Below are 144,179 nucleotides of genomic sequence, written 5' to 3' on the forward strand. Positions count from 1 at the left end.
TGCTTTCAAAAGTCATAGACTTGTATTCCTTGAAAGCCAAAAAATAGAACCCTTTTATAATGTCGGGCCTATGTGAAAGCTGTTCTAAGGAGGCTCAAGCAGATCTGGCAAAGGAGAACTCCACTTTTTAGGTACTTCAACTAATGCAGATTGAAGCTGTAGCAGAGCAATAGCCCCGATAGACTTGAGCTGGCTGCACACTTACGTATTCACTGCTACACTTAGAGGTGCTGGTGACCTGGCCTGTGGCAACCTGTTGCACAGCTGAGGCCAGGAGTTGTACAACTCTTGGAGCTCCATGACTGTCCATCCTTGCCCCCATGCCTAGAAAGACTTTCTTGGCTGGGACTGCCTCCTTGCCAGAATCTAGGTGAATTGTCGTCACAGCCATTTTACACCAAAAAGTCATACTGTAAAACTCTTAAAGAAACCGTTCTACACTAATGCCCACACCCTCGTGAGCATGCCCCAGCTATTCTCCTAGTCTATGTCTTTGTGATTCCTTATGGGAACTCCACTTGGTCTTCATGCTTGTGCAGAGGCTGTAGAAATCTCAGCCTGAGGTTGTTAGAGATGTTAAGATCTGAGAGGTTATGCTCTGTGACAGTACATGGCAGACCATCACTCAGCGATTGATTGCACATAAATTCCTGTATATTGGGGTTTCGTAGGAGTAGAAACGAACCCAGATCCCAGAATTGTATTTAGAGGAATACCAAGAATATTTTGGTAAAACATTAGAAATTAGCCCTCTTAGAAATGTTAGCTTTGGCTCAGCTTTCCCCAGTGAAGAACTCTCCTGAGCTTGGGTGAAATGCCTGGTTACTGAGCGTCTGTTCTGCTTGGCTTGTGGAGAAGTAGGTTCTTCCAGGAAGGCTGCAGAGATGAAAGAGAAAATAAATACCAACAGTGACATTCATCTAACTAAAAGTGTGTGTCTGTAGGGTAGGCATCACCTCTGAGCTGATCACAATCCGTTTAACATTCAACCTCTAATTCAAAACTCCTACCCCAAATGTAGAAAACAAAACAAAAAGGGTGCATATTATTTATTTATGGCATTTCAGATCGTTACAAAGATTTACAGAATTGTGGACAAAGAGCTGTAAAACAAACATGCTTAATTCACTTCTATCAAGATGAAATCCAAGCTCTTCCTGCACTCGGCTGCCTTGCAGTAAATAGTACCAGTAAACACTAGACAGTAAATAGGTTTCTAACTCAGCTCACTGACAGTAATGTCTTTCTGCCTGCCCTCTGTTGCCATTTGCAGTCTACAGATCGAATGCCCTTCTAACATAAAATAGTAGCTTGTCTTCCTTGGAATCCTGGGTGGTTCGTTAACAAATGGAATCTTTCAAAACATAAAGCTGCTTCCAGTTTGTTACAGATATGTTTGGTAATTTAAGAGCTGTTGTAGGCAGTTTGACTCCTTTGCAGATTTTCTGTGTTCAGTCTATTAGCTACTAATTTGTTCTTCTGGGATGAAATTTCCCTCATTTCTTACTGTAGGTGTAAATATTCAGTATGACATTTCTATTTTATACATATCTTATATGTACTTCGCTGTTGGTTTAACGTGGGTAAGTCATTAGCAGCTCTCACAGAGACTGAACATGTTTTGTTTTTTCTTTTTCATTTGCTTTACATGATAATGAACTTAGCATACCTAATCTTCAAAAGCCTAAGAAGGAGATAGGTACTGTTTGAGTTTTACGCATGCCTCTAGTTGGGCTTGGAAGGTTTGGGATGATTATCTGGGCAATTTCCAGGTAATCATCCAGAAAACGATTATCTGGGAAATGATTATCACCTAGATGGTTATCTGGGTGATTTCAACAGCCCTTGTGACCTCTGTTGAATTTGCTAACTATACAAAATCTGTTAGGATCTAGGCAAACCTTGATGTTTTTGTTTGCTTTAATGGCATAATTCTCTGAATGAGTGGGACTGATACACAGAAGTGAATCTTGGTGGTTAATGGGTTACTGACATGCTTCTTTCCTTCTTTGTAGCTGGAGGTTTACGTTTTGCGTCCTTTCGTTCTTCACTGGGCTTGCTGGACTCTACGATGTGAGTATACAAGCAGTGCCACCTGCTGTCCTATCTAGGGAGTGCCTCAGAATGGCAGATGTGGGTGCCAAACCTGTGTCTTCAAACCTGATGACTTTCCCGTCAGATATATCAGCTGCACAGCACACTTCTGAGAACACAAAAATAGGGAATCATGCTCACCTTAACACAACTTCAGCAAGAGAAGGCTGAGACTTAAATGTTATGAGTTGGAATAACTGAGACAGAAGAGGTAGTGGAAGTCATGCCATACACTCTCATCCTGACTTGATCATGAGGGGCACCTGTCCTCTGTCTGTGGGATGAAGTTTCCCCTGGCTCTTGTGCTGTTTCCTTTGCAAAATGTTCTCCCCTGTGATCTTCTGGAGTGTCGAGGAATGGGAGATCTTCAAATCTCAAGTCAGTGGGCACAGACTGTGCTAGGGCTGCTTGTTATAAAAACTGAAGAGCAACGAAACTTAACTTCCAAGGCAGAATGTAAGATACCTGACATGTATGGGGATTGCAAGATGAACTAGCATAGGAGTGGAGGCGTCTAAATCCTAACTACACTGTTTTGTGGTTCTTTACATCAAAATAGAAGGGTGTTCTGTGAAGCCAGCTCTGAAAGTTTAGAATTAATGACTTGTTCAGCATAGCTCAAGATCCCTGTGGTGACAGAAGGGACAAAATCCTGTTCTGAATGTAACCTTCCCATTCTGGGAATGAGACTACCTGTACTTTTCATGAAAGTTTTTCTTCATTCATGAGATGTTTTCCAGTTTCCACAAAATAAATTGTTTTGTGAAATACTTTGGTTTGTCTAAAAAAAGAAAAACAACAAACGTAGAAGTTTAAATTCAATAGTATATGTTGTTGCTAAAGAGCTGGAATTTGGCATTCCTAAAATTAAGTTTCCTGGTTTTATTCTTTGTCCAATATCAGTCATGAGTGTGAACTCCTCCATTGCATGGTCACTGCAGCCAGGCAGCCTCCAATTCTGATGTCACCAGTCAGTTCACGCACACTGGTGAGCAACTGGTCTGGCATTGCATCACCCTTGCTGGGGCTGTCTATCACTTTACTCAGGAAGCTGTCCTCAGTGCATTCCAGGAACCTCCTGGATTGCCTACAGATCGTTATCCTATTTTTCCAGCAGATGTCCAGGTGGATGTGGTCCCCCAGCAGGATGAGAGCCCGCAATCACAATACTTCCTGTAGCTAGAGGAAGAAGGCTTCATCAACAGGCTCCTCTTGATCAGATGGCCTGTAGTAGATACCAACCACAAGGCTCCCTTTGTTGCCTCAGTCTCTAACTCTCACCCGAAGACTTTTGACTTGCCTTTGTCCCTTCTTCAAGGACAGCTCTTCACACTGTATTCCTTTTTTTTTTTTTTTTTGATGTAAGGGCAATGCCTCCTACTCTCCTTCCTTGCCTGTCCCTTCTGAACAGCTTGTAGCCATCAGGAGCCACTTTGCAATCATGGAATCATCCCGCTGCTTTCAGTGACAGCAATTACATCATGGTTTTCCAGTGGCATGGTGGCTTCCAACTCCTGTTTCTTTCACAAGCTGCATGCATTTGGTGTAGATGCAGTCCAGATGGGCAACTGGTCTTGTCACCTTGAAGGATAAGTCCTTAATTCCTTTGATATTTTTACCTTGAGTATCCTTGTTGCCTTCATCATCATAAGATGCAGAAGGTTGAGAGCCCCCACTAGCACCTTGTCCCTCTGAGCTATTCCATCCCACACCTTGTTGTGCGCAGACTTTACCCCTTCAAACCTCATTTAAAGCCCTGTGAAACTACAAGTTCTACATTACAGTTTTCTTTGAAGTGTAAGCAGCGCTTTGAAGCGGTTGTCTTTTCAGAGATTCATTACTTACAGCCTGCAGCATGAAAAAGACATATTCCTGACAGGGGTGCTTAGCCTTTGTGCAGTACTCAACAACTGTTGTACGATCCATAGCAATACATAATGACATACTTTTCAAAATACTTCAATATATTCAAAATATACCCCCTAGAAATCTTTCCTAGGCTGTTTTATTTGGAAATGAGCTGAACAACATATAACATTTCAGCTGGGCGGCAGTTCGTTGGTAGCATAAGAACAACTGCAAGCTGTGCAGTAGAAGTTTCTTGACAACCAAATTTCAGACAGCACAACCAGCACTGTGATAACATGCAGCAAATCTGTGATAGCCAACAAGTAAAAGATTTAGTTTGTTGATAAGAAAAGACTTTCTTCGGCATCCTCCCATTCATGTTGCTTTTTCTTTCCAGAAGCCTTGGCTTTGGGACCACAGAGAGTGCTGGACAGGATACCCACAACACGTGAGTCATCCAGGAGTGAAAATTGCTGTTATAAATCGTGTATTGTCCTGGTATATCTTTTGAACGTCAGATTTCATTACAGATACAAGAGGTAGTGCTGAACACAATCCAGACTGATGAGCCTTAGGAATTCAAATCCAATCCTTGTCAGTAGATAACATCTCAATATCTGTCTTAATCTAAACACGATAGGAGTCAGTATAGCAGAAGAAAACTTCTATAAGGAAGGGGAAAGTGACACTTTGGACCAGGTAAGCAAAGAACTGAAAAATAAGCATGCTCCTTGTTTAGTTTATAGAGGAGACTGAGGTTAGACACTTAGCCAAAGGAGGAGAAAACTTCAGTGTAGAGCAGAGGACATGCTCTGAGAAATACACTCCTTCCGCTACACCAAAGAATCCTGTCCACAGTGCTCTCCCATGAGCTCGTTTCCCAGAGGAACTGGCAATATGGCCAGTAGCAATAAAGCACAATTTCCATTAATTTTGGAGGTTGTTATTTTACAGTTCTACAATGTATATTCTGTGCTTTTTTCCCACAACAGCGCTGTAAGAAGCTATCCCAGGGGATGGAGAGTATGCATCTCTTACCTGCTAAGGGCAAAGTAACCTCAAAGAAAATTGTCAGTTAAACACAAAATTTGTTCCTTGGTTACCAGGTACACAAGGAGCAAGGATGGCCACAATAAAACAAGTATACTCGTGCTTATCTGCCTCCCCAGATATTCATAAGTTCCTAAGTTGAGAAGCTGAAAGAGTTAGAATGGGGCTTCACCCACTGAGCTTGTGAACCATTGACTATTCCACCCTTCCCCTTAAGTTTTTATGACTGTTCTGTAGCAGCAGCCTTCGTATATACAGGCTTGATTAGCGTTATGAACTAATTAATGAGACACCTGGGTATCATTCCTTCTCTAAGAGTGAACAATTTTTGGTTTGCTGTAGGACAGTGTCCTTGTCAGTGAAAGGCAAGAATCACCACAGAGCTGACAAAGCCTTTGCAAACTACACAAATCCCACAGAGATCTTTAATACTCCCTTGCCTTCATCTCCTGGAAAATATTTTCAGAGTGCGGTGGCAAAACTAGAGGAGTCTGAACTCATGCCAGAGCTAAGAAGAAAAAAGCAAGCACTTTCCAGTCTGTAAGTGACCAAGTGCTGGAACCCTCTGCCCAGAGTGCTGTAAGCCAACTGAACGTGGTACTGCACTGCTCTGGGTGGCCCTGCTTGAGCAGGGGTTGGTCCAGATGGCCTCCAGATGTGCCTGATAACCTCAGCCTTTCTGAGATTCTGTCAAGCGTAGTTCAGTATCTTTAGTTAAGCTACTTCTTCCTAAGCAGAAAAAAACCTGCCTTCTGCGAGGTGTTGTCAGGTGCCAAAAGGAGTGTGTTGCCCTACAAGGGAAACCTACTGCAAGAAAAGGGTGACAGCAGCAGTCAGCTGACAAGAGGAAAAGAACAAGAGCAGATACAGCTGGGATCAGCTGAGGATTCAGGTCACCAGACAAGTCTGCAGTTAGATGACAGGTCCAAAATCAAGTGGGAGGATCCAGGAAGTGAAGTACAGCAGCACACACAACGTATCTATAACATTGTTCAACCGTCCCTGCTGCTGCTCCTGCGACTGCCCGGAGTGCCATCCGGGCCTCGTCTTTGCTCTGGGCGTTCAGTTTGGGCCTGAAAGGGAAACTGCTGCGCTGAGCTCTCCGAGTGCGTGCCCGTGACCTTTCCGTCCTGTGTAGCTGCTGGATTTCCTATGCGTTTGCAGCACTTGTTACGGTCTCCTTCTGGCTCTGGGTCCGTTTGTGGTGTCCCCATCCCCGACTCTCTGCTCGGCGTCTTTTTTTCTTTAGGAACTCTTCTTTTCCTTCTTTTCTTGAGCAGAGCGTCTCTTTGTGGCCCATAGAGGCACTGCTGCTGCCTGTGCTTCTGTTTTGGAGTGAGGATGCTCAGGGCAGGGCAGCACCCCGAGCTTTTGGGTGCCTGAGCCATCCTCGCTGCCCGTAATCGGGCTCTGTGCTCTGGTGATGGCCACTGGTTCTGCTGGGGTCCGGGATGTTGCTGAGACCCCGTCGCTCCTCCATGTCCTGGGGCTGGCGATGGGGACACCAAGAGCTCGAGCGTGGCCGAGTGGTGGCACTGTGGCCTGAAGGTGCTGTGTTGGCTGCATTGCTATGAAGTTGAGGAGCTCAGATGTGAAATGCTCAATAAAGAGAGGTGAAGTTTTCCGGCGCTTTCTGGCTGCGAAGGTGATGTTATTTTTCCTCTGGTACTGTGGCTTTATGTTGGGTGGAAGAGGGGAGTGGGGTAGTGTCCTGCCAGCAGCTCCCTCCCTTACTTTTCTTTGGGATATTTGGAGTTCTTTTGCTGCAGCAGGGAGAACAACCCAGGCTCCGGAGTGGGCCCCCCCTTGGAAGGCTCTGCTCCCCCCTCCTCCCAGAAGTGACCCCATCTGCCTTAGAGGAAGGCTGCAGTGCCCTTCATCCCTGCCCTTGATCTGAGCTTGGCTTCAGGGCTGGGGACACCACTTTCTGTGTCTGTCCCAGCTTCAGCCCCCCAAGGGCTGTTTCCCCCCAGCAAGACGTGGAGCGGGTCAGAACAAACAACATTTATTAGGAAACGAGAAAAACTGTACAACAATAGAACACTATCCTCATCCCATCCCTTCCCTCCCCCAGTTCTGAACAAATAACAGTTATTAGGAAATGAGAAAAACTGTACAACAATATATCACTAACCTCATCCCACCTTTCCCTCCCCCCTGTCCTATAAGAATGGCTCTAACCCTTCTCTTCCACCCCACTGCTGCAGGCCCCATCGACACTAAGGACTGGAAGGTTACATCGTCTCCAGGAGAACTGAAAATACGAATTCAATGATAACGTTCATGCAAGGGACTAAATCGCCCCCTTTAAGGATAAGTGTGGATGTTACCTTGTTGCATGACTTGTATGTGTTATTATTGTAAGGAGAAGTGGTGATACCACTGCAGGGGGGGGTGTCTGCAAAAGGGAAAAATTTGCAATGAGTAATTGAAGGTAGGACGATTATATATATATATAGGGAGGGAGGTAACCGCTCAGGGAACTCAGGCTCCTGACAGAGAGGGTGAGAGCTCTTCATTCACAGGACCAAGGAACAGGGAGCAGAAAATATAGAGGACTACCAACAAAACTGGGTGCCCTGTAGTGTTCGACTTGTGAGAATACAAATTGGGAAATTTTGGGCAGGGGTGCGCAGGATATGACTGCTCGTATGGAGCCCCTGAAGACTATCCTTGCTGCCGAGAAGATGGTTTACCCCGCTGCCGGATGCAACCCGGTAGGCGGAGGAGGCAGAGGGATGAGAGAACGGTGGGGTATAGTGATGCTCTTAACCATACTGAGCTATCCTGGCAGTGGAACTGCAAACCCATGCTCAAAGTGCTACCAATACGTTAAATACGGTCGAACCACGGAATGGGCATTATCATTCCATACCCACATAAACACGGCCTGTTATGATAGGAACGCATTATAATTGCTAGGCATGACCTCTGGGTGGCAGCTAACAAAGGAAAAAGTGGATTTATAAATGGCCGTGCTTGTCCACTGGGAGAGGAAAACATCTGTTTCACTAAATCAGGGATGTGGGGATATTCTGATGGCGGGGGGGGTCCAAGATCAATACAAGGAAGAGCTAGTGAGAAATGTTACCAAGCAACTGCAGGTCAAGCAAAAAATGCAGGAAAACAAAATACAGAAGAACAAAATGCAGGAAAACAAAATACAGAAGAACAAAATGCAGGAAAACAAACAGTCACCCCTCTATGATGAGGTGAGAAAAATCCTAGGGGAATCTGGACCTACCAAGGGGGTTAACCTGTTCATTAACCTTATGCAAGAAATTGCCACTGAATTAAATATATCCTCATGTTGGATATGCGGGGGGTCTCAGATGACAGAACAATGGCCCTGGAGAGGGGAGGGACTAGAACCATGGCAATTACTAAATTGGAATCATACTCACAGGTCAACTGAAATGAGACCAGAGGGATGGATACTTAGTCATGAAGTTATTGGACAAATCTGTATATCAAGGGAAGGAAGGCAATTTAAACGACATTTGGGAGTTACCCCCTGCAAAATGGTATTAACCACAAACTCCACGGAGGGAGCGGGACATTGGTGGCCCGGCCCTCCCCAGGGATACTGGACAAATAATTGTACATCTCTTACTAAGCACTCCCTATGTTGGAAGAATGAGAGCAATGAAAATCCCTTCAGGGAAATAGAAGCCTTAAAGGAATTTTGGGAAGAGCCGGGAAGGAATGTCTCAGATTGGAGATCTCCTGACGGACTATTTTGGATCTGTGGAAGACGGGCATTTAATAAATTGCCAAAAGACTGGAAAGGCACTTGTACTATTGGGATAATACAACCAGCCTTTTTCCTATTACCTAGACAACGGGGGAAAACTCTGGGAGTGCCACTATACGAAACTCTGGCTAGACAAAAACGAGAATTAAAAATAGGAGGGACTCAAACCTGGAAGGATGATGAATGGCCTCCACAGAGAATAATAGAATACTACGACCCAGCTCTGTGGGCCCAAGATGGTAGTTGGGGATATAGAACTCCCATCTATATGCTGAATCGAATTATTAGGTTACAAGCCGTGGTAGAAGTAGTAACAAACCAAACAGCAGAGGCCTTAAAATTAATAGCCCGACAACTCTCACAAACCAGGGCAGCAGTATATCAAAATCGGTTAGCTCTAGATTACTTACTGGCGGAGGAAGGAGGGGTCTGTGGGAGGTTTAACACCTCCGAATGCTGTCTCACAATAGACGATAGCAGACAAGCCATAACAAATATTGCAGAAGAGATAAAAAGAATTGCCCATGTTCCGGTCCAGAGGTGGAATTCAATTCTAAACGAGGATTGGTGGAATCAATTATTTGGGGGCGCGTGGTGGAAACGACTGGGTTTCATAATACTGTGTGGGATGATTGGACTAATATTTATACCTTGTATAATTCCATGCCTCATTCGGATAATACCTTCCGTGATACAAGGAATGCAGATTTCTGCAATGCCAATAGATCCAGAAGAAGCAAAGTCTGGAAGGACCCACAAATTGATGGTAGTAAAAACTGAAGCGGCTCCATTTTTGCAAGCTGCTAGGAAAGCAGGATTGAATTTAGAATACCGGACACGAATCACTGATGGGGATCAAAAGGGAAATGGGGGATTGTGAAACATGTAAAGGTGATTCGTGTCAAAGATAAAAAGTCAAAGCTGCTGACACAATACCTTCGGACTGGCATTAATTCCAATTGGTATACAAAGTTACTTGAAGGAGTAAAATGTCCTTGTGAGACATGGAAGGATAGAACTTTATCTGCATTTCAAACACCAGTCTTGTGTAACAAAAAGCGTATTCCTCACACCAAGGGGTGAAACTAACACAGACCTTGGAAGATGAGCCTGGAATGCACTGAGAGATGGGGCCAGTGGCCCTTTTCGGGGTACTTAGCTTGGGGAAGCTGATCCCTGGAAAAGGACCACATGGCGCCAAAGGTGCTCCTCCCTTACTGATTTATGTGTTGGGCCAGCTGTGTTAAGCTTATCGCTACCCCTCCTAACAAAATACCAGTGAGGGGCTCTTCCCCTTCAAGGTTTGAAGATTTACATCAAAATCAACCCTTAAGTGTAATCCTCTCTATAAATCAGAGTTTGGAATGTGATGAATATGTATGAACTATACTTTTAAATAGGTATTCTTTCTTTCTTTGCGGTGTGTCGTTGGGGGAGCGAGACTCCCCGGCACACCCAGCGCTGCTTGCTTATTGCTTTTCACCTTTTGATTATAATAAAATATTCTAAAAACTCAGATCGGACTCTGAGCGTTTATGACAGTGTTGAATGGCAGGGAAGGTGGAAAAAATTAGGAAAGAAATTAGAAGCGTGGGGACCCCCGGTGTTATGCAATTTTGATCTTGAGCACCTGTGGGACCCTGAGAAATTCAGTGAGTGTTTAGGTAAGGAGTCATGGGACTCGGGACGATCTGAGAAGGAATGTATTGTTTGGGGTCTGGCTTGTGCTTATCGAGCCATAATTGATATTCTGGAGAGAAATGGTTTCCAAACCAAGGTCCAAAGCAAAAATGAAAACCTCGAAGCTAGACCTGACCAATCACAGGAAGCACCGGTATCAGTGTCGGTTGCCCCTGTGGAAGGCCAGAAATGGACACGGCCGTCCTCGCGCCTAGAACGGAAAGAAGAAGAAGCAGAGAAAAAAAAGGAAGATCCAGGCGAGGGGCCCTCCTCAGCACCACCACCACCACCACCACCACCACCACCACCTAAAAAGGCCACTAAGAAAAGTGAGAGACATGGAGAAGACAGCGATGATGATGGAGTCACTGTTACCACTACTCGTCGGCCCCTAAAGATGACTGAAATACAAGGTTCAAGAAAGGAGTTTGTACGGCGCTCGGGTGAATCTATTGTCACCTGGTTGCTGCGGTGTTGGGACAGCGGTGCCAGCAGCGTGTCCCTAGATGGCAGCGAAGCCCGCCAACTGGCAAGCATTGCCCGAGACCCAGCTATCGACAGAGGAATTGGCAGATGTCTGAATGGAGTCGCTACCCTCTGGGAACGAGTACTAGTGGCTGTAAAGGATAGATACCCTTACAAAGATGATCTGGAGCCTAAGGTGGAAAGATGGAACACCGTGGAGAAAGGCATCCAATTTTTGAGAGAAACAGCCGTAGTAGAGATGCTGTATGATCCCAATTTCGTCCCTAACAATCCACACCAGGACCGTGATCCTGATAGAGTAAGGTGCACACCTGATGTATATCGCAAGCTCTCAAAAACAGCACCAGAGAGGTACGCAAGTACACTGGTAGCAATGATCCATAGATTCGAGGGTCAAGACAGAAGACTCCCAGTTTATGAATTGACTATTAAACTCCAAAACTTTGAACAGCAGTTTCCACCATCACGTGCTTCCATTGCAGCTATAGTAGCAGAAGAAGTAGGTGAGATTAAGGAGACACAGAAAACTATACTGGAGGAACTGTCATTACTGATGAATAGGGATGAACCTGTGTCAGTATTGGAAACACCTGATGAAGACTTATTTATATATTTATCCATTATTTATTTATTTACTCTCAATTTTTTTCGTTTCTTTGTTTTTATTTTTTTCTGTCATGGTCTCTACTAGACAGAGGGCTTGCCTTAAGAAGGCTGTGGCGACCCAGACAGAAGGTCTGCCTAGAAGTGTGGCTACACAGGTCTCTGGTTGCAAGGAGTGTCAGAGCCTGCTACTACTAGATGAGGGTGCTAAGCAGTTCTCCTGTGCAAGGTGTGAGCAGGTGGAAGATCTGCTTAACATGGTGGTTGAATTGAAGGAGGAGGTTGAGAGACTGAGGGCCATCAGGGACTGTGAGAGGGAGATTGACTGGTGGAGTAACTCCCTAGAGTGCCAGAGAGAAAGGTACCAGGGAGATCCCCCACAGTTTCTGGTGGACTCCCTGACCTGTCCCCGTAGGGCAGAAGGGGGATATCTGAGGGATGGGGAGGGCTGGCAGAGAGTCCCTGCTCGGTGCCGTGGGCGATCTCCCCCTCTGCCTCCCCAGTGCCCCCAGATACCCCTAAGCAATAGATTTGCAGCATTGGAAGTTGAAGAGGTGATAAGGGGTGAAGTGCAGGAAGATTCCCGCAGGAGGTCACCAATGGCAAGGCAGTCACCTCCGTGCATTGAGACTGCTGCTACTAAGAAAGAAAGGAAGGTGATCGTAGTGGGTGGCTCCCTTCTAAAGGGAACTGAGGGCCCCATTTGCAGACCAGACCCAAACCGCAGGGAAGTGTGCTGTCTCCCTGGGGCTCGAATCAGGGACATTACTAGAAGACTCCCGGACTTGATACGCCCCACCGACTACTACCCATTACTAGTAGTTCAGGCAGACTGCAATGAAATATCTCAGAGAAGTCTGCGAACTATGAAAAGAGATTTTAGGGGATTAGGGCGATTAGTTCAAGGGGTGGGAGCACAAGTGGTGTTTGCTTCCATACCTTCTGGGGCGGTGAAGGACACAGAATGGGCTAGGAAAACACAAGTGATGAATAACTGGCTTAGAGGTTGGTGTAGAGATAGACACTTTGGGTTTTTTGACCATGGGACAGTTTACTCGGCTCCTGGCCTGTTATCTGTTGATGGGACACACCTATCCCAAAGGGGGAAACGAATCCTAGCACAGGAGCTAGCTGGACTCATTGAGAGAGCTTTAAACTAGCTGTGACGGGGGAAGGGGATAAAACAGGGCTCTCCAGTAAAGAGCCTAAGGAGGCTGTGCTGGAAAAAGGGGTGAGGCAGATATCTCAGCTGAAGTGCATCTATACCAATGCACGCAGCATGGGCAATAAACAAGAAGAGCTTGAAGCCATTGTGAGGCAGGCTAACTATGACCCTGTAGCTATTACAGAAACATGGTGGGACCTCTCCCATGACTGGAATACTGGGATTGATGGCTACAAGCTCTTCAGAAGGGATAGACAGGGAAGAAAGGGTGGTGGCATAGCTCTCTATATCAGAGAGTGTTTTGATGTTGAAGAACTAGTGGTTGGAAATGACAAAGTAGAGTGTCTATGGATAAGGATCAGGGGGATAGTCCTTAGGAGTGACATCGTGGTGGGGGTCTGTTACAGACCACCTAGTCAGGATGAAGAAATAGATGAGATGTTCTATAAACAACTCGTAGATGTTGCACGATGGCCAGCACTCGTTCTCATGGGGGACTTCAACTTCCCTGATATATGCTGGAAATACAATACTGCGCAGAGGAAGCAGTCCTTGAGATTTCTAGAATGTGTGGATGATTGCTTCCTGACTCAGCTGGTGCAAGAGCCTACCAGGGGAGATGCCTTGCTTGACCTACTTTTCACTAACAGGGAAGGACTAGTAGGGGATGTGAAGGTTGGAGATTGTCTTGGCCAGAGTGACCATGAAATGGTGGAGTTTGCTATTCTGGGTGCCGTCAAGAGGGTGACTAGCAAAACTATTACCTTGGACTTCCAGAGGGCAGACTTTGACCTGTTCAGGACACTTGTTGCAAGGGTCCCTTGGGACTTGCTCCTGAAGGGTAAAGGGGTCCAGGAAGCCTGGATGCTCTTCAAGATGGAAATCTTAAAGGCACAGGAGCAGGCAGTCCCGGAGTCCTGTAAGTCAAGCCGGAGGAGCAAAAGACCAGTGTGGATGAACCGGGATCTTTTGTTGAGACTCCGAGAGAAAAGGAGAGTCTATGTCCTCTGGAAGATGGGTCAGGCTACTTGGGGTGACTACAGAGAACTGGCCAAGATCTGCAGGCAGAAAATTAGAAATGCTAAAGCCCAGCTTGAAATTAGGCTGGCTACTGCTGTAAAGGAGAACAGGAAACCCTTTTACAAATATATTAACAGCAGGAGAAAAACTAAGGAAAATTTCCCTCCTTTACTCAACGAGGCAGGCAATATAACCACAGATGATAAGGAAAAGGCTGAGGTTCTCAATGCCTTCTTCACATCTGTCTTTAATAGACAGGACAGTTATCCAAATGGTACTTGCCCTGACCTGGAAGTCCGGGACGGGGTGCATAATGCACCCCCTGTGATTCAAGCAGAGACGGTCAGAGATCTTCTCCTCCATCTGAACTGCCACAAGTCCATGGGGCCAGATGGGATCCACCCAAGGGTGCTGAGGGAGCTAGCAGAGGTGATTGCCGAGCCACTTTCTGCCATCTATCAGCATTCCTGGTTATCTGGAGAGGTCCCACAAGATTGGAGGCTTGCCGATGTGACTCCCATCTTCAAGAAAGGCCGTAAGGAAGACCCGGGGAACTACAGGCCTGTCAGCCTGACCTCGGTATCAGGGAAAGTTATGGAACAGATGATCTTGAGGGAGATCACACGACACGTGCATGGCAATAAAGGGATCAGGCCCAGCCAGCACGGGTTCACCAGGGGCAGGTCGTGCTTGTCCAACCTCATCTCCTTCTATGACTGGGTGACCAGACAGGTAGATGAGGGAAAGGCTGTTGATGTAGTCTACCTGGACTTCAGCAAGGCCTTTGACACGGTCTCCCACAGTATTCTCCTAAGGAAACTGGCAGCCCGTGGTGTGGACAGGTTCACTCTTCTCTGGGTGGAGAACTGGCTGGAGGGCCGTGCCCAGAGGGTAGTGGTTAATGGAGTTAAGTCCAGCTGGCGTCCTGTAACGAGTGGTGTCCCCCAAGGGGTCAGTTTTGGGGCCCATCTTGTTTAATATCTTTATTGATGACCTAGATGAGGGAATTGAGTGTACGCTCAGTAAGTTTGCAGATGACACAAAGCTGGGAGGATGTGTCAAACTGCCTGAGGGTAGGGAGGCCCTTCAGAGGGATTTGGATAGGCTGAACAGCTGGGCTGAGCAAAATGGGATGAGGTTCAATAAGACCAAGTGCCGGGTCCTGCACTTTGGCTACAATAACCCCATGCAATGCTATAGGCTTGGGGCAGAATGGCTTGAAGAATGTAGAGAGGAAAAGGACCTGGGGGTGTTGGTGGATGCTCGGCTCAACATGAGCCGGCAGTGTGCCCAGGTGGCTAAGAAGGCCAACAGCATCCTGGCCTGTATTAGAAATAGTGTAGCCAGCAGGAGCAGGGAGGTGATCATCCCCCTGTACTCAGCTCTGGTACGGCCGCACCTCGAGTACTGTGTTCAGTTTTGGGCCCCTCACTACAAGAAGGACATTGAGGCCCTGGAGCGTGTTCAGAGAAGGGCAACAAAACTGGTGAGGGGCCTGGAGCACAAGTCTTATGAGGAGCGGCTGAGGGAGCTGGGATTGTTTAGTCTGGAGAAGAGGAGGCTCAGAGGAGACCTTATTGCACTCTACCACTTCCTGAAGGGGGGTTGTGGTGAGGAGGGGGTAGGCCTCTTCTCCCTGATAAGTAATGACAGGACGAGAGGGAATGGCCACAAGTTGCGCCAGGGAAGATTTAGATTAGACCTGAGGAAGCATTTCTTTTCTGAAAGAGTGGTCAGGCACTGGAATGGCCTGCCTAGGGAGGTGGTTGAGGCACCATCCCTAGCACTGTTCAAGAAGCGTTTAGATGAGGTGCTAAAGGACTTAATTTAGTAGTTGGGTAGAGATAGTGATAGGAGGATGGTTGGACTAGATGATCTTATAGGTCCTTTCCAACCTTATGAACTTATGAAGACGAGCATGACCCAAAGAATCTGATGAAGCAATTTATCAAACTGTTGAAAGTCTCGGCCACCAAAGGCAACTGCATCTCTGCACGAGCAAATGACAGCAGTAACATCATGTCACGTGTGGCCATGTGGAGCTTCTTACGAGAAAACGGAGAGGACATGAGGAAGTGGCATAAAAAACCCACTCCTGCACTGCGAGCACGGGTGAGAGAACTACAGCAGAGATCAGCCACCAACGAAATTGCTCCCGTCACTGCAGGTAACCAATAGAGGGGCCCTGCCCTCAGCCAGGGGAGGGAAAGGGATAATAGAGTGTATTGGACTGTGTGGATTAGATGGCCTGGCACATTAGAGCCACAAAGATATAAGGCACTGGTGGACACTGGTGCACAGTGCACTCTGATGCCCTCGAGTTATAAAGGGACAGAGTTGATTCATATTTCTGGAGTGACTGGGGGTTCTCAGGAACTGTCTGTGTTGGAGGCAGAAATAAGCCTCACCGGTAAAACCTGGCAGAAGCATCCCATAGTGACTGGACAGGGGGCTCCATGCATACTCGGTATTGACTATCTCAGAAGGGGACATTTCAAGGATCCCAAGGGGTACCGATGGGCTTTTGGAATAGCTGCTGTAGATGCAGACAACATTCAGCAGCTGTCTGTTTTACCTGGCCTGTCAGAAGATCCGTCTGTTGTGGGGGTACTGAAAGTGAAAGAGCAGCAGGTACCTATCGCTACAAAAACAGTGCACAGACGGCAGTACCGCACCAACAGGGATTCCTTGCTCCCCATTCATAACTTGATCCGTCAGCTAGAGAGCCAGGGAGTGATCAGCAAGACTCACTCACCTTTTAACAGCCCCATATGGCCGGTGCGTAAAGCCAGTGGAGAATGGAGGCTGACGGTAGATTACCATGGCCTGAATGAAGTCACACCCCCACTGAGTGCTGCTGTGCCAGATATGTTGGAGCTGCAGTATGAACTGGAGTCAAAAGCAGCCAAGTGGTATGCCACTATTGACATTGCCAATGCATTCTTTTCTATTCCTTTGGCCACAGAGTGCAGACCACAGTTTGCTTTCACCTGGAGGGGCGTTCAGTACACCTGGAACCGTTTGCCCCAGGGGTGGAAACACAGCCCAACCATCTGCCATGGGCTGATTCAAACCACACTGGAACAGGGTGGGGCACCTGAGCACCTCCAGTATATTGATGACATTGTTGTGTGGGGTGATACAGCAGAGGAAGTTTTTAAAAAAGGAGAGCGAATAATCCAAATTCTTCTGGGTGCTGGTTTTGCTATTAAACGGAACAAAGTGAAGGGACCTGCCCAAGAAATTCAATTCCTAGGAGTAAAATGGCAAGATGGACGTCGTCACATCCCAGGAGATGTGATTGACAAAATCACCAGTATGTCACCACCCACTAGCAAGAAAGAGACACAGTCTTTTCTGGGTGTAGTAGGTTTTTGGAGGATGCACATCCCAAACTACAGCCTCATAGTAAGCCCCCTCTATCAAGTGACTCGGAAAAAGAATAATTTTGCATGGGGTCCTGAACAGCAGCAGGCCTTTGAGCAAATTAAGCAGGAGATAGCCCGTGCTGTGGCCCTGGGGCCAGTTCGGTTGGGACAGGATGTGAAAAACATCCTCTACACTGCTGCTGGAGAGAAAGGTCCCACTTGGAGTCTGTGGCAAAGAGCCTCTGGGGAGACCCGAGGCCGACCCCTTGGATTTTGGAGCAGAGCGTACAGGGGTTCAGAGGAGTGCTACACTCCAACTGAGAAGGAGATTTTGGCCGCATACGAGGGGGTTCGGGCTGCCTCTGAAGTAATTGGTACTGAGACACAGCTCCTCCTGGCACCTCGACTGCCAGTGCTGAATTGGATGTTCAAAGGAAAGGTTCCCCCCACCCATCATGCTACCGATGCCACCTGGAGTAAGTGGATTGCACTGATTACACAGCGAGCTCGGATGGGGAACCTCAACCGTCCAGGAATCCTGGAGGTGATCATGGACTGGCCTGAAGGCAAGAGATTTGGAACATCCCCATCAGAGGAGATACCACGTGCTAAAGAGGCCCCACCATATAACGAACTACTAGAGAATGAAAAGACGTATGCCCTCTTCACTGATGGATCGTGTCGTATTGTTGGGAAGCATCGCAGATGGAAGGCTGCTGTGTGGAGCCCCACACGACGAGTTGCAGAGGCCACCGAAGGAGAAGGAGAGTCAAGCCAATTTGCAGAGGTAAAGGCTGTCCAGCTGGCCTTAGATGTGGCTGAACGGGAGAGGTGGCCCATGCTATATCTTTATACTGACTCTTGGATGGTGGCAAATGCTTTATGGGGGTGGTTGCAGCAGTGGGAACAGGACAACTGGCAACGGAAGGGTAAACCTATTTGGGCTGCTGAACTGTGGAAAGACACTGCTGCCCGAACAAAAAGGTTGGGTGTAAAGGTGCGCCACGTAGATGCTCATGTGCCCAAGAATCGAGCTACTGAAGAGCAGAGAAATAACCATCAGGTAGATCGAGCTGCCAGAATTGAGGTGTCTCAGATCGATTTGGACTGGCAGAACAAAGGAGAGCTATTTTTAGCTCGGTGGGCCCATGAGACCTCAGGCCATCAAGGAAGGGATGCGACCTATAAGTGGGCTAGAGACCGAGGGGTGGACTTAACTATGGATGCCGTTGCACAGGTTATCCATGTGTGTGACACATGTGCCATAATTAAACAGGCCAAGAGGATGAAACCCCTCTGGCAGGAAGGGCGATGGGAAAAGTATAAATATGGGGAGGCGTGGCAGGTTGATTCTATCACCTTGCCACGAACTCGCGATGGTAAGCGTTACGTGCTCACCATGGTGGAGGCGACCACTGGGTGGCTTGAGACATACGCAGTACCCCATGCTACCGCCCGAAACACCATCTTAGGGCTCGAGAGACAAGTCCTATGGCGACATGGCACTCCAGAGAGAATTGAGTCCGATAATGGGACTCATTTCAAAAATTCTCTTGTGGATATCTGGAGCAAAGAACACGGCATTGAATGGATCTACCATATCCCCTACCATGCACCAGCTGCTGGTAAGATCGAGCGCTACAACGGGTTGTTAAAAACCACGTTGAGAGCAATGGGTGGTGGGACGTTCAAGCACTGGGAGAAGCATCTGGCAGAAGCCACCTGGCTGGTCAACACTAGGGGATCAGTCAACCGAGAGGGTCCTACACAGTCCGGCTCCCTACAGACCATAGAGGGAGACAAGGTCCCTGTGGTACATGTGAGGAGCATGTTGGGAAAAGCGGTGTGGGTCCTTCCAGCCTCTGGAAAGGGCAAACCCCTCCGTGGAACCGTTTTTGCGCAGGGACCTGGGTGCACCTGGTGGGTAATGGATAAAAATGGGGACATCCAGTGTGTCCCACAAGGGAATTTGATGCTGGGGGAATGCAGTCTGTAATTACGTGTGTATGTATGTATATATATATATATGTTTCTATGTAACTCATGTTATTACTGTTTGGTTATGTATAGATGTGTGTTAAGCATGATGTGATGATGTGGAATAAGGGGTGGAATGTTGTGGTTTTGTGGTGTTGATGCCGGTATTCCACATCAGAGCATCACGCAGCAGTGAAGGAGTTAATGCTGGGGGAGCAGCAGAGGGGCGGAGCTCCGCACCAGATGCAGGCGGCGCTCGGTCTGGGCGCGTTGCTCTGGGCTGCCGTGGAGGTTCAGCACGTGTGCTTCCCCTGCAGGTCCTCCTTAACGTAAGCTCACAGCTTTTGGGTTGGAAATTTTTCTCTCTCTCTCAATTGTTCAATTCTATTAGATTTAGTAAAGTTCCCGTTTGTATGGGAACTGCTGAATCACGGCCTGAACCACTGATTGGTCACCTGAGGTGAGCACCAAGTCAGCCATGGGGGCACAGGTGAAGGTGATATACCTGTGTGGGTGGAAGGGGTGGAGCCTGGTTCCTCCTCTCTCAAACCCCATTTAAGGGCTGACCACCACCAGGGAAGGATCTCTTCTTGGAGATCCCTCCCATGTGGAGTCCCCTGCGAGCCTTGTCATCATAAAGGTGAGCCATCTTCTCTTCTGTATTTTCTGTATGCTGTTTATATAGAACTACTTAAAATATACCATTCTATATACTATTCCCTGGTGAAGTATCATCATTAGAAGTTATTTACCTTACATTTGGCGAGCCAGGCAGCTCTAACTAAATCCATAATGTCCTTTATTTGGAGTATGTTTAAATGGGCCAAGGGGGAGAACGTTACCCCCCTAGAACAGACAATCCCTGGTCTAATTCCAGGATTCATGGGGTCACCCTACTATGGGTTGGCGTCTGTTATTGAGAAATGGGGACCCATGCGGGTTCCAGGGACTGCCTCTCTCTCCATCTTATTTGACTGACTACTTCGTAGGTTTAGATAAAGATATACTTGTTACCAAGGAGCGGCGGTTAGCTGCCTCCGCAGTAGCCTGGCCATTAGTAATGGCCATACTCAAGTTAGATATTGCAAATGTTAATATGGAGACTGAAAATCAGTTATTACGAGACCGTATTGAGAAACTGGAACAACAGCTGGGTACATTAACAACCAAAAAGCCTGGCCTAAATGTCCCCACGAGACAAATACGGAATATATTGGTAGAAGACACCCCAAAATCAGAGGAAGAAGACTCTGATATGACAGGGGAAAAGATCTCTAAGGCAGATCTCGAAACTCCATCTATGATGGACCCATTCGAGATTCGGCCTATTATAACTCAAAAAACAAAAAAGGTACAGGATAGACCAGCAGGGGTGCCTCCTGACCAATGGCCCCCTGCAGAAACCTGCCTCCATGTGACCGCTCGTCCGTATACAGCTAATGAGTTGATGGACCTAGTACAACGGTTCCATCAGAAACCAAGGGAAAGCATACCATCATGGCTCCTAAGGTTATGGGATGCAGGAGCTGAAAGTGTTTTAGTAAATGGAACAGAAATGTCAAAATTAGCATCTATAACGATAAACCCGGCCTTAAGACAAAGATTATATGCAGCTGTCCATTATAATGAGGAAAACCATTCTATTATAGATTGGTTGATGGCTGCATGCAGCTTAACATGGCCCAACAAAACCGATATCCCTCTTAATACTGGTTTGTGGTCCTCTATGGAGGACCTCCAGACCTATATCAGAGAACTAGGTATGAGGGAGGCTCTGTATGCAGACACTTTTGAAAGCCCCGATACGGAAAAATTTACAGCGGGCATGAGAGATCTGATACTACAGCAGGCCCCCTCCCACCTATATGGGATGTTGGTTTCCATATTAAATCCGTTGGTGGCATCAGAGGCCATCGTACAGCAGGCAGCCCAGTTAGTGGCAGACTTAGGGGAGACGGAGCGCGTAAGAACCAGGCGTAATGTTCGTATAGTGGAAGATGCTGAGGCCTTCCCTATTAGAACTAAAAAGCCTGCTCCACGGATGCCCCGATCAGGCCCCGTACGGGTATCCCGGAGGACTATGTTTAATGATCTCATACGGGCTGGGGTTGCATTTACCAAAATTGATGGGCAACCCAACCATGTTTTGTTACAGCTGTGGAAACAGCTTAGAAATGATCAGAAATTTCAGAGTGCTCCCAGAAAATCGGGAGTACGAATTATAGAAAAAACACCAACAACAACCTGGAATTTGGCTGACTTTATAATACCGAACAGAAGGAAAAAATATCCGCAGGTGTCACAGGCTACAGTGCCTGAGCCACCTGTGGCAAAAGATTTAGATCTGGCAAAATTCATGGATTAACGGAAAATTCTGGTCCCCATAGGGCCTCCAGCTGTGACCGGAGGCCCTATGTAGAACTAACAATATTCTGGTCCAGGACAAATGTGCAGAAGGTGATGGCTCTAGTGGATACTGGCGCGGAAACATCGATTATATATGGAGACCCAACGAAGTTTAAGGGTAATAGAGTGATGATTGGTGGGTTTGGGGGACAGACTATTCCAGTCACCCAGACGTGGTTGAAATTGGGGGTTGGGCGTCTCCCGCCCCGGGAGTATAAGGTGTCGATTGCCCCAATTCCAGAATATATCTTGGGCATAGACATTCTATGGGGTCTGGCTCTCCAGACAACTGTGGGAGAGTTCAGACTACGGCAGAGGTACATTAGTATCCGGGCAATACGGACAATATTGAGGGGCCATGCGAAACATGAGCCCATTTGTTTGCCAAAACCACGCCGGATTACTAATGTAAGACAGTACAGACTCCCGGGTGGGCAAGAAGAAATATCAAAAACAGTGCAGGAATTAGAGAAAGTAGGTATTATAAGGCCTGCACACAGCCCATATAATTCCCCCATATGGCCAGTACGGAAGTCGGATGGAACATGGAGAATGACGGTGGATTATAGGGAACTGAATAAGGTCACGCCGCCCATCCATGCGGCCGTACCCAATATTGCCTCCTTAATGGACACTCTTAGTAGGGAAATTAAAACCTACCATTGTGTCCTGGATTTAGCGAATGCGTTTTTTAGCATACCTATTGCTAAAGAATCACAAGATCAATTTGCATTTACGTGGGGAGGCAGGCAGTGGACCTTTCAGGTCTTGCCACAGGGGTACGTGCACTCACCAACATACTGTCATAATTTGGTGGCACGTGACCTGGCTGATTGGAGGAAACCAAACAGTGTGAACCTATACCACTATATTGATGACCTCCTGTTAACATCCGACTCACTGGAAGCAGTAGGGGAGGCAGCAGATTCATTAACTGCCTACCTAAGTGAAAGAGGATGGGCTATCAATCCTCAAAAAGTGCAAGGTCCAGGACTGTCCGTAAAATTTCTAGGGGTAGTCTGGTCAGGAAAGACCGAAGTATTACCTGATGCCGTCATAGATAAGGTTCAGGCATTTCCAGTCCCTACAACACCAAAGCAGCTGCAGGAATTCCTGGGTATATTGGGATATTGGCGTTCCTTTATACCTCATTTGGCGCAGCTGCTGAGACCTTTATATAGACTTACCAAAAAGGGCCAATTATGGGACTGGGGGAGAACAGAACAGGATGCTTTTCAACAGGCGAAACAGGCGGTTAAACAAGCCCAGGCACTGGGTATATTTGATCCTACCCTTCCAGCTGAGCTAGATGTTCACGTAACTCAAGATGGCTTTGGCTGGGGCCTGTGGCAATGTCAGAGTTCTGTTCGGACCCCCATTGGATTTTGGTCTCAGGTGTGGCATGGAGCAGAGGAAAGATATAGTATGATTGAAAAACAGTTATTGGCTGCCTATTCTGCATTACAAGCGGTAGAGCCAATAACCCAAACGGCCGAAGTTATAGTCAAGACTACATTGCCAATCCAGGGGTGGGTAAGAGATCTGACCCACCTTCCTAAGACGGGGGTGGCCCAGGCGCAGACGGTGGCACGATGGGTTGCCTATCTCAGTCAGAGGAGTAGTCTATCTTCCTCACCGTTGAAAGAAGAGCTTCAGAAGATTCTTGGCCCAGTAACGTATCATAGTGATGCACCAAAACAAACTTCGGTTGCTCCACCGCAGAAGAGTCCCGTCCAGGAAGGAAAATATCCTATTCCTGAAGATGCCTGGTACACGGATGGGTCCAGCAAGGGCAACCCAAGTAAGTGGAGAGCAGTAGCGTACCATCCTGCCACAGACACAATCTGGTTCGAAGAGGGGGATGGTCAAAGCAGCCAGTGGGCAGAGCTGCGGGCGGTGTGGATGGTTATAACCAAAGAACCTGGTGATGGTATCCTGAATATCTGCACAGATAGTTGGGCTGTGTATCGGGGGCTCACTCTTTGGATCGCACAGTGGGCCACCCAGGATTGGACTATCCACTCCCGACCGATCTGGGGCAAAGATATGTGGTTAGACATATGGAATGCAGTCAAACACAGAACTGTGTGTGTCTACCATGTTTCTGGTCATCAACCCCTACAGTCACCAGGAAATGATGAAGCCGACACACTGGCCCGAGTTAAATGGGTTGAGAACTCGCCATCTGAGAATATCGCTTACTGGCTACATCAAAAGCTGCGGCATGCTGGGCAGAAGACCATGTGGGCAGCCGCTAAAGCGTGGGGACTGCCCGTACAACTATTGGACATCGCTCAAGCATGCCGAGACTGTGATGCCTGCTCTAAGATAAGACCGAGGTCGTTGCCTGAAACTACAGCCCATCTTGCTAGAGGACACAATCCTCTACAGAGGTGGCAGGTTGATTATATTGGGCCCCTCCCTCGGTCTGAGGGGGCGAGATATGCCCTAACCTGTGTCGACACCGCGAGTGGGCTAATGTAGGCCTATCCAGTACCAAAAGCCAACCAGGCATACACTATAAAGGCACTCACAAGGTTGATGGCTGCCTACGGGACACCGCAAGTCATCGAGAGCGACCAAGGAAGTCATTTCACGGGTGCAATGATACAACGCTGGGCAGAAGAAAATAATATTGAGTGGCGATTCCACCTGCCATATAATCCAACGGGGGCAGGCCTTATCGAACGTTACAATGGTATTCTCAAGGCTGCCCTGAAGACAGACTCTCAGTCCCTGCAGGGGTGGACAAAGAGACTCCATGAGACCCTGCGGGACCTGAATGAAAGACCTAGAGATGGCAGACCCAGTGCCTTGAAAATGTTACAAACAATATGGGCCTCCCCACTTAGGATCCAAATTACGGGCACCGATAATGAAGTGAAACCTCAGATTGGTAATGAGAACAACCTTCTGCTCCCTGCCCCTGAGGACCTAGAACCAGGTACCAATAGAATAAAATGGCCCTGGAAGGTGCAGGTAGGACCACGATGGTGCGGCCTACTTGCACCTTGGGGGAGATTATTGGAGGTGGGGGGTTCGGTAGCTCCTCCGGTTATAGGTACATGGCCTACTGAAATAATGGTTAACACTCCAGTCTTCATTGCTAAGGGGACCCCTATCATGTCTCTGTGGCAGATCAGGACACCCCCTTTGGTGCCTGATATAGTCGTACAGCCACAGACATCGGGTCAAAGGGTTTGGTACAGGCGACCAGGGCGTGCCCCTGTACAAGCTGAAGTGTTAACCCAAGACAGGAATACGGCCTGTATCTTGCCCTGGAAAGCAGATCTTCCCCTCTTGGTACCTCTAAAACACTTGTATTACTCCCCATAAGTCTATGAGTCACCAGAAGGAATCAAAACAATACTGCAGTGTTCCAGAGTTGTAATAAGACCATGTGAAGCATCTGATGATGGTCTAACCGGGACTGATGACACGTAAGATGGACCTGCACTGTATGATTACATGCTTCCAGTAGATACCACCGAGCACTGGCCCAAAGAAGAGTTCGACGGATGCGCCAATCATCACTCATCTCAGATTACATCACCATGAGTTGCGACAGGCAATTATGTAAGCGTCGCGATGTATTGGGTCTCTGTATCAAGAGGAACTCACCTTATGGTTACTTGATCAGTGGTTCATGTCGTGAAGGGGTGGAATGTATGGGAACTGCTGAATCACGGCCTGAACCACTGATTGGTCACCTGAGGTGAGCACCAAGTCAGCCATGGGGGCACAGGTGAAGGTGATATACCTGTGTGGGTGGAAGGGGTGGAGCCTGGTTCCTCCTCTCTCAAACCCCATTTAAGGGCTGACCACCACCAGGGAAGGATCTCTTCTTGGAGATCCCTCCCATGTGGAGTCCCCTGCGAGCCTTGTCATCATAAAGGTGAGCCATCTTCTCTTTTGTATTTTCTGTATACTGTTTATATAGAACTACTTAAAATATACCATTCTATATACTATTCCCTGGTGAAGTATCATCATTAGGAGTTATTTACCTTACACCGTTCCTTCTCAGATCATGCCGTTGTTTTCTTGTAGACCCATCTCTTCCCGCCGTTTCCCCCTCCCCCTCCCGGAGCGCGGCTCTGCTCGGGCGGCCGCGCGGCCACTGACGCAGTTTCTTTTTCTCTCCCCTCTCCCTTCTCGGTTTCCCTTGGGTCACTGTCACGGACAACACCGTGACAATTATTAGTGGTCCTCGAGGCAGAACATCACTTACTGGGGAGGGATTTAATAGTGCTATCAGGAATAAACCTTGCCATAAATGAAGGAGAGAGAGTTTCAAGACTGTGTGTTCTCACGCAAAAAGATGAGGAAGAAATCCATCCCCAGCGGTGGCACCCGAAAGGAACCACCGGAAAACTGGGAATTCCACCCATAAGCGTTAAGCTTGGGGAAGTGAGGAACTGTGTAGCTCTCCAAGAAGTTTATTTACTGTAGCTTATGAAAGTGTTGTCTTTAGCTTTGGTCTTTTTGTGTGCTCCCCTCAGCAAGAGGGAGGAGTGATTGGAACAGTATTTACATTTGCTTAAGAGCTGTGTTATGCCTTCCTGGATGGGGGGTGATGAGGTGTTAATTGAGCTTTTGAGTATGTCCTCTCCCTCAGTGTAGACCTTTTCGGCCGCACCTCGAGTACTGTGTTCAGTTTTGGGCCCCTCACTACAAGAAGGACATGGAGGCCCTGGAGCGTGTTCAGAGAAGGGCAACAAAACTGGGGAGGGGTCTGGAGCACAAGTCTTATGAGGAGCGGCTGAGGGAGCTGGGATTGTTCAGTCTGGAGAAGAGGAGGCTCAGAGGAGACCTTATTGCACTCTACCACTTCCTGAAGGGGGGCTGTGGTGAGGAGGGGGTGGGCCTCTTCTCCCTGATAAATAACGACAGGACGAGAGGGAATGGCCACAAGTTGCGCCGGGGAAGATTTAGATTAGACCTGAGGAAGCATTTCTTTTCTGAAAGAGTGGTCAGGCACTGGGATGGCCTGCCTAGGGAGGTGGGTGAGGCACCATCCCTAGCGCTGTTCAAGAAGCGTTTAGATGAGGTGCTAAAGGATTTAATTTAGTAGTTGGGTAGAGATAGTGATAGGAGGATGGTTGGACTAGATGATCTTATAGGTCCTTTCCAACCTTATGAACTTATGAACTTTTCTGAGTACAGAGAAATGAGCGACAGTGTAGTCACAATGAAAAGTGAAGAGGTATTTTTCGACCTCTTAGAAAGGCGTGGTGCCAGACCCTCATTAACAGAGGTAGACTGGGCATGGCAGAACTGGCATAATTTGCAGTGTTTCAGACGGCATCCTGCAGAAAAACGGCCGTACCCGAGCTGGAAAAGGGAAGGTAATTATTTATGCAGTATTAGATTCGGCTCCGGTTGCAGCCATAGAATTCCGTGACCAGCAGTTGAAATCAGAAAGCCAAACTACAGAGTCACTTCAGGAATTGGTTAAAACTCTGCAGAAATAGATAGATGAACTCAAAGGACAATTAGAAAATGAAAAACATAATGCAGCTCTCTTACTAGAGGCTCTGAAGGGTAATTGTATGGATACCAGTGACTGGAAGGAATAAAAGCAAGGCTAGAAAAATTAGAACCCCCCCCCCCAGCTCAATTGCATCCTTTAATAGAAACTGAGTTAATCGGGCAGATGAGGAGGCAAAAGGGGCAGGCTAACTAGAGAGGAAATAAGAACCCAAGATGACGAAAAGGTAACACCAAAAATCTATTCTCAAAAAGAAAGAGAGAGCTTTGAGAAATTAGGAGTAAAATGGACTAATAATAAGTGGATTTTGCCCGATGGCCAGGAATTATTACCCAAGAACTTTGCCCAAAGAATTGTGCAGCAAATGCACCAGAGAACCCACTGGGGAAGAAGGGCAATGGCAGATTGTTTCTTAAAATTATATGGGTGCATAGGGATATTTGAAGTAGCAAAGCAAGAAACAAGAGGTTGCTTAATTTGCCAGAAAGTTAACAAAAGAAATCTACGATGTGAAACATGTAAAGGTGATTCGTGTCAAAGATAAAAAGTCAAAGCTGCTGACACAATACCTTCGGAGCGAACTACCGGAGATACCCCAGGGGACTGTCCGGGGGTTAATGATAAAACATTGGGATGATTGTCCATCCCACGAAGGTAAAACCATGGAAAAAATGGTTTATTATTGTATGGAGGTATGGGCTGGAAAACAGATAAGGCCTGACAGTGTGTATTGGCCGATGTTCGGGTCTTTTGAGGATTGGATATGTCGTGCTCTAAACATTTACGTAACTACTACAGAGCCCTTCAGCCAGGAAGAAAGTGATTATGCCAGCCTTTGGAAGGGATCCTGGGCACATGTCTCCCTATATGCAGTAAGGGAAAAAGAGGACAAGAAGGATAAAGGGGTCTCTTGGGACCCCCTCGATAATTTACCTCCCCCATACGAGGGGAGGAGGAGGAAAGTATACCCCTTCTTACCAGGGGAAGAAACTTCTCCTTCGGCGCCACCTAATTCCCCCCCCCCGCCTCCCACACTAGGAGCCGGACAAGAGAAAAGCAAAATGCAGGCACTGAGAAGGAACAGGGGGAGGGGACAGCGCTTTTACCTCTCCGAGAGGTTCCCCTTGGAGGGAATATCGGGGGGATAGGATTTGTATCAGTTCCCCTGAACACCGGGGACATAAGACAGTTTAAGAAAGAAATGGGAAACTTGCTAGATGACCCCATAGGTGTCTCAGAAAGGCTAGATCAGTTTTTAGGGCCTAACATCTATACATGGGATGAATTGCATTCGATCCTAGGAATGTTATTTACAGCTGAAGAAAGAGGAATGATTAGGACGGCCGGTATGCAAAACTGGGATAGGAGACATCAGCAAGGTCCGGCCGCAGAGCGTAAATGGCCTAATCAGAAGCCGGTCCATGATAATCAGAATCCACAGCATAGACAGGACATGGCAGATTTAAGGGAAATAATAATTCAGGGAATTCGGGAAGCTGTCCCAAGGGGGCAAAACATAAGTAAGGCTTTTAGTGAACATCAAGGGAAGGATGAAACCCCCACAGACTGGTTGGAGAGATTGAGGAAAAGTTTACAAATGTATTCAGGCGTAGACCCTACTACCCTTGTGGGGCAGGCACTATTAAAAACCCAATTTGTGGCCAGGTCCTGGACGGACATTAGAAAGAAATTGGAAAAATTGGAGGATTGGCAAGAGCGGGGATTAGATGAATTGCTGAGAGAAGCACAGAAAGTCTATGTGAGACGGGATGAGGAAAACCAAAAAGCAAAGGCCCGAATATTTGTCGCGGCGGTAAGAGAGGCAAAAAAGGAGGAGGTATCTAGGAAAAGAGAAAACCCTAGGAATACTAATAAGGGCATTAAAAAGCCTCCTCGAAAAGGATCAGAACAAGGAATAGAATGTTATTATTGTGGGAAGAAAGGACACATGAAGCGAAATTGTCTAAAAAAAAACCGACAGGATGAGGAGGCATTTAAAGAAGAATAGGGGTGTCAGGGGCTATACATCCTGGGGACGAGACAAACTAGAGAGCCCTTGATAAAGTTAAAAATAGGTCCCCAGGGAGAGGAAGCTACTTTTTTAATAGATACTGGAGCTGAAAGGTCCACCATACAGAAACTACCCAAAGGGTGTGTAATAAGCAAAGATACAAGCCTTGTAGTTGGGGCAAAGGGTGAACCCTTTCGGGTCCCAATTGTAAAAGGTGTGATGATTGAAGCTGAAACCAAAATTTGTGTAGGGAATGTATTAGTTGTTCCTGAGGCAGAATATAACTTACTGGGAAGGGATTTAATAGTGGCATTAGGGATAAACCTCGCTGTAAATAAAGGAGAGAGAATTTCAAGACTGTGTGTTCTCACCCAAAAAGACGAGGAGGGAATAAATCCCCAGGTGTGGCATGCAAAGGGAACTATAGGAAAATTGGAAATTCCACCCATAAGAGTTAGGGTACAAGATCCTGAGTGCCCCATTAGGGTGCGACAATATCCTATTTCAAAGGAAGGTAGACGGGGATTAAAGCCTATTATTGAGGATCTGATCCAACAACAAATCTTAGAACCTTGTATGTCCCCCCATAACACCCCAATATTGCCTGTAAAGAAACAGGATGGGACATACAGGTTAGTGCAGGATTTAAGAGCGGTGAATGAACGGACCCTCACCCGGTTTCCAGGAGTGGCTAACCCATATACATTATTGAATCAGGTATCCCCGGAATACACATGGTATAGTGTGATAGATTTAAAAGATGCCTTTTGGGCTTGTCCCTTGGCAGAAGATAGCAGGGATTATTTTGCCTTTGAATGGGAGGATCCAGATACCCTTCGGAAACAACAATATAGGTGGAAGGTTCTACCTCAAGGGTTTACGGAATCTCCACATTTATTTGGGCAAGCATTAGAAAAATTGCTGGAGCAATTTGCCCCACCCGAAGGAACAAAATTAATTCAGTATGTGGATGATTTACTAATAGCTGGAAAATCAGAGAAGGAAGTTAGGAACTGTACCATGGGATTGTTAAACTTCCTAGGGGAAAAGGGGCTGAAAGTATCCAAATCAAAACTACAATTTACAGAGACTAAAGTTAAATATTTGGGACATTGGATTAGTCAGGGATCAAAGAAGCTAGACCCAGAGCGTATTTCAGGGATCCTGGCCTTACCCTACCCTAGAACTAAGAGGGAGGTAAGACAATTATTAGGGCTACTGGGGTATTGTAGACAGTGGATAGAAAACTATAGCAGTAAGGTAAAGTTTTTATACGAAAAACTAACTGCCACCAAGGTTTGTTGGGATGAGGAGGATGAGAGTAAGCTGGAGAAATTAAAAGGGGATCTAATATCAGCCCCTGTCCTAAGCCTACCAGATATAACTAAGCCCTTTTACTTATTTGTGGAAACCACAGATCATACAGCATATGGGGTATTAGCTCAAGACTGGGCTGGGAGTAAGAAGCCTGTAGGATATTTTTCTAAATTATTGGACCCTGTCAGTAGAGGGAGGCCCACCTGCTTACAAGCAGTGGTGGCGGTAGCTTTGTTGGTGGGGGAGGCAAAAAAGATTACTTTCGGGGGAAAAATAACTGTATATGCTCCCCATGATGTGCGAGGAATCCTACAGCAAAAAGCAGAGAAATGGCTAACAGACAGTAGGCTTTTAAAATACGAGGCAATATTAATTAATTCGCCAGGATTGGAACTTAAAACCACTCAGGCACAAAATCCAGCTCAGTTTTTGTTCGGGGAAAGTGAGGGAAGCCCCAGTCATAGCTGCATAGAAATGGTAGAATTACAGACAAAGATTAGACCTGACCTGGAGGAGGAGGAGTTACTTGAGGGAGAAAAGTTGTTTATAGATGGATCTTCTAGAATACTGGAAGGGAAGCGAAAATCAGGATATGCTATAATTGATGGGAAAAATTGGAAAACAATTGAGGCAGGCCCTTTAAGCAACAATTGGTCAGCTCAGGCTTGTGAACTCTATGCATTACTAAGGGCCCTTATAATATTAAAAGAGAAATCAGGGACTATATACACTGACTCTAAATATGCCCTTGGGGTAGTACATACCTTTGGGAAAATATGGGAAGGAAGAGGGCTTATAAATACCCAAGGGAAAGGGCTTATACATGAAGAACTAATTAAACAAATCTTGGAGGCCATTAGGCTCCCAGAGACCACTGCCGTGGTTCATATAAAAGGACATCCAAAAGGGCTGCAATTCCAAGTAAGGGGAAACAATCGGGCAGATGAGGAGGCAAAAAGGGCAGCACTTCTAATACTCGCTAGAAAAGAAATAGGAGCCCAACATGACAAAAAGGAGACTCTAAAAATTTATACTCAAAAAGAGAGAGAGAGCTTTGAGAAATTAGGAGTAAAATTGAATGATAATAAGTGGATCTTACCTGATGGCCGAGACTTATTACCAAAGAACTTTGCCCGAAGGATTGTGCAGCAAATGCACCAAAGAACCCACTGGGGAACTAGGGCCCTGGCAGATCATTTCCTAAAATTCTATGGGTGCATAGGGATATTTGAAGTAGCAAAGCAAGAAACAAGAGGTTGCTTAATTTGCCAGAAGGTTAACAAAAGAAATCTACGACAAACACCCTCAGGGGGAAGGCCATTGGCACACAGACCTTTTGAACGAGTACAAATAGATTTTACTGAATTACCAGAGGCAGGAAAGTATAAGTATTTACTAGTAATAGTAGACCAATTAACTCATTGGGTAGAGGCATTTCCCACAACTAGGGCCACTGCTCAAACAGCGGCCAAACATCTCTTGGAAGATATTATCCCCAGGTATGGTTTAATAGGGGTTATTGACTCAGATCAAGGAACTCATTTTACCTCCCGAATTTTGAAAGGCCTAGCAGAAGCCCTGGGGATAAGGTGGGAATATCACACCCCATGGCATCCACAAAGTTTGGGGCGGGTAGAAAGGATGAATGGTACCTTGAAGGCCCAGTTAACTAAGTTAATGTTAGAAACTAAGATGTCTTGGATAAAATGCTTACCTTTAGCCTTACTTAATATTAGGAGTATGCCCAATTCAGAACATGGGATATCCCCCTATGAGATGCTATATGGAATGCCTTATATTCAGGGAATACCCATCGATCATCCCAGATTGGGAGAGAGTACTGTACAGCAATATATAACAACTCTGACTAAGAACTTGGAAGAACTAAGGGAAAAGGGGCTGTTAGCTCAAAGTACCCCCTTAGAATTTACAATACACAAGATAAAGCCAGGAGATAAAGCGTTAATAAAAACCTGGAAAGAAACTTCGTTAACCCCATGTGGGGAGGGACCTTTTCTCGTTCTCTTAACTACAGAAACAGTGTGCGCACGGCAGAGAAGGGCTGGACTCACGCCTCCCGTGTAAAAGGCCCCATCGACACTAAGGACTGGAAGGTTACATCGTCTCCAGGAGAACTGAAAATACGAATTCAACGATAACGTTCATGCAAGGGACTAAATCGCCCCCTTTAAGGATAAGTGTGGATGTTACCTTGTTGCATGACTTGTATGTGTTATTATTGTAAGGAGAAGTGGTGATACCACTGCAGGGGGGGGTGTCTGCAAAAGGGAAAAATTTGCAATGAGTAATTGAAGGTAGGACGATTATATATATATATAGGGAGGGAGGTAACCGCTCAGGGAACTCAGGCTCCTGACAGAGAGGGTGAGAGCTCTTCATTCACAGGACCAAGGAACAGGGAGCAGAAAATATAGAGGACTACCAACAAAACTGGGTGCCCTGTAGTGTTCGACTTGTGAGAATACAAATTGGGAAATTTTGGGCAGGGGTGCGCAGGATATGACTGCTCGTATGGAGCCCCTGAAGACTATCCTTGCTGCCGAGAAGATGGTTTACCCCGCTGCCGGATGCAACCCGGTAGGCGGAGGAGGCAGAGGGATGAGAGAACGGTGGGGTATAGTGATGCTCTTAACCATACTGAGCTATCCTGGCAGTGGAACTGCAAACCCATGCTCAAAGTGCTACCAATACGTTAAATACGGTCGAACCACGGAATGGGCATTATCATTCCATACCCACATAAACACGGCCTGTTATGATAGGAACGCATTATAATTGCTAGGCATGACCTCTGGGTGGCAGCTAACAAAGGAAAAAGTGGATTTATAAATGGCCGTGCTTGTCCACTGGGAGAGGAAAACATCTGTTTCACTAAATCAGGGATGTGGGGATATTCTGATGGCGGGGGGGGTCCAAGATCAATACAAGGAAGAGCTAGTGAGAAATGTTACCAAGCAACTGCAGGTCAAGCAAAAAATGCAGGAAAACAAAATACAGAAGAACAAAATGCAGGAAAACAAAATACAGAAGAACAAAATGCAGGAAAACAAACAGTCACCCCTCTATGATGAGGTGAGAAAAATCCTAGGGGAATCTGGACCTACCAAGGGGGTTAACCTGTTCATTAACCTTATGCAAGAAATTGCCACTGAATTAAATATATCCTCATGTTGGATATGCGGGGGGTCTCAGATGACAGAACAATGGCCCTGGAGAGGGGAGGGACTAGAACCATGGCAATTACTAAATTGGAATCATACTCACAGGTCAACTGAAATGAGACCAGAGGGATGGATACTTAGTCATGAAGTTATTGGACAAATCTGTATATCAAGGGAAGGAAGGCAATTTAAACGACATTTGGGAGTTACCCCCTGCAAAATGGTATTAACCACAAACTCCACGGAGGGAGCGGGACATTGGTGGCCCGGCCCTCCCCAGGGATACTGGACAAATAATTGTACATCTCTTACTAAGCACTCCCTATGTTGGAAGAATGAGAGCAATGAAAATCCCTTCAGGGAAATAGAAGCCTTAAAGGAATTTTGGGAAGAGCCGGGAAGGAATGTCTCAGATTGGAGATCTCCTGACGGACTATTTTGGATCTGTGGAAGACGGGCATTTAATAAATTGCCAAAAGACTGGAAAGGCACTTGTACTATTGGGATAATACAACCAGCCTTTTTCCTATTACCTAGACAACGGGGGAAAACTCTGGGAGTGCCACTATACGAAACTCTGGCTAGACAAAAACGAGAATTAAAAATAGGAGGGACTCAAACCTGGAAGGATGATGAATGGCCTCCACAGAGAATAATAGAATACTACGACCCAGCTCTGTGGGCCCAAGATGGTAGTTGGGGATATAGAACTCCCATCTATATGCTGAATCGAATTATTAGGTTACAAGCCGTGGTAGAAGTAGTAACAAACCAAACAGCAGAGGCCTTAAAATTAATAGCCCGACAACTCTCACAAACCAGGGCAGCAGTATATCAAAATCGGTTAGCTCTAGATTACTTACTGGCGGAGGAAGGAGGGGTCTGTGGAAGGTTTAACACCTCCGAATGCTGTCTCACAATAGACGAGAGCAGACAAGCCATAACAAATATTGCAGAAGAGATAAAAAGAATTGCCCATGTTCCGATCCAGAGGTGGAATTCAATTCTAAACGAGGATTGGTGGAATCAATTATTTGGGGGCGCGTGGTGGAAACGACTGGGTTTCATGATACTGTGTGGGATGATTGGACTAATATTTATACCTTGTATAATTCCATGCCTCATTCGGATAATACCTTCCGTGATACAAGGAATGCAGATTTCTGCAATGCCAATAGATCCAGAAGAAGCAAAGTCTGGAAGGACCCACAAATTGATGGTAGTAAAAACTGAAGCGGCTCCATTTTTGCAAGCTGCTAGGAAAGCAGTATTGAATTTAGAATACCGGACACGAATCACTGATGGGGATCAAAAGGGAAATGGGGGATTGTGAAACATGTAAAGGTGATTCGTGTCAAAGATAAAAAGTCAAAGCTGCTGACACAATACCTTCGGACTGGCATTAATTCCAATTGGTATACAAAGTTACTTGAAGGAGTAAAATGTCCTTGTGAGACATGGAAGGATAGAACTTTATCTGCATTTCAAACACCAGTCTTGTGTAACAAAAAGCGTATTCCTCACACCAAGGGGTGAAACTAACACAGACCTTGGAAGATGAGCCTGGAATGCACCGAGAGATGGGGCCAGTGGCCCTTTTCGGGGTACTTAGCTTGGGGAAGCTGATCCCTGGAAAAGGACCACATGGCGCCAAAGGTGCTCCTCCCTTACTGATTTATGTGTTGGGCCAGCTGTGTTAAGCTTATCGCTACCCCTCCTAACAAAATACCAGTGAGGGGCTCTTCCCCTTCAAGGTTTGAAGATTTACATCAAAATCAACCCTTAAGTGTAATCCTCTTTATAAATCAGAGTTTGGAATGTGATGAATATGTATGAACTATACTTTTAAATAGGTATTCTTTCTTTCTTTGCGGTGTGTCGGTGGAGAGAGGCTCCCCGGCACACCCAGCACTGCTTGCTTATTACTTTTCACCTTTTGATTATAATAAAATATTCTAAAACTCAGATTGGACTCTGAGCGTTTATGACACCCCCTTTCCCTCCACCCTGTCCTATAAGAATGGCTCTGACCCTTCTCTTCCACCCCACTGCTGCAGGGGGAGACTGAGCTGCTCTGTGCTCAGCATCATGCTGGAGGCTTCAGGGGTGCTGTAGTCGCAGGAGAGAATCTCTTGGGGCAGCGAGAGAGAGCTCATGCTGTGAGAGGTGATGATCTCATCGAGGTCACAGATCCCCGAGGTCTTGGAGCACGGGGATGCTGCTGGGGAGGCCGTGGTTGATCCCCTGGGGCTCAGGATCAGATCCGCTCAGCTCAGGGGAGCAGTTGAAGAGCCTCATGGCCTCCTCCAGCAGCACCTCTTCGGGCAGATCTCTGTCTAGGCTCTCCAGGCTGTTCTGTGCCACTTGATGAGTGGGGTCAGCAAAGGTGCCCGCTGGGATGTTGCTGTGGTGGGGGACGGTGTCACCCGTGGGGATACCACTGCTGCCACCTGGGGCTGCCTCTGAGATTTCCAGCTGCTGCATCTGCCCCTCCTGCTGCTGGAAGCTGGGGACTGAGGGCACCACTGGGGCCACAGCTATGCCCTGCTCCTTTTAGGGCATGAATTGCTCCGGGGGGGCTGCGGGGTCGCCCAGCTCTGCGGAGCTGCTCAGCCAGTGCTGGGCATACAAGGTTCTTCTTGTAGCTCTGCTGTGAACCTGCCCTCAGCTCCCTTCTCCTGGGAGGTCACCCTGGTGCATCTTTGCCTTCCGTCACTCTGGGGTGTGCTCTCCTAACTAGAAAAATTAAGAAACCCACCAAGAGCAAAGCAGAGCATCACACTCCATGTAATACCTGCGGCTCTTCTCGTAGTGGTTGGGCTTCATGAAGGGCCTGCTCTTGTTCTGCCCCCGGGCTCGTTTGCGCTCCATGGGCTCCTTCTCCCCATCCTCGGTCACCCGTTGCGTTTCTCTGTCCTGGCCCTGTGCATCCAACCTCCCCATCTTGGCAGGGAGCTCGCTCTGCTCGCTGACAGCCTCCTTCTCCTTCTCCTCCTCCTCCTCCTCACCACCCCCTCGGCTGCCGGGCTCCCCCCCCGTTGGCTCTCAAGGAGGCGTGGAACTCTTCCTTGGAAGCAACGAACCTGCAGAAGAACCATGAGGCTGTGAAGAGCTGCACTGCCAGCACCACAGAGCCCTGGAGTGCCCCCATCCTCATCCCCTCCTTGACCTCATTCCCATTCCCAACTCTATCCCTGACCCCAACCCCAACCCCAGTTCAATCCCTATCCCCATCCTTGATCCTATCCCCCCATGACCTCATCCTCGTCCCCCATCCTCATCCTCATTTCCACCCCCTCCTCGACCTCACGTCCATTCCCAACTCCATCCCTGCCCCCCTCCCTGAGCCCATCCCCACTCCCAACCCCAAGCAAAGCCACTTCCCAATCTCCGATCCCATCCCCACCCCCATCCAGCCGCATCCCGGGACGCGGCCGCGCCGTCCCCGGTGCCCCCCTGTAGGCCGCAGCCCCTGAGCGAGGAGCACCAGCATCTCCCGCTCGCTCCCCCCAACGCAGCCCAGGCCCAGGAACGGCCCCGTGGGGCGGCCGATATCGCAGGGATCGGGGGGAGCACACGTGAGCCGCCGGGCCCCGCACTCACCGCTCCCGGACCGGCGCCACTGCCGCCATTGCTGCCGCACGCGGCGATGACGTCACTCACGCGACGGGACGGGGCCGGGCCGGGCCGGGCCTGGCCGGGCCTGGCCGGGCCGGGGCGGCTGGAAAAGGGCGGGCGGAGAGCGGGCCCCCTCAGAGCGGCGGGAGGAGCGGGCCCCCTCAGAGCGGCGGGAGGAGCGGGCCGAGGCGCTGTGGCTGTGCTGCAGCGCGGCTGTGTTGGGCTGCTCGCTTTGCCAGCCGGGAGCGCTTGTGCTGCTGCTGAGGACTCCGAAAGGCCGTGGGCTCCCTCAGCTCCGCCCTCTGTGCGGAGCGGGGCCGGAGCTGCCCGGGCTTCTCTTGGGAGCTGCCCCGTGGCCTCGTCGTGCCCTATGGGCTTTCTGGCTGTGGCTTCCCCACAGCTGTGGGCTGTTCGGATGGAGGCCCCACCGTGGCACCGTGGATCTGCGCTGCTTCCCCGACTTGCCACTCTGGAGCTCAGGACGGGGACCGTCCCTGCTGCTGCTCCTGCGACTGCCCGGAGTGCCATCCGGGCCTCGTCTTTGCTCTGGGCGTTCAGTTTGGGCCTGAAAGGGAAACTGCTGCGCTGAGCTCTCCGAGTGCGTGCCCGTGACCTTTCCGTCCTGTGTAGCTGCTGGATTTCCTATGCGTTTGCAGCACTTGTTACGGTCTCCTTCTGGCTCTGGGTCCGTTTGTGGCGTCCCCATCCCCGACTCTCTGCTCGGCGTCTTTTTTTCTTTAGGAACTCTTCTTTTCCTTCTTTTCTTGAGCAGAGCGTCTCTTTGTGGCCCATAGAGGCACTGCTGCTGCCTGTGCTTCTGTTTTGGAGTGAGGATGCTCAGGGCAGGGCAGCACCCCGGGCTTTTGGGTGCCTGAGCCATCCTCGCTGCCCGTAATCGGGATCTGTGCTCTGGTGATGGCCACTGGTTCTGCTGGGGTCCGGGATGTTGCTGGGACCCGTCAAAGGGTCTTTGACACCCCCTCCCCCGGAGAGCTCCCACTGCGGGTAGGGGCACGTCTAACCTGGTGGGAGAGCCTCGGCTGCGCCGGTTGCCATCGGTGTCACCGTGAGCGGGGCTGCCAGCGGGGGCTGCTGCATCGCAGGGGGCTGGCAGGGTTTGGCTGAGCCTGGAAGAGATGAGGGAAACGGCGTCGATCCCCTCCCCAACCGCCAGGAGGAGCCCGGAGGGGGACGGAGAAGGGACGGCAGCGCCGGCGTGGGGCGAGCGGGGCTGCTGCTCACCTGCGCTGTTGAGGAGCTCAGGATAGATGAGCATCGGAGGTGCCAGGGAGAAGTAAGAAGCAGAGAAGTAAGCAGCAGAGAGCTGCGTCTGCTGCTCTTGAGCAGCGGCTCCAACTGCCAACGGTTGGGGTCTCCTGCCGGTGGTCGTTACTGGGGGTCCTCGTGCTCTGTCCCCGCCCACCACGTCCTCCTCACCTCCAATGAGCTTACAGGGTTAACCGCGAGGTGCAGCCACCTCACCGTGGCCGTTAGGAGATGGGAAGGGGTCAGAGCTCCCATCACTGCAGCCCAGGGGGGATTTCTGTGGCTGTGGAGAGAGCAATGTGTGCTGGGGCCATCCGTGCGCCCACCATAGGGACGTGTGAGCTTGGGGCTGCACGTGGAGCCCCGTTCGGGGTTCCCGTTGTGTTTGGGGCTGGTGGAGATGCTCTCTGCTGAGGCTCCGGCTCCGGATGCCTGACTCTCATGGCTGACTTTCATGATGCACTGCAGGGAGTTTTCGTTTTCGTGCAGTGTCACGCTGCCCTGGAGAGCTGCCCGGGGGCTGCACCGTGGGCCACCCATCCTCTCCCCCCCGTGTCCCTGCCCTTGAACCCACCGCCCTTAACCACATCTGTTCCCCACGTGCTCCCGTATCCGTCTCAAGCCAGGCCTGGCTGAAAAGCTGTGGCTTTTACGGGTAATTTTTGGACATCCCCTTCTGGATCTTTCTGTGCAGCCACGCTGTACCCACGGTGTATGGGAACTGTTGAATCACGGCCTGAACCACTGATTGATCACCTGAGCTGAGCACCGAGGCAGCCACAGGGGCACAGCTAAAGGCGATATACCTGTGTGATTGGAACGGCTGGAGCCTGGCTCCACATCTCCCAAACCCCATTTCAGGGCAGACCACCACTGGGGAAGGATCTCTTCTTGGAGATCCCTCCTGCGTGGCGTCCACGGCAAGCCTCTTTCATCCTGAAGCCGAGCCACCATCCTTTGCTGGCTGTCTGTGCACCATCTATATAAGCCTACTAAATATACCATCTTCCATACTATTTTCACTGAGTACCATCCTTGGGGGTTATTTACCATACATAAGGTGATGTTATTTTTCCTCTGATATTGTGGCTTTATGTTGGGTGGATGAGGGGAGTGGGGTAGTGTCCTGCCAGCAGCTCCCTCCCTTACTTTTCTTTGGGATATTTGGAGTTCTTTTGCTGCAGCAGGGAGAACAACCCAGGCTCTGGAGTGGGACCCCCTTTGGAAGGCTGTGCACCCCCGTCCCCCAGAAGTGACCCCATCTGCCTTAGGGGGGTGAAGGCACTGCAGCCTTCCTCTGCCCTTGATCTGAGCTTCACTTCTGGGCTGGGGACACCACTTTCTGTGTCTGTCCCAGCTTCCCCCCCCCAAGGGCTGTTTCAACCCCCAGCAAGACGTGGAGCGGATCAGAACAAACAACATTTATTAGGAAACGAGAAAAACTGTACAACAATAGAACACTATCCTCATCCCACCTTTCCCTCCCCCCTTTCCTATATGACTGGCTCTAACCCTGCTCTTCTACACCACTGCTGCAGGGGGAGACCCTCTCTTTGTGGCTTTTTCTCATCAGGAAGCTGCTTCGCTCCTTTTTCCCCCTCTTTTCTGATTTGGCCTTCAGCTGGAGCTCATCACCCCGGGGCAGTGCCAGCAGCATTTCTGACAGTGTCAGATCCTGTCGCGCCTCCTTGGTGCACATCCAAACGTGGTTGAGCTGCTCCGTGCTCAGCTTCATGCTGGAGGCTTCAGGGACGCTGTAGTCGCAAGAGAGAATCTCTTCGGGCAGTGAGAGTGAGCTCATGCTGTGAGAGGTGATGATCTCATCGAGGTCACAGAGATCCCCGAGGTCTTGGAGCATGGGGATGCTGCTGGGGAGGCTGTGGTTGATCCCCTGGGGCTCAGGATCAGATCCGCTCAGCATCTCAGGGGAGCAGTTGAAGAGCCTCATGGCCTCCTCCAGCAGCACCTCTTCGGGCACATCTGTGTCTAAGCTCTCCAGGCTGTTCTCTATCTCTTGGGGACTGGGGGCAGCAAAGGTACCCGCTGGGATGTTGCTGTGGAGGGGGACAGTGTCACCCGTGGGGATACCACTGCTGCCACCTGGGGCTGCCTCTGAGATGTTCAAGTGTTGGATCTGCCCCTCCTGCTGCTGGAAGGTGGGGACTGAGGGCACCACTGGGGCCACAGCTATGCCCTGCTCCGTGTAGGGCACGAATTGCTCCGGGGGGGATGCGGGGGTCGCCCAGCTCTGCGGAGCCGCTCAGCCATTGCTGGGCATCCAAGGTTCTTCTTGTAGCTCTGCTGTGAACCTGCCCTCAGCTCCCTTCTCCTGGGAGGTCACCCTGGTGCATCTTTGCCTTCCATCACTCTGGGGTGTGCTCTCCTAACTAGAAAAATCAAGAAACCCACCAAGAGCAAAGCAGAGCATCACACTCCATGTCATACCTGCGTGACTGATGGGCATAACTGGCTCTTCTCGTAGTGGTTGGGCTTCATGCAGGGCCTGCTCTTGTTCTGCCCCCGGGCTCGTTTGCGCTCCATGGGCTCCTGCTCCCCATCCTCGGGCTCCCCTTGCCTCTCTCCGTCCTGTCCCTGTGCATCCAACCTCCCCCTCTTGGCAGGGGGCTTGCTCTGCTTGCTGACAGCCTCCTTCTCCTTCTCTTCCTCCTCCTCCTCACCACCCCCTCGGCTGCCGGGCTCCCCGTTGGCTCTCAGGTAGGCATGGAACCGCTCCTTGGAAGCAATGAACCTGCAGAAGAATCAAGAAGCTGTGAAGAGCTGCACTGCCAGCACCACAGAGCCACAGAGTGCCCCCACTCTCATCCCCTCCTCGAACTCATCCCCATTCCCAACTGTATCCCATACCCCAACCCCAGTTAAATCCCTATCACCATCCTCGATCCGATCTCCTCCTTGACCTCATCCCTGTCCCCATCCTCAAACCCATCCTCATCTTCATCCCCACCCCCTCCTCAACCTCATCTCCATTCCCAACTTCATCCCTACCCCCCTCCATGACCCCATTCCCAACTAAATCCCCATCCCAAACCCCAACTAAATCCCATTCCCATCCCTGATCCCATTCCCTCCTCGAACTTCATCCTCATCCTTGTCCCCATCTCCTTCTCGACTTCATCCCCATTCCCAAATCTATCCCTGAACCCTACCCCAATTAAATCCCTATCCCCATCCTTGACCTCATCCTCATCGTCGGCCCCATCCTCAAACACATCCTCATCTTCGTCCCCACCCCCTTCTCTACCTCATCTACGCTCTCAAATCTGTCCCTGTCCCCCTCCATGGCCCCATTCCCAACTCCATCCCACTCCCAACCCCAACTAAGTCCCCATCGCCATCCTTGATAATCCTCGAACCCGTCGTCATCCCAAAACCCTCATGTCCATGCCCAATTCCATCCCTGCCCCCCTCCCTGAGCCCATCCCCACTCCCAACCCCAAGCAAAGCCACTTCCCAATCTCCGATCCCATCCCCACCCCCATCCAGCCGCATCCCGGGACGCGGCCGCGCCGTCCCCGGTGCCCCCCTGTAGGCCGCAGCCCCTGAGCGAGGAGCACCAGCATCTCCCGCTCGCTGTCCCCAACGCAGCCCAGGCCCAGGGACGGCCCCGTGGGGCGGCCGATGTCGCAGGGATCGGGGGGAGCACACGTGAGCCGCCGGGCCCCGCACTCACCGCTCCCGAACCGGCGCCACTGCCGCCATTGCTGCCGCACGCGGCGATGACGTCACTCACGCGACGGGACGGGGCCGGGCCGGGCCGGGGCGGCTGGAAAAGGGCGGGCGGAGAGCGGGCCCCTCAGAGCGGCGGGAGGAGCGGGCCGAGGCGCTGTGGCTGTGCTGCAGCGCGGCTGTGTTGGGCTGCTCGCTTTGCCAGCCGGGAGCGCTTGTGCTGCTGCTGAGGACTCCGAAAGGCCGTGGGCTCCCTCAGCTCCGCCCTCTGTGCGGAGCGGGGCCGGAGCTGCCCGGGCTTCTCTTGGGAGCTGCCCCGTGGCCTCGTCGTGCCCTATGGGCTTTCTGGCTGTGGCTTCCCCACAGCTGTGGGCTGTTCGGATGGAGGCCCCACCGTGGCACCGTGGATCTGCGCTGCTTCCCCGACTTGCCACTCTGGAGCTCAGGACGGGGACCGTCCCTGCTGCTGCTCCTGCGACTGCCCGGAGTGCCATCCGGGCCTCGTCTTTGCTCTGGGCGTTCAGTTTGGGCCTGAAAGGGAAACTGCTGCGCTGAGCTCTCCGAGTGCGTGCCCGTGACCTTTCCGTCCTGTGTAGCTGCTGGATTTCCTATGCGTTTGCAGCACTTGTTACGGTCTCCTTCTGGCTCTGGGTCCGTTTGTGGCGGCACTGTGGTGGCACTGTGGCCTGAAGGTGCTGTGTTGGCTGCATTGCTATGAAGTTGAGGAGCTCACATGTGAAATGGTCGATAAAGTGAGGTGAAGTTTTCTGGCGCTTTCTGGCTGCGAAGGTGATGTTATTTTTCCTCTGGTACTGTGGCTTTATGTTGGGTGGAAGAGGGGAGTGGGGTAGTGTCCTGCCAGCAGCTCCCTCCCTTACTTTTCTTTGGGATATTTGGAGTTCTTTTGCTGCAGCAGGGAGAACAACCCAGGCTCTGGAGTGGGCCCCCCTTGGAAGGCTCTGCTCCCCCCTCCTCCCAGAAGTGACCCCATCTGCCTTAGAGGAAGGCTGCAGTGCCCTTCATCCCTGCCCTTGATCTGAGCTTCGCTTCTGGGCTGGGGACACCACTTTCTGTGTCTGTCCCAGCTTCCCCCCCCCAAGGGCTGTTTCAACCCCCAGCAAGTCGTGGAGCGGGTCAGAACAAACAACATTTATTAGGAAACGAGAAAAACTGTACAACAATAGAACACTATCCTCATCCCATCCCTTCCCTCCCCAGTTCTGAACAAATAACAGTTATTAGGAAATGAGAAAAACTGTACAACAATATATCACTAACCTCATCCCACCTTTCCCTCCCCCCCGTCCTATAAGAATGGCTCTAACCCTTCTCTTCCACCCCACTGCTGCAGGGGGAGGCTGAGCTGCTCTGTGCTCAGCATCATGCTGGAGGCTTCAGGGACGCTGTAGTCGCAGGAGAGAATCTCTTGGGGCAGCGAGAGAGAGCTCATGCTGTGAGAGGTGATGATCTCATCGAGGTCACAGAGATCCCCGAGGTCTTGGAGCACGGGGATGCTGCTGGGGAGGCCGTGGTTGATCCCCTGGGGCTCAGGATCAGATCCGCTCAGCTCAGGGGAGCAGTTGAAGAGCCTCATGGCCTAAATTTTGTATGGAAGCTTAGAACTAACACATTAATTTACAGAGGATCAAACGCTAAGGAATAAATGAAGGAATCTTAAACACAGTCTTACAAATGAAATGCATTCTAACAAATATGCCTAAATAATAGTATAAATTTGATTCCTATCATGGGAATTTTTAACTCTCTGTGACTCAATCAATATTTAAGCATTTTCTTCCAAGTTGAAATGTTTAAACTTGAAAGTCGTAGGGCAAATGTTCAAAAATACCCTCCTCCATAGTCACGATACTCTGTTGGCTGTTACAGTCTTATATCTTCTGAGTCATAGGATAGAGCTGCACCAAAGTGCCCCTCATTCTGGAGAAAGTCTTTGCCGTGATCGTACCTGTTACTCCCTTCTAATTTGTTGATTTACTTTCATTTAGACTCCCGAAGTGCTAGAAGAATGGGAGAACAATAGCTTTATTTTAGTTTAGCTCCAGTTCTTTCCTCCATCTGCCTGCCTCTGGCATTCCTCAGTTCTATAGGGTTGGAGGAGGCTGGCTGTTACACTGTTGAGATGGCTTTCATGGAGAGTAAGCTCTTTAATTCAGATGTAACTGAGTGTACTGCCAATGAAAGGTGAATGTCTGTAGCCCATTGAATATAACTCTTCTACCAAGTAAGTAGATTTTGGATAATTTCTATTTCTATAAAAGGGGAAATGCCTGTTGATGTGAACTGGTGCATCTCTCGTGGGAGCAGAACTGTAAATCAGGATTATTAACAAGAGAAATAGTAAATTTTATTTCCCTGCTTCTTTTTCAAATGTAGCTAATGCAGAAATTTCCATGGTGATAGTTGTGTGGAGGATGTGGAGAGGTCATGGCAAGAAGTTATTGATGGGACATAAAGGAGCATTAGGAACATGCCTCCTGTCTTAAATCAGGACAGTTTTTAATGACTCTTTAAACAGACTCCTTGCTTAGTCAGAATGGTTAGGTCTCTTCTTTAGGAGATTGGTGGTGGTTTGTTAACCATACTTTGTGCATTATAAGAAAGGAATATTGTTGATCTGCAGAGAACATAAGAACTCGGAACCAGAAAAGAGATGGAAGATAAGACCCTTTTCAAGTTGCTTATTTTAAAATGTATTCATGTGCAATTCATTTTCCACAGAGATCTTTGTTATTATATAGAAACTAAAGTGTCTGAAAGCATCTTTCTCTTAGATGCTCTGGGTGTGTTGGGTTTTTTTTTGATGCAAAGGTGTAATCTGACTGTTCTGTGCAACATAGCTGTGATGATAACTTCTTGACAGAATTTTCCTGGAACCACGTAGAAGAGATTTGTGGAGCAAAGAGAGCCAGTACAGTGTATGAGGCTTCAAGAGATTGTGCGATTCCAAGAGAGGACATTGCCACAGTCACTGGTTCTTGGTGCTGGAAGATATTGGCAGAGTGGCATCCTTATAAATTCAGTAACATTTGTGGAAAGTAAGCCCACAAAAGCTAAATTATTTTGTCTCATCCTGACTCTGAAAGCCTCTGCAGGTGAGGGATTACGGATTTATGCCCCTTCATCCATGTAGTTTCAGCTTCAGCAGGTTTTGCTCAAGACAGTTTGCTCATTGGTGGTTATTGAATAAAATGCCTTTTTGTGTGGACTTTCTCTTGTAAACCTTGAAATTGGAGAACCTATCTTCACCTCAACCCAACAGAAGAAAAAACAGGGTTGAGTTGAGAGTCATGTCACTGTCTGTGTCTTGTCGTACGTAGCTATGGAATTCTGTCCGATATAGTCTTCAGGCTTTCTTCTTCCATATTCCAGAAAGCTGTTAAAGATTCCATTGATGAGACCATCCCCTGCAATTGACACTACGAACGTGTGATGTTGAAATCAGTACAAGCATCATTCTCTTAGGGTCGTGTTTGGAACAAGATTCAACTAAAAAGTGAGTCCGAGCACACATTCAACATGTACCAACATCCCTTTGGAGGAATTTCCCAATAATGTTCATAAAAGTAGGATTGCCTCTATAATTCATAGTTTAATTCAGTACCTCAACAACAAGGTAATTGGACCTTTGATTACTCATGCTCTATCTTCTTCAGCTGCAACTGGCTTGTTTTTACTACAGTGAGATTTTGTACCATGACCACGACAAAACATCAAGAAAGAGAAAATAAGAAGGAGTCAGTCAAGATAATTTAAATAGCTTTTCAGGTCTGTTGACTGCCCTGACACCCAGCAGAAATATTCTCTTTAATCTGTCGGGAAAATTTCAGATCATTCTGTTTCCATGTGCATTGATAAGAAGTTGCAGTAAGGTTCTTCTTAAACAACAGAAACTGATTACATCTTCATTTTCAGAGAAGCTTGAATCAGCCTTCTTGAAAAGGTAAAGAGAAGGTAAAAAAAGAGGAACTGAAATTCAGAGCTGGCATGCAAAAGAACGTTTGAAATCAACGGCTACACAAAGGAACTGAATGTGCAAGCCATTCTGTATTTTATGATTTGATGTAATAGAAGCTGCAAAATTCCATACCTAGGTGATCTCTTCAGGAAGCTGGTTCTGATATCTGTCTATTAAATGATGATACAAGTTCTTGAAAAGAAAACTTCCAGGAGAACCCCTGATAGGATATTTGGTCTAGAATAGTCCCCAGGCACATGAACACATGGGGTACAGTCCATATAGCTAGAAGAGGTAACCACAGGCAACTAGCATATCACAAACTATTTTTAAGTAAAACATCTTTAAAAAACCTGCATAGTGAATGCTCCACAGCTTGTTTGCTGCAGTGGAAAAAGAGAATTCTTGATAGTTGTTTGAATCGTTTGGTATAAATGACCAGAGGAGAGAAGCTACCTGAACAGAATTAAGACTGGCTAGGCAGCTGCATATTCATCAGCTCTTAATCATTGCCAGCACTGATGGACAGTTCATAATTCAGTATCCATTCAAGAAAGCTATTAGCACTTTGAGGGGAAAAAAAAGAAATTTTCCAAATGCAGAAATAGGGTTTTCCATTTTGCATGTTTCGTGTTCAGAAGCAGGAACATGTACCCTTGGTAGGAGAAGTTCTGTTCAGAGAATACTTACATAAGCAAAACCGTGGGCCCAGATGGGATTCTTCATGCTATTGACACTGTTATTTCCTACTGCCATGGAAGAGAAGAGGGTTTGTAGTGCAGAAGCTGAGTTGTTAAGCACAGGAAGATTTGTCATCTCTAGGTACTTTTTCCTAGTTATACAGATATTTTTCTTTGCATTGTTTCACTTTGAAAGAGTGAAGGAGCACAGCTGGCATAAGTCCTTATGATTAAGTATCTAGTTGTTGTGCCCTAATTTTCCCACAGTTTGGCTTGCCATAGGAAAAACTGAAGAACATTCTTCCAATAAAGACCAAGTAGCCTCCTGTTTCTTATGGACATTTCTTTTACATAATACACATAGTCTTCGTCCTGATCCTGAGCCGAGTCCTTAGTTCAAGTGAGTGCCTTATATGCACAGCATCAAAACTGAACAGCATTTCACAGAAACACAGGATGCCAGAGATTGGAAGGGACCTCCAAAGGTTATCTAGTCCAATCCTCCTGCCAGAGCAGGAGCACCTGAAATAGGTCGTATGTCCACATGGGATAGGGGCACGATGTTCCCAGTGTTACCCATCAGTCTCTTTGCACCCCTGTGTCCATAACATCACCCAGATGTCCCTGTGGGACCCCGGTGTCACCTAGATTTAGGTCTTACCATCAGCGTGGCACTCTGCATAAGCTTCAGGTAAGGCAAAAAACAATGGCAGGGATCACAGCTGCCTCTGCAAGCACTGACAAAGCAGGATGTGGTATTTCCAAACTCATTCAACACCGAACAGAGCTCAGGCCTGTATAATATACAAGACTCACTGTTTCTGCTGCAAGGTTTTGTACTTGATTTTCTCTCACCTGATACTTGTGCTGTGACTCAGAATTGTAGGAGGAAACTGTTATGTACTACACAATGTTTTGCACTGTTACTGTTCTGTTTTGGGCTGAATCTTTATTTTTTCCTCTTGCAGAGCCATAGCCCTGCCTCTCAGTGCCAAACTGGGTGTGAAGGACAAGCTGAGACCTAAAGCTCAGCCCATCTCTGTTCTGGAAACATTCTACACTACGAATTGTAAGAACCCTAAAGAGGTGAGTCTCCAAACTCCTGTTTCCTCTTGTTTGCCTTGTACAGGGCTTTTTCTTCATGTATTAGCAAATCACTGTCAGATCAGGTCACTTGGAACTGACTGCCCATTGTGAATCCTTGCAGCTTAGCACATGTGGATTGCATGATTCTTTTAGGTCTGGGAGGCAGAGCATTCTGTTGCTGTACAATCAACAGGTTTTTGGTTGGTCTTTAAGGAAGCCTGTTAAAATCTTCTCTGTCATCAGAGACACAATAAGGACCATCAGAATACTGCAAGCACAAATAGTAGGTAGTTTTCCCATGAGGGAGAAGAAGAGTGATCTTGAAGATCTTGGCAGGATAATTTGGAGTTATAATGGCTGCTGCTGAGGGAAAAAGCAGGACTGTAGATATTCTGTATTGGGATTTAACCTTGTCAGTTAAGTCCCTGGATGCGACCCTGTTGTAGGTAAGGGAATCACTGTGGTTGTTTCAAATAGATGGCTAGCAAAAGTTACCCACACCACTGTCTCACTCTCCCTCATCAGAAGAATGGGAAGAGAAAATGCATCAGAAAAGGGGTCAAGGGTGAGAAAAGGACAGGGAGAGCACTCAGGAATTACAATTGCAGGCAAACTAGTCAGCGTAGGGAGATAAATATATTTTATTGCTTATTACTAACAGCATAGAGCAGGGAGATCTAAAAGCAAACTATAACACCTTTCCTCAAATAAACACTCCTCTACCTGCTCCCCCCAAGTGGCACAGGGAGACAGGGAATGGGGTTCTGATCACTCCACAACACTGTCTCTACCCCTCCTCCTTGATCATTCTCTGCCCCTGCTCCATGTCAGTCCCTCCCATGGACGCTGTCCTTCCTGAACTGACTCTGCGTGGCCTTGCCACAGGCTGCAGCTTTCCAAGCATTGCTCAAATACAGGGCTGCATGGGCTGCAGCTCCCCCAGCTGTCCTGCTGCACTGCAGACCACTCTGCACAGGTTGAGCTGCTCCTGCTGGGTTCCATGGGCTGCAGCCTCCTCCAGGCCACATCCACTGCTGCACTGTGGGCTCCATGGCTGCATGTGGAGATCTGCTCCACACGGTGCCCATGGGCTGCAGGGAGACAGTGTGCCACACCATGGGCCACTCTTGGGCTGCAGGGATCTTCTGCTCCACACCTGGATCTCCTCCTGCCGTCCTTCTGCACTTAACCTTGATGGCTGCAGAACTGCTTCTCTCTCTGTTCCTCACTCCTCTCTTTCAGTAACAGCAGTTTTTCCCTTTCTTCAGTGTGCGTAGCGAGCAGTGTTCACAGCTCAGCTCTAGCAGTGGCAGGTCCCTTTTGGAGCAGCTGGAGTTGGGGCTGAACTGACAAGGGGCAGCTGCTGGGATCTGCTCACAGAAGCCAGCGCTGCTAACAAAACCTTGTTGTGTATGCCCAATGCAGCATTACCCTTTGTCTCCTTTTTGCACGCCTTGAAGCAAAAGCTGATAGCAGTACCAAGGAGTAGGGATTCCAGTTCCACTGGACAGTCCTAGTGCAAGCAAGCTAATGCCTTGTCAAGGCTGTTACAGCATGTTTCGTACTACTGTGGGGCATATGGAACCCCAGGACATTCAGCAGCAGCTTGACAGTGCAAGAGTAGAGGCTAAAATAAGAATGCAGGCATTCATCTGGGTTGTGCAGCCAGCCTCTTTCCCTAGCAATGGGAAGGAGTGTTCTCAGGAACACTTGCCATGGTCCCTGACCTTCTTGCCTATCAGAGAAATTTGCACATTTCTCAGTAAAACTCCCATTGCAGATACAGAACTCAAGGGCTGCCTCATAGTCAGACTTTCTATGCAGCTGTCACTACACCCTGAATGCAATGAAGGAGTAGAAATCCGCACTTTTGTCCTAGAAAATCTGGGATATCAGAGTGTATCTTGGCCGTGTGATGGCCTTCTGATATCAGTGTGACACAGAGCAAGAACTCAGCAGCTGGCCAGAGCCTTACTCTCTTGTTCATGACTTGCACCTCAGCCAGTCTTTTGGATTCCTTCCCCTCTTGTGAGCTCTCAAAATTTTGCTTATGAGGCAGCTTTTACAAGATGTAATTTTGCTGTTCTCAGCAGCCCTCACCTTGGGAGGGATATCACCCGGCGGAGCAATTGGAGAATTGAAATCACAGTTATCTGTATGACACCAGCCCAAGAACAGAAGTCACTAGGTAAAAATAGAAATAAATGTATCTGAAAATGGCTAATGGACACAGATTTTTACAACACTCTTGGGGTATGTAAATCACTGTCACATTATACCTTTAAGGTGAACACATTCAATGAAAACCTTTACTAAACTATCCGTGATGACACTTTCAAAAGGTTTATAGAAAATGATGGACTTCCTCTGTGTCACACAGCAAACTCTTCAAGAGTTTTAAGGGCAAGAAGAAATGTAATTCCAGTATTTCTGTGAGTAATCTATTCTTTGTTTCTCCCCTTTAATTTCACTTCCAAGACTCCTTTTACTCCTCTCTCACTTCATTCCTTATAGGGTGCCTGTTTTTGACTTTGAAAGACTCCACTTTGAAACATGATAACTGAATATTCAGTATTGTTTTGCTTCCCACCGCTTCCTACTGCTTAGTTGCTACTCTTGTGACTCCAGAACAGCCTACCATTGCCTCTGTGTTTCCTTCCTATTTGCTTCATTGCAAGCTGATACCTTCTGCTGCATCTTTCCTGCAACTGTTCTCCACAGTGCTGCTTTCAAAAGTCATAGACTTGTATTCCTTGAAAGCCAAAAAATAGAACCCTTTTATAATGTCGGGCCTATGTGAAAGCTGTTCTAAGGAGGCTCAAGCAGATCTGGCAAAGGAGAACTCCACTTTTTAGGTACTTCAACTAATGCAGATTGAAGCTGTAGCAGAGCAATAGCCCCGATAGACTTGAGCTGGCTGCACACTTACGTATTCACTGCTACACTTAGAGGTGCTGGTGACCTGGCCTGTGGCAACCTGTTGCACAGCTGAGGGCAGGAGTTGTACAACTCTTGGAGCTCCATGACTGTCCATCCTTGCCCCCATGCCTAGAAAGACTTTCTTGGCTGGGACTGCCTCCTTGCCAGAATCTAGGTGAATTGTCGTCACAGCCATTTTACACCAAAAAGTCATACTGTAAAACTCTTAAAGAAACCGTTCTACACTAATGCCCACACCCTCGTGAGCATGCCCCAGCTATTCTCCTAGTCTATGTCTTTGTGATTCCTTACGGGGACTCCACTTGGTCTTCATGCTTGTGCAGAGGCTGTAGAAATCTCAGCCTGAGGTTGTTAGAGATGTTAAGATCTGAGAGGTTATGCTCTGTGACAGTACATGGCAGACCATCACTCAGCGATTGATTCCACATAAATTCCTGTATATTGGGGTTTCGTATGAGTAGAAACGAACCCAGATCCCAGAATTGTATTTAGAGGAATACCAAGAATATTTTGGTAAAACATTAGAAATTAGCCCTCTTAGAAATGTTAGCTTTGGCTCAGCTTTCCCCAGTGAAGAACTCTCCTGAGCTTGGGTGAAATGCCTGGTTACTGAGTGTCTGTTCTGCTTGGCTTGTGGAGAAGTAGGTTCTTCCAGGAAGGCTGCAGAGATGAAAGAGAAAATAAATACCAACAGTGACATTCATCTAACTAAAAGTGTGTGTCTGTAGGGTAGGCATCACCTCTGAGCTGATCACAATCCGTTTAACATTCAACCTCTAATTCAAAACTCCTACCCCAAATGTAGAAAACAAAACAAAAAGGGTGCATATTATTTATTTATGGCATTTCAGATCGTTACAGTTAGAAAGATTTACAGAATTGTGGACAAAGAGCTGTAAAACAAACATGCTTAATTCACTTCTATCAAGATGAAATCCAAGCTCTTCCTGCACTCGGCTGCCTTGCAGTAAATAGTACCAGTAAACACTAGACAGTAAATAGGTTTCTAACTCAGCTCACTGACAGTAATGTCTTTCTGCCTGCCCTCTGTTGCCATTTGCAGTCTACAGATCGAATGCCCTTCTAACATAAAATAGTAGCTTGTCTTCCTTGGAATCCTGGGTGGTTCGTTAACAAATGGAATCTTTCAAAACATAAAGCTGCTTCCAGTTTGTTACAGATATGTTTGGTAATTTAAGAGCTGTTGTAGGCAGTTTGACTCCTTTGCAGATTTTCTGTGTTCAGTCTATTAGCTACTAATTTGTTCTTCTGGAATGAAATTTCCCTCATTTCTTACTGTAGGTGTAAATATTCAGTATGACATTTCTATTTTATACATACTTATATGTACTTCGCTGTTGGTTTAACGTGGGTAAGTCATTAGCAGCTCTCACAGAGACTGAACATGTTTTGTTTTTTCTTTTTCATTTGCTTTACATGATAATGAACTTAGCATACCTAATCTTCAAAAGCCTAAGAAGGAGATAGGTACTGTTTGAGTTTTACGCATGCCTCTAGTTGGGCTTGGAAGGTTTGGGATGATTATCTGGGCAATTTCCAGGTAATCATCCAGAAAACGATTATCTGGGAAATGATTATCACCTAGATGGTTATCTGGGTGATTTCAACAGCCCTTGTGACCTCTGTTGAATTTGCTAACTATACAAAATCTGTTAGGATCTAGGCAAACCTTGATGTTTTTGTTTGCTTTAATGGCATAATTCTCTGAATGAGTGGGACTGATACACAGAAGTGAATCTTGGTGGTTAATGGGTTACTGACATGCTTCTTTCCTTCTTTGTAGCTGGAGGTTTACCTTTTGCGTCCTTTCGTTCTTCACTGGGCTTGCCGGACTCTACGATGTGAGTATACAAGCAGTGCCACCTGCTGTCCTATCTAGGGAGTGCCTCAGAATGGCAGATGTGGGTGCCAAACCTGTGTCTTCAAACCTGATGACTTTCCCGTCAGATATATCAGCTGCACAGCACACTTCTGAGAACACAAAAATAGGGAATCATGCTCACCTTAACACAACTTCAGCAAGAGAAGGCTGAGACTTAAATGTTATGAGTTGGAATAACTGAGACAGAAGAGGTAGTGGAAGTCATGCCATACACTCTCATCCTGACTTGATCATGAGGGGCACCTGTCCTCTGTCTGTGGGATGAAGTTTCCCCTGGCTCTTGTGCTGTTTCCTTTGCAAAATGTTCTCCCCTGTGATCTTCTGGAGTGTCGAGGAATGGGAGATCTTCAAATCTCAAGTCAGTGGGCACAGACTGTGCTAGGGCTGCTTGTTATAAAAACTGAAGAGCAACGAAACTTAACTTTCAAGGCAGAATGTAAGATACCTGACATGTATGGGGATTGCAAGATGAACTAGCATAGGAGTGGAGGCGTCTAAATCCTAACTACACTGTTTTGTGGTTCTTTACATCAAAATAGAAGGGTGTTCTGTGAAGCCAGCTCTGAAAGTTTAGAATTAATGACCTGTTCAGCATAGCTCAAGATCCCAGTGGTGACAGAAGGGACAAAATCCTGTTCTGAATGTAACCTTCCCATTCTGGGAATGAGACTACCTGTACTTTTCATGAAAGTTTTTCTTCATTCATGAGATGTTTTCCAGTTTCCACAAAATAAATTGTTTTGTGAAATACTTTGGTTTGTCTAAAAAAAGAAAAACAACAAACGTTGAAGTTTAAATTCAATAGTATATGTTGTTGCTAAAGAGCTGGAATTTGGCATTCCTAAAATTAAGTTTCCTGGTTTTATTCTTTGTCCAATATCAGTCATGAGTGTGAACTCCTCCATTGCATGGTCACTGCAGCCAGGCAGCCTCCAATTCTGATGTCACCAGTCAGTTCACGCACACTGGTGAGCAACTGGTCTGGCATTGCATCACCCTTGCTGGGGCTGTCTATCACTTTACTCAGGAAGCTGTCCTCAGTGCATTCCAGGAACCTCCTGGATTGCCTACAGATCGTTATCCTATTTTTCCAGCAGATGTCCAGGTGGATGTGGTCCCCCAGCAGGATGAGAGCCCGCAATCACAATACTTCCTGTAGCTAGAGGAAGAAGGCTTCATCAACAGGCTCCTCTTGATCAGATGGCCTGTAGTAGATACCAACCACAAGGCTCCCTTTGTTGCCTCAGTCTCTAACTCTCACCCGAAGACTTTTGACTTGCCTTTGTCCCTTCTTCAAGGACAGCTCTTCACACTGTATTCCTTTTTTTTTTTTTTTTGATGTAAGGGCAATGCCTCCTACTCTCCTTCCTTGCCTGTCCCTTCTGAACAGCTTGTAGCCATCAGGAGCCACTTTGCAATCATGGAATCATCCTGCTGCTTTCAGTGACAGCAATTACATCATGGTTTTCCAGTGGCATGGTGGCTTCCAACTCCTGTTTCTTTCACAAGCTGCATGCATTTGGTGTAGATGCAGTCCAGATGGGCAACTGGTCTTGTCACCTTGAAGGATAAGTCCTTAATTCCTTTGATATTTTTACCTTGAGTATCCTTGTTGCCTTCATCATCATAAGATGCAGAAGGTTGAGAGCCCCCACTAGCACCTTGTCCCTCTGAGCTATTCCATCCCACACCTTGTTGTGCGCAGACTTGCTATCACCCCTTTACCCCTTCAAACCTCATTTAAAGCCCTGTGAAACTACAAGTTCTACATTACAGTTTTCTTTGAAGTGTAAGCAGCGCTTTGAAGCGGTTGTCTTTTCAGAGATTCATTACTTACAGCCTGCAGCATGAAAAAGACATATTCCTGACAGGGGTGCTTAGCCTTTGTGCAGTACTCAACAACTGTTGTACGATCCATAGCAATACATAATGACATACTTTTCAAAATACTTCAATATATTCAAAATATACCCCCTAGAAATCTTTCCTAGGCTGTTTTATTTGGAAATGAGCTGAACAACATATAAAATTTCAGCTGGGCGGCAGTTCGTTGGTAGCATAAGAACAACTGCAAGCTGTGCAGTAGAAGTTTCTTGACAACCAAATTTCAGACAGCACAACCAGCTCTGTGATAACATGCAGCAAATCTGTGATAGCCAACAAGTAAAAGATTTAGTTTGTTGATAAGAAAAGACTTTCTTCGGCATCCTCCCATTCATGTTGCTTTTTCTTTCCAGAAGCCTTGGCTTTGGGACCACAGAGAGTGCTGGACAGGATACCCACAACACGTGAGTCATCCAGGAGTGAAAATTGCTGTTATAAATCGTGTATTGTCCTGGTATATCTTTTGAACGTCAGATTTCATTACAGATACAAGAGGTAGTGCTGAACACAATTCAGACTGATGAGCCTTAGGAATTCAAATCCAGTCCTTGTCAGTAGATAACATCTCAATATCTGTCTTAATCTAAACATGATAGGAGTTAGTATAGCAGAAGAAAACTTCTATAAGAAAAGGGAAAGTGACACTTTGGACCAGGTAAGCAAAGAACTGAAAAATAAGCATGCTCCTTGTTTAGTTTATAGAGGAGACTGAGGTTAGACACTTAGCCAAAGGAGGAGAAAACTTCAGTGTAGAGCAGAGGACATGCTCTGAGAAATACACTCCTTCCGCTACACCAAAGAATCCTGTCCACAGTGCTCTCCCATGAGCTCGTTTCCCAGAGGAACTGGCAATATGGCCAGTAGCAATAAAGCACAATTTCCATTAATTTTGGAGGTTGTTATTTTACAGTTCTACAATGTATATTCTGTGCTTTTTTCCCACAACAGCGCTGTAAGAAGCTATCCCAGGGGATGGAGAGTATGCATCTCTTACCTGCTAAGGGCAAAGTAACCTCAAAGAAAATTGTCAGTTAAACACAAAATTTGTTCCTTGGTTACCAGGTACACAAGGAGCAAGGATGGCCACAATAAAACAAGTATACTCGTGCTTATCTGCCTCCCCAGATATTCATAAGTTCCTAAGTTGAGAAGCTGAAAGAGTTAGAATGGGGCTTCACCCACTGAGCTTGTGAACCATTGACTATTCCACCCTTCCCCTTAAGTTTTTATGACTGTTCTGTAGCAGCAGCCTTCGTATATACAGGCTTGATTAGCGTTATGAACTAATTAATGAGACACCTGGGTATCATTCCTTCTCTAAGAGTGAACAATTTTTGGTTTGCTGTAGGACAGTGTCCTTGTCAGTGAAAGGCAAGAATCACCACAGAGCTGACAAAGCCTTTGCAAACTACACAAATCCCACAGAGATCTTTAATACTCCCTTGCCTTCATCTCCTGGAAAATATTTTCAGAGTGCGGTGGCAAAACTAGAGGAGTCTGAACTCATGCCAGAGCTAAGAAGAAAAAAGCAAGCACTTTCCAGTCTGTAAGTGACCAAGTGCTGGAACCCTCTGCCCAGAGTGCTGTAAGCCAACTGAACGTGGTACTGCACTGCTCTGGGTGGCCCTGCTTGAGCAGGGGTTGGTCCAGATGGCCTCCAGATGTGCCTGATAACCTCAGCCTTTCTGAGATTCTGTCAAGTGTAGTTCAGTATCTTTAGTTAAGCTACTTCTTCCTAAGCAGACAAAACCTGCCTTCTGCGAGGTGTTGTCAGGTGCCAAAAGGAGTGTGTTGCCCTACAAGGGAAACCTACTGCAAGAAAAGGGTGACAGCAGCAGTCAGCTGACAAGAGGAAAAGAACAAGAGCAGATACAGCTGGGATCAGCTGAGGATTCAGGTCACCAGACAAGTCTGCAGTTAGCTGACAGGTCCAAAATCAAGTGGGAGGATCCAGGATAGTGAGGTACAGCAGCACACACAACGTATCTATAACATTGTTCAAGTGACAACAAAGGCTGAAACTGAAACACAGATCCTGAGCTGAGGGATGAAGGTTACCTGATGAGTTACTGACTGCTCTTTCTCACACGGCTCATTCAGCACTTGTGATTTGAGGTGAAACAGATAGACCGTGTGAGAAGTGACCTTGACCACAGGCAGCCAAACCCCCTCAGAGGAATCCTTTGCAGAGTCTGCTGGTATGCTCAGAGCTCTGACAGTGCAATTCAGAGTTCAGTGAAGGAGACACAAAGGATCCCGTGGACTTGGAAGACTTTGATCCCTTTCATTTTTTGCTCATTGCAATCCAAAGGCTGCTAAGTATTTCTGGCAGGAGAATGATTTCCACTGATACCATGCAGGGAGCTCCCACGCACATAGTTTTACAATGCTAGAATGTCCTGTGTGAGAAATAATTATTTCATTAATTGAAGGAGAGGTTGGAGGACAGTATGATCCCAGCACCAAGACAGACTGAAGCCTGCTTGTGCTTCAGGGCTGCTTGGTCTGGCAGTCAATATTAGAACATTTGAATGTACATTGAGATTTACCAACCTGTAAAGGGAAATATAATGCACAGGTTTAACCACAGAAACAATAATGGAGCAAATGAGTGAAGAATGAGGTACTGTCTTTCAAGCCAAGTCTCCAAATTTCTTTTGTCACCCATAGGCAGAAATTTTAAAGGTGCATTTGTAGTTCAGAGTAGAAGTCAAAACATCCAGACAGGTGATGTTTGAATAGGACAGTATGGCAAAGAGAATCACTGAGATCTTTCTTTCTTTCTCTGTACATTTGCAGTACATGAATTTTCCAGAAAAATGTATATCATCATAACAAAGCAGCTTCTAAGAGCTGTAATAAATAGAAAAGACCAGAACTAGAGCTAGTAACATTCCACAGGAAAAGAGTAGAAAGTCTCAAGAACATACCTGTGTCCTAACAGGAGCCAAGAATGTTTTAAATATAATTTCTGCTAAACGAACCATGCTCTGTCGTACAGACAAGGGCAAAAGAAGCATCAATTCTCCCAAACAATCTATCTTTGGGAAATAAAAGAATCCCTTCTGATCCAGAGCTCGCATTTGGATGACCCGCAGAGCACAGAGAGCATGAACCAACCTGAGAGACACACTGGTACCCTCCAGCAGCAGCAGTGTGTCCAGCCATGCTTCCTCCTGCTGCACTCACTGCTGCATTAAAGAAAAACAAAGCAACGTCTACAGAACCATCTATTGGCATTTTGGGTAGAGAAAACCTAAGGAATAAATTGGTATTCGGGAGTGACATACTCCAAGATTATTAAGAAATGCTAGTTGCAAAGTTCTAGTTATAGCAATATTTTTATCAGGTGGGTTCTGGTTTAAAGAGGCCATTCAGTGCCACAACAGAAAAATTACTCCTTAATTGGCACGAGCTTGCTGATTGTGTCTGAGCTTTTAGTTTACCATGTATAAAACCCCAGAACAAATTACTCAACAGAATGTAGATGACTGCTCGCGCTGTACAATCCCCTGTTCACACAGGAGGACTGTACTTTTCCTGACAATTTCATTAGATTGAAAAATCTGTCACAGAGTCCAAGAAATCTGAAGCGTCTCCCTGAATGCTATCAAACAGAATGATTTATTCAGGTGCCAATCTGTTCCACCATAGTGAAACAGTGTGTAGAGTTGGTAAGGTTCTACAGTGATGGCTTGTCAATTCACACAGTGCTGAAGAAAACCTACAACCATTCTGGGTCTTCCCTGAGTTCCCAGATGTTCTCCCTGGTAAGGCAAAGTAGAGTAACCCCTGCTGTTTGCTTTTACCTCAGCACAAGCGGATGTTTGTTTAGTGACTAGATTGTTCTGTTGATTTTTGTTTCCGGAACATTGTAGGAGCCAGCTCTTTTCATGATGGTGATCTGATAGGTTGTATTTTGCATAGAAAGGAGTTGTCATTTCCATCTCTCTTTCTGCCTTATCTGATGGGTATATCACTGTCTCTCCCTTGATGTTGCAGCCTCTCCAGCCCTCTCTGTTCTGGTACTACCTGCTGGAGCTCTCCTTCTACTGCTCTCTGGTTTTCACCTTGCCCTTTGATGTGAAGAGGAAGGTGAGTGACAATGCCAGGGAAGAATCAAGTGCAAACACAATGCAAGCTTAATACTTGGGAGAGCGTTCTTCAAGAGTATAATGCATACAGTGCCAGTCTGATGTTCTGTGGGACTCTGTCCTTGCTCGTTGCCAGGCATTTCCATCCCAGTCACTGTCTTCCTTCTCCTCTGGGAGGTGGGGATTGCAAACCCTGTCATGGAAAGGTGTGAGCTACCGCATGGGATGCAATCGTCACACCAGAGGGACAAGATGACATTCAGAGGGACCTAGACAGACCTCATGAGGTTCAGCAAAGCTAAATGCAAGGTCTTGCACCTGGATCAAGGCATTCCCCACTACCAATACAAACTGTATGATGTAAGGATAGAGCACAGCCCTGCTGAAAAGTACTTAGGGCTACTGGTGGATGGGAAGCTGGGCATGAGCCATCAATGTGCCATCACAGCCCAGAAGGCCCTGGGCTGCATCCAAAGCAGCATGGTCTACAGAGTGAGGGAGGTGCTCCTTCCCCTCTTGCTCTCTGCTGTGAGACTTCACCTAGAGTACTGTGTCCTGATGGGGTGTCCTCAGTACTGGAGGGACATGGACCTGTTGGAGTGCGTCCAGAGGAGGGCCACAAAAATGACCCCAGGGACAGAACACCTCCCCTGCAAGGACAGGCTGAGAGAGCTGGGGCTGTGCAGCATGGAGAAGGGAAGGCTCTGAGGAGACCTGAGAGCGGCCTGTCAGTATCTAAGGGGAACTACAGGAAAGAGGGGGACAGATTCTTTAGCAGAGTCTGTGGTGATAGAACAAGGGTTACAAACTAAAAGAGGGAAGATTTAGACTGGATATAAGGACAAAGTATTCTACAGTGAGGGTGATGAGGCACTGGCACAGGTTGCCCAGAGATGTGGATGCCCGTCCTTGGAGGCACTCAAAATCAGGCTGGACAAGACTCTGAGCAACCTGATCTAGATGTGGAGGTCCCTGTTCACTGCAGGAAAGGTGAACGATTCTGTTATTCTGAGACCTTACAGTGAAAGGTTTTTTGCCTCATTGAGAGATTTTATTACCTGAACGAGACGTGCTTAACCAGGACAGATAAAACACTGTGTGTTTCATTCTCTCCTGTCCCCTTTTTCTTTAGGACTTCAAGGAGCAGATAGTCCATCATGCTGCAACCATCTTCCTGATCAGTTTCTCATACTGTGCCAATTACATCCGCATTGGGACACTGGTGATGGTGATTCATGATGCGTCTGATTGCTTCCTAGAGGTGAGCTCCAGTTATTTGCCAGGCAAAGCCTAGTGGTCAGCGATGCTTTTCAGCCAAATGCTGTCTTTTGATCTAGCACAGTAAGGGCTAAGCATTATTTCACTGATAACTCAATGCTGATCTCTCAACCTAGCTTAGGTGCCCTACAGAGGAGAGATGATTACCTGCATGTGGATTGTATTATATCTGGCTCATTAGCCTCTTGGAGCATGTGCAGATGCAGTGTCTTGGCTTGCTTTGTCTTATTGTTCTTTCTCCTTCCAGCCAACTAAGATATTAAATTACATGAAGTGGAAAAAAACTTGTGACAGCCTCTTGATGATCTTCTCAGCTGTTTTCCTCATCAGCCGCCTGGTCATTTTCCCCTACACGTGCGTCTGCTGCAGTCAAGGAAAATGAAAAACTGCCTTCTCAGAGGCAGGACAATTCAGCTGTGGGCTGAATCTTTTGCTACAGCCTTTGCTTTTTGATTCATGAGCTCATGTCTCTGATCTCTGCATAGATTACAGTGCCATATGGCTGTTGCACCTGCCTTGGGGTAAACAAGGGTGGTCTGCTTTGGAGTTCATAGAGGAGTCATAAAGACCTGATGTATACTGCAGAAGAGTCCTTAGCTTTTGGCTCTACTCTGCTTATTTCCAGTGGGGAGCTCACATGCTATATAGAAGAAGGAAAAGACTGACCTGTAACTTCCTCTGTGACAAGAGCTTATGGGGGCTTACAGTCCTGCTAAGAACACAATTGCCCTTCAGTGCAACTTTTTCTCTCTTGCAGAGTGCTCTGTAACACCTACTGTTACTCCATGGAGATATTCCAGCCCTTCTTTGGATACTATTTTGTGAATACTCTCCTGATAATTCTACAGTTGCTTCACGTCTTCTGGTCCTGCCCCATTATTCATATGGTCTACAAGTTCATGCTCCAGGGCACGGTATGAATCAACTTCTAGTCCCTTGCACATCACATGGGGAGGGAGGGTGCCCTAAAACTACTCGGGAGCACAGAAGTTCATCTGGGATTGATGCTTTCTTGTTGTAGTGTAATTGTACATGCAGACTCCTGTCCACGAGGTAAAAGGAGCACTCAGTAAGCATAATCCATTCAAGACTGATATTGTCTTTCTCTATCAGTCGTAGAGCAACATTCCATTCCTGAGATGCAGCTGTATAAACTTAAGACAAATGCATCCCCATTCTTTCTGTCTACAGCATTTAGCATCTGCTGTGCAACCAAACTGCTGTTCAGCATGAAATTCTTCTCAAAATCAAAGGTGTGACCTAATGTCATCAGGTTGGCCACCTGCCAAGGACACAGTGTAGGAGAAACAACTTTATGCTCTGTGGGAGTTGACCTCATGCCCTGGGATGAGTTGTTTTGTTACTGCCCAACTGGGGAATTCTGTCTTAGGGGAACTGAGAACAAGCATGGATAGCTCATCTTCATCCATATTGTCCAGAGCTTCCTTATTAGCCTTCCCTTAAGGTAGCACAAAGCAAATTACTTGCGAATTAAAACCAGAAACTTCACACGCTGCAGAAAACGAAGAGGTGACTGAGGAGGTCCTACTTCTGTTTTCCTAAATCTAGTGCAGGGTGAAATGCCACTGCATTTATTGCAGTGTTAAATGATGAGGCAATAAATAGCCTTATTAGAAATAAATGAGCCATCAGGAAGGCTGGAGCACATCCAGATTTTTTCATATTTTATCTCTAAGTGTCACGGTTTAAACCTGGCAGGTACCTAATTGCCACACAGCCACTCACTGCTCACCACAAGCAGGGTGGTAGAATCAGAAAGGGAAAAATATGAGAACTGTTGGGTTGAGATGAAGACAGTTTATTAGGCAAAGCAAAAGCTGCATGCACAAGCAAAGCAAAACAAGGAATTCATTCACTATCCCATGGACAGGCTGCTTCAAGGAAAGCAGGGCTTATGCATAATGATCCCTTGAGAGCAAACACCATCACTCTGCAGATGCCCTTCTTCCTCCTTTCCAGCTTTTATTGCTGATGTCAAATGGTGTGGCCATATGACATATACTTTGGCCACTTTGGGTCCACTGTCCTAGTTCTGTCTGCTCCCAGCCCCTTACGCCCACCCAGTTCCACACTGGCAGGTAGTATGAGAAGCAGAAAGGTCCCTGACTCAGTGCCAACACTGCTCTGCAGCAACTAAAACACAGCTACTTTCATCAAATATCCAAAACACAGCATCACATGAGCCTCAGCAAAGAAAGTTAACTGTATCCCAGCCCCCCCAAAAATCCCAACCCACAATGTAAATTACCTGCTATATTTGATATGAAAAAATAAAATTGAGAACATGACATATTGAGCCATCAATAGCAAATTAAAATGGTCCTGAAGGGATGTCTCAGTGATGATTTCAGACAGACAATTTAATTTTTATGTAGTCCTGTGTGGAGCCAGAAGTTGGATTCAGTAATTCTTACGTGTTCGTTTCAGCTCAGGATATTCTCTGATTCTGTGATAATAGCACAAGGCAGTATTAGGAGAAATACAGAGCACTGCCTCCTTTCCATACCCTTGAAACTCACTCCAGTTCAAAAGTTCATATTCTTCTTATGAGCCTTTCTGACCCCCACAGTTTTCCACCATGGCTACAGCCTTATCTGAACCACCTTTTCATATGATGTTCCCTTATCCCAAGTAATTAGGATTCAGCCAAATCCTGAAGTAATAGGTTTCACTTCCTCATAGAGGCAACCATCTTTTTAGTCCATGCAGCTGTCTAGTTCCTTTAGAAACCTTGCAATGTGTAAGACCTCAGCCACATTCTGCACCTCCGAATAAAGAAAAAACAGGACTTAAAAGAGTACTGATCATTGATTTCATTTATGCTGCAGATCAGTGCTCTTTGTGCATAGTTCTGCAGCTGCCAATTCCAGAATGACATAGATTGCTCACAAAATTTGGCACCTCCTATTCATATTGTTCTTGCAGGCAGTAAGAACTCAGTGCAAGTTCAGATTCTTACAATTCCTGACTGCTCTGTGGTGTGGGGATTTCTAAAAAAGGCTTCAGGCTTCATGGACACTGTGAATGTTGTGGGGCTACCCTGGGATGAATCCCATCAGGCCCTATGGACTGAACTGCATCCAGCTGGATGGAGGGCCTGATGGGATTCATCCCAGGGTAGTCCAAGAGTTTTCTCTATTTTTTTCCAACAGTCTTGGGGGTCTGGAGAGGTCCCAGTAAACTAGAAGTTGGCAAATATTCTCCCAGTTTTCAAGAAGGGCAAGAAAAAGGATCATGGTAATTACAGGCCTTTCAAATTGACTTTAGTGACCGAAAAGAAAACAGCTTGCATTCATTGGAGGAGCTGTTGACTCCCTCAAGGGCAGGGAGGCCTTGCGGAGACCTCGATAAATGGCAGGGCTGGGCAACTCCCAGGAGCATGAAGTTCAGCAGGAGCAAGGGCCGAATCCTACCCGTGGGTGGGCAGACCTGGCCATGGGTACGGGCAGGGGATGTGAGGCCAGCCTGCAGAAAGGGACTTGGGGATTCTGGGTGCCAGTGAGTTGAGTCTGAGGCAGCAGCATGCCCTGGAGCCCAAAGGCTCAGGGAGTGTTGGGACACCATTCTCAGCCAAAGGGTTTGGGTTTGGGTGGTGCTGCAGAGCCAGGAGCTGGACTCAGGGATCCTGTGGGTCCCTTCCAACTTGGGCTGTGCTGTGATCCTGGGACTCTGTATGGTCTCCATATCAGAGTGCTCAGCTGGTAGCACCCAGAAGCTATAGTCATGTCCCCTTTGGAAAATACAAGATTTTGATCAACTGCCTTGCCCCTTCCTTCATGTGCACGATGATGCCCAAAGCAGCAGTGTGGATCTCTTCAGTCTGACGTGGCTGTCCTCACTCCTGGGCAGCTGTGATCTGGGGCTGCTTCAGCCTGTTTGTGTAACATACACCAGGATCACAGTTAAGATTTAGCTGGGGCAGAAATCAAATTGCTTGCAAAGGTGAACTAAAGCTAAAAGCACACTGCAGAAATGCATGCCACAGGCAGGTGGCTGAAGGAACAGTTTCAGCCTGTGGCTCAGCTGGCACTGCTTCTTGAGCACTTCTGCATTTGTACTGTTTCTCATTTACATTGTTCTGTAGATGGAAAAGGACATGAGAAGTGAAACAGAAGAAAGTGACGTGGATGAAGAAAGAGAAAACATGACGGAAAAGGAGAAAAATGGGATTGCACATTTCAGCAATGTCACGAGCAGCAATTACATCCAGAGGAATGGGACCGACCCACTGAATAACAGAGCCCATCTCACCAACGGCCACGTCAAGGAAAGATAGCCGCTGCTATTATCTGTCATGAGTCCAGTTCACTGTCTTTAGAAGCAGTTCTGCTCATTGTTTAGGTATGAAAGATTGCAATTGCAGTATCATAACTGAACTCCTTCTTATTGTAAACAGAACTGTGTATAGTCATTGATACCTGAGGAGAGTTTTTGGTCTCTCTTCAACAAACGCTTACTACATGTTGTAGCCTTGAGGCAAACAGAAAGGGATCAAAGTGTTTTGACTTGAATTAGACTGTACCATAGCAATTGTTAAATGTGTTAATCCTGAAAAATACTCAGAACGGTGGATGAACTTTGGCAATGTCACATCTTAACTGCCTAATGTTGTTTGATAGGAGGTTAGCCTCGAACGGCCTCTGAAAGCCTCAGCCCATTGCCACTAATGACTATTATTATGACCTGAGAAAACGTTTTCTTATGGTAAATGCCACTGTGCACCACATGATTGGTTTTGTACTGGAAGGGATCTCATTCCCTTCTGTTATCAGCATTATTGCCACAAAGGGGTGAACTCCAAAGCCTGTACTGAAGAAAGTTCCCACCCAAATCATGGTTGGAGAGCTGGAAAATCCAAGCAGCTGTGTCTCAGCTGCCAGAGAATCCATTAATCCTACCTTGGAAAGTAACACCGTCAGGAGAAGAGAGGGGACAAGGAAATATCTATTTGAGAAGAAAACACTGAAGAAGTATTCATGTTTTTATCTAAGATAATTGGTACAGCGGGAGATATTTACAGAGACAGCTTGTGGTAAGAAGGGAATAGATTATCCCTGTTCTCAAAGGGAGAAGAATCAGAGAAGATCTGCTGAACTTCTTGACACAGTGCTTTAACTTAGTCTTCTAATTCTGGGGCCTGTGCCTAGATGTGTAGAGTTTAAAGCAGTAGGTGATGAAGTCATGATGCAATTCTGATTCAGTTTCCTTAGACATTCTGTATCTTCTATCTTGTGTAGTCTTAGACTTTTGATTCTGTAATGCCTTGAAGGAGTTAAATAAGTATGGCAGAATGCTCCCCGGAGACTGCACCACGTGCTGTGGAACCAGTGCAGACATATAGTGATGCCAGCTGTTTCATCCTGTTTCGCTGTCCCACTGACTGTTGAGAGAAGCAATTTCTCATTATAAGCCCAATCTGATCACTGTGAAAGGATACATCAAGGATTCAAGAGGGCTCTTGGAACTGAATTAGGACACTTGAACTGAGTAACCAAGCATGGCAACAGTGAATCACTGGGACCCATGGTGCAGCAAACGTTTTCTTGTCATCAAATTGCTATGGCTCAGTCAAGTCCTGCGTGCAGTTTTCTTCCCACAATGGCTCCACATTCTGTGTGTGCTCTGGTGTCAGGAATTCTGTGAGTGCTGTATTAGTATTTCTGAATTCACCCTCTGTCACCACCACCACCCACTGACACAGTTCCTCTTGGAGCATCACAGACCTCAAAACTTGAAGCTACTGTAAAAACCTGCAGCAAGATGCCACGTTATGTCTGATAAATAACCCAGCAGAGCAGATGGAGCACAGGGTGCCACAGCCTGGCAGTGAAATAGAAGTGCACCAGCAGGACAATGAATTGAAATCTTCAGTAACATGGACACCAACCTTCTCTATTCTCCACACGGCCTCTGCAGGAGTTCTGTCCCATACGAGATGGCTGTGCCTTCATGGCTGCTGTGGTTTTGTGGTTTTGATGCTGGTATTCCACATCAAACCAGCATGCTGGGAGTTGAAGAGTTGAAGAGGGATGGAGCTCCAGACCGGATGCCGTCCTCCCTCGGCTGCCGCGGAGATGCAGTGTGTGAACTTCTGCTGCAGTTTTTCTAATGTAAGCTCTTAGTTTTTGGTTTGGAAACTTTTGTCTCTCCCAGTTGTTCCATTCTGTTAGATTTAGTAAAGTTACTGTTCCTCCTCAAAAAGATTTTTCCTTTTTTGACCCATCTGTTACCTCCATACCCTTCCCCTCTTCCTTCCTCCCCCCACCCCGAGTGTAAGGCCACCAACGATGCATTTTTTTCCCTTTTTTTTCCCCTTGTATCCCTGTCGTCACAGATAACACCGTGACAATGGCTGTCCAAGTTACAGTCGCAACATGAAATAAGCGGTGCTGTTACAGCTGCAGAATTCCCTGCCTGCAGTGTAAATTGGGGTGAGCACTCAGAAAACGGTGTTAATTCTGATCTGTTCATATTTCATCTCAAAATAAGTACTTCTTTCTCATTAAAGACAATGTGTTTTACCCTAAACGTATCACACTAGGCCAGTTAATTGGATCAATTGCATAGCTCCATGGTTGCCAACCCGCATTTAATTCCAGGGTTAACTTCTGCATTATCTGATAGGAGGAAGTGCTGCTTTGCAACAGGCATAAGATAACACAGAACCTAAGGCACATGCAGTAAGACAAGTTGTTTCCTAGGGTCTAAGCCCCAGCATCATCTCAATTCTTTGTCTGGTCTGCTGGACTTACATGTGAGATTCCTACTCTTCATTTCCTACGTGGAATGGAAACCTCTGAGGGGAAGGCATGGCTCAGTGGGCACAGGAAGGTTGGGCTGAAGGTTGGACTGATGATCTTAGAGGTCTTTTCCAACCTTAATGATTCTGTGGCTCTTATCAAGTTGTTCATATTTCATATGAACAACAACTGCAAACAATGCCTTAAAAGCCTGCATGGCATAGGGTGCCTTGGGACTACAAACTGTCTTTTTGCAGGGAACCTGCAAAGCTGTGTGTAAAGGTTGTTGTCACGGTGTTGTCCGTGACAGTGACCCAAAGGAAACCGAGAAGGGAGAGGGGAGAGAAAAAAGAAACTGCGTCAGTGGCCGCGCGGCCGCCCGAGCAGAGCCGCGCTCCGGGAGGGGGAGGGGGAAACGGCGGGAAGAGATGGGTCGACAAGAAAACAACGGCACGATCTGAGAAGGAACGGTAACTTTACTAAATCTAATAAAATTGAACAATTGAAAGAGAGAGAAAAAAAATTTCAAACCAAAAGCTGTGAGCTGACGTTAAGGAGGACCCGCAGGGGAAGCACACGTGCTGAACCTCCACGGCAGCCCAGAGCAACGCGCCCAGACCGAGCGCCGCCTCCATCCGGTGCCGAGCTCCGCCCCTCCCCTCTGCTGCTCCCCCAGCATTAACTCCTTAACTGCTGCATGATGCTCTGATGTGGAATACCGGCATCAAAACCACAAAACCACAACATTCCACCCCTTATTCCACATCATCACATCATGCTTAACACACATCTATACATAACCAAACAGTAATAACATGAGTTACATAGAAACATATATATATATATATATACATACATACACACGTAATTACAGACTGCATTCCCCCAGCATCAAATTCCCTTGTGGGACACACTGGACGTCCCCATTTTTATCCATTACCCACCAGGTGCACCCAGGTCCCTGCGCAAAAACGGTTCCACGGAGGGGTTTGCCCTTTCCAGAGGCTGGAAGGACCCACACCGCTTTTCCCAACATGCTCCTCACATGTACCACAGGGACCTTATCTCCCTCTATGGTCTGTAGGGAGCCGGACTGTGTAGGACCCTCTCGGTTGACTGATCCCCTAGTGTTGACCAGCCAGGTGGCTTCTGCCAGATGCTTCTCCCAGTGCTTGAATGTCCCACCACCCATTGCTCTCAACGTGGTTTTTAACAACCCGTTGTAGCGCTCGATCTTACCAGCAGCTGGTGCATGGTAGGGGATATGGTAGATCCATTCAATGCCGTGTTCTTTGCTCCAGATATCCACAAGAGAATTTTTGAAATGAGTCCCATTATCGGACTCAATTCTCTCTGGAGTGCCATGTCTCCATAGGACTTGTCTCTCGAGCCCTAAGATGGTGTTTCGGGCGGTAGCATGGGGTACTGCGTATGTCTCAAGCCACCCAGTGGTCGCCTCCACCATGGTGAGCACGTAACGCTTACCATCGCGTGTTCGTGGCAAGGTGATATAATCAACCTGCCACGCCTCCCCATATTTATACTTTTCCCATCGCCCTTCCTGCCAGAGGGGTTTCATCCTCTTGGCCTGTTTAATTATGGCACATGTGTCACAGTCATGGATAACCTGTGCAACGGCATCCATAGTTAAGTCCACCCCTCGGTCTCTAGCCCACTTATAGGTCGCATCCCTTCCTTGATGGCCTGAGGTCTCATGGGCCCACCGAGCTAAAAATAGCTCTCCTTTGTTCTGCCAGTCCAAATCGATCTGAGACACCTCAATTCTGGCAGCTCGATCTACCTGATGGTTATTTTTCTGCTCTTCAGTAGCTCGATTCTTGGGCACATGAGCATCTACATGGCGCACCTTTACACCCAACCTTTTTGTTCGGGCAGCAATGTCTTTCCACAGTTCAGCAGCCCAAATAGGTTTACCCTTCCGTTGCCAGTTGTCCTGTTCCCACTGCTGCAACCACCCCCATAAAGCATTTGCCACCATCCAAGAGTCAGTATAAAGATATAGCATGGGCCACCTCTCCCGTTCAGCCACATCTAAGGCCAGCTGGACGGCCTTTACCTCTGCAAATTGGCTTGACTCTCCTTCTCCTTCGGTGGCCTCTGCAACTCGTCGTGTGGGGCTCCACACAGCAGCCTTCCATCTGCGATGCTTCCCAACAATACGACACGATCCATCAGTGAAGAGGGCATACGTCTTTTCATTCTCTAGTAGTTCGTTATATGGTGGGGCCTCTTTAGCACATGGTATCTCCTCTGATGGGGATGTTCCAAATTTCTTGCCTTCAGGCCAGTCCATGATCACCTCCAGGATTCCTGGACGGTTGAGGTTCCCCATCCGAGCTCGCTGTGTAATCAGTGCAATCCACTTACTCCAGGTGGCATCGGTAGCATGATGGGTGGGGGGAACCTTTCCTTTGAACATCCAATTCAGCACTGGCAGTCGAGGTGCCAGGAGGAGCTGTGTCTCAGTACCAATTACTTCAGAGGCAGCCCGAACCCCCTCGTATGCGGCCAAAATCTCCTTCTCAGTTGGAGTGTAGCACTCCTCTGAACCCCTGTACGCTCTGCTCCAAAATCCAAGGGGTCGGCCTCGGGTCTCCCCAGAGGCTCTTTGCCACAGACTCCAAGTGGGACCTTTCTCTCCAGCAGCAGTGTAGAGGATGTTTTTCACATCCTGTCCCAACCGAACTGGCCCCAGGGCCACAGCACGGGCTATCTCCTGCTTGATTTGCTCAAAGGCCTGCTGCTGTTCAGGACCCCATGCAAAATTATTCTTTTTCCGAGTCACTTGATAGAGGGGGCTTACTATGAGGCTGTAGTTTGGGATGTGCATCCTCCAAAAACCTACTACACCCAGAAAAGACTGTGTCTCTTTCTTGCTAGTGGGTGGTGACATACTGGTGATTTTGTCAATCACATCTCCTGGAATGTGACGACGTCCATCTTGCCATTTTACTCCAAGGAATTGAATTTCTTGGGCAGGTCCCTTCACTTTGTTCCGTTTAATAGCAAAACCAGCACCCAGAAGAATTTGGATTATTTGCTCTCCTTTTTTAAAAACTTCCTCTGCTGTATCACCCCACACAACAATGTCATCAATATACTGGAGGTGCTCAGGTGCCCCACCCTGTTCCAGTGTGGTTTGAATCAGCCCATGGCAGATGGTTGGGCTGTGTTTCCACCCCTGGGGCAAACGGTTCCAGGTGTACTGAACGCCCCTCCAGGTGAAAGCAAACTGTGGTCTGCACTCTGTGGCCAAAGGAATAGAAAAGAATGCATTGGCAATGTCTATAGTGGCATACCACTTGGCTGCTTTTGACTCCAGTTCATACTGCAGCTCCAACATATCTGGCACAGCAGCACTCAGTGGGGGTGTGACTTCATTCAGGCCACGGTAATCTACCGTCAGCCTCCATTCTCCACTGGCTTTACGCACCGGCCATATGGGGCTGTTAAAAGGTGAGTGAGTCTTGCTGATCACTCCCTGTCTCTCTAGCTGACGGATCAAGTTATGAATGGGGAGCAAGGAATCCCTGTTGGTGCGGTACTGCCGTCTGTGCACTGTTTTTGTAGCGATAGGTACCTGCTGCTCTTTCACTTTCAGTACCCCCACAACAGACGGATCTTCTGACAGGCCAGGTAAAACAGACAGCTGCTGAATGTTGTCTGCATCTACAGCAGCTATTCCAAAAGCCCATCGGTACCCCTTGGGATCCTTGAAATGTCCCCTTCTGAGATAGTCAATACCGAGTATGCATGGAGCCCCCTGTCCAGTCACTATGGGATGCTTCTGCCAGGTTTTACCGGTGAGGCTTATTTCTGCCTCCAACACAGACAGTTCCTGAGAACCCCCAGTCACTCCAGAAATATGAATCAACTCTGTCCCTTTATAACTCGAGGGCATCAGAGTGCACTGTGCACCAGTGTCCACCAGTGCCTTATATCTTTGTGGCTCTAATGTGCCAGGCCATCTAATCCACACAGTCCAATACACTCTGTTATCCCTTTCCCTCCCCTGGCTGAGGGCAGGGCCCCTCTATTGGTTACCTGCAGTGACGGGAGCAATTTCATTGGTGGCTGATCTCTGCTGTAGTTCTCTCACTCGTGCTCGCAGTACAGGAGTGGGTTTTTTATGCCACTTCCTCATGTCCTCTCCGTTTTCTCGTAAGAAGCTCCACATGGCCACACGTGACATGATGTTACTGCTGTCATTTGCTCGTGCAGAGAGGCGGTTGCCTTTGGTGGCCGAGACTTTCAACAGTTTGATAAATTGCTTCATCAGATTCTTTGCGTCATGCTCGTCTTCATCAGGTGTTTCCAATACTGACACAGGTTCATCCCTATTCATCAGTAATGACAGTTCGTCCAGTATAGTTTTCTGTGTCTCCTTAATCTCACCTACTTCTTCTGCTACTATAGCTGCAATGGAGGCACGTGATGGTGGAAACTGCTGTTCAAAGTTTTGGAGTGTAATAGTCAGTTCATAAACTGGGAGTCTCCTGTCTTGACCCTCGAATCTATGGAACATTGCTACCAGTGTACTTGCGTACCTCTCTGGTGCTGTTTTTGAGAGCTTGCGATATACATCAGGTGTGCACCTTACTCTATCAGGATCACGGTCCTGGTGTGGGTTGTTAGGGACGAAATTGGGATCATACAGCATCTCTACTATGGCTGTTTCTCTCAAAAACTGGATGCCTTTCTCCACGGTGTTCCATCTTTCCACCTTAGGCTCCAGATCATCTTTGTAAGGGTATCTATCCTTTACAGCCACTAGTACTCGTTCCCAGAGGGTAGCGACTCCATTCAGACATCTGCCAATTCCTCTGTCGATAGCTGGGTCTCGGGCAATGCTTGCCAGTTGGCGGGCTTCGCTGCCATCTAGGGACACGCTGCTGGCACCGCTGTCCCAACACCGCAGCAACCAGGTGACAATAGATTCACCCGAGCGCCGTACAAACTCCTTTCTTGAACCTTGTATTTCAGTCATCTTTAGGGGCCGACGAGTAGTGGTAACAGTGACTCCATCATCATCGCTGTCTTCTCCATGTCTCTCACTTTTCTTAGTGGCCTTTTTAGGTGGTGGAGGTGGTGGTGGTGGTGGTGGTGCTGAGGAGGGCCCCTCGCCTGGATCTTCCTTTTTTTTCTCTGCTTCTTCTTCTTTCCGTTCTAGGCGCGAGGACGGCCGTGTCCATTTCTGGCCTTCCACAGGGGCAACCGACACTGATACCGGTGCTTCCTGTGATTGGTCAGGTCTAACTTCGAGGTTTTCATTTTTGCTTTGGACCTTGGTTTGGAAACCATTTCTCTCCAGAATATCAATTATGGCTCGATAAGCACAAGCCAGACCCCAAACAATACATTCCTTCTCAGATCGTCCTGAGTCCCATGACTCCTTACCTAAACACTCACTGAATTTCTCAGGGTCCCACAGGTGCTCAAGATCAAAATTGCATAACACCGGGGGTCCCCACGCTTCTAATTTCTTTCCTAATTTTTTCCACCTTCCCTGCCATTCAACACTCTCTGGTTTTGAGGAAAGCTTCCTCCACATGATGTAAATTACTATTGCAGAGAGTGCATGCAGAAAAACAGATAACACAGTTGCCACAACTGCCGGGCTGACATCCTGAATATAGGTAAAGACCTGAAAAGAGTAATTGGAAACCGTTCCAAATGCCGCATAATCTGTCACGTTAGCCAGGGTGTTTAGGTAGGAGGCATGTAACCCCCTCAGCACACTAAAGTAGTATAGCCACATTACTCCGGTGCTGAACGCGAGGAGCTTAAAAAGACGCCAGCATGCTGTAAGGTACATGAAAAACCTTAGTCCACTCTGCACCAGATTTACAATGGAGAGCCAATACTGCAATGCCCGCATTCTCCACCAATAATTGTCACGGTGTTGTCCGTGACAGTGACCCAAAGGAAACCGAGAAGGGAGAGGGGAGAGAAAAAGAAACTGCATCAGTGGCCGCGCGGCCGCCCGAGCAGAGCCGCGCTCCGGGAGGGGGAGGGGGAAACGGCGGGAAGAGATGGGTCGACAAGAAAACAACGGCACGATCTGAGAAGGAACGGTAACTTTACTAAATCTAATAAAATTGAACAATTGAAAGAGAGAGAAAAAAAATTTCAAACCAAAAGCTATGAGCTTACGCTAAGGAGGACCCGCAGGGGAAGCACACGTGCTGAACCTCCACGGCAGCCCAGAGCAACGCGCCCAGACCGAGCGCCGCCTCCATCTGGTGCGGAGCTCCGCCCCTCCCCTCTGCTGCTCCCCCAGCATTAACTCCTTAACTGCTGCATGATGCTCTGATGTGGAATACCGGCATCAAAACCACAAAACCACAACAAGGTTGTAAAAGCAAAGAGACGAGTGCAAACAAAGGAGGTGTTACAAAAGAAGGAAGATGACTGCTCACCTGTCTCCGAAGATCTAGGTTCACAGGGAAGGAACTCCACAAAGGAGGGATCTCCAACAAGAGATCCTTCCTCAAGTGGCAGTCAGCCCTTAAATGAGGTCTAAGAGGGGCTCCACCTTTTCTGGTCACACAGGTGAATCACCTTCACTTGTGCTCCCAGGGCTGCTTTCAAGTGCTCACTCAGTGATTCAAACTGTAACTAAGGTTAGGTGCTGTCAGAACACACACTGCAGGAGGGTCTTGTTGTGACAGCAGGAACAGCATTGCTGGTGGAGCTAAACTGCCCCAAAAAAGGCTCTTGCCCTGTGGTCTAGAATCCGTAGCTGTGAAGGGCTGGATCTAGGGTGTTGGCCTGGTAGGTGTAATCTTTGGTCCCTCCATCCCCTCCTAGAAAGAGCTTGAAACTGTTCTCCTTTGCTTAGCCTGGTGCACAGCCTGTCTGGAGGAGCCGCTGTGCCTGTGCTGAATCAGGTACAGTTTGCAGGCACTGAGCTGCCTGTATTGTTCTCTTGGGCATTTTGCCTGATGTTTTTGGGCAGTATGAGCCTGGTTTTGTAATTTCTCCTGCTGTGTGGGAGTTGGGCACTGTGCTTGTTACCCACTCCATCTAAGAGGAAGTGAGATTCCTATATGGGTCCAAGGAGAGGAAGCTGTAGGACAGAGGAGCTGAAAAGGAGTCATCTTTCAGCATCAATATTGTCCTACACTTAGGAAAACCAGCAGCTTATCTCCACCTGAGGAGCACACGGTGAAAATAATGCATGCGAATATCCTTTTGTGTGTTAGATAGAGGTAGTAAGCAGACCATCTATACTGTAATGGCTGCTTGATCTTCAAATAATGTTGACTTGTAAATGATCTACTAACTTGATCTTTGCAGAAAAAGTTGCCTAACCTGCATAGTCTGGACCTCTTCAACTGCAAGGTGACCATGCTCATTAACATCTGGGATAGCATGTTCTCCTTTCTGCCCGAGTTCACCTGCCAAGAGGGATTTGATGCTGTTGAGCAGGAAGCCCCTGACTCAGACTCTGAGACAGATGGGGATGGACTGGAAGATGAACATTTGAACTGGGAAGGTAAGGATTTTCTCCTTTTATGTGGGAACAGCTCATTCTTCCCTTCTTTATGATTGTGTAGCTAAATAAATGATTACAACTTGCCATGTAAGTAGGGGCTGTCTGGACAGCCCTGCTCATTCCTTTCTTTGGTGGGCTGCGTCAGAAATGAAGCTTGCTGCAAGCTGACAGGGCTTGCTGCTGGTACTCCTTGTGCTTGTTTGGTGTGATATTACTCCAGCTCTAGGAGGTGTGGGATTAGCAAGTATTTGGAAACCATAATATCTTCTTTTGGTAGAAGGTGAGGAAGAGGAGGAGGACGAAGGAGAAGATGACTTGGATGAAGAAGTAATTGATGAAGAAGAAGATGATGATGATGATCTGGAAGGTGAAGAGGAGGAGGATGGAGTAGATGAGGAGGTGAGGCTTTCTATTGTTATGGAGTGTCTTCAGCAGAGTTTTGGCTTATTTGACTGTGTGTGTGAACTGCAAACTTGTGTCCCGTCAGACGAGATGTCACAGAGCCTCTGTGAGCAGATTCAAGGGGTCCTACCCTGGGCTTTGGCTTTTCCCATCCAGATACTTTTTGTCCTGTGAGAGTTTCTGGTTCAGTAGTTTTCTACTTGGACTGATGTTTGTGTGTCAGTCTTCAAGCCATAAGGCCGCACACACACAACTTGTAACAGGTACTGCTAAGGTTTTCCATGCTCAGCTTGTGCCTGGCACCCTAAGTAAGGCAGGAGCATAGGTGAAGGAAAAGGATTGTGGTTTGTGTAACAAGGTGTTTTGTTTTGACTCCAGGAGGAAGGCGAGGAGGAAGATGGTGAGGATGAGGATGATGATGAAGCTGGTGATGGTAAGTTGAATTCTAACAAACTCTATGCCTTGTGAAGCTGTCTTGACAGTCTTGGCGTGTTTGCTCTATTCTCAGAGCTTCCAAATCTCCTGTGCCTTGTTGCCTTCAGCTTTTCCATGATAAGTGCAGTGTAGCTCCTCGCAGACACTGCTGAACTTGTTAGTTTGTATATATAGTTAGCTTGTGCCTGAGCTAACTAAAATGGAGGCTAAAACCTGAGAGTTAGGTGGTGGTGATGGGGAAATAAGTTTCAGTACTGGGTAGGTCTGCCAAATATTAGAGGAAAGTTGCCTGGTGGGCCTGTCTAAGTAGCTTGAACTGATGGTTCTTGCCAGACTGGGGCTTGTCATGTGTTCTCCTATTAGTAGGCTCTGAGAGATGCTCTTGGAGCTCTAGAAAAGGGGTATAGTCCTGAACTGGAGTCCGTACTCCTCTGGTCATAAAAACCCAAACAGACTGACAGAATGTAGTGGCTGGCATGACTTTAAATGTCCTTGCATGAGTTTGGTCAGAGATGACTGAATTGTGCAATTGTTATGCTTTTGGGGGTGCTCAACAAAAACCTTGCTTTGAAGCAGTTGATGAAATGTGGGATGCTTGGAGACCATAAGGTAATTCCTGGTTCTTAGGAGTTGAGGCTTTTTGGGGTAGCATGAGAAATGGAGCTGGGTGGATCTGATACGACACGGTGAGAGTTTAGTCTGTGCTTGCTCGCTGGCAAGCTGTGGCTGCTGAGGCTTGTAGTCACAGCTCAGGTGCTGTTCCACAAGACCAAACAGAGCTTCATGCTTCACCTCTGTTTGCAGACCTTCCACGAGGGGAGAAGAGAAAACGAAGTCTAGAGGATGAAGGAGAGGAAGACCCAGAAGATGAAGAGGATGATGAGGATGACTTTTACAGACTATGACTGTGCTTGTCTTAACCTCCCTGTTGTGTCTCTGTGAGACTGTAAATCCCCATCTCCCACTCCTCCTCCCCTTTGTATGGCTGCAGCGTCCACAATATATTTTTTTAACATGTAGAATACTGTAGGCATTCAGGGGAATCTTCCACACAAGGCTCTCTTTCACACAGGTATCTCATGACCAAAGACTTCAGGGCTGGGGACACCACTTTCTGTGTCTGTCCCAGCTTCCCCCCCCCAAGGGCTGTTTCAACCCCCAGCAAGACGTGGAGCGGGTCAGAACAAACAACATTTATTAGGAAACGAGAAAAACTGTACAACAATAGAACACTATCCTCATCCCATCCCTTCCCTCCCCCACTTCTGAACAAATAACAGTTATTAGGAAATGAGAAAAACTGTACAACAATATATCACTAACCTCATCCCACCTTTCCCTCCCCCCTGTCCTATAAGAATGGCTCTGACCCTTCTCTTCCACCCCACTGCTGCAGGGGGAGACTGAGCTGCTCTGTGCTCAGCATCATGCTGGAGGCTTCAGGGGTGCTGTAGTCGCAGGAGAGAATCTCTTGGGGCAGCGAGAGAGAGCTCATGCTGTGAGAGGTGATGATCTCATCGAGGTCACAGATCCCCAAGGTCTTGGAGCACGGGGATGCTGCTGGGGAGGCCGTGGTTGATCCCCTGGGGCTCAGGATCAGATCCGCTCAGCTCAGGGGAGCAGTTGAAGAGCCTCATGGCCTCCTCCAGCAGCACCTCTTCGGGCAGATCTGTGTCTAGGCTCTCCCGGCTGTTCTCTGCCTCTTGATGACTGGGGGCAGCAAAGGTACCCGCTGGGATGTTGCTGTGGAGGGGGACGGTGTCACCCGTGGGGATACCACTGCTGCCACCTGGGGCTGCCTCGGAGATGTTCAGCTGTTGGATCTGCCCCTCCTGCTGCTGGAAGCTGGGGACTGAAGGCACCACCGAGGCCACAACTATGGACTTGATACGGCTTCCGGACTTGATACGCCCCACCGACTACTACCCGTTACTCGTAGTTCAGGCAGACTGCAATGAAATATCTCAGAGAAGTCTGCGAACTATGAAAAGAGATTTCAGGGGATTAGGGCGATTAGTTCAAGGGGTGGGAGCACAAGTGGTGTTTGCTTCCATACCTTCTGGGGCGGTGAAGGACACAGAATGGGCTAGGAAAACACAGGTGATGAATAACTGGCTGAGAGGTTGGTGTAGAGATAGACACTTTGGGTTTTTTGACCATGGGGCAGTTTACTCGGCTCCTGGCCTGTTATCTGTTGATGGGACGCACCTATCCCAAAGGGGGAAACGAATCCTAGCACAGGAGCTAGCTGGACTCATTGAGAGAGCTTTAAACTAGCTGTGACGGGGGAAGGGGATAAAACAGGGCTCACCAGTAAAGAGCCTAAGGAGGCTGTGCTGAAAAAAGGGGCGAGGCAGATATCTCAGCTGAAGTGCATCTATACCAATGCACGCAGCATGGGCAATAAACAAGAAGAGCTTGAAGCCATTGTGAGGCAGGTTAACTATGACCTTGTGGCTATTACAGAAACATGGTGGGACCTCTCCCATGACTGGAATACTGGGATTGATGGCTACAAGCTCTTCAGAAGGGATAGACAGGGAAGAAAGGGTGGTGGCATAGCTCTCTATATCAGAGAGTGTTTTGATGTTGAAGAGCTAGTGGTTGGAAATGACAAAGTAGAGTGTCTATGGATAAGGATCAGGGGGATAGTCTTTAGGAGTGACATCGTGGTGGGGGTCTGTTATAGACCACCTAGTCAGGATGAAGAAATAGACGAGATGTTCTATAAACAACTCGTAGAAGTTGCACGATGGCCAGCACTCGTTCTCATGGGGGACTTCAACTTCCCTGATATATGCTGGAAATACAATACTGCGCAGAGGAAGCAGTCCTTGAGATTTCTAGAATGTGTGGATGATTGCTTCCTGACACAGCTGGTGCAAGAGCCTACCAGGGGAGATGCCTTGCTTGACCTACTTTTCACTAACAGGGAAGGACTAGTAGGGGATGTGAAGGTTGGAGATTGTCTTGGCCAGAGTGACCATGAAATGGTGGAGTTTGCTATTCTGGGTGACGTCAAGAGGGTGACCAGCAAAACTATTACCTTGGACTTCCGGAGGGCAGACTTTGACCTGTTCAGGACACTTGTTGCAAGGGTCCCTTGGGACTTGCTCCTGAGGGGTGAAGGGGTCCAGGAAGCCTGGATGCTCCTCAAGATGGAAATCTTAAAGGCACAGGAGCAGGCAGTCCCGGAGTCCCGTAAGTCAAGCCGGAGGAGCAAAAGACCAGTGTGGATGAACCGGGATCTTTTGTTGAGACTCCGAGAGAAAAAGAGAGTCTATGTCCTCTGGAAGATGGGACAGGCTACTTGGGGTGACTACAGAGAACTGGCCAAGATCTGCAGGCAGAAAATTAGAAATGCTAAAGCCCAGCTTGAAATTAGGCTGGCTACTGCTGTAAAGGAGAACAGGAAACCCTTTTACAAATATATTAACAGCAGGAGAAAAACTAAGGAAAATTTCCCTCCTTTACTCAACAAGGCAGGCAATATAACCACAGATGATAAGGAAAAGGCTGAGGTTCTCAATGCCTTCTTCACATCTGTCTTTAATAGACAGGACAGTTATCCAAATGGTACTTGCCCTGACCTGGAAGTCCAGGACAGGGTGCATAATGCACCCCCTGTGATCCAAGCAGAGATGGTCAGAGATCTACTCCTCCATCTGAACTGCCACAAGTCCATGGGGCCAGATGGGATCCACCCAAGGGTGCTGAGGGAGCTGGCAGAGGTGATTGCCGAGCCACTTTCTGCCATCTATCAGCATTCCTGGTTATCGGGAGAGGTCCCACAAGATTGGAGGCTTGCCGATGTGACTCCCATCTATAAGAAAGGCCGTAAGGAAGACCCGGGGAACTACAGGCCTGTCAGCCTGACCTCGGTATCAGGGAAAGTTATGGAACAGATGATCTTGAGGGAAATCACACGACACGTGCATGGCAATAAAGGGATCAGACCCAGCCAGCACGGGTTCACCAGGGGCAGGTCGTGCTTGTCCAACCTCATCTCCTTCTATGACTGGGTGACCAGACAGGTAGATGAGGGAAAGGCTGTTGATGTAGTCTACCTGGACTTCAGCAAGGCCTTTGACACAGTCTCCCACAGTATTCTAAGAAAACTGGCAGCCCGTGGTGTGGACAGGTTCACTCTTCTCTGGGTGGAGAACTGGCTGGAGGGCCATGCCCAGAGGGTAGTGGTTAATGGAGTGAAGTCCAGCTGGCGTCCTGTTACGAGTGGTGTCCCCCAAGGGTCAGTTTTGGGGCCCATCTTGTTTAATATCTTTATTGATGACCTAGATGAGGGAATTGAGTGTACCCTCAGTAAGTTTGCAGATGACACCAAGTTGGGAGGATGTGTCAAACTGCCTGAGGGTAGGGAGGCCCTTCAGAGGGATTTGGATAGGCTGAATAGCTGGGCTGAGCTCAATGGGATGAGGTTCAAGACCAAGTGCCGGGTCCTGCACTTTGGCCACAATAACCCCATGCAATGCTATAGGCTTGGGGCAGAATGGCTTGAAGAATGCAGAGAGGAAAAGGACCTGGGGGTGTTGGTTGATGCTCGGCTCAACATGAGCCGGCAGTGTGCCCAGGTGGCCAAGAAGGCCAACGGCATCCTGGCCTGTATTAGTAATAGTGTAGCCAGCAGGAGCAGGGAGGTGATCATCCCCCTGTACTCAGCTCTGGTACGGCCGCACCTCGAGTACTGTGTTCAGTTTTGGGCCCCTCACTACAAGAAGGACATTGAGGCCCTGGAGCGTGTTCAGAGAAGGGCAACAAAACTGGGGAGGGGTCTGGAGCACAAGTCTTATGAGGAGCGGCTGAGGGAGCTGGGATTGTTTAGTCTGGAGAAGAGGAGGCTCAGAGGAGACCTTATTGCACTCTACCACTTCCTGAAGGGGGGTTGTGGTGAGGAGGGGGTGGGCCTCTTCTCCCTGATAAATAACGACAGGATGAGAGGGAATGGCCACAAGTTGCGCCGGGGAAGATTTAGATTAGACCTGAGGAAGCATTTCTTTTCTGAAAGAGTGGTCAGGCACTGGAATGGCCTGCCTAGGGAGGTGGTTGAGGCACCATCCCTAGCGCTGTTCAAGAAGCGTTTAGATGAGGTGCTAAAGGATTTAATTTAGTAGTTGGGTAGAGATAGTGATGGGAGGATGGTTGGACTAGATGATCTTACAGGTCTTTTCCAACCTTATGAACTTATGAACTTATGAACTTATGCCCTGCTCCGGGGGGGCTGTGGGGGTCGCCCAGCTCTGCGGAGCTGCACAGCCATTGCTGGGCATCCGAGGTTGGCCGGTGGGGTTGGCCGGTGGGGGCACGGCAGTGTTTGTCCACTCGAGGCGGAAGACACGGAGGTCAAAGTATCAGCCGCACGGGGCTCTCCACATCTCTGCGGGGATAGAGGGAAGTTGTTAGGGGAAGGGTCTTTGACACCCCCTCCCCCGGAGAGCTCCCACTGCGGGTAGGGGCACGTCTAACCTGGTGGGAGAGCCTCGGCTGCGCCGGTTGCCATCGGTGTCACCGTGAGCGGGGCTGCCAGCGGGGGCTGCTGCATCGCAGGGGGCTGGCAGGGTTTGGCTGAGCCTGGAAGAGAGGAGGGAAACGGCGTCGATCCCCTCCCCAACCGCCAGGAGGAGCCCGGAGGGGGACGGAGAAGGGACGGCAGCGCCGGCGTGGGGCGAGCGGGGCTGCTGCTCACCTGCGCTGTTGAGGAGCTCAGGATAGATGAGCATCGGAGGTGCCAGGGAGAAGTAAGAAGCAGAGAAGTAAGCAGCAGAGAGCTGCGTCTGCTGCTCTTGAGCAGCGGCTCCAACTGCCAACGGTTGGGGTCTCCTGCCGGTGGTCGTTACTGGGGGTCCTCGTGCTCTGTCCCTGCCCACCACGTCCTCCTCACCTCCAATGAGCTTACAGGGTTAACCGCGAGGTGCAGCCACCTCACCGTGGCCGTTAGGAGATGGGAAGGGGTCAGAGCTCCCATCACTGCAGCCCAGGGGGGATTTCTGTGGCTGTGGAGAGAGCAATGTGTGCTGGGGCCATCCGTGCGCCCACCATAGGGACGTGTGAGCTTGGGGCTGCACGTGGAGCCCCGTTCGGGGTTCCCGTTGTGTTTGGGGCTGGTGGAGATGCTCTCTGCTGAGGCTCCGGCTCCGGATGCCTGACTCTCATGGCTGACTTTCATGATGCACTGCAGGGAGTTTTCGTTTTCGTGCAGTGTCACGCTGCCCTGGAGAGCTGCCCGGGGGCTGCACCGTGGGCCACCCATCCTCTCCCCCCCACGTCCCTGCCCTTGAACCCACCGCCCTTAACCACATCTGTTCCCCACGTGCTCCCGTATCCATCTCAAGCCAGGCCTGGCTGAAAAGCTGTGGCTTTTACGGGTAATTTTTGGACATCCCCTTCTGCATCCTTCTGTGCAGCCACGCTGTACCCACGGTGTATGGGAGCTGTTGAATCACGGCCTGAACCACTGATTGATCACCTGAGCTGAGCACCGAGGCAGCCACAGGGGCACAGCTAAAGGCGATATACCTGTGTGATTGGAACGGGTGGAGCCTGGCTCCACATCTCCCAAACCCCATTTAAGGGCAGACCACCACCGGGGAAGGATCTCTTCTTGGAGATCCCTCCTGCGTGGCGTCCACGGCAAGCCTCTTTCATCCTGAAGCCGAGCCACCATCCTTTGCTGGCTGTCTGTGCACCATCTGTATAAGCCTACTAAATATACCATCTTCCATACTATTTTCACTGAGTACCATCCTTGGGGGTTATTTACCATACATAAGGTGATGTTATTTTTCCTCTGATATTGTGGCTTTATGTTGGGTGGATGAGGGGAGTGGGGTAGTGTCCTGCCAGCAGCTCCCTCCCTTACTTTTCTTTGGGATATTTGGAGTTCTTTTGCTGCAGCAGGGAGAACAACCCAGGCTCTGGAGTGGGACCCCCTTTGGAAGGCTGTGCACCCCCGTCCCCCAGAAGTGACCCCATCTGCCTTAGGGGGGTGAAGGCACTGCAGCCTTCCTCTGCCCTTGATCTGAGCTTCACTTCTGGGCTGGGGACACCACTTTCTGTGTCTGTCCCAGCTTCCCCCCCCCAAGGGCTGTTTCAACCCCCAGCAAGACGTGGAGCGGATCAGAACAAACAACATTTATTAGGAAACGAGAAAAACTGTACAACAATAGAACACTATCCTCATCCCACCTTTCCCTCCCCCCTTTCCTATGTGACTGGCTCTAACCCTGCTCTTCTACACCACTGCTGCAGGGGGAGACCCTCTCTTTGTGGCCTTTTCTCATCAGGAAGCTGCTTCGCTCCTTTTTCCCCCTTTTCTGACTTGGCCTTCAGCTGGAGCTCATCACCCCGGGGCAGTGCCAGCAGCATTTCTGACAGTGTCAGATCCTGTCGCGCCTCCTTGGGGCACATCCAAACGTGGTTGAGCTGCTCCGTGCTCAGCTTCATGCTGGAGGCTTCAGGGACGCTGTAGTCGCAAGAGAGAATCTCTTCGGGCAGTGAGAGTGAGCTCATGCTGTGAGAGGTGATGATCTCATCGAGGTCACAGAGATCCCCGAGGTCTTGGAGCATGGGGATGCTGCTGGGGAGGCTGTGGTTGATCCCCTGGGGCTCAGGATCAGATCCGCTCAGCATCTCAGGGGAGCAGTTGAAGAGCCTCATGGCCTCCTCCAGCAGCACCTCTTCGGGCACATCTGTGTCTAAGCTCTCCAGGCTGTTCTCTATCTCTTGGGGACTGGGGGCAGCAAAGGTACCCGCTGGGATGTTGCTGTGGAGGGGGACGGTGTCACCCGTGGGGATACCACTGCTGCCACCTGGGGCTGCCTCTGAGATTTCCAGCTGCTGCATCTGCCCCTCCTGCTGCTGGAAGCTGGGGACTGAGGGCACCACTGGGGCCACAGCTATGCCCTGCTCCTTTTAGGGCACAAATTGCTCCGGGGGGGCTGCGGGGGTCGCCCAGCTCTGCGGAGCCGCTCAGCCATTGCTGGGCATCCAAGGTTCTTCTTGTAGTTTTGCAATGGACCTGCCCTCAACTCCCTTCTCCTGGGAGGTCACCCTGGTGCATCTTTGCCTTCCATCACTCTGGGGTGTGCTCTCCTAACTAGAAAAATCAAGAAACCCACCAAGAGCAAAGCAGAGCATCACACTCCATGTCATACCTGCGTGACTGATGGGCATAACCGGCTCTTCTCGTAGTGGTTGGGCTTCATGCAGGGCCTGCTCTTGTTCTGCCCCTGGGCTCGTTTGCGCTCCATGGGCTCCTGCTCCCCATCCTCAGGCTCCCCTTGCCTCTCTCCGTCCTGTCCCTGTGCATCCAACCTCCCCCTCTTGGCAGGGGGCTTGCTCTGCTTGCTGACAGCCTCCTTCTCCTTCTCTTCCTCCTCCTCCTCACCACCCCCTCGGCTGCCGGGCTCCCCGTTGGCTCTCAGGTAGGCATGGAACCGCTCCTTGGAAGCAATGAACCTGCAGAAGAATCAAGAAGCTGTGAAGAGCTGCACTGCCAGCACCACAGAGCCACAGAGTGCCCCCACTCTCATCCCCTCCTCGACCTCATCCCCATTCCCAACTGTATCCCATACCCCAACCCCAGTTAAATCCCTATCACCATCCTCGATCCGATCTCCTCCTTGACCTCATCCCTGTCCCCATCCTCAAACCCATCCTCATCTTCATCCCCACCCCCTCCTCAACCTCATCTCCATTCCCAACTTCATCCCTACCCCCCTCCATGACCCCATTCCCAACTAAATCCCCATCCCAAACCCCAACTAAATCCCATTCCCATCCCTGATCCCATTCCCTCCTCGAACTTCATCCTCATCCTTGTCCCCATCTCCTTCTCGACTTCATCCCCATTCCCAAATCTATCCCTGAACCCTACCCCAATTAAATCCCTATCCCCATCCTTGACCTCATCCTCATCGTCGGCCCCATCCTCAAACACATCCTCATCTTCGTCCCCACCCCCTTCTCTACCTCATCTACGCTCTCAAATCTGTCCCTGTCCCCCTCCATGGCCCCATTCCCAACTCCATCCCACTCCCAACCCCAACTAAGTCCCCATCCCCATCCTTGATAATCCTCGAACCCGTCGTCATCCCAAAACCCTCATGTCCATGCCCAATTCCATCCCTGCCCCCCTCCCTGAGCCCATCCCCACTCCCAACCCCAAGCAAAGCCACTTCCCAATCTCCGATCCCATCCCCACCCCCATCCAGCCGCATCCCGGGACGCGGCCGCGCCGTCCCCGGTGCCCCCCTGTAGGCCGCAGCCCCTGAGCGAGGAGCACCAGCATCTCCCGCTCGCTGTCCCCTACGCAGCCCAGGCCCAGGGACGGCCCCGTGGGGCGGCCGATGTCGCAGGGATCGGGGGGAGCACACGTGAGCCGCCGGGCCCCGCACTCACCGCTCCCGGACCGGCGCCACTGCCGCCATTGCTGCCGCACGCGGCGATGACGTCACTCACGCGACGGGACGGGGCCGGGCCGGGCCGGGGCGGCTGGAAAAGGGCGGGCGGAGAGCGGGCCCCCTCAGAGCGGCGGGAGGAGCGGGCCGAGGCGCTGTGGCTGTGCTGCAGCGCGGCTGTGTTGGGCTGCTCGCTTTGCCAGCCGGGAGCGCTTGTGCTGCTGCTGAGGACTCCGAAAGGCCGTGGGCTCCCTCAGCTCCGCCCTCTGTGCGGAGCGGGGCCGGAGCTGCCCGGGCTTCTCTTGGGAGCTGCCCCGTGGCCTCGTCGTGCCCTATGGGCTTTCTGGCTGTGGCTTCCCCACAGCTGTGGGCTGTTCGGATGGAGGCCCCACCGTGGCACCGTGGATCTGCGCTGCTTCCCCGACTTGCCACTCTGGAGCTCAGGACGGGGACCGTCCCTGCTGCTGCTCCTGCGACTGCCCGGAGTGCCATCCGGGCCTCGTCTTTGCTCTGGGCGTTCAGTTTGGGCCTGAAAGGGAAACTGCTGCGCTGAGCTCTCCGAGTGCGTGCCCGTGACCTTTCCGTCCTGTGTAGCTGCTGGATTTCCTATGCGTTTGCAGCACTTGTTACGGTCTCCTTCTGGCTCTGGGTCCGTTTGTGGCGGCACTGTGGTGGCACTGTGGCCTGAAGGTGCTGTGTTGGCTGCATTGCTATGAAGTTGAGGAGCTCAGATGTGAAATGCTCAATAAAGAGAGGTGAAGTTTTCCAGCGCTTTCTGGCTGCGAAGGTGATGTTATTTTTCCTCTGGTACTGTGGCTTTATGTTGGGTGGAAGAGGGGAGTAGGGTAGTGTCCTGCCAGCAGCTCCCTCCCTTACTTTTCTTTGGGATATTTGGAGTTCTTTTGCTGCAGCAGGGAGAACAACCCAGGCTCGGGAGTGGGCCCCCCCTTGGAAGGCACTGGCTCCCCCCTCCTCCCAGAAGTGACCCCATCTGCCTTAGAGGAAGGCTGCAGTGCCCTTCATCCCTGCCCTTGATCTGAGCTTCGCTTCAGGGCTGGGGACACCACTTTCTGTGTCTGTCCCAGCTTCCCCCCCCCAAGGGCTGTTTCAACCCCCAGCAAGACGTGGAGCGGGTCAGAACAAACAACATTTATTAGGAAACGAGAAAAACTGTACAACAATAGAACACTGTCCTCATCCCATCCCTTCCCTCCCCCACTTCTGAACAAATAACAGTTATTAGGAAATGAGAAAAACTGTACAACAATATATCGCTAACCTCATCCCACCTTTCCCTCCCCCCTGTCCTATAAGAATGGCTCTAACACTTCTCTTCCACCCCACTGCTGCAGGGGGAGACTGAGCTGCTCTGTGCTCAGCATCATGCTGGAGGCTTCAGGGGTGCTGTAGTCGCAAGAGAGAATCTCTTGGGGCAGCGAGAGAGAGCTCATGCTGTGAGAGGTGATGATCTCATCGAGGTCACAGATCCCCGAGGTCTTGGAGCACGGGGATGCTGCTGGGGAGGCCGTGGTTGATCCCCTGGGGCTCAGGATCAGATCCGCTCAGCATCTCAGGGGAGCAGTTGAAGAGCCTCATGGCCTAAATTTTGTATGGAAGCTTAGAACTAACACATTAATTTACAGAGGATCAAATGCTAAGGAATAAATGAAGGAATCTTAAACACAGTCTTACAAATGAAATGCATTCTAACAAATATGCCTAAATAATAGTATAAATTTGATTCCTATCATGGGAATTTTTAACTCTCTGTGACTCAATCAATATTTAAGCATTTTCTTCCAAGTTGAAATGTTTAAACTGGAAAGTCGTAGGGCAAATGTTCAAAAATACCCTCCTCCATAGTCACGATACTCTGTTGGCTGTTACAGTCTTATATCTTCTGAGTCATAGGATAGAGCTGCACCAAAGTGCCCCTCATTCTGGAGAAAGTCTTTGCCGTGATCGTACCTGTTACTCCCTTCTAATTTGTTGATTTACTTTCATTTAGACTCCCGAAGTGCTAGAAGAATGGGAGAACAATAGCTTTATTTTAGTTTAGCTCCAGTTCTTTCCTCCATCTGCCTGCCTCTGGCATTCCTCAGTTCTATAGGGTTGGAGGAGGCTGGCTGTTACACTGTTGAGATGGCTTTCATGGAGAGTAAGCTCTTTAATTCAGATGTAACTGAGTGTACTGCCAATGAAAGGTGAATGTCTGTAGCCCATTGAATATAACTCTTCTACCAAGTAAGTAGATTTTGGATAATTTCTATTTCTATAAAAGGGGAAATGCCTGTTGATGTGAACTGGTGCATCTCTCGTGGGAGCAGAACTGTAAATCAGGATTATTAACAAGAGAAATAGTAAATTTTATTTCCCTGCTTCTTTTTCAAATGTAGCTAATGCAGAAATTTCCATGGTGATAGTTGTGTGGAGGATGTGGAGAGGTCATGGCAAGAAGTTATTGATGGGACATAAAGGAGCATTAGGAACATGCCTCCTGTCTTAAATCAGGACAGTTTTTAATGACTCTTTAAACAGACTCCTTGCTTAGTCAGAATGGTTAGGTCTCTTCTTTAGGAGATTGGTGGTGGTTTGTTAACCATACTTTGTGCATTATAAGAAAGGAATATTGTTGATCTGCAGAGAACATAAGAACTCGGAACCAGAAAAGAGATGGAAGATAAGACCCTTTTCAAGTTGTTTATTTTAAAATGTATTCATGTGCAATTCATTTTCCACAGAGATCTTTGTTATTATATAGAAACTAAAGTGTCTGAAAGCATCTTTCTCTTAGATGCTCTGGGTGTGTTGGGTTTTTTTTTGATGCAAAGGTGTAATCTGACTGTTCTGTGCAACATAGCTGTGATGATAACTTCTTGACAGAATTTTCCTGGAACCACGTAGAAGAGATTTGTGGAGCAAAGAGAGCCAGTACAGTGTATGAGGCTTCAAGAGATTGTGCAATTCCAAGAGAGGACATTGCCACAGTCACTGGTTCTTGGTGCTGGAAGATATTGGCAGAGTGGCATCCTTATAAATTCAGTAACATTTGTGGAAAGTAAGCCCACAAAAGCTAAATTATTTTGTCTCATCCTGACTCTGAAAGCCTCTGCAGGTGAGGGATTACGGATTTATGCCCCTTCATCCATTTAGTTTCAGCTTCAGCAGGTTTTGCTCAAGACAGTTTGCTCATTGGTGGTTATTGAATAAAATGCCTTTTTGTGTGGACTTTCTCTTGTAAACCTTGAAATTGGAGAACCTATCTTCACCTCAACCCAACAGAAGAAAAAACAGGGTTGAGTTGAGAGTCTTGTCACTGTCTGTGTCTTGTCGTACGTAGCTATGGAATTCTGTCCGATATAGTCTTCAGGCTTTCTTCTTCCATATTCCAGAAAGCTGTTAAAGATTCCATTGATGAGACCATCCCCTGCAATTGACACTACGAACGTGTGATGTTGAAATCAGTACAAGCATCATTCTCTTAGGGTCGTGTTTGGAACAAGATTCAACTAAAAAGTGAGTCCGAGCACACATTCAACATGTACCAACATCCCTTTGGAGGAATTTCCCAATAATGTTCATAAAAGTAGGATTGCCTCTATAATTCATAGTTTAATTCAGTACCTCAACAACAAGGTAATTGGACCTTTGATTACTCATGCTCTATCTTCTTCAGCTGCAACTGGCTTGTTTTTACCACAGTGAGATTTTGTACCATGACCGTGACAAAACATCAAGAAAGAGAAAATAAGAAGGAGTCAGTCAAGATAATTTAAATAGCTTTTCAGGTCTGTTGACTGCCCTGACACCCAGCAGAAATATTCTCTTTAATCTGTCGGGAAAATTTCAGATCATTCTGTTTCCATGTGCATTGATAAGAAGTTGCAGTAAGGTTCTTCTTAAACAACAGAAACTGATTACATCTTCATTTTCAGAGAAGCTTGAATCAGCCTTCTTGAAAAGGTAAAGAGAAGGAAAAAAAAGAGGAACTGAAATTCAGAGCTGGCATGCAAAAGAACGTTTGAAATCAACGGCTACACAAAGGAACTGAATGTGCAAGCCATTCTGTATTTTATGATTTGATGTAATAGAAGCTGCAAAATTCCATATCTAGGTGATCTCTTCAGGAAGCTGGTTCTGATATCTGTCTATTAAATGATGATACAAGTTCTTGAAAAGAAAACTTCCAGAAGAACCCCTGATAGGATATTTGGTCTAGAATAGTCCCCAGGCACATGAACACATGGGGTACAGTCCATATAGCTAGAAGAGGTAACCACAGGCAACTAGCATATCACAAACTATTTTTAAGTAAAAATCTTTAAAAAACCTGCATAGTGAATGCTCCACAGCTTGTTTGCTGCAGTGGAAAAAGAGAATTCTTGTTAGTTGTTTGAATCGTTTGGTATAAATGACCAGAGGAGAGAAGCTACCTGAACAGAATTAAGACTGGCTAGGCAGCTGCATATTCATCAGCTCTTAATCATTGCCAGCACTGATGGACAGTTCATAATTCAGTATCCATTCAAGAAAGCTATTAGCACTTTGAGGGGAAAAAAAGAAAGAAAAAAAAGAAATCTCCAAAATGCAGAAATAGGGTTTTCCATTTTGCATGTTTCGTGTTCAGAAGCAGGAACATGTACCCTTGGTAGGAGAAGTTCTGTTCAGAGAATACTTACATAAGCAAAACCGTGGGCCCAGATGGGATTCTTCATGCTATTGACACTGTTATTTCCTACTGCCATGGAAGAGAAGAGGGTTTGTAGTGCAGAAGCTGAGTTGTTAAGCACAGGAAGATTTGTCATCTCTAGGTACTTTTTCCTAGTTATACAGATATTTTTCTTTGCATTGTTTCACTTTGAAAGAGTGAAGGTGCACAGCTGGCATAAGTCCTTATGATTAAGTATCTAGTTGTTGTGCCCTAATTTTCCCACAGTTTGGCTTGCCATAGGAAAAACTGAAGAACATTCTTCCAATAAAGACCAAGTAGCCTCCTGTTTCTTATGGACATTTCTTTTACATAATACACATAGTCTTCGTCCTGATCCTGAGCCGAGTCCTTAGTTCAAGTGAGTGCCTTATATGCACAGCATCAAAACTGAACAGCATTTCACAGAAACACAGGATGCCAGAGATTGGAAGGGACCTCCAAAGGTTATCTAGTCCAATCCTCCTGCCAGAGCAGGAGCACCTGAAATAGGTCGTATGTCCACATGGGATAGGGGCACGATGTTCCCAGTGTTACCCATCAGTCTCTTTGCACCCCTGTGTCCATAACATCACCCAGATGTCCCTGTGGGACCCCGGTGTCACCTAGATTTAGGTCTTACCATCAGCGTGGCACTCTGCATAAGCTTCAGGTAAGGCAAAAAACAATGGCAGGGATCACAGCTGCCTCTGCAAGCACTGACAAAGCAGGATGTGGTATTTCCAAACTGATTCAACACCGAACAGAGCTCAGGCCTGTATAATATACAAGACTCACTGTTTCTGCTGCAAGGTTTTGTACTTGATTTTCTCTCACCTGATACTTGTGCTGTGACTCAGAATTGTAGGAGGAAACTGTTATGTACTACACAATGTTTTGCACTGTTCCTGTTCTGTTTTGGGCTGAATCTTTATTTTTTCCTCTTGCAGAGCCATAGCCCTGCCTCTCAGTGCCAAACTGGGTGTGAAGGACAAGCTGAGACCTAAAGCTCAGCCCATCTCTGTTCTGGAAACATTCTACACTACGAATTGTAAGAACCCTAAAGAGGCGAGTCTCCAAACTCCTGTTTCCTCTTGTTTGCCTTGTACAGGGCTTTTTCTTCATGTATTAGCAAATCACTGTCAGATCAGGTCACTTGGAACTGACTGCCCATTGTGAATCCTTGCAGCTTAGCACATGTGGATTGCATGATTCTTTTAGGTCTGGGAGGCAGAGCATTCTGTTGCTGTACACAGGTTTTTGGTTGGTCTTTAAGGAAGCCTGTTAAAATCTTCTCTGTCATCAGAGACACAATAAGGACCATCAGAATACTGCAAGCACAAATAGTAGGTAGTTTTCCCATGAGGGAGAAGAAGAGTGATCTTGAAGATCTTGGCAGGATAATTTGGAGTTATAATGGCTGCTGCTGAGGGAAAAAGCAGGACTGTAGATATTCTGTATTGGGATTTAACCTTGTCAGTTAAGTCCCTGGATGCGACCCTGTTGTAGGTAAGGGAATCACTGTGGTTGTTTCAAATAGATGGCTAGCAAAAGTTACCCACACCACTGTCTCACTCTCCCTCATCAGAAGAATGGGAAGAGAAAATGCATCAGAAAAGGGGTCAAGGGTGAGAAAAGGACAGGGAGAGCACTCAGGAATTACAATTGCAGGCAAACTAGTCAGCGTAGGGAGATAAATATATTTTATTGCTTATTACTAACAGCATAGAGCAGGGAGATCTAAAAGCAAACTATAACACCTTTCCTCAAATAAACACTCCTCTACCTGCTCCCCCCAAGTGGCACAGGGAGACAGGGAATGGGGTTCTGATCACTCCACAACACTGTCTCTACCCCTCCTCCTTGATCATTCTCTGCCCCTGCTCCATGTCAGTCCCTCCCATGGACGCTGTCCTTCCTGAACTGACTCTGCGTGGCCTTGCCACAGGCTGCAGCTTTCCAAGCATTGCTCAAATACAGGGCTGCATGGGCTGCAGCTCCCCCAGCTGTCTTGCTGCACTGCAGACCACTCTGCACAGGTTGAGCTGCTCCTGCTGGGTTCCATGGGCTGCAGCCTCCTCCAGGCCACATCCACTGCTGCACTGTGGGCTCCATGGCTGCATGTGGAGATCTGCTCCACACGGTGCCCATGGGCTGCAGGGAGACAGTGTGCCACACCATGGGCCACTCTTGGGCTGCAGGGATCTTCTGCTCCACACCTGGATCTCCTCGTGCCGTCCTTCTGCACTTACCCTTGATGGCTGCAGAACTGCTTCTCTCTCTGTTCCTCACTCCTCTCTTTCAGTAACAGCAGTTTTTCCCTTTCTTCAGTGTGCGTAGCGAGCAGTGTTCACAGCTCAGCTCTAGCAGTGGCAGGTCCCTTTTGGAGCAGCTGGAGTTGGGGCTGAACTGACAAGGGGCAGCTGCTGGGATCTGCTCACAGAAGCCAGCGCTGCTAACAAAACCTTGTTGTGTATGCCCAATGCAGCATTACCTTTTGTCTCCTTTTTGCACGCCTTGAAGCAAAAGCTGATAGCAGTACCAAGGAGTAGGGATTCCAGTTCCACTGGACAGTCCTAGTGCAAGCAAGCTAATGCCTTGTCAAGGCTGTTACAGCATGTTTCGTACTACTGTGGGGCATATGGAACCCCAGGACATTCAGCAGCAGCTTGACAGTGCAAGAGTAGAGGCTAGAATAAGAATGCAGGCATTCATCTGGGTTGTGCAGCCAGCCTCTTTCCCTAGCAATGGGAAGGAGTGTTCTCAGGAACACTTGCCATGGTCCCTGACCTTCTTGCCTATCAGAGAAATTTGCACATTTCTCAGTAAAACTCCCATTGCAGATACAGAACTCAAGGGCTGCCTCATAGTCAGACTTTCTATGCAGCTGTCACTACACCCTGAATGCAATGAAGGAGTAGAAATCCGCACTTTTGTCCTAGAAAATCTGGGATATCAGAGTGTATCTTGGCCGTGTGATGGCCTTCTGATATCAGTGTGACACAGAGCAAGAACTCAGCAGCTGGCCAGAGCCTTACTCTCTTGTTCATGACTTGCACCTCAGCCAGTCTTTTGGATTCCTTCCCCTCTTGTGAGCTCTCAAAATTTTGCTTATGAGGCAGCTTTTACAAGATGTAATTTTGCTGTTCTCAGCAGCCCTCACCTTGGGAGGGATATCACCCGGCGGAGCAATTGGAGAATTGAAATCACAGTTATCTGTATGACACCAGCCCAAGAACAGAAGTCACTAGGTAGAAATAGAAATAAATGTATCTGAAAATGGCTAATGGACACAGATTTTTACAACGCTCTTGGGGTATGTAAATCACTGTCACATGATATCTTTAAGGTGAACACATTCAATGAAAACCTTTACTAAACTATCCGTGATGACACTTTCAAAAGGTTTATAGAAAATGATGGACTTCCTCTGTGTCACACAGCAAACTCTTCAAGAGTTTTAAGGGCAAGAAGAAATGTAATTCCAGTATTTCTGTGAGTAATCTATTCTTTGTTTCTCCCCTTTAATTTCACTTCCAAGACTCCTTTTACTCCTCTCTCACTTCATTCCTTATAGGGTGCCTGTTTTTGACTTTGAAAGACTCCACTTTGAAACATGATAACTGAATATTCAGTATTGTTTTGCTTCCCACCGCTTCCTACTGCTTAGTTGCTACTCTTGTGACTCCAGAACAGCCTCCCATTGCCTCTGTGTTTCCTTCCTATTTGCTTCATTGCAAGCTGATACCTTCTGCTGCATCTTTCCTGCAACTGTTCTCCACAGTGCTGCTTTCAAAAGTCATAGACTTGTATTCCTTGAAAGCCAAAAAATAGAACCCTTTTATAATGTCGGGCCTATGTGAAAGCTGTTCTAAGGAGGCTCAAGCAGATCTGGCAAAGGAGAACTCCACTTTTTAGGTACTTCAACTAATGCAGATTGAAGCTGTAGCAGAGCAATAGCCCCGATAGACTTGAGCTGGCTGCACACTTACGTATTCACTGCTACACTTAGAGGTGCTGGTGACCTGGCCTGTGGCAACCTGTTGCACAGCTGAGGCCAGGAGTTGTACAACTCTTGGAGCTCCATGACTGTCCATCCTTGCCCCCATGCCTAGAAAGACTTTCTTGGCTGGGACCGCCTCCTTGCCAGAATCTAGGTGAATTGTCGTCACAGCCATTTTACACCAAAAAGTCATACTGTAAAACTCTTAAAGAAACCGTTCTACACTAATGCCCACACCCTCGTGAGCATGCCCCAGCTATTCTCCTAGTCTATGTCTTTGTGATTCCTTATGGGAACTCCACTTGGTCTTCATGCTTGTGCAGAGGCTGTAGAAATCTCAGCCTGAGGTTGTTAGAGATGTTAAGATCTGAGAGGTTATGCTCTGTGACAGTACATGGCAGATCATCACTCAGCGATTGATTGCACATAAATTCCTGTATATTGGGGTTTCGTAGGAGTAGAAACGAACCCAGATCCCAGAATTGTATTTAGAGGAATACCAAGAATATTTTGGTAAAACATTAGAAATTAGCCCTCTTAGAAATGTTAGCTTTGGCTCAGCTTTCCCCAGTGAAGAACTCTCCTGAGCTTGGGTGAAATGCCTGGTTACTGAGTGTCTGTTCTGCTTGGCTTGTGGAGAAGTAGGTTCTTCCAGGAAGGCTGCAGAGATGAAAGAGAAAATAAATACCAACAGTGACATTCATCTAACTAAAAGTGTGTGTCTGTAGGGTAGGCATCACCTCTGAGCTGATCACAATCCGTTTAACATTCAACCTCTAATTCAAAACTCCTACCCCAAATGTAGAAAACAAAACAAAAAGGGTGCATATTATTTATTTATGGCATTTCAGATCGTTACAGTTAGAAAGATTTACAGAATTGTGGACAAAGAGCTGTAAAACAAACATGCTTAATTCACTTCTATCAAGATGAAATCCAAGCTCTTCCTGCACTCGGCTGCCTTGCAGTAAATAGTACCAGTAAACACTAGACAGTAAATAGGTTTCTAACTCAGCTCACTGACAGTAATGTCTTTCTGCCTGCCCTCTGTTGCCATTTGCAGTCTACAGATCGAATGCCCTTCTAACATAAAATAGTAGCTTGTCTTCCTTGGAATCCTGGGTGGTTCGTTAACAAATGGAATCTTTCAAAACATAAAGCTGCTTCCAGTTTGTTACAGATATGTTTGGTAATTTAAGAGCTGTTGTAGGCAGTTTGACTCCTTTGCAGATTTTCTGTGTTCAGTCTATTAGCTACTAATTTGTTCTTCTGGAATGAAATTTCCCTCGTTTCTTACTGTAGGTGTAAATATTCAGTATGACATTTCTATTTTATACATATCTTATATGTACTTCGCTGTTGGTTTAACGTGGGTAAGTCATTAGCAGCTCTCACAGAGACTGAACATGTTTTGTTTTTTCTTTTTCATTTGCTTTACATGATAATGAACTTAGCATACCTAATCTTCAAAAGCCTAAGAAGGAGATAGGTACTGTTTGAGTTTTACGCATGCCTCTAGTTGGGCTTGGAAGGTTTGGGATGATTATCTGGGCAATTTCCAGGTAATCATCCAGAAAACGATTATCTGGGAAATGATTATCACCTAGATGGTTATCTGGGTGATTTCAACAGCCCTTGTGACCTCTGTTGAATTTGCTAACTATACAAAATCTGTTAGGATCTAGGCAAACCTTGATGTTTTTGTTTGCTTTAATGGCATAATTCTCTGAATGAGTGGGACTGATACACAGAAGTGAATCTTGGTGGTTAATGGGTTACTGACATGCTTCTTTCCTTCTTTGTAGCTGGAGGTTTACGTTTTGCGTCCTTTCGTTCTTCACTGGGCTTGCTGGACTCTACGATGTGAGTATACAAGCAGTGCCACCTGCTGTCCTATCTAGGGAGTGCCTCAGAATGGCAGATGTGGGTGCCAAACCTGTGTCTTCAAACCTGATGACTTTCCCGTCAGATATATCAGCTGCACAGCACACTTCTGAGAACACAAAAATAGGGAATCATGCTCACCTTAACACAACTTCAGCAAGAGAAGGCTGAGACTTAAATGTTATGAGTTGGAATAACTGAGACAGAAGAGGTAGTGGAAGTCATGCCATACACTCTCATCCTGACTTGATCATGAGGGGCACCTGTCCTCTGTCTGTGGGATGAAGTTTCCCCTGGCTCTTGTGCTGTTTCCTTTGCAAAATGTTCTCCCCTGTGATCTTCTGGAGTGTCGAGGAATGGGAGATCTTCAAATCTCAAGTCAGTGGGCACAGACTGTGCTAGGGCTGCTTGTTATAAAAACTGAAGAGCAACGAAACTTAACTTTCAAGGCAGAATGTAAGATACCTGACATGTATGGGGATTGCAAGATGAACTAGCATAGGAGTGGAGGCGTCTAAATCCTAACTACACTGTTTTGTGGTTCTTTACATCAAAATAGAAGGGTGTTCTGTGAAGCCAGCTCTGAAAGTTTAGAATTAATGACCTGTTCAGCATAGCTCAAGATCCCAGTGGTGACAGAAGGGACAAAATCCTGTTCTGAATGTAACCTTCCCATTCTGGGAATGAGACTACCTGTACTTTTCATGAAAGTTTTTCTTCATTCATGAGATGTTTTCCAGTTTCCACAAAATAAATTGTTTTGTGAAATACTTTGGTTTGTCTAAAAAAAGAAAAACAACAAACGTTGAAGTTTAAATTCAATAGTATATATTGTTGCTAAAGAGCTGGAATTTGGCATTCCTAAAATTAAGTTTCCTGGTTTTATTCTTTGTCCAATATCAGTCATGAGTGTGAACTCCTCCATTGCATGGTCACTGCAGCCAGGCAGCCTCCAATTCTGATGTCACCAGTCAGTTCACGCACACTGGTGAGCAACTGGTCTGGCATTGCATCACCCTTGCTGGGGCTGTCTATCACTTTACTCAGGAAGCTGTCCTCAGTGCATTCCAGGAACCTCCTGGATTGCCTACAGATCGTTATCCTATTTTTCCAGCAGATGTCCAGGTGGATGTGGTCCCCCAGCAGGATGAGAGCCCGCAATCACAATACTTCCTGTAGCTAGAGGAAGAAGGCTTCATCAACAGGCTCCTCTTGATCAGATGGCCTGTAGTAGATACCAACCACAAGGCTCCCTTTGTTGCCTCAGTCTCTAACTCTCACCCGAAGACTTTTGACTTGCCTTTGTCCCTTCTTCAAGGACAGCTCTTCACACTGTATTCCTTTTTTTTTTTTTTTTGATGTAAGGGCAGTGCCTCCTACTCTCCTTCCTTGCCTGTCCCTTCTGAACAGCTTGTAGCCATCAGGAGCCACTTTGCAATCATGGAATCATCCCGCTGCTTTCAGTGACAGCAATTACATCATGGTTTTCCAGTGGCATGGTGGCTTCCAACTCCTGTTTCTTTCACAAGCTGCATGCATTTGGTGTAGATGCAGTCCAGATGGGCAACTGGTCTTGTCACCTTGAAGGATAAGTCCTTAATTCCTTTGATATTTTTACCTTGAGTATCCTTGTTGCCTTCATCATCATAAGATGCAGAAGGTTGAGAGCCCCCACTAGCACCTTGTCCCTCTGAGCTATTCCATCCCACACCTTGTTGTGCACAGACTTGCTATCACCCCTTTACCCCTTCAAACCTCATTTAAAGCCCTGTGAAACTACAAGTTCTACATTACAGTTTTCTTTGAAGTGTAAGCAGCGCTTTGAAGCGGTTGTCTTTTCAGAGATTCATTACTTACAGCCTGCAGCATGAAAAAGACATATTCCTGACAGGGGTGCTTAGCCTTTGTGCAGTACTCAACAACTGTTGTACGATCCATAGCAATACATAATGACATACTTTTCAAAATACTTCAATATATTCAAAATATACCCCCTAGAAATCTTTCCTAGGCTGTTTTATTTGGAAATGAGCTGAACAACATATAAAATTTCAGCTGGGCGGCAGTTCGTTGGTAGCATAAGAACAACTGCAAGCTGTGCAGTAGAAGTTTCTTGACAACCAAATTTCAGACAGCACAACCAGCTCTGTGATAACATGCATCAAATCTGTGATAGCCTACAAGTAAAAGATTTAGTTTGTTGATAAGAAAAGACTTTCTTCGGCATCCTCCCATTCATGTTGCTTTTTCTTTCCAGAAGCCTTGGCTTTGGGACCACAGAGAGTGCTGGACAGGATACCCACAACACGTGAGTCATCCAGGAGTGAAAATTGCTGTTATAAATCGTGTATTGTCCTGGTATATCTTTTGAACGTCAGATTTCATTACAGATACAAGAGGTAGTGCTGAACACAATTCAGACTGATGAGCCTTAGGAATTCAAATCCAGTCCTTGTCAGTAGATAACATCTCAATATCTGTCTTAATCTAAACACGATAGGAGTCAGTATAGCAGAAGAAAACTTCTATAAGGAAAGGGAAAGTGACACTTTGGACCAGGTAAGCAAAGAACTGAAAAATAAGCATGCTCCTTGTTTAGTTTATAGAGGAGACTGAGGTTAGACACTTAGCCAAAGGAGGAGAAAACTTCAGTGTAGAGCAGAGGACATGCTCTGAGAAATACACTCCTTCCGCTACACCAAAGAATCCTGTCCACAGTGCTCTCCCATGAGCTCGTTTCCCAGAGGAACTGGCAATATGGCCAGTAGCAATAAAGCACAATTTCCATTAATTTTGGAGGTTGTTATTTTACAGTTCTACAATGTATATTCTGTGCTTTTTTCCCACAACAGCGCTGTAAGAAGCTATCCCAGGGGATGGAGAGTATGCATCTCTTACCTGCTAAGGGCAAAGTAACCTCAAAGAAAATTGTCAGTTAAACACAAAATTTGTTCCTTGGTTACCAGGTACACAAGGAGCAAGGATGGCCACAATAAAACAAGTATACTCGTGCTTATCTGCCTCCCCAGATATTCATAAGTTCCTAAGTTGAGAAGCTGAAAGAGTTAGAATGGGGCTTCACCCACTGAGCTTGTGAACCATTGACTATTCCACCCTTCCCCTTAAGTTTTTATGACTGTTCTGTAGCAGCAGCCTTCGTATATACAGGCTTGATTAGCGTTATGAACTAATTAATGAGACACCTGGGTATCATTCCTTCTCTAAGAGTGAACAATTTTTGGTTTGCTGTAGGACAGTGTCCTTGTCAGTGAAAGGCAAGAATCACCACAGAGCTGACAAAGCCTTTGCAAACTACACAAATCCCACAGAGATCTTTAATACTCCCTTGCCTTCATCTCCTGGAAAATATTTTCAGAGTGCGGTGGCAAAACTAGAGGAGTCTGAACTCATGCCAGAGCTAAGAAGAAAAAAGCAAGCACTTTCCAGTCTGTAAGTGACCAAGTGCTGGAACCCTCTGCCCAGAGTGCTGTAAGCCAACTGAACGTGGTACTGCACTGCTCTGGGTGGCCCTGCTTGAGCAGGGGTTGGTCCAGATGGCCTCCAGATGTGCCTGATAACCTCAGCCTTTCTGAGATTCTGTCAAGCGTAGTTCAGTATCTTTAGTTAAGCTACTTCTTCCTAAGCAGACAAAACCTGCCTTCTGCGAGGTGTTGTCAGGTGCCAAAAGGAGTGTGTTGCCCTACAAGGGAAACCTACTGCAAGAAAAGGGTGACAGCAGCAGTCAGCTGACAAGAGGAAAAGAACAAGAGCAGATACAGCTGGGATCAGCTGAGCATTCAGGTCACCAGACAAGTCTGCAGTTAGCTGACAGGTCCAAAATCAAGTGGGAGGATCCAGGAAGTAAAGTACAGCAGCACACACAACGTATCTATAACACTGTTCAACCGTCCCTGCTGGTGCTCCTGCGACTGCCCGGAGTGCCATCCGGGCCTCGTCTTTGCTCTGGGCGTTCAATTTGGGCCTGAAAGGGAAACTGCTGCGCTGAGCTCTCCGAGTGCGTGCCCGTGACCTTTCCGTCCTGTGTAGCTGCTGGATTTCCTATGCGTTTGCAGCACTTGTTACAGTCTCCTTCTGGCTCTGGGTCCGTTTGTGGCGTCCCCATCCCCGACTCTCTGCTCGGCGTCTTTTTTTCTTTAGGAACTCTTCTTTTCCTTCTTTTCTTGAGCAGAGCGTCTCTTTGTGGCCCATAGGGGCACTGCTGACTGCCTGTGCTTCTGTTTTGGAGTGAGGATGCTCAGCTTTTGGGTGCCTGAGCCATCCTCGCTGCCCGTAATCGGGATCTGTGCTCTGGTGATGGCCACTGGTTCTGCTGGGGTCCGGGATGTTGCTGGGACCCCGTCACTCCTCCATGTCCTGGGGCTGGCGATGGGGACACCAAGAGCTCGAGCGTGGCCGAGTGGTGGCACTGTGGCCAGAAGGTGCTGTGTTGGCTGCATTGCTATGAAGTTGAGGAGCTCAGATGTGAAATGCTCAATAAAGAGAGGTGAAGTTTTCCGGCGCTTTCTGGCTGCGAAGGTGATGTTATTTTTCCTCTGGTACTGTGGCTTTATGTTGGGTGGAAGAGGGGAGTGGGGTAGTGTCCTGCCAGCAGCTCCCTCCCTTACTTTTCTTTGGGATATTTGGAGTTCTTTTGCTGCAGCAGGGAGAACAACCCAGGCTCGGGAGTGGGCCCCCCCTTGGAAGGCACTGGCTCCCCCCTCCTCCCAGAAGTGACCCCATCTGCCTTAGAGGAAGGCTGCAGTGCCCTTCATCCCTGCCCTTGATCTGAGCTTCGCTTCAGGGCTGGGGACACCACTTTCTGTGTCTGTCCCAGCTTCCCCCCCCCAAGGGCTGTTTCAACCCCCAGCAAGACGTGGAGCGGGTCAGAACAAACAACATTTATTAGGAAACGAGAAAAACTGTACAACAATAGAACACTATCCTCATCCCATCCCTTCCCTCCCCCAGTTCTGAACAAATAACAGTTATTAGGAAATGAGAAAAACTGTACAACAATATATCACTAACCTCATCCCACCTTTCCCTCCCCCCTGTCCTATAAGAATGGCTCTAACCCTTCTCTTCCACCCCACTGCTGCAGGCCCCATCGACACTAAGGACTGGAAGGTTACATCGTCTCCAGGAGAACTGAAAATACGAATTCAACGATAACGTTCATGCAAGGGACTAAATCGCCCCCTTTAAGGATAAGTGTGGATGTTACCTTGTTGCATGACTTGTATGTGTTATTATTGTAAGGAGAAGTGGTGATACCACTGCAGGGGGGGGTGTCTGCAAAAGGGAAAAATTTGCAATGAGTAATTGAAGGTAGGACGATTATATATATATATAGGGAGGGAGGTAACCGCTCAGGGAACTCAGGCTCCTGACAGAGAGGGTGAGAGCTCTTCATTCACAGGACCAAGGAACAGGGAGCAGAAAATATAGAGGACTACCAACAAAACTGGGTGCCCTGTAGTGTTCGACTTGTGAGAATACAAATTGGGAAATTTTGGGCAGGGGTGCGCAGGATATGACTGCTCGTATGGAGCCCCTGAAGACTATCCTTGCTGCCGAGAAGATGGTTTACCCCGCTGCCGGATGCAACCCGGTAGGCGGAGGAGGCAGAGGGATGAGAGAACGGTGGCAGCTAACAAAGGAAAAAGTGGATTTATAAATGGCCGTGCTTGTCCAAAGGGAGAGGAGAACATCTGTTTCACTAAATCAGGGATGTGGGGATATTCTGATGGCGGGGGGGGTCCAAGATCAATACAAGGAAGAGCTAGTGAGAAATGTTACCAAGCAACTGCAGGTCAAGCAAAAAATGCAGGAAAACAAAATACAGAAGAACAAAATGCAGGAAAACAAAATACAGAAGAACAAAATGCAGGAAAACAAACAGTCACCCTCTATGATGAGGTGAGAAAAATCCTAGGGGAATCTGGACCTACCAAGGGGGTTCATTAACCTTATGCAAGAAATTGCCACTGAATTAAATATATCCTCATATGCGGGGGGTCTCAGATGACAGAACAATGGCCCTGGAGAGGGGAGGGACTAGAACCATGGCAATTACTAAATTGGAATCATACTCACAGGTCAACTGAAATGAGACCAGAGGGATGGATACTTAGTCATGAAGTTATTGGACAAATCTGTATATCAAGGGAAGGAAGGCAATTTAAACGACATTTGGGAGTTACCCCCTGCAAAATGGTATTAACCACAAACTCCACGGAGGGAGCGGGACATTGGTGGCCCGGCCCTCCCCAGGGATACTGGACAAATAATTGTACATCTCTTACTAAGCACTCCCTATGTTGGAAGAATGAGAGCAATGAAAATCCCTTCAGGGAAATAGAAGCCTTAAAGGAATTTTGGGAAGAGCCGGGAAGGAATGTCTCAGATTGGAGATCTCCTGACGGACTATTTTGGATCTGTGGAAGACGGGCATTTAATAAATTGCCAAAAGACTGGAAAGGCACTTGTACTATTGGGATAATACAACCAGCCTTTTTCCTATTACCTAGACAACGGGGGAAAACTCTGGGAGTGCCACTATACGAAACTCTGGCTAGACAAAAACGAGAATTAAAAATAGGAGGGACTCAAACCTGGAAGGATGATGAATGGCCTCCACAGAGAATAATAGAATACTACGACCCAGCTCTGTGGGCCCAAGATGGTAGTTGGGGATATAGAACTCCCATCTATATGCTGAATCGAATTATTAGGTTACAAGCCGTGGTAGAAGTAGTAACAAACCAAACAGCAGAGGCCTTAAAATTAATAGCCCGACAACTCTCACAAACCAGGGCAGCAGTATATCAAAATCGGTTAGCTCTAGATTACTTACTGGCGGAGGAAGGAGGGGTCTGTGGAAGGTTTAACACCTCCGAATGCTGTCTCACAATAGACGAGAGCAGACAAGCCATAACAAATATTGCAGAAGAGATAAAAAGAATTGCCCATGTTCCGGTCCAGAGGTGGAATTCAATTCTAAATGAGGATTGGTGGAATCAATTATTTGGGGGCGCGTGGTGGAAACGACTGGGTTTCATGATACTGTGTGGGATGATTGGACTAATATTTATACCTTGTATAATTCCATGTCTCATTCGGATAATACCTTCCGTGATACAAGGAATGCAGATTTCTGCAATGCCAATAGATCCAGAAGAAGCAAAGTCTGGAAGGACCCACAAATTGATGGTAGTAAAAACTGAAGCGGCTCCATTTTTGCAAGCTGCTAGGAAAGCAGTATTGAATTTAGAATACCGGACACGAATCACTGATGGGGATCAAAAAGGAAATGGGGGATTGTGAAACATGTAAAGGTGATTCGTGTCAAAGATAAAAAGTCAAAGCTGCTGACACAATACCTTCGGACTGGCATTAATTCCAATTGGTATACAAAGTTACTTGAAGGAGTAAAATGTCCTTGTGAGACATGGAAGGATAGAACTTTATCTGCATTTCAAACACCAGTCTTGTGTAACAAAAAGCGTATTCCTCACACCAAGGGGTGAAACTAACACAGACCTTGGAAGATGAGCCTGGAATGCACCGAGAGATGGGGCCAGTGGCCCTTTTCGGGGTACTTAGCTTGGGGAAGCTAATCCCTGGAAAAGGACCACATGGCGCCAAAGGTGCTCCTCCCTTACTGATTTATCTGTTGGGCCAGCTGTGTTAAGCTTATCGCTACCTCTCCTAACAAAATACCAGTGAGGGGCTCTTCCCCTTCAAGGTTTGAAGATTTACATGAAAATCAACCCTTAAGTGTAATCCTCTCTATAAATCAGAGTTTGGAATGTGATGAATATGTATGAACTATACTTTCAAATAGGTATTCTTTCTTTCTTTGCGGTGGAGCAAGACTCCCCGGCACACCCAGCACTGCTTGCTTATTGCTTTTCACCTTTTGATTATAATAAAATATTCTAAAAACTCAGATTGGACTCTGAGCGTTTATGACACCCCCTTTGCCTCCCCCCTGTCCTATAAGAATGGCTCTGACCCTTCTCTTCCACCCCACTGCTGTAGGGGGAGACTGAGCTGCTCTGTGCTCAGCATCATGCTGGAGGCTTCAGGGGTGCTGTAGTCGCAGGAGAGAATCTCTTGGGGCAGCGAGAGAGAGCTCATGCTGTGAGAGGTGATGATCTCATCGAGGTCACAGATCCCCGAGGTCTTGGAGCACGGGGATGCTGCTGGGGAGGCCGTGGTTGATCCCCTGGGGCTCAGGATCAGATCCGCTCAGCTCAGGGGAGCAGTTGAAGAGCCTCATGGCCTCCTCCAGCAGCACCTCTTCGGGCAGATCTGTGTCTAGGCTCTCCCGGCTGTTCTCTGCCTCTTGATGACTGGGGGCAGCAAAGGTACCCGCTGGGATGTTGCTGTGGAGGGGGACGGTGTCACCCGTGGGGATACCACTGCTGCCACCTGGGGCTGCCTCGGAGATGTTCAGCTGTTGGATCTGCCCCTCCTGCTGCTGGAAGCTGGGGACTGAAGGCACCACCGAGGCCACAGCTATGCCCTGCTCCGGGGGGGCTGGGGGGTTCGCCCAGCTCTGCGGAGCTGCACAGCCACTGCTGGGCATCCGAGGTTGGCCGGTGGGGTTGGCCGGTGGGGGCACGGCAGTGTTTGTCCACTCGAGGCGGAAGACACGGAGGTCGAAGTAGCAGCCGCACGGGGCTCTCCACATCTCTGCGGGGATAGAGGGAAGTTGTTGGGGGAAGGGTCTTTGACACCCCCTCCCCCGGAGAGCTCCCACCGCGGGTAGGGGCACGTCTAACCTGGTGGGAGAGCCTCGGCTGCGCCGGTTGCCATCGGTGTCACCGTGAGCGGGGCTGCCAGCGGGGGCTGCTGCATCGCAGGGGGCTGGCAGGGTTTGGCTGAGCCTGGAAGAGATGAGGGAAACGGCGTCGATCCTCTCCCCAACCGCCAGGAGGAGCCCGGAGGGGGACGGAGAAGGGACGGCAGCGCCGGCGTGGGGCGAGCGGGGCTGCTGCTCACCTGCGCTGTTGAGGAGCTCAGGATAGATGAGCATCGGAGGTGCCAGGGAGAAGTAAGAAGCAGAGAAGTAAGCAGCAGAGAGCTGCGTCTGCTGCTCTTGAGCAGCGGCTCCAACTGCCAACGGTTGGGGTCTCCTGCCGGTGGTCGTTACTGGGGGTCCTCGTGCTCTGTCCCCGCCCACCACGTCCTCCTCACCTCCAATGAGCTTACAGGGTTAACCGCGAGGTGCAGCCACCTCACCGTGGCCGTTAGGAGATGGTAAGGGGTCAGAGCTCCCATCACTGCAGCCCAGGGGGATTTCTGTGGCTGTGGAGAGAGCAATGTGTGCTGGGGCCATCCGTGCGCCCACCATAGGGACGTGTGAGCTTGGGGCTGCACGTGGAGCCCCGTTCGGGGTTCCCGTTGTGTTTGGGGCTGGTGGAGATGCTCTCTGCTGAGGCTCCGGCTCCGGATGCCTGACTCTCATGGCTGACTTTCATGATGCACTGCAGGGAGTTTTCGTTTTCGTGCAGTGTCACGCTGCCCTGGAGAGCTGCCCGGGGGCTGCACCGTGGGCCACCCATCCTTTCCCCCCTGTGTCCCTGCCCTTGAACCCACCGCCCTTAACCACATCTGCTCCCCACGTGCTCCCGGATCCGTCTCAAGCCAGGCCTGGCTGAAGAGGGTGCAGCTGTGGCTTTTAAGGGCAATTTTTGGACATCCCCTTCTGCATCCTTCTGTGCAGCTACGCTGTACCCACGCTGTATGGGAGCTTATTGAGGACGGCTTCTCTCTGGATGTTGGGGCAATTTGAAATTCGGAGTACATGTTCTGAATACTGTCATGTTTCTTTAATCCACATGTACAGTCTTGCCACTCCTCTGCATGTGGCGAGGTGAGGAGGAATGGGTCTGTACTGTTTTGTACTGAATGTAGAAGTTCTTTATAAATTACTTTTGAATGGTTTGACTCTCTGGACTCTTTTCTACTTCTTGGACTCACAGGAGGTGTCCTGGCTGGTTGGGTGAGTGACAGTAAAGACACGTCTGGGTGCTGTTGCCATGGCTGTTAAACATGCAGCATGCATGGAGGTGATGTTGCAGACCCAGAGCATTCAGTCATATTAGGCCGTGCCAGTAAAGAACAGCAGCTGCCTCATTTGTGTCCTGCTGGGTGAAGCTTCTTTTGGCCCTGAAACAGTTTGGAGCACCCCTGTGATAAATCTGGAGGCAGCCCAGGTGACATGACACTGACAGAGCAATGGCAAGTCCACAGCTTGGCAGATGATTTGGAGCTGTGAGGACGTGGGAAGGGAAGTGCATGTCTCTTTTTCTTTGTCATGTGGTTTCAGAGGATGGGAAGGATCGATGTTGTAAAATCACAACACATCTGAGGAGCAGAATGCTCCCCGGAGACTGCACCACGTGCTGTGGAACCAGTGCAGACATATAGTGATGCCAGCTGTTTCATCCTGTTTTGCTGTCCCACTGACTGTTGAGAGAAGCAATTTCTCATTATAAGCCCAATCTGATCACTGTGAAAGGATACATCAAGGATTCAAGAGGGCTCTTGGAACTGAATTAGGACACTTGAACTGAGTAACCAAGCATGGCAACAGTGAATCACTGGGACCCATGGCGCAGCAAACGTTTTCTTGTCATCAGATTGCTATGGCTCAGTCAAGTCCTGCGTGCAGTTTTCTTCCCACAGTGGCTCCACATTCTGTGTGTGCTCTGGTGTCAGGAATTCTGTGAGTGCTGTATTAGTATTTCTGAATTCACCCTCTGTCACCACCACCACCCACTGACGCAGTTCCTCTTGGAGCATCACAGACCTCAAAACTTGAAGCTGCTGTAAAAACCTGCAGCAAGATGCCACGTTATGTCTGATAAATAACCCAGCAGAGCAGATGGAGCACAGGGTGCCACAGCCTGGCAGTGAAATAGAAGTGCACCAGCAGGACAATGAATTGAAATCTTCAGTAACATGGACACCAACCTTCTCTATTCTCCACACGGCCTCTGCAGGAGTTCTGTCCCATACGAGATGGCTGTGCCTTCATGGCTGCTGTGGTTTTGTGGTTTTGATGCTGGTATTCCACATCAAACCAGCATGCTGGGAGTTGAAGAGTTGAAGAGGGATGGAGCTCCAGACCGGATGCCGTCCTCCCTCGGCTGCCGCGGAGATGCAGTGTGTGAACTTCTGCTGCAGTTTTTCTAATGTAAGCTCTTAGTTTTTGGTTTGGAAACTTTTGTCTCTCCCAGTTGTTCCATTCTGTTAGATTTAGTAAAGTTACTGTTCCTCCTCAAAAAGATTTTTCCTTTTTTGACCCATCTGTTACCTCCATACCCTTCCCCTCTTCCTTCCTCCCCCCACCCCGAGTGTAAGGCCACCAACGATGCATTTTTTTCCCTTTTTTTTCCCCTTGTATCCCTGTCGTCACAGATAACACCGTGACAATGGCTGTCCAAGTTACAGTCGCAACATGAAATAAGCGGTGCAGTTACAGCTGCAGAATTCCCTGCCTGCAGTGTAAATTGGGGTGAGCACTCAGAAAACGGTGTTAATTCTGATCTGTTCATATTTCGTCTCAAAATAAGTACTTCTTTCTCATTAAAGACAATGTGTTTTACCCTAAACGTATCACACTAGGTCAGTTAATTGGATCAATTGCATAGCTCCATGGTTGCAAACCCGCATTTAATTCCAGGGTTAACTTCTGCATTATCTGATAGGAGGAAGTGCTGCTTTGCAACAGGCATAAGATAACACAGAACCTAAGGCACATGCAGTAAGACAAGTTGTTTCCTAGGGTCTAAGCCCCAGCATCATCTCAATTCTTTGTCTGGTCTGCTGGACTTACATGTGAGATTCCTACTCTTCATTTCCTACGTGGAATGGAAACCTCTGAGGGGAAGGCATGGCTCAGTGGGCACAGGAGGGTTGGGCTGAAGGTTGGACTGATGATCTTAGAGGTCTTTTCCAACCTTAATGATTCCGTGGCTCTTATCAAGTTGTTCATATTTCATATGAACAACAACTGCAAACAATGCCTTAAAAGCCTGCATGGCATAGGGTGCCTTGGGACTACAAACTGTCTTTTTGCAGGGAACCTGCAAAGCTGTGTGTAAAGGTTGTAAAAGCAAAGAGACGAGTGCAAACAAAGGAGGTGTTACAAAAGAAGGAAGATGACTGCTCACCTGTCTCCGAAGATCTAGGTTCACAGGGAAGGAACTCCACAAAGGAGGGATCTCCAACAAGAGATCCTTCCTCAAGTGGCAGTCAGCCCTTAAATGAGGTCTAAGAGGGGCTCCACCTTTTCTGGTCACACAGGTGAATCACCTTCACTTGTGCTCCCAGGGCTACTTTCAAGTGCTCATTCAGTGAGTCAGACTGTAACTCAGCAGTTCCCATACACTCCACCTCTTCACAATGTGAACCAATGATTGATCCAACCAGGGGGCAAGCCTTTCCTAGTACAGAGATCCAGCGCATCATGATGTTCATACAATTTACCTGTTGCAATAAAGGTTGGCATAATGTAAGATGATTGATGATTGGTTGGTGGTTGATGTTCATGTTCTCTCATGGGCCAGTGCTCAACAGTGTTACTGGAGGTGTGCAGTTGTTTGGTGCAGGTCCATCTTATATTCCATCAGTCTCACATAGGCCATCACCAGGTGTCATTCTCAATCTCACAGCAACACTGGAACTCTTTGATGACATTTTGCTCCTTCTGGTGTAGTACAGATGTTTCAGAAGTACTAAGAGAGGAAGGTCTGCCCTCCAAGGCAAAATACAAGGCTGTATTTATGTCCTAGCTCAAGTCTTCAGCTTGCACTAGAACGTGTCCTAGCTGTCTGTACCACATCCTTCGGCCAGATATCTGTGATTGCATAACTATATCAGTCAACAAAAGGGGAGTTCTTATCTGCCATCTTATCTACAAGGAAGGCCATAAGGAAGACCCGGGGAACTACAGGCCTGTCAGCCTGACCTCAGTATCAGGGAAAGTTATGGAGCAGATGATCTTGAGGGAAATCACATGACACGTGCATGGCAACAAGGGGATCAGACCCAGCCAGCATGGGTTCAGCAGGGGCAGGTCGTGCTTGTCCAACCTCATCTCCTTCTATGACTGGGTGACCAGACAGGTAGATGAGGGAAAGGCTGTTGATGTAGTCTACCTGGACTTCAGCAAGGCCTTCGACAAAGTCTCCCACAGAAATTCTCATTCTCATTCTCCTGAGGAAACTGGCAGCCCGTGGTGTGGACAGGTTCACTCTTCTCTGAGTGGAGAACTGGCTGGAGGGTCGTGCCCAGAGGGTAGTGGTTAATGGAGTTAAGTCCAGCTGGCGTCCTGTTACGAGTGGTGTCCCCCAAGGGTCAGTTTTGGGGCCCATCTTGTTTAATATCTTTATTGATGACCTAGATGAGAGAATTGAGTGTACCCTCAGTAAATTTGCAGATGACACCAAGTTGGGAGGATGTGTCAAACTGCCTGAGGGTAGGGAGGCCCTTCAGAGGGATTTGGATAGGCTGAACAACTGGGCTGAGCTCAATGGGATGAGGTTCAATAAGACCAAGTGCCAGGTCCTGCACTTTGGCCATAATAACCCCATGCAATGCTATAGGCTTGGGGCAGAATGGCTTGAAGAATGTAGAGAGGAAAAGGACCTGGGGGTGTTGGTTGATGCTCGGCTTAACATGAGCCGGCAGTGTGCCCAGGTGGCCAAGAAGGCCAACAGCATCCTGGCCTGTATTAGAAATAGTGCAGCCAGCAGGAGCAGGGAGGTGATCATCCCCCTGTACTCAGCTCTGGTGTGGCCGCACCTCGAGTACTGTGTTCAGTTTTGGGCCCCTCACTACAAGAAGGACATGGAGGCCCTGGAGCGTGTTCAGAGAAGGGCAACAAAACTGGGGAGGGGTCTGGAGCACAAGTCTTATGAGGAGTGGCTGAGGGAGCTGGGGTTGTTTAGTCTGGAGAAGAGGAGGCTCAGAGGAGACCTTATTGCACTCTACCACTTCCTGAAGGGAGGTTGTGGTGAGGAGGGGGTGGGCCTCTTCTCCCTGATAAATAACGACAGGACGAGAGGGAATGGCCACAAGTTGCGCCAGGGAAGATTTAGATTAGACCTGAGGAAACTTTTTTTTTCTGAAAGAGTGGTCAGGCACTGGGATGGCCTGCCTAGGGAGGTGGTTGAGGCTCCGTCCCTAGCGCTGTTCAAGAAGCGTTTAGATGAGGTGCTAAGGGATTTGATTTAGTAGTTGGGCCCACAATTGGATCCTAAGAGAGGAGGCCCATGTTGTCTGTAGCATCTTGAGGGCACTAGATCTGCTGTCTCTAGGCCTTTCATTCAGATTCCACAGGGTTTCAGAGAGTCTTTGTCTACCCCTGCAGGGACTGAGAGTCTGTCTTCAGAGCAGCCTTAAGAATACCATTATAGCATTCAATAAGGCCTGCCCCTGTTGAATTATACGGCAGATGGAATCATCACTCAATGTTGTTTTCTTCTGCTCAGCACTGAACCATTGCACCAGTAAAATGGGTCCCTTGGTTTCTCTTGATGACTTGAGGTGTCCCATAGGCAGCCATCAACTCAACAAGTGGGTCCCTTGATAGTAATGCCTGGTTTGCTCTTGGCACTGGATAGGCCTGCATTAGCCCACTTGCTGTGTTGAAACAGGTCAGGGCATATCTCGCTCCCTCAGACTGAGGGCAGGGCCTCATGTAATTGACTTGCCATTGCTGGACAGGACTGTGTCCTCTGGCAAGATGGGCTGTTGTTTTGGGCAGTGGTCTCAGTCTCATCTTGGAGCAAGCACTGTGGTCTCAGCATGCCTGGATGATATCAGAGAGTCGTATGGGCAGCCCCCATGCTTTAATAGCTGCCACATTGCCTTTTGCCCAGCATGCCGCAGCTTCTGATATAACCAGCAGTTCTGGATGGTGTATTCTCAATCTGTTGAACTCAGGCCAGTGTGTCAGCTTCATCATTTCCTGGTGACTGTGGAGGTCGGTGCCCATATACATGGTAGACATGTACAGTCCCATGTTTAACTGCATTCCATATGTCTAACCACGTATCTCTTCCCCATATCAGTTGGGTGCAAATAGTCAATTCCTGGGTGGCTGTGCAATCCAAAGAGTGAGCCCCCAGTACACAGCCCAACTATCTTTGTTGATGCTCAGGTTACCATCACTGGGTTCCTTGGTTATAACCGTCCACACAGCTTGCAGTTCTGTCCATTGGCTACTCTGACCATCCCTCTCTTCAAACCAGACTGTTTCAGTGGAGGGATGGTATGCCACTGTTCTCCACTTGCTCTTGCTGGACTCAATGTCCGGGGTGAGGTGAGCAGCAGAACCTCATCCAAGTGTTGGCTGAAGGTCCCACCTGATGCAGTGTGGCAGCAGGAGAGCAGGTAGGGCTCATGGCTGCCTTGCTCAGGATGAGTCCTGAGCTGGATGAAAAAGTCTTTCCTTGTCCCCAGGCTGAACACCTCCAGTTTCACACAATGGCCCTTGTCTTTTGTCCTCCCACTGTGCACCACAGTGCTGAGCCTAGCTGTATCACCTTGCACGTACTATCAGACTGCAATGCAGTTACAAACATCCTGTTGCACCTTCCTGGCTTGCACGTGTCACCAAGGGCACAGACTGATCTCCTCTCCCCTGCACCTGCTGATCTTGTCTCCTTCCTGAATCCCTAGCTCTGCTCCACAAAGCCCTTGCGCAAATCCTCACCCTGCATCACCACAGCTCAGCTAACAGTGGTGTTTCCTTCTGTTGGGAACATCCCAGACCAGTTCCTCCCCAGCCTCACTCCTTGCCCTCTCCCCAGCCCAGCAGCCCAATGGCAGTGCCCGCCACTGGTTATGCAGAGCTCTGGCAGTGCCACTACAGCCCCGCACTATGAAGGCACAGCAGCTGCTAGGCAGGGGCTGTGTCCTGAAGGAACAGGTCAGTGAAGCTCCCAGCCCAGCAGATGGGAAATTTTCCCCCGGAAATGCCTGCAGAAATAGCTTTCCCTTTCTCATCTGACCTTCCCTGAAGGCACAGAAATGCTCTCTTGGTCTTCACCAGGGCCATCCCTGCTCCCAGAGAGCCAGAGAATCACTAGAAGGCAAACTAGGCAGGACAGCTGTTGGGGAAGAAAACTTATTTAAGAGAAATACCAGTAGCTACTGGGGGACCAAACCCAGGAGTTGGATATGTTTCAGTTCCCTTAAATTCAGGAGATCTGAGGGAATTTAAAAAGGAGAAAGGAAATTTGTTAGAGGATCCTTTAGGGGTCTCCGAGAGGCTAGATCAATTTTTGGGTCCCAGTCTCTACACCTGGGATGAAATACAGGCAATTTTGGGCATACTATTTACAGTAGAAGAAAAGGATATGATTAGGAGGGCAGGTATGCGGATTTGGGATCAGCAACATCAGGCTGGCCCAGGAGCAGATATAAAGTGTCCCCTACGGCGATGCAGTTGGGATAGTCAGAACCAGGAACATCGCACCCACATGGCAGATTTGCAAACCATTATTATTTAGGGGATTAGATGAATAGAAGAGAGGCTCAGAAAGTATATGTAAGGAGAGAGGAGGAGACTCAGAAGAGGCAAGCTAGAATTCTGGTAGCCGTGGTAAGAGAAGGACAGAAGGGGGCGTTCCAGGCAAAGAGAATTCCTCTAGCAGGGGATGCGCCTCGACCTAACCAGACGAGACCCAGAGATATGAAGACAGTAGAATGCTTCTACTGTCAGAAAAGGGGACTGTAGAAGGAGAATCCAGGGTGAGAAAATGTTTAAGGAAGACTGAGGGGGTCAGGAGCTCTATGTGCTGGGGACCCCGAAAGGAAGTGAGCCCTTGATAAACTCTAAATTGGGTCCTCTTTATCTGTAGGATATGATTTGTATATGTAGGAGTTCAAAGAAAATATATCCTTCTGTAACACCCTTAGAACAGAAAACTAATCAGAGCTTGCTATGGAAAATGGTATTGGCATCATATGAGATTTTGAACGCTAGCCATCTTAATGTGACTACAGCATATTGGCTTTGTTATGATACAAACCCCCCTTATTACGAAGCTATCAGAGTGAATTTCACTTATAGCGTGCGTGTAGAAGAAGCACCTTCCCTATGCCAGTGAGGAGATAGGAGGGAGGGACTAACCATGAAACATGTCACAGGCTCAGGGGCATGTATAGGGCGAGTACCAAAAAGGAAGAAATCACTTTGTGGTTCCTTCTGAACGTCAGTAGTTAAAACAGATAAGAAATGGGTAATTCCAGCACCAGGAGCTAAATGGATATGTTCAAAGACAGGGCTTACCCCTTGTATATCCCTACATGTATTTAGGACCTTCAGTCCCTGTATACTGAGTAATTGCGGTAGTGAAGAAGCGCCTGGAAGCAGCACACTTAATGGTACACAGGAAACAATATGAACAATTGGAAGGAAATGATGATCATGTTTTAGCCTGAGAAGCAGTGGCTCGGTTTGAGGAACAAAATGAGAAAAAGAAAAAGGGAGGATTCTGGTAAAAAATAATTTTGTACTTGTTAATCAAACCAACTCAAAATAGACACGTCAGTGTTTTTTTAAGAACTATGTAGTTTGTAAAAGTCTTGAAATAGATATATAGATGTTTTGTCTGGAAACTATGTAGTTTGTGCAAATTGGAGCCACAGCACTTAGTTCTAACGTCCTGTACAATGGACAACAGATAACAATGACCTTCTGAGAAAATGTGAGAAATATGTGTCACATCTAATCCCCTAAATCTCCTCTTGAGTGCGCATGATCAGAGCTGAGGAAGACTTTGGCCTTCATCACCTCGACCACCAGTAGGCAAAGAATGACCCCCAAGTAACAGCCAGCACAGCTGCAGAAAGAAAAGAAGACATGCTATGAATGTGGAAGTAAGAGACAATAAAAAAAAGGCACGGGAGGTCCTGGGCGCGCGCCTTTGGTGGAGCAGAGACTCCCCACCACCCAGCGCTGTTTCACTCGTTCATTCCTTACTCGATAAAATTCTGAACTAAATTGGTATTGATTGGTGCGTACCTTTCTCTCAGCACTTCTAAAAAACCTAGCCCTGGCCCCTCTAGCCCAAGCCCTAACAATAGCCCTAGCCCCTCTAACCAAAAACCTAGCCCTAGCCCCTCAAACCCTAGCCCTAGCCCTAGCCCCTCTATACCTAGCCCTTGTCCTAGCCCTCACCTTAGCCCTAGCCCTAACCCCTCAAGCCCTAGCTCCTCTAATCCAAGACCTAACTATAGCCCTAGCCCCTCTAACCCTAGCCCTAGTCCTAGCCATATCCCTAGCCCCTCTATCCCTAGCCCTAGCTCTAGCCCTGAGCCTAGCACTAGCCCCTCTAAGCCTAACCCAAGCCTAACCCAAAGCACTAACCCTAGCCCAAGCCCCTCTTATCCTAGCCCAAGCCCTAGTCCTAACCCTAGCCATAGCCACTCTACCCCTATCCCTAGCCCTACACCTAGCCCTAGCCCCTCTTATCCTAAAACTAGTCATAGCCCTAACCCTAGTCTGAACACACGTAACACTACCCCAGCCCCAAAAACCCTATCCCTATCCCTATCCTTAGCCACAGCCATAGCCCTTGCCTTAGCCCTAGCCCCTCTAACCCAAGCCCTAGCACTAGCCCTAGACCATCTAACCCTAGCCTTATTACAAGCCCTACACCTAGCCCCTCTAATCCTCACCCTAGCCCTAGCGCTAACCATAGACCAAACCCCTCTAGCCCTAGCCCCTCTATCCCTATCCCTATCCCTATCCCCTCAAAACCTAGCCCTAGCTGCTAGGGCTGGGATAGGTCTAGGGCTGGGACTAGGGCTAGGGTGGGTCTAGGGCAAGTGTGGTGCTAGAGCTAGAGGGGCTTGGGCTAGGGCTGGGGTAGGGCTAGAAAGGCTAGGGCTAGAGAGGTTAGGGCTACAGGGGTTAGAAATAGAGGGGCGAGGGATTGAGGGGCTAGGGTTAGGGATACAGTGGCTTGGGTGAGGGGCTAGGGATAGGGCTGGGCTAGGGATTGGGGGGGCTAGGGTTAGTGCTGTGCTAGGGCTAGAGGGGCTTGGGCTAGAGGGGATAGGGTAAGGGCTGGGCTAGGGATAGAGCTGGGGTAGGGCTAGAGTCGCTAGGGCTAGAGGTGCTAGGGTGGGGCTAGGGCTAGGGCAAGGATAGGGCTAGAGGGGCTAGGGTTAGGGCTGGGCTAGGTCTAGAGAGGTTAGGGCTTTAGGGGCTAGGGCTGGACTAGGGCTGTGGCTGGATTAGGGCTAAGGCTGGCCTAAGTCTAAGGCTAGGGATAGGGCAAGAAAGGCTAGGGCTAGGGCTGGGCTATGGCTAGAGGGGCAAGGGCTTGTCTAAGGCTGAGCTAGGGCTAGAGTGGCAAAGGCTAGAGGGGCTAGGGCTAAAGGGGATAGTGCTAGGGCTGGGCTAGGTCTAGAGGGACTAGGGCTAGAGGGGTTAAGGCTATGGCTGGGCTATGGCTAGGGCTGACTTAGGGCTAGAGCTAGTGCTAGAACTAGAGGATGTAGGGCTATGGCTGGGCTAGTGCTAGAGTGGCAAGGGCTTGAGGGGCTAGGTTTAGAGAGGGTAGGGCTAGTGCTGGGCTTGTGTTAGAGGGCATAGGGCTAGAGAGGCTAGGGACTAGGACTGCCCTAGGGCTAAGACTGGGCTAGGGCTAGAACTGGGCTAGGTCTGGGCTAGGGTTAGAGGGGCTAGGGCAAGAGGAGCTAGGGCTAGGGCTGGGCTAGGTCTAGGGCTGGGCTGGGCAAGGGCTATTGCAGGGCTAGGTCTGGGCTAGGTCTAGAGGGGCTATGGCTAGGGCTGGGATTGGGCTAGGGCTAGGGCTGGGCTACGTCTAAGGCTGGGCTAGGGCTAGAGGAGCTAGGTCTAGGGCTGGGCTAGAGGGTCTAGAGCTGGCCTAGGGCTAGAGGGGCTAGTGCTAGAGAGGCTAGGGCTAGAGGGGCTAGAGCTAGTCGGGCTAGTGCTACACGGGCCAGGGCTAGGGCTGGCTAGGGCTAGAGGGATATAAAGATAGGGCTGGGTGAATGCATGGTCTTTGCTAGGGCTGGGCTGTGCTAGGGTTAGGGCTGGGCTAGGGCTAGAGGGGCTAGTGCTAGAGGGGCTAGGGCTAGCGCTGGGCTAGTGCTTGAGGAGGGAAAGGGCTAGAGGTGGGTTAGGCCTAGAGGGGCTAGGGCTACGGCTGGACTAGGGCTATGGCTGGTCTAGGGCAAGAAAGAGTAGGATTAGGTCTGGGCTAGGTCTAGGGGGGCAAGGGCTGGGGATGAGCTAGGGCTAGAGGAGCTATGTCTAGAGCTAGAGGGTCTAGGGCTAAGGCTGGGCTAGGGCTAGGGCTGGGCTAGGACTAGAGGTGGGCTAGGACTACAGGGGCTAGGGCTGGTCTAGGGCTAGGTTGGGTCTAGGACTAGTGTGGGGCTAGGGCAACACAGTGTAGGGCTAGGGCTGGCCTTGGGCTATGGCTGGGCTAGGTCTAGTGATCCTAGTGCTTGAGGGGCTGGGGTGGGGCTAGGCCTAAACCTGGGCTAGGGCTAGGGCTGTACTAGGGCGGGGCTAGGGCTAGGGTTAGGGCTGGGCTAGGGCTAGAGGGGCTACAGCTATGGCTTGGCTAAGTCTAGGGCTGGTCTAGGTTTAGAGGGGCTAGTGCTGTGGCTGGTATAGGGCTAGATGGGCTATGGCTAGAGCTGTTTGGACAAAATCCTATGGCACTAGGGGACCCCATGCTTCTAATTTCTTTCCTAAAACTCTCCACTTTCCCTGCCATTCAACATTCTCTGTTTCTGGGAAAAGCTTCCCCCACATGTTGTAAACCACAAAGGACACATTCAAGAGGACCGATATCCCAATCATGAACACAGTCCCTACGCTGTAATCTTGAAAATTCATAAGGAACTGAGAGGGGAACCTGGACACCCATTCAAACATCGTATGGTTTGTTAACATGGTATTGTTTGTTACATTAGCCGGGGTGCCCAGGTATCTGACAGGCGCCTCCATCACTGCTTTTAGTTTATCATATAAGGACCAAGCTCCATAGATCAGACTGGCAAACTTAACCAAGTTCCAGTACGTTTTGTGCATTAAAAGGGAAAAAGCAATGAAATACAATCCCTGTAAAAGCAGTCCTAGCAGAAATAGAAAAGACTTTTTTTTTCTCTCTTTACTAAAACAATCTGTCAGCACCCAAAAAGTGGAACAAATGTCCCAGCAGAACTGGCAATATGCCTGGACTTCAAGGCCTTTTTTTTGAGTAGAGCTCCTGCCTTACAGATAAGCTTCCTAATGAAACTCTCTGAGAACAGAGGGATTCACTCTAGAAGTAAGGCAGCTAACAGCCCCTCTTGTTGCCCCATGTTGGGCGCCAAAATTGTCAATGTTTTGCAGGCCAATTTGACCCGGTACCATGATGATTGAGGCAAGGGACCCACAGGCCCATACCCCGGGGAAGAGGAAGGGGAGAAGGGAAAAAGGGAGAAGGGAGATGGGCCTAGGAACAAAACAGCGGCAACGATCTGAGAAGGAAAGCTAATTTACTAATAAGATATAAGAAAGCAAAATAACACAATATAATACAATATAATTAGAACTGAGGCTAATGAATCAAATAAAATGAGCAAGAGAGAGAGTGTCCGATAAACCGAAGGCCTTATGCTAATGCTGAAGGCGGACGGCTGCAACAAACACCCACTGCTGAGTTCGATCCCGAAGGGAAGAGAGAGTCCCGTGACTGCAGACAGTTTTTATCTTTCCCTCTGAGCATAAACACGTAAAAACTCAAAGCATTGCACAGTCCTCTGGGGAATGTAGTTCTTCTTCTCTTCTTAGACAGGTATACCCAGAACTGTCGATGATCCACGGAGCTGGAGCATTAGCTCCCAATACACTATATGATGTTATGATGTGGAATATCAATAATATAACAAAAATCATAAAACCATGACACCCTACCCTTATCCCTATCCCTCACACTAGCCCTAGCTCCTCTAACCCTATCCCTATCCCTAGCCCTATTCCTTCTAACCATAGCCCTAGCATTAACCCTAGCCTTAGCCCCTCTAACCCTATCCCTAGCCCTAGCCCTAGTCCTTGCCCTAGTCCCTGTAACCCTAGCCCTAGCCCTTCTAAACCTATCCCTATCCCTAGCCCTATTCCTTCTAACCCTAGCCCTAGCACTAACCCTAGCCTTAGTCCTAGCCCCTATAAACCTAGCCCTAGCCCTTCTAGCCCTAGTCCTAGCCCTAGCCCCTCTAACCCTAGCCCTAACCCTTGCCCTAGCCCTAGCCCCAACCCTAGCCCCCCTCACGCTATCCCTAGCCCTAGCCCTAACCCTAGGCCCAGGAAAGGGCCAGGGGGAAAAGGGAAAATGGTAAGAAGAGCAGGCCTAAAAACAAAACAGTGGCAGTGATCTGAGGAAGAAAACTAATTTATTAAATAATATATTGGAACACAAAATAACACAATATAAGTGGAATCAAAGCTAATAAATGAAATAAAATGCAAGAGTGTCTGAAACAGATGGCCTTCCTCTAAAACTGAAGGCGAGACAGCGAGGGAGCTCCCACCGCTCACAAGCAGCAATTGAGGAAGTCTTGGAAGCTGCACGCAGTTTTATCTGTGTTCCTTTTTCCTTCCTTCAGGTGATCCTGCCCACTGTCTTCCTTAAAACCATAGCGTGGTATCATACCAGAGCCAATGGAGAAAATCAACTTTGTCCTGGCTGGAAAGCAGGACATGGAGAATGGGAGGGATTTCCTGAGTTCCTGTAGGAGCCCACAGCCAGTGCAGAAGCTCAGAGCCAGGGCAGTCCCCTGCTCACAGCTCTGTCTGTTCTGGGCACCCCATGCCCAGATCAGCATGTGTAGTGTATCCCCGGCCTGGTGCCTGGGATTTGGTGTCACGGTTTTATGATTTTTGGTATTGGTATTTCACATCATAACATCATGTAGTGCACTGAGAGTAAAAGAGTTAATGCTCCACCTCCATGGATCATCGATAGTTATGGGTATACCTGTCTCAGAAGAGAAGAACTACACTTCCCAGAGGACTTTGTGTTGCTTTGTATTTTTACGTGTTTCTGCTCAGATGGAAAGATAAAAACTGTGTGTCATGAGATGCTCTTTTTCCTTTGGGGATCGACCCAGCAGCGGATGCTCACTGCCATCTCGCCTTCAGCATTTAGTGTTTGGCTTTTGGTTTATTGGACACTCTCTCGTGCTCATTTTTTTTTAATTACTAGATTTAATTCTAATTACACTGTGTTATACTGTGTTATTTTGCTTTCCGGTATCTTATTTAGTAAATCAGTTTTCCTCCGCAGATCGTTGCCGCTGTTTTGTTTCTAGGCCCATCTCCCTTTTCCCCTTCCCCCTTCCCCTTTCCTGGGGTGTGGGTCCGTGGGTCCCCCGCACCAATTGTCACAAAACTGGGCCGAACCTGCCCTTAAACCATTGACACCAGGTTACTCCTTTAGCGTGACATGCTTTCCTATTCCAGTCCCATCCATCTTTTTGAAGCCGCGGGAACTGAGTAGTTTGGAAAGAGCTAAACACAACATCCTGAAGGGATTGTTAAAGAAGGTGTCCCTGCATTACTTTCTGAGATGTTCTAAGGCACTCTGGGCTCCAAAGGGAGGAGATACATGTTGGCCAGTGTCACTCAGACCCTAATAATGGCTTCACAGTGGAGAGGGACACGTAGTGGAGTCACTGGACAAGCAGCTGTGCCAAAATCATGGAAGTGCTCTCTTTCTATCATCTAAGCTCTGCTTCCAGGTGCCAAACCCGTGGTGATCTCCTTGCTTGAAGGAGGGGAAGAGTCTTGGATCCCAGATGCATGTAGCCAGGAGGAGATGGCAGGAGAGCTCAGCCCAAGTGTGGTGGGGCGGAAGGAGGAGGCTGGGGTTGGCAAAAGCCATCTCTGGCTGGGCAATATTTTGGGTTGTGTGCGCTATTCCTGCATTTTCTCTGTCATCCAGCAGGAGATAGGAGCACAGCTGTGAAGGAGAATTTGCAGAGAACTGGTGTGGATGAAAGGCAGAGCAGTTGTGCCTCAGTGGGAGAAACCAGAAGGGGTGTCCAAGGGGGCCTGGAGCAGGGAGAGCAGTTCAAGAAGCCACTGGGAAACCACGTGCGAAAGGGAGCAAGGAACCCTTGGGACTCCAGCATGGGTCAAAATCAGCATGGAGACCCGAGGAGCAAGGAAGTGTGCCAGAAGAGAAGGCAGAATCCTGTGTTGAGTGTGGGAAAAGCTGTGGCAGGCATTCTATCTGCTTGAAACACCAGTGTATACATTCAAAGGAGAGAGTGTACAAGTGTCTTGACGGTGATAAAAATAACTATGTGATAAAATGACTGTACAAAGTACTTCAGATGGAGATGCTCCCTCATCCAGCACCAGCGTGTCCATACAGGAGACTCTTTTAGAGCCCCAAGTGTGAGAAGGGCTTCAAAAGCAGTTCTGACCTCAATTGGCACCAGCACATCCACACATGAGAGAGACCCTACAAGTGCCCTGAATGAGGGAAGGGCTTTAAAAGCAGTTCTAAACTCAGCTCCATGGGAACATCCACAGAGGAGACCGACCATAACCACTGTGAGTTTGTGACAACTTTCAAAAGCAGTTCCTGCCTCAGGACCTACCCACACATCCACCCAGGAATCACAGAATCACAGAACTGTAGGGGTTGGAAGGTACCTCTAAAGATCATCTAGTCCAACTATAGCATTTACTATTCAAGGTACCACAGCTGCTAGAGATGAAGAGCAGCATGGGTTGGTACTGCAGCACCTCTATGGAGGGAGCCCCAGGAGCCCGGGATCACCTGGATCACTGCCACATGGACAAACCAAACCCAGCACATCACCAGCACTCTGTGGCTTTCATCTTTTCTCTCCCCACGCTGTCTTCTTTGCGATCCCAAGGATTACCTCCTTGTCCCTACAGCTCTTTCTTCCCCCAGGAGATGCACACGCTGGGGTTCTGCTGCCACTTGCTGGAGAGCAACTTTTGTTACCCACTGCACATTTCAGCATCTTTTCCCTTTGTTACTTGTTTCCCCCAGTTGTTACCTCATATTCACAACCAGCTAGCAAGGACAGCTTCTCAAACACATCCCTGTTAATTGCTTTGTTCTTGTTTTTAAACAGGCACACACCACATGCTGCCTCCTCTGCACAGGTTTCCTTGTCTGTGGTCACACACAAGGGTAAGAAACAAGGTGAAGATCCCTTTTTCCATGACACTTACAGGAAACAAGATGACTGTTAAAGAAAAAAAAAACTTGAAGAAACTTTTTTGCAGTTATAAAGGAAAAAAAATCAAAGTCAACATAAATCCCAACCATATTTTGAAGATGTCACCAAATCATCGTGCCTCAGCACAAAGTGCAGGGTGTACTTTCAAACACCATAGCTTTCAGCTGTGGACCCAACACACAGAGATGATGAAAACAAACATGAAGAGCATCGCTCTGAATTACAGCTTTACAGGTAACATTCTCTAAGCAGAGAAACAGAAATCCCAGTTCATCTCTTTCAGTGCAGGAACCATCTCATACACACAGCACCCTACGACCTCCAGGTGAGTGACAGCAGCCAAGGAGGACTTTGGGCTCTGCAGGGTCCCAGTGTGGATCATTACACACAGGAACAGCTGGGAATAAAGATGATGGCAGAGGTACAGAGCTAATCATCATCAATAGGCACAGTGGCTCAGCACATTTCTCAGCATAACGCAAGATGTGAGAGCCATGCGGAAAATGCAGCTGCACTCTGCTTTCCTCTTCAGTCCCATTCCTTCTGCCCCCGTCAGAGGAGAGGAATGAGTTGCGCTCCCACAGCTCCCTCTCGCAGCCCCGCACCCCTCAGGTTGGAATTTTCCTGGCTGCAGGATAAGAAAACCAGTTCTTGCCTGATTGTAAAGCATAAAGATAAACTGCAGCCTCTCCTTTTTCCTTCCTCCTCCCCATCCTTCCTCTCCCCTTCCCGTTCCCTTCCTTTCCACAATGGGTGAGAGTGCTGCAGCTCTGCAACCATGTCAGCTGTTCCTGGCCTGCAGCTCTGGGGAAGGAAGCTCTAGGTCATCCCACAAATAATACGCAGCTCCCACACTGGCAGGAGGACTTTCCCTGCTGAAGGTCTTCTGCAGCTGGCAAAAGGCATATGGCCTGGAGCTTAAATTGTAACAATTAGTCTTGATAAGGTGTCCTTAATGAAGTTAGGCTGTTAGGAGAAAGAGTTTGTTTTGGACTGGTCTGTGTGCAGACTAGGGGAAGTCTTCCTGCAAGGCCTGGGAATGGCTGATGAAAGGCAGGCAGTGTACCACGGTGTGAACGCTCACTGGTATAAGACCAGTATGTGCTAGTATGGACTCACAGTGGTCAATAGAGACCAATGGAAACCAGCAGGAAGCAGGGGTGAGCTCTTACTGGTAAACAGAGTGGTGGCAAATGGAGTCGCTCCCAGCTGGTGACCAGTCAAAGCCGTGTTCCCCAGAGATTGGTACTGGGGCCCATCCTATCCAATACCTTTACTGATGACCTGGACAAGGGCACTGAGTGCACTCCCAGAAAGCATTCCTCTTCGAATGCTAGAGGAATTGCTGGAAACTTTCATTGTCCCACTGATGAAGAGCAGGACTGAATAATAACAATAAAAAAGAATAAACAACACAGTAGCACACAAGAGTTGAGATAAAAACTGTTTACTAAGAGAAAAAAATTTAATGGTAATGACAGCATATAATATAATACACACACACACACATTCTACAAAACAAGGGGTGTGCAGTTGCTCACTCTCCACTGAGTGATGCCCAGCCCATCCCCAAATTGCAGCTGCTACTGTACAGCCAACTCCCCACTGGTTTTCCAGCTTTATGGCATGATGTCACCTGGTATGGAATAGTCCTTTGGCAGCTGTCCTGGTTCTGTCCCCTCCCAGCTCCTTGAGCTGATAAAACCAGGACTGCAGCTTTAGACCAGGCACTCCAAAGGAAACAATGTACATGCTCAGCTATGCTGAGTGCTTCCCCAAGAAACTCAGAAATCTCCCCTGGAGATCGTTTCCTCTCTTAGCACACCAGTACGGACCACTAAGAAACAGAAACGAGCATTAAGGAACAGTTATGGACCCACACTGGTCAATAGAGACCCATAGGAACCAGTCATGGCAGTATGAACCACTACAACCCAGTAAGAACCGGTAGGACTCAACAGTACACATTTCTCCACCACCTTCTCCCACAAATATCTGGATCAGTATGGACCAGTATGAACCAGTAGCGACCCACAGTGGCCAATGGAGATCTGTAAGGACCACTAGAAACCAGTAGGAACCAGAAGGGACCATCAGAATCCATTTCTTGAACAGATTTTACTGGACCAGTGTGGAACTCTAAACCACCATGGACCTGTATAAACCACTATGTGGTATACAGTAGACATCATTATGGACCAACAGTGGGCAATAGAGACCAACGTGAACCAACAGGAGTGCACACCAGTATGGAACAGTAAAGACCAGTATTGACCCACAGTGGCCACTAGAGACCAGTGGGAACCAGGAGGAACCAGGAGGAACTGGGAGGAACGGGGAGAACCCATTCCTCCACCACTACCCTCACCAGTGCCACCCAGTCTAAACCAGTACAAACCAGTAGAACCCAGTAGCCAGAGGAGGCAGGAATGATGCTGGGGAGTAACTGCAGGAGAACATGAGGAGCTCCCCAGCAGGAAGCCACAAACCCTGCAGAAACCTGCACGAGAGTCGGAGCACGTGTGGGTGCCCAGGACTAAATGCAGCACCTGGCCATGGAGCGCTGTGGCCCAAGAGCAGAGCACTGCTGCCTCTGCCGAGCTGGCTTCCCGAGAAGGACTTGTCTGACCCCATTAAACACAGAGGGCCGGATCCTCCAAATGCTTGCTGATTGCTTGGAAGCCCAAATCCTTCCAGCCTCCAAGCTGAAGGCAGGGCCAATGTCTCCTGGGTCCCATCGTGCAGAGCCTGAGCAAGAGGATGACCCGAGCTGGCTGCAAAAGACTCATCTGAATTTCTCTGTTATTTGGCTTCAGATAACCCCATTGGGTGACTCTGGTGTTGGTTTCCTAAAATTTGGAACTGAGAGGTGACCACGCCCTTTGCTTACAATGAAGGCACAGAAGGGATGGGAGAACTCACCGAGGTCACAGTGGTTGCCGGGGTGGAAGCATTTGTTCCCCAGGAGGTGAGCAGAGCTGGTGCTCTGGTGAGCATGCTGCACACCAAGAGCGAGCTCTGGGCACACCAAGAGTGAGCTCTGTTCCTTGGAACAGATCACCCTGTGGCAGCCCATCAGGTGCACCACTGTGGTGTGTGTGTGAACTGAACGCAGCTTAGGCTGAGCAGGCCGATCAGGTGAGCTGGGCTTGGAGCTAGGTGGTTGCCGTGAGCTGTCTCAGAAGAAAAGCTGGGCTGGGGAGGAGTTCCAGCTCCAGGGGCACCCCTCTGTACGGCTGCTGCTGGCTGCTGGTGTCTGTGAAATCAACACACGAGCTGTTGTTGTAGGGATGGAGACTGCACATCCATGGGATTGTGCTGGGCATGGGGGGAAACGGAAAGCCTCCAAAGGTAAGAACCTCTTGTGAGTTGTGGTGTGGGTACCTGCCTCTAAATGGGGCTGCGTGAAGGGGTGTGTGCGATGGAGGAGAGAGGAAAGTACGCTCCACATCTGTGCTGAATGCAGAAGTGGCACAACTATGTTACAGAGGAAGGGCACATTGAATAAACTACACTTGAAGACGAGAAGTTTGTGGCTGGCTGTGCTGACATTGTCCTCCAAAGAGATGCTCTCCATGTATTTCTTGTCTGCTTTCTGACAGAAGCTGATGCAAGCGGCCTTCCTTGGAAGCGCAGCCTTGCAGAAAGCCAGGGGATGAGCACGGAGTGTGACACTGCACCCAAGAGAGGTACAGACACACAACAGACATCTGGGCTTGGTGCACGGTCTCCTAGTAAGGCTTTCTGTCTGTCCTTTCCTGGGACTGTTGTCCTTGTGTGTTGCTGGGGGTCTTAATCCCTTGGGACTTACTTAGCCTTAGACTAAGGTTCTTCACTTAACTGACTTTCTACACATCATTTGATGAAAGAAAATGTCATAAAGTCAAGAATGCCTTTCTCCTGTAAGAGAAAGGTTGCATCCATCCTTCTCCATCCTGGGAGAATTCATCGCCGCTTGATCACGTGTAACCTCTTAGCTATCACTCTGAAATAGCAGCATGAGACTAAGGCCTCTGCTCTGCCTCCTCATGCAGTCCTGTTCTGGTTCTGTGGTGGTGCATGGTCTGCTCACCCTAGCATCTATCTCAGAAATGAAGATGTTAAACAGTACTGGCCTTAATATTGATCCCTGGGGGACACCACTAGTAAGTTCTCATCTGTTTAACTCCATACATCTGATAACTACTTCTTGAAAACAGTCCAGACAGTTTTCAGCAATTTTCCATGCACTTAATCACTTCATTATCCAAAAAATAACCAGCTGATTTTTTGGTAAGGCAGCTGTGGAAGTCTATGTGCCAAAGTCAAAGTAGACTTTGTCAGTTCCATTTTTCCATGTCAAGACCTGTCAGTTCCATTTTTCCAGGTTAAGCAGGCAGCATCCACTGAGAACAGAACTTTTGAACAGTGCCTTTTACCTCTGAAGCTGCTTTTAAAACAATTGCAACAATAAGAAGATCTGTTCATCCCACTCCTTAAACCAGATTGCTTTGCAGCATGAACTGTGCCACGCTCTCTTTAGATAACTATTTTGTGAGCAATTGTACCTGCTTTATATCCTTAATTGCCCCTCTTGAGGAATATTTTGTTTCCTCCCTGTCCCCCCTAACTTTAACTCCAATTTTCCCTCTCCAGCCCAAGGGAATAAAAGCCAAATGGTTTTCATATGGAGTTTGGAAAGCTGGTTGGCTTTCATTGTGTCCTCAGTCACTTTTAATCAGCTGCCTTAAAGAACAAGTGAAAGTAATTAACTGAACTTCTCCTGGGCTTTCAAGTTCAACAGAGAGGTGAGCAAGTGAAAACAGACAAAAGGACAATACTCTTATTAAAATCCAGGCATTTTCTGGGAAGACAAGGATGTAACACCACACTTCAAATGTCTGCTCACACCTAAAGGTGTATTCTGTGCTGCTGGATCCTCTGGCTTTGTCATGGATATTACTTCTCTAACAGTATGAGGTGAGTAAAGTCAGTCAAGTGCTTTTGCATAAATAGAGGCATGACCTAATTTTCCAATCTCCCTGGTGCCCATAGCAATCATTTACCTGTGCTGCAGGAAACTGATAGTCAAGAGCTGAGGTGTTTGAAACAGAGTGCAGTACAGCACTGCTACTCTGCACAGAACAGCATGCAGAAGAGATAGCAGACAAGAGATCCAGAAGTAGCAGAACAGACACAGTTTCTAAGAACAGTAGGGAAAAACACAGCATTGCAGTACTTAGCTTAAAAGCTTTAAAAATCTCAGCTTCACCAGATGGGGACTGAGCTGATCTAACAGCTCGTAACAACACTGCTGCCTCCCCATCTCCCTTTGCTCCAAGCTCTCTCCCTTACCTCAGGCCAACTCCAAAACTGGTGCAGTCCTTCCCTGAGCAAGCTCGGCTCATAACCTAGCAATAAGAAGCTTCTGTTCACTTGGCTGAACTGACCCATCGGACAATTAATGAGCACCACCAGAAGCAGCACAAACAAAGGACGAGCCTCACAGAACTCCCATGTGTCACTAAGGAATCATGAGCTTAGCCACAGTCCTGTGCAAGGTGCACAGGCAGGGAGGTGAGGAATGCAAACTGAAAGGCAACTGAGAGATCAGTCATGGAAGGCAGGGGGCTACTGTTCAACATCAGCAGTTATTGCAGCTCAGCTCAAAACATAGTTTTATGCTTATGGAAGACAGGTCTTAATCATCAGCTCCAGTTTGTATCTCTGAGCTGCAGATAAGTGGTTACAATAAACCTTCTGCTACTCAGAAGCAAGATCTTTGTGGTGGACTGTGAGAAAGCCAAAGACCAGCAGGACTGCTGTTACTCGAGGGAAACAATGGTGCTTGTAGCCAGTCAGGAGGGAAATGGCCATAGAGATATGAAGCAGCCCTGCCACATGACTGTATGCTGTCATTACCTGAGGGGAACTGCAATCTGACCACAAAGTCTATAAAACAGAATACATTAATGGGGAAATGTGGTCAAGGTAGGTGAGATCTCTCAGCAGAGCCATGTCTGGACTCAAATCACGCAAGGCTCTTCCCCTCAACCACCCACTGTTATACAGCCCTTGATCACCAGCAGAAATATGCTCATGGAACTTCTTCACAGCAGACACTGAAAAGAATCTCCATTCCCTTTTAATTTCTTCCTCTTTCACCATAAAAATCATTTACTACAGTGAAGAAAAAATTACGCAGAAGCCTTTGGCTGCTGATACTTTCAGATGTACAATCTGAAATTCAGATGCTAAATGCTTTCAGACAGTACAACAGCAGCATTTTCTCTGAAGTATATTCAGTGCATGCTGATATAGACATTTTTTCAGAAGTCTATATAGTTGACATGTGGCTTCTCTATTGAGTCTCTCCTTGCTGGGATTTTCAGTGTTCTTGCTTCTCACTGCACCCCTGTAAGATCAGCCAGATTAATACTTCCCATTGGCACACGTTACTTTTATAGCCAGAAATGAAAATGGACCTTAAAGTATAGAAGCTGGGATGGTTTAATATAAAATCTTGCTCTTGTGAGTGAGTAAGGGGGGGCTGCTGAGTCTGGCTTCCTCTTGAGAAGTGAGAAGAGCAAGAACTGATGTGTACTTCCAGCATACACTGCATCACTCATGGCACCTGGGGATAATTCTAGGGATAAGCAAATCTGACTCTATAATGGGCACTGAGTAATAGAAAAAGACAAACTACAAAATTTGGGTCTTGAATGTCTACATTTGCTAAGAGGAATTGAGGGTAAAATTGGCCTTCTGTATTTAACAGAAAGCCGGAGGACAGGTGTGTATGTGTATACACTGACCATCTTCCCACCCGGAGGGCAGTACCACCCATATCAAGCACTATGTGGTTATCCATAGCATCTGTAATACAGCCCCGCAGCACTCCTTTTGGCATTTCATTGTTCACTGGTGCTTCCATCTCTGTGACAGTGGATGTTAGACAATCAAAGTGACACTTCAAATTATTACCTAAGGGTTTGGTTTTTTTTTTTTTTTATTTTTTATTCTTTTGTCATTTGTTTGTTTTTAACCTGTATTTTATCTGTCAATTCTTGCACGAGGCAGTGAGAGGCATCACATTCTGTTTTAGGGTTATTATTAATAGGCAGCTGAAACAGATACCTCTCAATATGCTCCAACTGCTGTGACTCCAGTCCGTGTCCCACGCTGTCCCCAAAACTCAGGGCTGTTGGGCCCCTTTTTAAGGGCTTGGACTTGGCAAATCTCACCCCAGTTCTGGTCAAGTGGTTCAAGCTGGGACGTGAGTATCCCACCCACGGGCTCTGTCTGAAGTGTCTGTCTGGTTTTGTGGACTTAATAGCTTTGATGGAGTACTGATTGTTCCTTATCACATATAACTGAGAAATGTTCTTTAATGCTTTTCACAATAAATTGCAAAAGAAAAAGTGCAAAAGCACATTTAAATTGTTTGTGTGCTTATGTGAGCAAAACATCCTTCTCACTCACTCCTTTGAGTGACATATCTTATTGAGGTAAAGTCTGAGGGAGGAAACCCTTTTTTTGTTATTTTTTAGGTTCATAGGTTCATTAGGTTGGAAAGGACCTACAAGATCATCTAGTTCAACCATAATAATTTTAAATTTGTATATGTTGTGGAATACGATTGGTAATGTTTATTGAATCAGAGAATCGGAGAATATCCTGAGTTGGAAGGGACTCCTAATGACCACCTTGTTGGGCTCCTGGCTATACACAGGATCAACCAAAAATCAGACCATAGATCTGAGAGCACGAGCCCTGTTGCTGTCACAGAGAGCAGAGCTCAGCACTGCCCCACCACGCCCTGTGAAGAGCTGCTCAGCCTCCTCTTGCATCTTCCCCTCCGGATCCTTCTCCATCTTTGTAGCCCTCCTTCAGACACTCTCTAATAGCTTTATGTGATTCCACAAATACTGATGCATCAGTGTCACACAGCTTTGGGTGTGTTCCAGGAGTGCGTGGTATGCATAAGGGCAGAAGGACCTCAGGAAGTTTGCGATCAGGCATGCCTATGAGAAGCCCACTACTATTCTGATCAGAATGAGACATGATAAAGAAAATAATGTTTATATATATCCCAGAGAGATTTATATTTAAAAATAAACCAAACAATAAGTTGATGCCGAGAAATCCAACAAAGTAACTTGACACACCAATGAAATATGTCAAGCAGAATATTCCCTTTATTGCAGCACTGGGTGCATGGGGAATTCCTCCTCCAAACATGCACACTGACAAGAGAAACAACTACACATTTAAAGACATAACACATTCATATTCATCACATTCCAAAGATATGGACAAAAATTCCAAAGTGAGTGTCATATCTGGTGGTCAGAGGATTAAAACTAAATTTCCAGATGTTAAGGGGATTACATTATGTTGCCAGCAAATCTGCCTCCTTGTCTTCACAGACTCCCCCACTGAGTTGCAAACAGCAACTTCACTTGTCTTCTCTGGACCTTCTACTGTGTTGTAAACAACCACCCTACCCACCATTGTGTTGTCCTTATCTTTATGGGACCGCCCTTGTATTGAGTTGCAAACAGCAGCTCTCTTCAGCAGTACTGCATTTCTGTGGGCCCGTGTTTCTTCCTAAAGTTTCCTGTTTCTTCAAGCTGTAATGCCTACTTTAGATTCAATTCAATTCAATTCCTTGATTCAGTCCCTCCTTTTCTATGTCCTAGGCAAAAGAAATTTGCCTACTGTACCTCACTTGGTGCATTAATGTCTTCCTGAATTATTTCCTGTTTCCACTTGGTGCTTTATTTGCCAGGCCTTTTCAGCAGCACCAGAAGGTAACACTGTATTCAAAAATTCTCTTCTTGCCCTACTATCTCTGTATAACCACCATTTTCCTGGTCCCAATCTGCACTTTTTGACACCTTTGCTATGATAAAACAAACTCCCTGTTCTGTGTTCCCTGAAGTTGTACTTAAAATCCTTACCTCCTGACTAGAATGTGATTGGTTCCTGTGATATATTACCCTTCTCTTATCCCTGTAGGATGAACCTAGGGCCTAAGACTTTTTTCATATATTGTCCATAGGTACAGTTCAACCTCCTTCCTGTCCCAGTTCATGCATTCTCCACCCAATTTCTGCTGAGGTTTACATATCCTAGTGTCTAAAGAGACCCTGAGGCTTGACAGTACATACCAATCTGAAAGACTGAAACCTTGCGCTATTTTTCTGAGCCATTATCAAAAGCTTCAAGGGTTCTTTGATGGCAGATGTCCACTGAGTGCCTGGAGCCTTCTTGATCCACGAGTAGCGTACCCACAAAGGTGCTTCCTTGATCCTGATCACTGTATAAGTGATGAGCAGGACTTGATAGGGTCCACCCCAACTTTCTTCTAACAAGTCACCAGAGGAATTCTTAACATACCCTCAGTCCCCTGGATTAGTTGAATAGTCCCCTGCCTTGTACTGTGTATCTTGTCTTACGGTTTCTGAGTCTCATAAAACTGTTTCCATTCCAGAAATCCTCAGCACCATCCAATGGTTCCTCCTTTAGGTCTGGCTGACTGGCATAGATGGTCTCCAAGCAGTCACACTGCTGGATCAGAGGGAGCTCCGCGTCGGTGTTCTGGGTGTTCAGCAAATTACTTCCTTCTGTTCTGTTCAAAGTCCTCTTTGATCAGTTGAGCTTTCTGTTGAGAAACTTGATAATCATTTAATCCAAGAAAATTCAGCAGACTCGCAGTCCATTGTACACAGTCCTCTTTTGTTACTGTGGCATCTATGTACTGCAGTAAAGTTCCACCTTGGGATGGAGGATCCCAAGTCTCAAGCTCACATGCTGACTGGTTCTCAAACATCACTGGGCTGTTCTTATAACCCTCGGTAACCCTGTCGAGGTTAATTGAGTCGTTTCTCCCCGTACTGGGATTTTAACTTTTGGCAAAACCAGGCTGAGAAAGGCAGCCTTCAAATCCAGAATGGTAAATCCCACCTACTGGTTCTTTAACTAGGTCATTAAAGTGTATGGATTTGCCTCCACTAGGTGTATATCACGGAATCATAGAATCACCAAGGTTGGGAAAGATCTGTAAGGTCATCCAGTCCAACCATTCACAAAGATTTTGCAAAGAGGTCCCTAGAGACATCAAAACAAGAAAGCTACAATAAAATTCACTTGTAAGAAGAATGTCTCTCTGCCTTAATCTATAGCTCTGCTCCGCAGCTGTGTGGCTCCTGAGTGAGTGATACCTGAGTGAAACACATTGAAGGAGAATCAGGGGAGCAAATTTCAAGTGAAAAGACAAAGGTTTTTGATACTTAAAAGTTACTCCATGCTCTTCTTTCTGTGTAATTCTGTGTGTTTCATTTATTCACAGCTCTGATGCTAGCTCAATTACTGGCATGGTTTTGTATATGCAGAACATTTCCTTTCATGTATAAGGCAAAAGAGACTTAAAGGAGTTTATTGTTCCACAGCAGTGTAGATGTTTTTGTTTGTTTTGTGGGTGGGGAGTAATTTAATGCTTTTTCCATGGAATTCTTAACTATGAATGAAAAAGTTGTGTGAAATAGATTCTACAAGGAAGAAATTATGCAAAAATATTGTTCATGTATTTAATGGTATAGCTATATAACGGTATAGGTAGTATAGTTTAGTTTCTAAGGTACTGTTCTTTCATTAACCAGTGTCAGTATGCTGCTGCTTAGACTAATTGTTTGTGCACAGGTAGAGCAGGAGCGTAGTGTTTCAATAATTCAGAGCACAGCTGTAGATGGATCCCAAGCAATTTCGGTCATCTTACCCTTTGTGCTCATACTTGAAGATGTGACTGGTGTCTGTCTGAGTGAACAGCAGGCCAGGAATTCTTAGTGCATTTCAGTAGTATTTGAATCATAGAATCATGAGGTTGGAAAGAACCTACAAGATCATCTAGTCCAACTGTCCACCCATTCCCGCTGCTACCACAAGCTGCTAAACTATATCTCATAGCTCCTCATCCAGATGCCTCTTGAATGCCGCCAGGGATGGTGACTCCAACACCTCCCTGGGCAGGCCATCCAAAACTGAACACGGTACTCAAGGTGCGGCCACTCCAGTGCTGAGTACAGGGGGATGCTCACCTCCCTGCTCCTGGTCACTATTCCTGATGCAGGCCAGAATGCCGTTGACCCTCTTGGCCACCTGGGCACACTGTTCAGCTGAGCATCAACCAGTGCCCCCAGGTCCCTTTCCTATCACGGTCATCCAGCCACTCAGCCCCAAGTCTATAGTGCTACAAGGGGTTATTGTGGCCAAAGTGCAGCACCCGGCACTTGGCCTTGTTGGACCTCATCCCATGTAGCTCAACCCAGCGATCCAGCTTGTCTAGATCCCTCTGGAGGGCCTCCCTAACCTCAGGCAGATCGACACCACCTCCAAGCTTGGTGTCATCTGCAAACTGACCCTAATTGAGGGTACGCTCAATGTCCTCATCCATCAATCAATATTAATATAATAAATAAATATTATTAACAAGATGGGCCCCAGTACCACCCCTTGGGGGACACCACTCTTAATGGGTCGCCAGCAGGACTTAACTCCATTAACAACTACCTGCTGGGCACAGACCTCTAGCCAGTTCTTAACCCAAAGATGGGTATACCTGTCCAGGACACAGGCTGCCCACTTCCCCAGGAGGATACTTGGAGAGATCACGTAAAAGGCTTTGCTGAAGTCCAGGTAAACTACATCAACTAATTCTAACCCTAACACCAACCCTAACACTAACCCTCACCCTAATCTTAAACTATAACCCTAAACCCGAACCCTAACCCTACCCCTAACACTAACACTAACCCTGACCCAAACACTAACCCTAACCCTAACCCTGACCCTAAACCTAACCCTAACCATAATCCAAACCCCAACCCCGAACCCCACCCCAACCACGACCCCAACAGGGGGTTTGTGTTAGTGTTAAGGATAGGGTCAGGATTAGGGTTAGGCTTAGGGAAAGGCGTTGGGTTTGGGTTTAGGGTTATAGTTTATGGTGAGGGTTAGGGTTAGCGTTAAGGTTAGGTTAAGGGCTTATGGTTGGGTTTGGGCTAGGGGTAATTGTATTGGTAGGAGTAGGGGTAGTGGTACGTTTAGTTTTGGTTTAGGGTTAGGATTAGGGTTCAAGTTAGGGTTAAAATAATGGTTTAGGGTTAGATTTAGGGTTAGGGCTTTGGGGTTAGGGTCAGGGTTACATTTAGGGTTACATTTAGGGTTAGGATTAGTGTTAGGGTTAGGGTTTATGCTTGTGGTTGGTTTTGGGGTAGGGTTAGGATTAGGGGTTATGGGTATTGGTTTGGCTTGGGGTTAGTGTTAGTGATAGGGTTAGGATTTGGGTTAGAGTTTGGTTTTGGGTCAGGATTAGGTTTAGGGTTAGGCTAAGGGTTAAGGTAAGGCTACAGATTAGGGGTCATTGATTAGGGTTAGGGTTCATGATAGATTTGGGGTTAGGTTTTAGGGTTGGGGTTGTGTTTGTTGTTGGGTTTGGGGTTGGTGTTGGAGTTTGGGTTAGGGCTTGTGGTTGGGTTTGGTGTAGGAGTAGGGGTAGTGGTAGGAGTAGGGTTAGTTTTGGTTTAGGGTTCGGATTAGGGTTCGAGTTAGGGTTAAAGTAACGGTTTAGGGTTAGTTGTAGGGGCTAGGGGATAGGTTTGGGGTTGGGTTAGTGTTAGGGTTATGGTAAGGGTTAAGGTTAGATTTAGGGTTAGGGCTGTGGGGTTAGTGTCGGGGTTGGGGTTAGGGTTAGGGTTAGGTTTTGAATGAGAACAACTCAAAATATACCATCATCTATACTATTTCTTTGTGAAGTACCATCCTTGGGATTTATTTACCCCACACTAACCCTAACCATAACTCAATCCCTAACCTAAACCTAACAATTGCTATAAATCTTAATCTAGAAACCTAACACTAAACCTTACCCTAACTCTAAACCTAACCTTAACCCTAACCTTAAACTAAACTTAACGCTAAAAATAACACTAACCCTAACCTTAACCCTAAACGTAACCCTAACCTTAACACTACCCTAACCCTAACAGTAAATCAAACCCTAAACCTAACCCTATCCCAAAACCAAACCGAATCCAAAACTTAATCTTCACCCTAATTCTAACCCTAACCCTAACCCTAAGCCTAACTCAAGCTCTAAACCTAACATAAAACCCAACCCTAACCGTGATTCTAAACCTAAACCTAATCCTAACACTACCCTAACCCTAAAATAAACCTAAACACTAACCGTAACCCTAATCCTAACCGCAACCCTAAACCAAACCTTAAACCTGAGCCAAAACCTTAACCTAAGACTATTCCAAAATCTAAATATAACCTTATTACTATAGCCAATCTTCACCTAACCCTATGAAATAACCTAAATCCTTCCCTAACACTTACTGTAAGACTAAAACTTTAACCCTAACTCTTACTCTAACCCTAACACTAATTCTAAAGCTAACACAAACCCTAAACCAAACCCTAAATCCAATCATACACCTAACCCTATCCAATAACCTAAAACATACCCGAACACTTACTGTAAAACTAAATATTTAAACTTAAACCAAAACCTAACCCTCACCCTCACTCTAACCCTAAATCTTAGCCTAACCCTAACCCTATACCTTAACCTTAACACTAACGCTAACACCAACAGTAGTCTTCACACTAACCCTAAACCCTAAGCCTTACACTTACCCTAACCCTAACCCTAATGCTAACTCATAATGCTAAACCTAACCCTAAACCAAACCCATACCCTGACACTAATTCAAAAGGTAACCCAAACACAAACACTACCCTAAACCTAACCCAACTCCAACTGCAAACCCATTCCCAAACCCAACACCAACAACACCTAACCCCTAACCATAAACCTAACCCACACCCTAAACTTAACCCTCACCTATACCCTAACCCTAAACCTACCCCTATTCCTACCCTAACCCTATACCAAACCCTAACCCTACACCTAACCCTAACACTAACCCTAAACCTAACACTAACCCAAACCCTAACACTGACCCTAACCCAGATACAAACACTAATTCTAAACCTAAACCAAACCCTAATCCAAACAACACTAACCCTAACCCTAAATCAAACCCTAACCCAAAATCAAACCCTAACCCTAACACTAACCCGAACCCTAATCCTTACCCTAACCCTAGCCCTAATCCTAACCCTAAGCCCTAACCCTAACCCAATCCCAACAACTATCCCAACTCCAACCCCAACCGCAACCCCCAACACCAGCCCCAACCCTCTCCCTAACACCACCAACAACCCCAACCAAACAATAACATCTAAAACCTAACGCTAACCCTAACACTAACCCTAACCCAACACCAAACAAAATCCCAACCCTAATCCTAACCCGAACGCTAAACCTAAAGCCTAACCCTAACCCAATCCATAACCCTAGCCCTAAACCTAAACCCAACCCCAGACCCAACCCAAACCCAACCCAAATCCCAACCCCAACCCTTATCCTAACCCTAACCCTAACTGTAAACCTAAACCTAACCCTCAGCCTAAGCCTAACCCCTACTGTAACCATGACCCTAAACCTGTACCTAATCTTAACCCTACACTAACCCTAACCTAAACCTTAACACTATCCGTAACCCTTACCCTAACCGCAACCCTAAACCAAACCTTTAACCTGAGAGAAACCTTACCTTAAGACAATTCCAAAATCTAAACATAAACTTATTACTAAAGCCAGTCTTCACCTAACCCTATGAAATAACCTAAATCCTTCCCTAACACTTACTGTAAGACTAAATCTTTAACCTGAACCCTTACTCTTGCCTAACACTAATTCTAAAGATAACACAAACCCTAACCCTTAACCTAAATCCAATCATACACCTAACCCTATCCAATAACCTAAAACATATCCTAACACTTACTGTAAAATTAAATATTTAAACTTAAACCAAACCCTCTCACCCTCACACTAACTCTATATCTTAGCCTAACCCTAACACTATACCTAAACCCTAACACTAATGCTAACCCCAAACGTAGTCTGCACCCTAAACCTAAACACTAAGCCTAACACTAACTCAAGCCCTAACCCTAACAATTACTATAAATCTAAATCTATAAACCTAACACTAACCTTAACACTAAATCTAAACCTAACCTTAACCCTAACCCTATCATAACCTTAACTCTAACCCAAACCCAAACCCTAAACTTAACCCTAAACCTAACCCTAACCCCAACCCTATCCCAAACCCAAACTGGACTCAAAATTAGCCCTCCCCCTCACCTAAACCCTAACCCTCTCCGTAACCCTAAACCTAAACCTAATCCTAACCGTAAACTAAACCTTAAAACTGACCGTAACCCTAAACCTAACCTTAAGCCTAAGACAAAACCTTAACCTAAGACTAATCAAAAAATCTGAACATAATATTATTACTAAAGCCAATCTTGACCTAACCCTATGAAATAACCTAAATCCTTCCCTAACACTTACTGTAAGACTAAATCTTTAACCTGAACCCTTACTCTTGCCTAACACTAATTCTAAAGATAACACAAACCCTAACCCTTAACCTAAATCCAATCATACACCTAACCCTATCCAATAACCTAAAACATACCCGAATACTTACTGTAAAACTAAATATTTAAACTTAACATTAAACCTAACCCTAAATCTTAGCCTAACTGTAGAACTATACCTTAACCCTAACCCTAACGCTAACCCCAACCCTAATCCTTACCCAAATCCTAAGCCAAAACTTTACCCTAACACTAATCCAAAATCTAAACATAACCCTATTACTAAAGCCAGTCTTCACCTAACCCGCTGAAATTACCTAAATCCTTCTTCAACACTTACTGTAAGACTAAATCTTTAACCCTATCCCTTGCCCTAACCCTTGCCCTTACCGTAACACTTACCCTAACCCTTACCCTAAATCCAATCTTACACCTAACCTTTTCCAATAACCAAAACTTACCCTAAATCTTACTGTAAAAATAAATCTTTAAACCTAACACTAATCCTAATACTAACCCTAACCCTAACCCTAACCCTACCCTAACCCTAACCCTAACTATGACCTCCGAGGTGAAATCACCTTGACCTTTGTCTCCTAATCTGGAAGGCCTCACGAAGCCATACTGAAAGTGCTCACTGTATTCAGATTGTAAGTGCTCACTGGATTCAGAACTTTCTCACTTAATTCAGATTGGCTATGGAAAAAAAAAAAAAAGTATATATATATATATTAAAAAAAAAATTAGGAGAAAAGGGGGGGCTAAGAAAGAACTCGACAATATTCATTCTAGAAAATGAGTACACCAACAATACCGAATAAGATAATTGCAGCATCTTTAAACAATCAATTTAAGCATAATCTTTAAACCTAACACTAACCCTAACGCTAACCCTAACCCTAACCCTAACCCTAACCCTAACCCTAACCCTAACCCTACCCTAACCCTAACCCTGACCCTAACCCAAACACTAATCCTTACCCAAATCCTAACCCTAAGCCAAAATCTTGCCCTAACCCTAACCCTAACCCTAACCCTAACCCTAACCATAACCCTAACCCTAACCATAACCCTAACCCTAACCCTAACCCTAACCCTAACCCTAACCTAACCCTAACCCTAACCCTAACCCTAACCCTACCCTAACCCTAACCCTTACCCTAAATCAAACTCTAACCCTAACCCTAACCCTAACCCAATCCCAACAACTATCCCAACTCCAACCCCAACCCCCAACAGCAGCCCCAACCCTATCCCTAACACCAACAATAACCCCAACCCAAACGATAACATCTAAAACCTAATGCTAACCCTAATACTAACCCTAACCCTAAACCTAACCCTAACCCTAACCCAATTCATAACCCTAGCCCTAAACCTAAACCCAACCCCAGACCCAACCCAAACCCAACCCAAATCCCAACCTCAACCCTTATCCTAACCCTAACCCTAACCGTAAACCTAAACCTAACCCTAAGCCTAAGCCTAACCCTTACTGTAACCGTGACCCTAAACCTGTACCTAATCTTAACCCTACACTAACCCTAACCTAAACCTTAACACTATCTGTAACCCTTACCCTAACCGCAACCCTAAACCAAACCTTTAACCTGAGAGAAAACCTTACCTTAAGACAATTCCAAAATCTAAACATAACCTTATTACTAAAGCCAGTCTTCACCTAACCCGCTGAAATTACCTAAATCCTTCTTTAACACTTACTGTAAGACTAAATCTTTAACCCTATCCCTTGCCCTAACCCTTGCCCTTACCGTAACACTTACCCTAACCCTTACCCTAAATCCAATCTTACACCTAACCTTTTCCAATAACCAAAACTTACCCTAAATCTTACTGTAAAAATAAATCTTTAAACCTAACACTAATCCTAATACTAACCCTAACCCTAACCCTAACCCTAACCCTAACCCTAACCCTAACCCTACCCTAACCCTAACCTTAACCCTAACATAACCCTAACAGTAACCCCAACCCAAACCCTAACCTCAAACCTAACCCTAAACATAACCCTAAGCCTTACAATAACAATAACCCTTACCCTACCCTAACTGTATGGGAACTGCTCAATCACGGCCTGAAACACAGGTCACCTGAGGTGAGCACCGAGTCAGCCATGGGGGCACAAGTGGAGGTGATATACCTGTGTGACTGGAAGGGGGGGAGCCTGGCTCCACCTCTCCCAAGCCCCATTTAAGGGCTAACCACCGCCAGGAAAGGATCTCTTCTTGGATACCCCTCCCACGTGGAGTCCCCTGAGAGCCTTATCATCCTTGTGATAAAAATGAGTGCTGTATTTGTTAATGAAACCAACTTGAGACAGAAGTGTCAGTGTTTTTCAGTGTTTTGCTTTCTGAAAACTATGTAGTTTGTAGAAGTCTCAAAATAGGTGTATAAATGTTTTGTCTAAGAACTTTGGAATTTGTGCAAATTGGAGCCACAGCGCTTAGTTCTAACAACTGGACAATGAACAACAGACAGCAGTGACCTTCTAAGAAACTGAAAAAAGAAAAATAAGGTAAAATCTCCTCTTAAGTGCGCATGATCAAAGCTGAAGAGGCCTACGGCCCTTTTCATCTCAATCACCAGGTGGCAGAGAACGACCCCACATAAGAGCCAGCGCAGCCCAGGAAGGGAAAGATAAACACGAATGCAGAGATAAGAGACAATAAAAAGTGGGATCAGGAGGCCCCAGTTGTGCACCTCTGGTGGAGCAGAGACTCCCGGCCACCCAGCGCTGTTTCTTGCTTGTTTACTGCTTGCTCAATAAATCTTTTACTGTTGGTAACGATTGGTGTTTATTGTTCTTCACGCCTATAACAATTTGGTGCCGTGACTCGGATCCAGGCGACTCTGCTGTGAAATTCCCACTCCAGGGGTGGCGCCCCATCTTCGGATGGCCCCTGGGCTTGGTAATTCCTGTGCAGAGACCTATAGCTCCGAACTCTAAATTCGGTAAGCGAGTGAAAGAAACTGCAGTACCCCATAATTTTTGTTCACAAGGAACCCGAAGGAAGACTCAGGATTGAGTAAGTATTTGCGTGAAGCCGTTCAGTTGGGGTGGGTATCCCGGAGAATGCCTGACTGGAGTCAGGTCCTGAGTGTGGACCCTCTAGTAGTGCAGTTCCCATTGCCCGCGAAGGTATGGGTCACGACCGAGGGGCGCAAGTGTGTGTGTGTGAGTGCTCCGGAAGATGGGACAGAGGCAGAGTAAGCCCTCTGAACCCATGGGTGGCTTGCAGGTGAAGCTACCGGACATACCACTAGAATGTCCCCTAGGTTTATGTTAAAACACTGGGGCGATTCTCCCTCTAGACGAGGAAAGAGTAAGGTAAAATGGTATATTATTGTATAGGGATATGAGGAGGAAAGCAGATAGGGGCAGATCAGCTATTCTGACCAGTATTTGGGTCCTTTGAGGATCAAATCTACCAGGCTCTAAATACTTATGTGAATGATACACTATCTCCTCCCCCTTATGCTCCCCCTGAACAGAATCCAGCAGCTCCTCCGGAACAAGCTGAATCTGACTCAGGAGACGAACCTGAACCCCTAGACCTCCCTAGGAAAAGGATCACTAGAAGGCAAACTAGGCAGGAGAGGGGTCAAGGAAGAAACCTTCTCCCTTTAAGAGAAATACCTGTAAAAGGAAATGGGGAATTTGATAAGGGATCCTTTAGGGGTCTCCAAGAGGCTAGATCAATTTTTAGGTCCCACTCTTTATACCTGAGATGAAATAAAGGCAATTTTGGGCGTACTATTTACAGCAGAAGAGGGATATGATCAGGAAGGCAGGTATGCGAATTTGGGATTAGCAACACCAGGCTGGTCCAGGAGCAGATATAAAGTGGCCTTTACAGCGCCCCAACTGGGATAGTCAGAACCAGGAACACCACTCGCATGGCAGATTTGCGAGTTATTATTATTCAAGAGAATAGAGAATCTGTCCTTCGGTGACAGAATGTTGATAAGGCTTCTAGCGAGTAAAAAAAAAAAGATGAAACTCCTACTGAGTGGTTAGAGAGATTACCCAAAAAGTTAGTTATATTCAGGATTAGATCCTGCTACCCCCCTGGGGCAAGCTCTCCTGAAAACGCAGTTTGTAGCTAGGTCCTGAATATTCAAAGGAAACTAGAGAAATTGGGAGATTGGCAGGAGAGAGGATTAGATGAATTACTAAGAGAGGCTCAGAAAGTATACGTACGGAGAGAGGAGGAGACTCAGAAGAAGCAAGCAAAAAAATTCTGATAGCCGTGGTAAAAGGAAAAGAGGGAATATTCCTCGGGCAGAGAACGCGCTTTAACCTAACCAGATGAGACCCAGAGATATAAGGACAGTAGAATGCTTCTACTGTCAGAAAAAGGGACGCGTGAAGAAAGACTGTAGAAAGAGAATTCAGGATGAGAGAATGTTTAAGAAGGACTGAGGGCTTAAGGGGTTTTATGTGCTGGGGACCCGGGAAAGAAAAGAGCCCGTGACGAAATTGAAATTGGGTCCTCAGAGTCAGGAAGAGGAATTTTTGCCAGAGCCTGGCGCAGAAAGATCGACTGTTCAATATTCACCTGGAGGATGTTCTGTATCCTCAGAAAAGCTACTAGTAATCGGAGCAAAAGGGAACCTTTTATGGAACCTGTTGTAAAGCAGGTAGAAATAGAATTACCTAGCACCTATGGAATTGGGTCTTTTTATTGGTACCTGAAGCAGAATATAATTTGCTAGGGAGAGATTTAATTGTGGAGTTAAGAATAAATTTGGAAGTAAAAGATAGAGAATTAATTGTTAATCTATGTACTCTAACGATAGAAGATGAGGCTAGAATTAACCCAGAAGTTTGGTATACTCCAGAATCAGTAGGGAAATTAGACATAGAACCGTCTGAAGTGACTATAAAGGAACAAGAGATCCCGGTTAGGATAAAACAATACCCCATTTCAAAGGAAGGTAAATTAGGGCTACAACCTGAAATTGAGAGATTAATATCTAAAGGGCTATTAGAACCCTGTATGTCTTCCTATAATACTCCTATACTCCCTGTAAAGAAACCTGATGGCACATACAGATTGGTCCGTGATTTCAGAGAAATTAACAAGAGAACAATAACCCGTTTCCCAGTAGTGGCAAACCCCTATACCCTGCTGAGTCAATTAAAACCAGAATTTAAATGGTACAGTGTGATTGATTTAAAGGATGCTTTTTGGACCTGCCCCCTGAAGGTAGAATGTAGAGATTACTTCGCCTTTGAGTGGAAAGTACCAAACACCCATAGAAAACAACAACTTAGATGGGCAGTGCTTCCACAGGGATTCACAGAAGCCCCTAACTTGTTTGGGCAAGCCCTTGAGCAGGTGTTAAGAACTTATGAATCAAACCCACAGGTGACCTTAGCACAATACGTAGATGACTTACTATTAGCTGGAACAGATGAGGAGGCCGTTAGACATCCGACATCCGCTGCTGGCTTATCTCTTGGGCCAGACATGTCACACAAAGAGAAAAGGAAAAAACATCTGAGAAATGAGGGATAAAAGGCCTTCACTGAACTAAGGATTTTGTGGTCAGCGCAGGCCTGTGAATTATATGCAGTCCTTAGAGCCCTACAGACGTTAAAAGGAAAATTGGAACCATTTATACAGATTGCATATATGTGTATGGGGTAGTCCATACCTTTGAAAAATATGGGAGGAAAGAGGATTAGTAAACTCACACGGGAAAGGGTTAATTCACGAGTCCTTAATAAGACAAACTAAGGGAAAGAACCAGAGAAAATCGCAGTAGTACATGTTGGATCAAATAAGGAGAAATAATTTAGCGGCCTTATTGATCCTAAAGGAAATACAAGCTGATAGTCCCTGAAAAAAATAAAAAAAAAGAGAGGCTAAAAGCTTTACTACATAAGAGAAAGAAAAGTCTGGTGGTACAACGGCCCCCACTAGATATGGCAATACACCAAATCAGTCCAGGAAATAAGGTTTTAATTAAAACATGGAAAGAGTCGTCTCTAACTCCTCGATGGGAGGAACCTTTTCTTGTTTTATTAACAACAGAAACAGCGATCCAGACAGCTGAGCATGGATGGACCCATGCGAGCCGAGTGAAAGGATCCATCCATGACACAGAACCCCAGTGAAAGGTGTCCAAGACTTTGGATGATCTAAAAATCACTCTAAGAAAAATGTAAAACTGTTGCTTTTCCTTTAACAGATAAGATAACTCAGTCATTTCATCGCATGCTTTATATGTATATTGTATATGTATTGTGCATTGTATATGATGAATATTGGTGAACTCACTCTTCCTATGAATACCTTTTAAGATAATTGGGAGATAGTTTTGTGAGCAATCAAGAGGCTAAAATTTAAAAAGGAATTATAGATAGAGAATGGGGAGACTTATAAGGCAAGGAAAAAGGAGGTTCCCCTGAAGAATACGACTGCTTCCGAGAAGATCATACACCCTGCTGCTCTAAGCAAAAGAGTAGGCGAGGGAGGCAGAGGCGTACAGCGGTGGGGCTATGAGAATGACCTCCGAGGTGAAATCACCTTGACCTTTGTCTCCTAATCTGGAAGGCCTCACGAAGCCATACTGAAAGTGCTCACTGTATTCAGATTGTAAGTGCTCACTGGATTCAGAACTTTCTCACTTAATTCAGATTGGCTATGGAAAAAAAAAAAAAAAGTATATATATATATATTTAAAAAAAAATTAGGAGAAAAGGGGGGGCTAAGAAAGAACTCGACAATATTCATTCTAGAAAATGAGTACACCAACAATACCGAATAAGATAATTGCAGCATCTTTAAACAATCAATTTAAGCATAATCTTTAAACCTAACACTAACCCTAACGCTAATCCTAACCCTAACCCTAACTTTAACCCTAACACTAACAAAGCTAAACCTAACAGTAATACCAGCCCTAACCCTATAACTCTAAACCAAACCAAACCCTAACATAACCCTAACCCTAACAATCACCCTAACCATACCCTAACTCTATGGGAACTGCTGAATCACGGCCTGAACCACTGATTGGTCACCTGAGGTGAGCACCGAGTCAGCCATGGGGGCAGATGTGGACATGATATACCTGAGTGATTGGAAGTGGTGGAGCCTGGCTCCACGTCTTCCAAACCCCATTTAAGGGCTGACCACCGCCAGGAAAGGATCTCCTCTTAAGTGCGCATGATCGAAGCTGAAGAGGCCTATGAACCTTTTCATCACAATCCATCACCAGGTGGCAGAGAACGACCCCACATAACAGCCAGCGCAGCCCAGGAAGGGAAAGATAAACACGAATGCAGAGATAAGAGACAATAAAAAGTGGGATCGGGAGGCCCCCGTTGCGCACCTCTGGTGGAGCAGAGACTCCTGGCCGCCCAGTGCTGTTTCTTGCTTGTTTATTGCTTGCTCAATAAATCTTTTCCTGTTGGTAACGATTGGTGTGTTTTGTTCTTCACAACTATAACAATCCTGAAGGTGAGCCATCTTCTCTTTTGTATTATTTGTATACTATCGATATAGAACTACTCAAAATAGACCATCCTCTATATTATTTCTTTGTGAAGAACCGTCAAGCCCTAACCCTAACAACTACTGTAAATCTAAAACTATATACCTAACACTAACCCTAAACCTAACCTTAACGCTAACACAAACCCTAACCTTAACCCTAAACCCAACCCAAACCCTATCCCAAACCCAAACCAAACCCAAAACTTAACCCTCACCCTCACCCTAATCCTAACCCTAACCTATACCATAACCATATCCTTTATAAACAACACCAACACCAACCCCAACCCCAAACAACAGCCTAAACCCTATCCCTAACCCTAACCTTAACCCATAACCTTACCCTTATCCTAACCGAAACCCTAACCCTTACCAAAACCCCAAACTAACCCCTAACCCTAAAACCAAACTCAAACCCTAACCCTAACCCTAACCCTAAAACTAAACCTAACCCTAAACCCTAGCCCTATACCCTAAACATAACCCTGAAACTAAACCTAAAAATAACCCCAACCCTAACCCTAACCCTACCACTAACTAACCTGAACCCTAAACGTAACCCTAACCCTAATCCTAACACCACCCCCATCTCCAACGGTAACCCCAAAACCCTAAGCCAAACCTTAAACCTAACCCTAAACCGAAACCTAGCCCTAACCCTAACCATAACCTTAAAACAAAACCTAACCCTAACCCTAACCCCAACCTCAACACTAACCCCAAAGCCCTAACCATAAACCTAACCGTAACCCTACATTCTAACCCTAAACCTTACCATAAACCCAACACCAAACCCAAACCTAATCCCAACCCCAAACCTAACCCCAAACCTATACCCTAACCCCTACAACTAACCCTAACCCTAAATCTAACCCTAAAATGTTACTTTAACCCTAACTCGAA

At 47.4% G+C, this 144,179-nt stretch overlaps 2 protein-coding genes and 1 long non-coding RNA gene across 3 annotated transcripts; 2 read left to right on the plus strand and 1 right to left on the minus strand.

Annotated features, from left to right (window-relative positions):
* Positions 1–39,843: 39,843 nt before the first annotated feature.
* Positions 39,844–104,014, minus strand: LOC136055336 (uncharacterized; the record flags this gene model as incomplete). Its single annotated transcript, XM_065747061.1, has 4 exons — positions 39,844–40,595; positions 103,552–103,668; positions 103,758–103,862; positions 103,978–104,014. Coding segments are annotated over 4 exons (1,011 nt in total), but the record flags the coding sequence as incomplete, so codon positions are not given.
* Positions 44,164–64,500, plus strand: LOC136055327 (ceramide synthase 4-like). The gene is made up of 8 exons (XM_065747053.1): positions 44,164–44,225; positions 47,648–47,765; positions 54,846–54,896; positions 58,495–58,587; positions 59,719–59,847; positions 60,112–60,218; positions 60,622–60,778; positions 63,970–64,500. Exons 1-8 carry the CDS (start codon positions 44,164–44,166, stop codon positions 64,159–64,161), a joined length of 909 nt encoding a protein of 302 aa, XP_065603125.1. The 3' UTR covers positions 64,162–64,500.
* LOC136055338 (uncharacterized) lies at positions 74,059–75,858 on the plus strand. Its single transcript, XR_010622841.1, has 4 exons — positions 74,059–74,144; positions 74,422–74,543; positions 74,925–74,979; positions 75,786–75,858. It is a non-coding gene; the product is annotated as an uncharacterized LOC136055338 (long non-coding RNA).
* Positions 104,015–144,179: the final 40,165 nt, after the last annotated feature.

The sequence above is a fragment of the Cyrtonyx montezumae genome, unplaced genomic scaffold, assembly GCF_038088225.1.
Source record: "Cyrtonyx montezumae isolate F1298 unplaced genomic scaffold, pur_monq_1.0 scaffold_40, whole genome shotgun sequence".
NCBI lineage: Eukaryota > Metazoa > Chordata > Aves > Galliformes > Odontophoridae > Cyrtonyx > Cyrtonyx montezumae.

Bases quoted from the DNA above. Each gene is read 5' to 3' on its own strand.
- LOC136055327 (XM_065747053.1), top strand. From the start codon at position 44,164: ATGGCTTTCATGGAGAGTAAGCTCTTTAATTCAGATGTAACTGAGTGT. The intron at 58,588-59,718 runs GTGAGTGACAAT...CTTTTTCTTTAG, and splicing joins CCTTTGATGTGAAGAGGAAG to GACTTCAAGGAGCAGATAGT. The intron at 60,219-60,621 runs GTGCGTCTGCTG...TCTCTCTTGCAG, and splicing joins CTGGTCATTTTCCCCTACAC to AGTGCTCTGTAACACCTACT.